The sequence below is a fragment of the Rousettus aegyptiacus genome, unplaced genomic scaffold, assembly GCF_014176215.1.
Source record: "Rousettus aegyptiacus isolate mRouAeg1 unplaced genomic scaffold, mRouAeg1.p scaffold_m13_p_12, whole genome shotgun sequence".
Classification (NCBI taxonomy): Eukaryota; Metazoa; Chordata; class Mammalia; order Chiroptera; family Pteropodidae; genus Rousettus; species Rousettus aegyptiacus.
In genome coordinates this window covers 10777599-10899494 of record NW_023416287.1, presented here as the reverse complement: position 1 = coordinate 10899494, position 121896 = coordinate 10777599, and the positions used below count along the sequence as shown (strand labels likewise).

The window sequence follows — 121896 nt, the reverse complement described above, 5'->3', positions numbered from 1 at the left end:
AGGACAGTTATCTGAAATTTACAAAGAACTCTTGAAACTCAACAGTAAGAAAATGACCAGATTTTAAAAATGGGCCAAAGACCTTAACGGACACCTCACCAGAGAGGATGTACAGATGGTAAATAAGCATGCGAAGAGGTGCTCCACATCCTATGTCATCGGGGAAATGCAAATAAAAACAATAATGAGATACCACTATGCACCTATCAGAGTGGCCAAAATCTAGAACACTGACAACAGCAGATGCTGGTGAGGATGTGGAGGAACAGAAATTCCTGTACATTGCTGGTAGGGATGCAAACTGGTACAGCCACTTGGGAAGACAATACGGCAGTTTCTTACAAAGCTAAACATACACTTCCCATACAATTCAGCAATCACACTCCTTGGTATTTACCGAAAGAAGCTGAAGACTTATATCCACACAAAAAAAAACTTGCATACGGATGTTTATAGCAACGTTATTCATAATTGCGAAAACTTAGAAGCAACCAAAATGACCTTCAGTAGGTGAATGAATGAATAAATGATGGTTCATCCAGACACTAAAATATTCACTACTCTGGTGGAAGATGTCGATAAAGGGGAAGACCATGCGGGGGTGGAGGGGGGCGGGGGGCAATGGGTATACAGGAAATCTCTGCGTTTTCCTCTTAATTTTGCTACAAACCTATAACTGCTCTTAAAAAAATAGTCTTAAAAAATTGGGAAATCGAATGTTATTTCCGGACTCGAAATATTATTCAATTTATTTGTAAGAGCTTAATTTTTTTAAGTGAACATTGTCAAAAAAAAAAAGTAGATTTAAAAAAAGAAAAAGTAGAAATAAAACAGAAAAAAAAAAAAAACCCTACCGTTGTTTCATCCAGCATGTGTAAGCCAGGAGTTTATTGCCTTTCAGGGCTCAGCCTTCTTCCCCTACAAAGTGACATGTATGCACACCCCTGGCAGTGTGTCTCCCCAAGTCTGGGGTCCTCGGTCTGGAAACAACCCTTGCTGGAGGTGACAGAAGGGTGCAGCAGGTTGGTCTAGTGAAGTCTTCGGCATTCCAAGCTTCACAAAATCATCCAGAGTGGGCACTGATTTCTATGATTAGTCCTAAACACTCCATCTGCTGTGAATTGCAGATGATCGTCTTTATTTTTCTGAGTGTCCAGTGAGTATTGGTTGGATCAGATGACAGACAGGCAGACTTATGACACCCAGGCCCTGAAGGATAAACAATTCTCAGACAATGCATAGTCTAAATCCACTCAGAGAAAGAGGAACATTTTCCTAATTGCCCATAATTTGCAAAGCCATCCTCCCCATGAAGGAGCTAGTACTGATGCTATTTCACAAAGCACCCTTTTTGTTCCTTTGAAATTGTGACACTTGCAATCTATGGGGAATGAGCAACAATTTATATAAAAACAAAGCAAGGCTTTAATAGGACTAGAATAGGCAGATCCCTTGCCTCCTCCCTGCTCCCTGTCTGGAGAGAAGGTGTGGCTTATTTTTTCTCATTCAAGTGCAGTTTTCCCTTGATTGTGATTATGCTGTATATATAATTTCATATCCTCTTTTCTGGTTTATGTTATAACACAAGCTCTCTGTTATATACGCTTCATAAATATTTTGATCTTTATGAGAGTAGGGGCCTGATTCATCAGCTCTATCAACCTTCTACACAGCATGCACTTGGTGTGGAGAGGTCACCAGGAATCACTGTTTAACTGAACTTGGCTAATGGCCACAATGCTGTTCACTTCAGGGCTGTGTCATCATTTCTGTATCTCCACTGGACAAACCAGTTGTTCTTAGTTCTTGGTTTCTATTGTAAATTCTGTATCTATGTAAATCTTTATGCATGAATCATTTTTTCTTGTTTTCAGAGTTTTCTACTAGGACAGATGCCTAGAAGTGAAATTCACTGCGTCAAAGGGTTTAGATATTTTTAAGGTTTTCAACACAAATCAACCCTACTCTCTGCTTCCTCCAAGGCCTTTGTGAAAATCAAATGAAGCAGGGGATACAATTGATCGTGTTAAAAACTTACAGGGTGCCTGACTACATAGCCCTTGGGAAATGCTCTCCCCTTTGAATAAGAGACACATCACGCTCATGTACAGAGACACACCCAAGTGTGCCTAAAATCCTCCCTCTCTGGAATGCAGATGCACCCATCTGCTTGGCCCTGACCCTCTCACCTATATAGAGTGTATGCTCTCCTGGCATCTCCAAACAGGTAAGTATGCCAGGCTTGTCAAACTTTAATGTGCACGAGAGCCATAAAATGCAGATTCCAATTCAGGTTTTGGATGGAGCCTGAGATGCTGGATTTCTCAAGCTCCCAGTCCTGCCAATGCTGCCGGTCTGTGGACCAGACCTTGAGCAGTAAGCAGGTATGCCGCAAAGACACAACGGGCACGTAGAAACACATGCAGGCATAAGGAAAAACCCACACGTGCACATGAACTTGCAATTTCTCAGAAACATACTAGGAAATAGCAGTCAGACCTCCACGCACTTGGATCTATGATTTACGGGAAATCTGCGCGCACCTGCCCAGAACCTAAGAAAGGCCACACTCTGTGAGTTTTATTGTAACGCCCACTGGTTCTTGCCAGGAGGGGAGGGAAAAGATAACACAATGGCCAGCATTTGGGCAGTGCTAGGGAGGGTTGGGACAGAGAAGGACAGGACAGGACAATCTGACATTCTCTCCCTGAGAAATGCTAAGTGCTGCTCTTGTGAAATGGGCCTTGGATGCCAGCTAAACTGCCAGCTCCCGATCTCTTTGAAACCTGGCAGCCTTCGTTTTCCCTGTACCATGTTAGAAATGGCAGCGACCTCCGTCCCTCATCTGCTCCGGCTCCTCAGCCGCCCCAGCGTCAGAGAAGCGGGGAGCATCAGGGAGAAGAGCACTTTGGAGGGGCAGCTCTGATGATACTCCCACTCTTGTGTCCTGTGAAAATGTGAGAAAGACCCTTCCCTTTCCTGAGGCTCGTTCTCTCCATCTTTGCCGTAGGGGTAGGACATATCGCCATCTCTGATTTCTTCTTACCCTCCTCCTGCCACCTGCAACTCAAGACATCTGGCGCTTCTCCCAGATACACGTATTCCATTTGTGTTCCAGGGATCATGTAATCCAGTCACTACAACGTACAGACAGGATAACTGGGCGCCTTAAAAGAGAAAGCACTGGTCTGCTTGTTTTGGAACCTCTCTCTCTCCTGTCAGGTAGCCCTTGCAGCCCACAGCCAGGAACGCACCTGACCCGAGTTGTCCAATAAGCCAGCTATGACTCGTGCTTAATTAAGACACTTAGACTATTTCCAAACAAGAAAGCGCTTTCAGCTGCTTGAGGGAATTTTTTCATTGTCTTTTGGGGTACATGCGTGCCCACTTTTGAGATTTCTCAAGATTTTTTTTGGTCAGTTTTTTTTTTTTATTGTCAGATGTGACCTCATATTTCTAATATAAATATTTTTATTTCCAATCTACAGACGGCGATATATAATTTGCCAATATGTTTTTTACATATCTTTCAATTATTCTATTATGAAATATAACAGGGGGAAAGTGCCTAAAACATAAATGTAATTTAATAAATTATTATAAAGCAAATTCCATGTCAGATTGAGATATTTTAAATGTTTTTAGTGACTTAAAAGGCCCTGTGTGCCCTTTCCCAGCCATAATGCCCGTTCTCAGCCAACGGGAACCGGTAAGCTGATTTTTGTGATAATCCCTTCCTTGCTTTTAGTTATAGTCTGATTACATAAGTATCATCCCCAAAGGTTATAGTTGCATTCCGCTGCTTCTGACCTTTATATAAATGTTATCAGTCTGTATGCTTTTACTCACCATTATGGTTTGAAGTTCATCTACATTGTCACGTGTAGCTGGGTATTGTTCACTTACCTTTACATTCCATTATATAAATACACCAGGCTTTTTTTTTTTTTTTTTTTTGTCATTTTAGTACTGATAGACAACTGGGCTGTTTCCAGATTTTGGCCGTTTTGAATAATGCTGCTACAGACATTTCTGTACATTCTCTTGCACACACATGAATACATTTATACCGTATCGGCATTTGCTGTATCATGGGCTATGTGTTTTCTCAACTTTATTATATTGTGACCAATTATTTTCCAAAGAATTGTCCCGACTTACTCCCCAGCAGTGGATGAGAGTCCCGATTGCTCCTTATCTTTGTAAAAAAAACAAGTCCATGGTGTCAAATGTTTGCATGTTTGTCAACTTGGTGGATATGTAGTAGTGTCTCATTTGGGGTTCTAATTTGCATTTCCCTGATTAGTAATGAGGCTGCACACTTCTAAAATGTTTATTAGACATTTGCATTTCCTTTTTTTGCGAAGAAGCTGGTCGTGTATTTGGCAAACTTTTTCACCAGGTTGATTATTCTTTACTTATTTATTTATAGAAGTTATATATATATATATTTTTTTCTGAATGTGAGTCCTTTGTTGGTGATGTGCATCATAATATCTTCTCCCACCCGTGGTTGGTCTTTTTATTTTTTTAACAGTACCTTTTTCTAAACTGAAGTTTTAAATTTATTGTTGTCAAATTGATCAGTTTTTTTCTTTATGGTTACTATTTGTGTGTCTTCTTTAAATGATCTCTCTCTACACAGAGGTTATAAAATATTCCTGTATTATATTATAAAATTGTTATGGTTTTGCCTATTGTATTAAGTTGGTATTGGTTTTGCATGTGATAGTAATCAAGCTTATTTTTTATTTTATTTTATTTTTAGAAATATGGATTTGTCTCAGTGCCATTTATTAAAAAGACTCTCTTTTCCCTGCTGGTTGGCCAAACAACCTGAGACATAAATCAAATTTCGGTATATTAGGGAACTGTTCGGGGTCTCTTCATTCTATTCTATTTCTGTTAATTTTCAATTCGTTGCCTCTCAGCTCCAAATCCATCCTTCATTGCTGGCCTGCAATATGAGAACATCCTCCCTTGCCAGCCAGCACAATGCTCATCTTTTATCAGTAGTGGGTGTGGGACAGACATTGAAGGAGGAAGGGTCTTCTCGTCCTGGATTGGGTGTGCTTTCCTTTTTCTTGCTACTGTGCCGCAACCCTGTTCACTGGAACCCCCCCCCCCCAACAGGCGGCTCCCAGAAGAGTTCCAAGGACAACTGGCAGGCTTCCTAAGTTTAAGTCCGGCACCCGCCCCAGCTGCATCCTGGTGACAATTGGAAATGGCTTCCCAGTTAGTTCAATAGCACCCACGGCAGGCAGCTTCCCAAAGCATTTCTCCAGCACCCCAGTGAGCCTCTGTCCATGCACCGTGGACCAGCTCAGGTCAGGGACAACCCAGCAGACTTCTCTGCCAACCAACAGGCTGCCACCACACCTTCTGCAATGAGTCTGAATTCTAACCTTTCACAGAAAATATGCACTCTTTCCCAAATGTGGCCCTGCAGTGCTCTAAGTCATACAAGCACTGGCTGTCTGTCTCACAGGAATGGGGGTGGTGAGGCATCGGGCATTGCTCATTGGACACTTCCAAGGCCTCTCACTTGGTGAGAGTAGAGCCACCAGTCCAAGGCTTTGTACCTTCCACACCACAGCCCTGCTTTTTGGACCCAGCCCTGCCCCAGCCTGAGCAGGGAGAATCATCTCCTCCCCATCCCCATCACCGCCGCTGCCTCTCTGAGGCCTGTGTATCTCCTGTAGGTGGGATCTCTAACATCTGGGCCTCAGTCAATGCAGGTGACCAGTTGTCCAGGGCTAACTGGATGGGTGGCTGCTAGCTGCCTGGTTATCTGAATGGCTATTACATGAAAACTGACCTGCTGACAGACTGGCTGCTTCATCAGCTAGACCACTCTTTCCTGTTTCAGGCAAGACCGTGAGGCCAACTACAAGGAAAGAAGCAGAAGAGGCTGGCCTGGAAAATGTTACCAGGCTGATAAGGAGGCTGTCTCTGGTGTTGTTCTGAACCCTGAACATCGTGAGGGCCTCATTAGCCTTGTAGGTGGAAAGAGGGCAAAGAGGTCAAGTACAAAGATGCTATTTAAATCTGGAGCTGAAACCTGAGACGTGGACTCTCAGCTGAGACTTTGGGCAATGCACCCCTAATTCTCATATTCCTGGACTCTCAGGGTTGTGAAACTCTCTACTGACTGCTCAATACAATTTTCTTTTCTAAAGTTCAGGTGACATATTGCTCAACCAACAGTATTTCCCCCAAATATTTGCACCATTATATCCCAGTGCCTGTTCCATGCCTGCTACAAGGAAAGTGTTCACTAAAGGGGCAAAGCAGCTCGCCGGTCGCTATAACCGACATTTAGTGATAGTGTAATCTGTGATGTAAGAGGAAGGCTTCGTACCACAATATCCCCTACAGATCTCATGTGATAACACTATATGGCTGCCATATATTAAACCTATTCTATATACTACCCAGTCTGCATAGATTGCTTCTTATCAAGAGAGTGATCTTTATCTCTAATTGCAAAGTCTAAACTCTTGCCTCAATACCATGTGACTTCTCGATGCTTGAAATTACTCCCTTTGTTTCTCAAAGTAAAGGTCTATGGAAATGATCCCCTAACAAGTGTCAACACCCTGCATGAAACAAAACGTGCCCCAATGGCAACACTTTTCCTGATCTGCATTTGCATGTATCACATTTACATATAACGCAAGCTCTAGGCAGCTTCATTACATCATTGCAGACCTTGTCAGAGGGAGCAGAATGGGGCAAGGCACAGGTTAGGACATTCCAGATCTCCCCCAATCTTACCAGAAGTCAAGGGAACACATGTTACGGAGTCTTAATTTGAGGTCGTGCATCATAGCTCCTTGCACAAAAGTGAAGCTAGAAATGCCAGACAGATGCTTGCTTTAAGGGTTCAACAGGCAGATGATCTGGCATCCATGGCCCAGGGCACCAACGGCTGTGGGCTTGCTTGGGTTGCCTGAGGTCAGACTCCTCTGGATCTTTTGCAATGGGAATACGTGCCTTCCCACAGACATCCTGCAGCACTAAAAGCTGCCTTAGCACTGGCTTTTCTTCTCAAAGTTGAGTGGGAGTGCGCACATCTGAATACTTCCAGGCTTTCATCACCCTGGGAAAGAGCAAGGCTGCGGGCCAACCCTATCACTATGCTTCTCAACCACCACCCTGTTGGTCCAAGAGTCTGAGACTCGCCTTCAGAATAAGCAATCCCCTTGCTGGCCAATGTCGGACTTTCCTTGTCAGTACAACCTCTGGTCTGTTTGCTTCTAGTCAGTGCCATGTATTAACCAATGTATAACCATGTAATAACCAAAGCCAAGTATCTTATTGTGCAGATGTTGATTTGTTCATTCTGCTCCTCACTTGACGTATACTTTCGACCTGAACGCTTATGTCATTCTTCGATTCCCATTACTTCTTTGAATATCTCTTTTGATTTTCTTTTCTCTCATTCTAGAACTTGGGCTATGGCACGCCCTCATTTTTTTCAATATCTATCTGTTCTTCATTCATATCTACATATTTTTATTTTATAACCTCTTCTCTTTTTATGAATATTATTCCTTTTATCCTCTCAAAGGGCTTAAAATTCTTATTTCAAAATTATTTGGGGGATTGAGTTGTTAGTTGTATTTTGTCTCTCTTGAACTCATCTCCTAATTATTAAGTTTGGTGGCTACTGTTTCAAGAGTTCCTTAGTCAAGATACTTTTTTAAATCTGGAACTCTTACATTCAATGATTTTTTTTCTCTGTTGGTTTAAAAATAAATTAATAGAGTACAATTAAGCAATTACACCAAGATTCATGGGCATTTCTCAGACACATAAATTTTACATGTTGCAAGAAATAGAACAAGAAGTGATTACAAAATAGCCATGGGAAGTTTCTCTCTGTGCAAACATGTTACCAGCTGGCTGTTTAGTGTTGCAGAGCAGAGAGGGATGTGCTTATGGAACCTGCCTCAAGGATAGTAGTGGGATTCAAACAGGACTCACCACGGCCAGTGATCTGTGTATCAAGAGAGGTTAATAAAAGGAATACCACCCTTCTTAAAAATAGTTATAAGAAAACCCCTCGATGCCATCTCCATTACTACCCTATAAAAGTGGATATCTGTTTGAATTTTTAGAAAATGAAAAATAAAAAGAAGTATCTCAAACAGAGGGGTCGGAGTCAATAAGATGATGACTGAATACTGTTTGGGGAGGAGACTCGAGGGAGAGTTGAAAAACCATTTGATTGGTCTCTAGGTAGCTTGATTTTCTAAAACTTCAGCCTCATGGCTTGTATTAAATTAACCAAAATTAGCCCTAGCTCAAGAAAAGATTTTGCCAACTGACCAAAACAACTTGCTTTCTTGGCAGTACTTTTATGCACACGGATTCCCAATTTAGTTGTGTGGATTTGCCTAGAAGAGAAAGTTTGTTTCTTGTCTCTGTGCCCACCCTTCCTGTTTTTCTGGTGGCCTCCCTCGAGTTCTCCAGGTTCCTCCAGGCCAGAATCAAGTTTCATATTAGCAGCTCAGAGTCATCCTGACCTGGTTATAATTAATTCTAAATCCAAAAACCATAGTATGTTAGCATTGGAAGAGTCTCTAAGATCAAACTGGCCATTTCTCAGAAAAAGAAAACCAAGACTCCGAGAGGAGGGACCTCGCTTGCCTAGGTCACCTGCCAGGTTGCTGCTCCTCCCCCACCCTCCCCCCACAATGAGCACTCGCTGGAGCCTGGTCTGTAGTATTTTGTCCTGATCTGGCTCGTGGAATCCAACTGAAACTTCTCCAACACCGCTTCCCAAGTCTCATTTATTCATTTGATCCTTCAGAAATGCCTGCTAAGTGCACGGCATCATGCTGAACACGGGATACAACCGTGAGTAAGAAGCACATAGAGACAGTGCAGCTCAGAGAAGGACTGTGGACTGGGAATGCCCTGAGTCATGGTCTGACTCCGCAGTTCGTGTCCTGATCTTGGACAAATCAGGAGACCTCTGTTATATTCAGGAAACTGCGTAGAATAGACTCGATCATTCATCTCTCAGTTGGGACTACTGTGAAAAGTAAATGACAGGACAGTCATAAAGCACCCAGCTCAGTGTCTGGCGTGCAGAGTTGAAAATAGCAGTTCTCATTATGAGTACAGTTTCCTTCCTGCCTGCCTGGAGCCCAGAGGGGGTGTCAGGCTCTTCTGTCATCTCACATCCTCATCTCTGGGGAGACCTTGCTCAGGCCAGTTGATCATCAGCCCAATCTGGTCCTGTCCGTCTCTATCTAAGTCTACAGTTCTCTCTCTACTGGCCTAGCGGATGCCATCTTTAACCTTGACTGGTGTCCCTCTGCTCCCTGACTCATCTTCTCTGAGCTGGCAGCTTAGAGACCTGAAGTCTTGGGACCTCGTCCCTGACTCAGTGCATGGTCTTGACCAAAGCACTGCCCGTCTCTGAGCCTCACTTCCTCACTGGCACAAAGAGTGTGATGGGTTAGGTAATGGCGAGGACTCTTCCTAGCACTGACACTGCCAGGTCTCCAGGAAACACCACGCTCTCTGTGTCCTCGCAGGGCCCAGACTCAGGATGGCAATCTCTCGTCGGGGGTGAGCCCTCATGCTCACGGGCCTATGCAAGCTAGTTCTGGGGAGGTTTCTCAGAGGCAAGAGGGCTTCTTCTTAAATGAGGCCATTCTAGCTAACCTCTGACTCCACTTGGCCCTGAGGCTCTGTGCCTCTGCTAGGGCTTCTTTATCTGAGTTCTTTATAGATTCTCAGAGATCTATACCCTCAGGAAATTAGATGCAAATATCATGTGCACTTTTCAGAAGAGTGAGTTCATCCCTCAACACCTTTCATCAGAATCTCAAAATGGTTTGGATTCCAGAAAGGTTCAGCCCCATTTCTAGAAGCCTAGCTTCTGCCTCTGTCTCTTAACCTCTGATGTCCTTGTCTGCATCAGATGCATCTCTGCTGTTGCCCAGCCTTCTCCTTCTTTTTTGCTCCAGGTTATAATTACCTGCTAACTGATACCTCCCTGCACTGGACTGAGAGCCTCTCGAGAGTAGAGACTGCATCAATATTGTTTAGCTCTGTAATCCTAGCATCTTAACACAATACCGAGCACAGAGCAAGCTCTTGATAGTTATGGATTATTCAGCTTCGTGAATGCAAAGATCTTTGCTGTTCAGTTTATATCTTTATTTTAGGTGCAAGACATAGGACCTGGCGCATCGTCAGTGCTCGGTAAACATTAGATGCAGAAAATAATTTGTGGAATGAATGCATGAGAGAATGGATCCACTCAGGAAGAGACTATCCCACTCCCCATCTGTGCCTGTCCCCGGGCCACTAGACCATGTCTAGGGAATGATGGTTGTCTTTGTTCTTCACTAGAAAGAGTCCTTAAAAACTGCTTACTTATACTGTGCTGGGCTAAAAAGATTGCAGGGCCCCTCCCCTAGTCTGAAGTCACAGACTGGGTGAGTGGCCAGATGCTCTCACGGTGGTGGCGGCCATGCTGAAGAAACCTTGGCAAAGACAAATGAGAAAGAAAAATATTGGGCAAGGGTGCAAAGAAAGATCAAATCATTCAAATCCTCCTCAATGATAAATGGGTGACAGATGTGATTGCAAGGTCTCCTCCTACGGAAGAAATAGCTGGGTGGCCCAGCCACTCCCCCAGTGGGGTTTCTCCACCTAAACCATTCCTGACTTGCACTTTTGACTTTTTTTTCCCCCACAGTGATTGCATTTCCCAGGATGCAATTCTGCATAAACTGGTCAGGGGGTGCTTCTTCTCAGGGGTAAAATTTGTACAGGAAGAGGTTTGAGGTCTGGGGAAGATGACGCTCAGAATTGGGGGCAAAAGCAGCAGTGGTCCACCAATGAAGTAGAAAATGAGAGAACAGATTGATGACGATAGACCGTGGATGCTTGCCCATTAATAATCCCCTCCAGAAATGGTTTGTAAAGATGCCAGAGATATTCCAGGGCATTGCTGGCAATCCCTCAAGGGCTTAGAAGAAGGCATCCCATTTACCAAATTGCTCATGGAGGATTTTACCACCTCTCACAATCTTAACCCTACATAGCCACCGATCTGCTCTCTTTCACTATAAATTAATTTTATCTGCTCTAGAATTTCAGATCTATGGAATCTTATTATATGTAATTCTTTGTGTCTGTTTTCTTTGATTCAACATAAGGTTTTTGAGATTCATCCATGTTGTTACTTGTGTCAGTAGTCTATTTATTTTGTTGCTAAGTAATATTTCATTATATAATATACTATAGTCTCTTTATTCTCCTATTGATGGGCTCTTGGACTGTTTCTAGTTTGGAGCTATTATGAACATTCTTTTCAAATCTTTCTATAGATGTATCCTTTATAGTCTCTTGAATATAAATGTTTTATATTCTCTTGAATATAATTGATACCTAGGAGTGAAATTGTTGGTTATAGAGTAGCCGTATATTTAACTTTATCATAAAATGCCAAATGGTTTTCTTTAGTGGTCGTACCATTTTGCATTTTCTCCAGCAATATATGAGAATTCCATTTGCTTCATATCTGCACCAACATTTAATATCTCCACTTTATTTTTTATCTTAGCCATTTTAGAGGGTATAAAGTAATATTTCATTGTGGTTTTAAATTGCATTTCTGGTGACTAATCATATCGAGCATCTTTTTATGTGCTTATTGGCCATTCATCTAGCTTTTTCCGCAAAATATCCATTCAAGTCAATGCCATTTTTTGTGTGTGTTTAGTCTCTCTACGATTGAGTTGTAGACACTCTTTATGTATTCTGATAGTTTACGGGCATCTTGTCAGATAAAAATATCCCTTGTCATGTATTGTGAATATTTTCTCCCATTTTAACCATTGTGTTTTCTTCAAAAATCAAAAATGTCTAATTTAGAAATAATCTTCAAACCTCCATTACAACCTGAAAAATAACAGCTCCCAAGACAATCTGATCGGCTCTCTTTACAAAAAGGGGACAGGCCATGGGATTAGAGCAATCTGGGGTCTAACTCCGTATGCTGTCGCTTACTGAATCCTCGCGGTAATCTTATGAATTAGGTACTTTTATGGTCCTATTATACAGACGAGGAAACTAAGCCAGAGAGGTGTGTGTTCCATCAAGATTTCTGTGGCCACAACTACCATCGAAGAACAGGACCCCTGGAAGAAGCATCACTAGAGCCTTCTTGAAACCGATGGGGAGAGGGAGTGACACTTGACAGCTGCATTGTGTCCCAGAAAGAACGATGATAACAATGGTGACCATCATGGGCTAAAAAAACAAAGGGTATTTCTCTGAGCAAGGGGTTCTGATGAGCTGCACGATGAAGAATCCCCCATTAGAATGGTCAGATACAAGGTAAACAAAACATAAGTAACATCCTCTACATGTAGAAATGCACGTCCTGCCATAGGAGAAACATGTCCCCGATAAAGCAGTATGTAGAAAGAACAGGTTTCAGGTCATGTGTAGAGTGCACTTCCATTTTTTAGAAAGAAAATTGTAAAAATACAGACTGAAATCATTAACACGTACATAATGCTCCCCACACTGTTTGCCTTACTTGAATTAATGTATTTAATCCCCATGACGACTCTATGAGGTTGGTGCTATTGTGAACTTCGTTTTACAGATGAAACTGAGGCAACTTGTCCAACTTATTTGGCAAAGAAGAAGCAAACCTGGAATCTGAACTCAAGCAAGCTGACTTCAGAGTGCTGCCCTGGCTGCCTCCATAAGCACAGGAAAGGTCTAGAAAGAATCACAAGAAAAAACTGTTCTGTGGTTACCCCTGGGGACTGGAATTAGGACCGCCAGGGCATTTTTTTTTCTCTTGATGCCCTCTATACTATTTAAGTTGTATTTTAACAATGAACCTGAGTTACTTTAATAAAATAATAATTTTTAAATACAAAGGTTTTATTTATGAGATTTAAAAATATATATATGTATGTGGAGCTAAAACCTGAGCCAGTCCTGGGGAGAGAAAGGCCAGGGAGAACAGTGAGAATTGACACCTTCCTGCCTGCCATCAAGGGGCTCTGTCTGGGGTGAGGAGGTAGGGCATTTGTGGGGGGCTGTGAGCGAGGATGAAGAAAACAAGATGAATGTCATCAGTCTGCCACAGTTGCGCTCAAACTTGAGTGTGCATCACCACCACCTGGAGTCCTTGTGAAAACACGGATTTCTGGGCCCCACCCCCAGAGCTGTGAGGCAGAGTTAGGACGGGACCTGAGAATATGCATTCATAACAAGTTCCAGCTGACGCTGATGCAGCGGGTCTCGGACCACTCTCAGCACCACTGCTCGGTCCTTCTCTAATGAACAGCGTTCTAAATTTAGGAACATCACCGAGTCTCCCCTGATCTTCCCCGCAGCCCTGAGAGAGAAAGGGGCGGGCAAGCAGAGTAGCCACGCCCACTTTATTGCTAAGGAACCCGAGAGGCCGACAGGTGCAAATTGAGCGGGGCAATGATGAACGCCCTCGGCTCAGCCTGCCATGCGGGTTATCTGGCCTCTGCACCCTCTCTATCCACCGTTAACTCTCACCATGCCGCCCTGCCCGCTAACTTCCAGCCCCACAGGCCATCTCTCCACCCTGGGATCACCAAGCATGTACCCACCCGCAGGCACTGCATTTATTTACACTCCGCGCTGGAAGGCTGGCTCCTTCTCATCGCTCAGACATCAGCTCAAATGTCACCTCCTGAGGGGGTCTCCCCTGACCACTCTATCCGAAGTCCAGGCACTCTCTATACTGACGCTGCCTGATACAGTAGGCAATAACCACATGGAACTATTTCACAATTAATTAATTCATCGATCAATCAATTAGTTAAAATAATACTTAAAAATCAGTTCCTTGATCACATTAGCCACATTTCAAGTGACCAACAGCCACATGCTGGCTACTATTTGGACGGCACAGAAATTCTGCCATCAAAGAAATTCTATAGGATAGCTCTGCTCTATTAAAAGAGCTCTATATTGTATCATCTTCCTAGTATTCATCGCTGTCTGAAATGTATCCATTTACTTATTTGTTGTCCACCATCCCCTCCTAGAATGTTAATTGAAGACAGGGATTATGATTCTTCCGCCAGTGCCTAGTACAGCACCTAACATTATCTCGGAAAGAGATATTCAAGAAATACTCACTGGTTCACCCCAATAAACTTAATTTAAAAATAAAGATTTAAAAAGAAATACTCACTGGGAAGGCATTTTTCGACCACCTGCCAGGATTAGGAATAGGCACTCTCTATTGGGGGAGAGAGGTCACCCCAAGATTATTTTCTTGTTCATCTGGGAGAAGATGGTCCTTATTATTTGCATACAGTAGCGAGAGCCTCCTTACCTTTATCTGCCCACTTCCTCCATTCATCCCCACCCCAGCTCAGCTCAGCTGCTGGAAGGCCCTTCACCCACAATGCACTCGCTCCCTGGGGATGAGACCCTCAGGTGACTCGCGGAAGTTATATTCTCCACTTCAGGAAAAAGAATAACCTGGGAGAGGGCAGAGCAGGTGGTGGAGGTGGGATGAAGGGTAGAAACAGCGGCTCATGGACCGGATTTTAAATATGCTTGAGCTACCCCTGAATGAAGACCCAGCGCTCCGTCCCTCATCTCTCCCATACCTTGGGCTTTTCTTTTGCCTGCCCCTTAAATTTTTGAATAGAAGTTCAAATGTGTCCCTGATGAACTGAAGGGTAGGAGTGTGAATGGACCATACTCTGGGATCAAGGACACCTAGGTTCAAATCCTAGTTTTGAAGCCTTGTGGCCGTGGGCAACTGGTCTCTTTGAATTCAGTTTTCCCTTCTATAGGTTGAGGAGTTTAAACAAGATGATGCAGGTACAAGGCATAGCAGAGTCCCTGGCATGGTGTAGGTATTTCATAAGTGACAGTTTTCTTTTCTCCCATTTCACACTCTTATGAGTCCAAAGAACCAGGAGAGTCGATAACCCTTGGAGACAGCAGCTGTACCAGCTGGAGAAACTGAGAAGGGCTGTCAGCCAGAACAGAAGGATAGAAAGGCCAAGAATCATGGAGAAACAAAAACTCAGAGAACAGAGAGAGAGGTAAAATACAGAAAGGGAGTCAGGGTGACGGGCTGAGGTTGCAGGCCCTTCCTGCCCTTCGTTTAACTATCCGGAGTCTAGCACACCTGACCAAATAGAAGAAACAGCTAGCTCCACGAATGACATCTCTGCCAACCACTGTGGAAAATACTGGCCTTTTAAATATTCAAATCCCTAAGGAACCAGGAGTGCTGAGAGCCCTGCATTTCTTCCAGGAGACCTGGGCTCAAGAGTCCCCCAAAATGTAAGTGCTCTGCACCCTGTCTTTCGTACCTGTAATATCCATGCTTGTCTGGACTCCGGGAGGCCCAGGCCCAGTGTCCGTCAGGCTCTTCGCCTTCTCACGACCTAAGCTTTCTTGGTGATGTCATTCTTCCCTTACTGTTGCTTGGATTCTTTCTATTCTTGGGTTAATGGATGTTTGTTTTTCTGAACTGATGAATCCTTTGTAAGTCTTCTATCCTTTGAAGTAGGAGGAGGTATAAACGAAGAAGCGGGAGCTAGCTACCCTTATGTGGGACATTTCTTCCTATCCAAAAGGGAAAGTGGGGCAAGAGGAAGGGGAAATGAGACAGAGCAGAGGGGGAGATGGGTAAGGGAACCAGCACCTGTCAACATGACACACAGCTGGTAAGCAGCAGGGCTGCTCTGCAAATCCAGGAGTCTATGCTCAATACCTCAGGAACAGAAGTAGCTTCTCGCTTGGGGTGGTGGGATCTGCCAGAGTGGGTGTAAAGGGGAGGAGGGCCTTATGGGGAAGAGCAGGCCTGGCTCATCCTTCCAAGTGCCAAATGCCAAATGCCTGAAAGGGCTGGGACCCAACCCCAAATGAGAGCTTCAGACACCATCTAGTGGCCAGTGGGGAGATTGCAGGAGAAAAGATCAGATGAGAAAAGAAACCCCAGAAAAGGCAGTCCTGCCTAGAGCCAGGGAAGAAAGAGGGAGGTGCCTCACCTTTGCCCTCAGTGCCCCTACATCAGTTGAGGACCCTGATCCAATAAGACCACCCAGGCTTCTGCCTGATCCAGCTGGAGTTCTCTCATTGTGTGATCTTGAGCAAGCAACTCTTCCCTTTAGGCCTGGTTCTCCAGTTGTAAAACAGGAGTTGGGCAGATGAGGCCATAAACCAAGCATTGTGCTTAGCACTTTAGCTCTTCTGATCCTCAAGTCCCGGTAAAATCTCAATCGTCCCGTCCCCCCATACTCCTGACCACACATGTTCATGTTTCATTCTCCTGGGAAATCCTCTATGGCTACCTGCAGCCATAGGTTAAGGCTTGGCTGGAAGGTCGCCTCCTCCAGGACCCTCCCTCCTTACCTGCCCTTAGCTCCATCCCCTCCCCTGAAGGGCTTTCTTTCTGCTTACCCTCATAGTCAAGTGCACTCACTGCCTCCAGCCCTGAGCTCCCCTAGCTCAGGGGCTTTTCTCAATCACGTTTCTCCATTTTCATTATCTTCACCACACCTAGCAAGGTGCCAGGGGTAGAAATGCTTAAGGATACCTGCTCTGTGGTCCATCTGCCTACCTTCAAGCCCTGTGTGGTAGGCAGAATAATGGCCCCCCAAAGATGTCTACTTCCGAATCTCTGCAACCCCTGATTACACTACCTTATGTGGCAAGGGGATTCGGCAGATGTGATAAAGAGTCTGAGATGGGGAGATTATCGTGGATTATCTGGGTCAACCCAATGTAATCACAAGGGTCCTTGTAAGATGGAGACAAGGAGGGTCAGAGTCAGAGAAGATGTGACACCAGAAGCAGAGGTCAAGGTGATGAGAATACACGACCTAAGGAATTTAGGTAGTAGCCTTCAGAAGCCGGAAAAGGCAGAGAACAGAAGCCTCCAGAGAGAATGCAGCCTTGCCAGCCCACTTTAGACTTCTGACTTCCAGGACTATGAAGTAACAAATCTGTGTTTCTTAAGCCACTGAATTTGTAGTAATTTGTTACAACTGCCATAGGAAACAAATACACTGTGTGTGGTTCAGCTCTTCATTAGTATGTGACTGTAAGAAACATACTTAACCTCTCTATGTCTATTTTCTTCTCTGTAAAATGGAGATTTTTTTAAGACAAAAATTTCTATCTCACAAAGTTGTTATGAGGATAAAATGAAAATACTTTGAAATCACTTAGAGCATGCCCAAGAGTAAATATGTTAGCTATTATTTTAAGAATAGTTAATGGTCACCATTCGTTGAGTGCCTAAGATATACCAGGCACAATGTCAGATGCCTTAGAATAATGTCTTCAATTCTCACCATCATTCTTGAGTGTGACTATTTCAATCCCCATTTTACAAACATCGAAACAAACTCAGAGTAAGTTGCCCACAGTCATTCTAGGACTGGAAGCATTTTAACTTTTGTATTTGCTTCTTACATGCATTTGGGACATGGTACCAGTTTGTGCTCTTTGCCATAGCAGTTGGTTTGTTTGTTTTCAGTTTTTGTTTTTGGGAGGCTGGATAGAGAGCGGGACACAGGCTGGACAGGTAGAGGCCTGCTCTGTGGCAGAGGTCCTGGCTGATACCTTTTCTTCATGCCTAGTGCAGGAGGGAGATAAAATCCAGGCCGCACTCACCTATCCACTCCCACCCTGTCCATTTAGGGATTCAATTACTGGCTCAGGCTTCCTCACCAACACCCCTGCCCAGTTCTAGCAGTTTGGGGGGCACTTCGAGATAGGCATGGCCAGAGAGCAAAGCATTCGATCTGCTGGGGGATGGAAGGGCACAGACTTGTGTAGACCCTAGGGTTCCCGTGGAGCCCCCACCCTTCCCGCAGCCTGCAGAAGGAGCCGTCTGTTCTCGCTGAATAAACAAGAAGAGGGAAGCAGTGCCCGGTCCCCTGCCCCCCAGCCCGACCCCCACACAATGAGCCTTTCTCCAAGGAGACGCCTCCCGGGCGCCGCAGCGCGCTCCGTCTGGCCTCCCCTCCCCCTGGCGGCACAGCAAGACCCACAAACCGAGCCCGTGGAAACCAATTTTTTTTTTTTTTAAGAAAAAGAAAACAAAAGAAGAATCCAACAAAGATCCGAGCACAGCACTCAGCGAAGGCGTGCGGACCGAGCACACGCCCCTCCGTCCCCTGCAGTCCGGCTGTGGTCCGTCCAGGCGAGGCCAGCTCGAGTGCAGCGCTGGGAGCCCGCCAGCGCCTGGTCCCCGACAGCCGCTGCCGGAGGGGCCCAAGCTCAGCCCGCCCCCGGCGCCCCGACGGCGCACGAGAGGGCACAGTCCGCGGGGCTGCGTCCCTGCCTGGGTCCCGGCCACCTTGCTCTTCACTTATGGGTGCCCAGCCGATTCTCCAGATCCTCCAGGCGCGCAGTCAGCTGGGCAAGTGACGGGTTAAGAAAGCCACTGGGGGTCGCGGGGGTTCCCTTTCCCCTCCGTCCAGCCTGCGCCCCCAGCCCCAAAGGATATGGTTCTGAGTCAGACTCTCGAGCGCCTCCAGCGTGCGGCCCTGGAACTCCACGAGGCTTTCGCATTCGCAGGGGCTCCGAAGCTCTGTGCCTGCGCTGATGCCCTCCTCTGCCAGCCGGGCACAGAGAATCAAAGAAATGAGAATCTATGGGAGGACCAGCCGGCCCTGGCCGAGGCCCGGTGACATACCTCCACCCTCCCTGCCTGTGGTCGAGTATATGAGCTTTAGGTGCAGACGGACCTGGGATGACTACCAGCTATTTAGCTGTGAGATCCTGGAACCTCACTCGACCTTTCTAAGCCTTAGTTTCCCCATGTGTAAAAACGGATACAATGAGAAAACTTATTATTCATTAAGTGGTGCTGAGGATTCGATGATGCGTGTGTACACATCTTAGCGTTTCTCAAACCTTGATACTTATTGGAATCACCAAGAGATCTTGTTAAAATGTGGATTCTTATTCAGAATGGGGGAAGGACCCAAAACAGTACATCGCTAATAAGCTCCCAAGTGCTGCCCATGCTGCTATTCCATGGACCACACTTTGAGTAGCAACAGCTCACAGCATTTCTCTCCAAATGAGACTTTATGCAGTGATGAAAATGTCGTGTATCTGCTCTGTCTGGCGTGGTAGCCACAAGCCTCATGGGGCTATTTAACATTTGAAATGTGGCTAGCGAGTTTGAAGTAAAAAAAAAAAAAAAAAAAAAAAAAAACATTATCTTTGTTAATTTTAATTAATTTAAATTAGATGAGCACATGTAGCTAGTGGCTACCTTATTGAAGAGCACTGCCTGAGACTGTATTTCAGATAGACCAGTGGTTCCCAAAGTGTGTTCCCTGGACCAGAAGCATCAATCAGCATCATCTGGAAATTTACTAAAATGTTATTTATCAGACCACATGCCACACCCACTGAATCAGAAACTCTGGGACTGGGGCTCAGCAATTTGTGTTTCCACCAACCCTCCAGATGAGTCTGATGCACACTAATGTTTGAGAACCACGGACCCAAGTCTATCTCCCCATGTATTTCTACATCTGTGAAATCAAAATAAGTGCCTTACAATTAAATTTAGCACCCATTTTTTTCTTAGCAGTTTAGAAAATAATGGTGACTCTTACAACAGGTAGTAGCTTAGATTCACTGACATTCTGCAAACAAATGTCATTTTTAACATGACGGCACAATGCCTGGCACCTGGCCTTCAATAAAAAATTGCTGTCACGATTTAAAAGTTATTTCTTTGTCTTGTATGTACCCTTAGCCCTTAGCAAACAGTTGTATGTCATGTCATTCATTAGTGGTATTGATAACAGTCCTGCAAAGACTCCTAACTTTGCAGATGAGGTGACCAAGGTCCACAGAGGGAAGGGGACCTACCCAAGGAGAAGAGCCTCAACAACAGAGCCCAGATTTCTCTCATAATTCTAGAGGCAACCTTGGGAAGCCAGCACCCTCCCTTGTTACAAAAGTGGGACGTTAAGGTAGGGTAGAGGTTGAGCGACTTGTCCAAAAGTCACACTGCAGGGACATAAGAGTCAAAACAGGAAGGGCCCTGAAGAATCAATTAATGCAGCGCCTTCACAATACCCTGGCTAATTATTAGAATTAGCCTGGAGAGAGGTATGTGTATGTATATGTATGTACACACATGTATATGTATGTATATGTATGTACACACATGTATATGTGTGCATGCATGTGCATGTATACGTGTGTATATGTAGACACCATATGTACATATGTGTGTTGCTTGTTTGTTTGTTTAAGTATAGATTCTCCACTTGCTTATCATTAAGTACAGATTCCCCAGGCCCAGGCCAGCCCTACCGAACCTAGCTCTGGAGGCAGATCCTCGTAATCCAAGAGAAGAGTCGTATCTTAGTCCTGGGTTAGAGTCTAAAGAGTCTATAGTTACCCCTAAGAAATTCCTCATGCACAAGGTTCAACAGTTCACTTTTCCACAGATAGCATTGGTTCCCTTTTCTCATCTGAGAAAATATGAAGTAAATGGATTGAATTTATGGGCCACATGATTAAAACAAACAAACAAAAATACCTAGCTTTGTGTACTTGAAACACAATCAGTCCTGCCTCTTTGCCAGGTCTATAGAGTTGAATTCCAACGAGTTAATGGAATATATGATGTGACTCCACTTAGAAAAAGCTGAGTTCGGCATTCTTTTGAAAAAGTTTCCCCAAATTATTCTGAACACCCACTATTCCCGGTGACAGGTTGCCTAGTCTAGTGCCTCTTAAACTTTAACACACATAGGAATCCCCCGAGGGTCTCATTAAAGTGCAAAATCTGAGACGCGGTTCCACAGTGTAGCAGTTAGCACATCTGCTTTATACACAGAAGTTCCTGGGTTCGTGTCCCAGGGAACGTGAATGGTCCATGGTCTACAGCCATGCCACCCTGAAAAAGCCCGATGTCTGATCTCGGAAGCTAAGCAGGGTTCAGCCTGGTTAGTATTTGGATGGGAGTCCACCTGGGAAGACCAAGTGCTGTAGGTATAAATAATAATAATAAATAATAAAATAATAATAAAGTGCAAAATCTGATTCATGAGGTCTGGGAACTGGATATACTACAGCACTAACGAACCACCAGGCGAGAGCCCAACTGCTGGTCCGCGACCATACTTGGAGCAACAAAGCTCTGTCTAGTGAGTCTATCCCCTGCGTATAACCCTATGAAGGGAAAATGCAAAGTCGAGATATCAGAAGATGAGCAGTGAGAGAAAGATAGAGTCCTGAGACAGATGTGCTCACCAGGGCAGATGCTGCCTTTGAGGTTCTCCAGCAGGTGCGTCATGGTGCTGAAGTCGGGGGAGTAGGACACGTGCAGCTCTGAGGGCTCGGAAGCGATCTCTCTCAGCTCCTCCTCCACCGCCTTGCCCACGCCAACAGCGTACATGACGATGCCTACGGGGCCAAGGGACAGACGGGGTGCCCTATATCTCAGGAAAGCCACCTCCCTGCGTCCAACCCAACCGCAGGTCAGTGCTCCTGTGCCAAGCCCACCTTCCTCCTTGGCCCGCGTCGCCCACACTGAGATGTCATCCTGGGAGCGGCCGTCGGTGAAGACCAGACCCACGCGAGGCACGTTGAGGACACGGGGCCGCGCACCCTGCGCCTCGGAGAAGCTGTGCTCCACCATGTGGCGCAGCGCCAGCCCCGTCATTGTACCGCGCTCCATGTACTCCACCTCCAAGACGGCCTGCTTCACCTCCGCCGCAGTGCCATAGCGTCCCAGAGGGAACTCGGTGCGCACGCGGCTAGAGAACTGCACCAGCCCCACGCGCGTGCCCTCAGGGGACACGTCCAGGAAATCCACGATCTGGTTCACAAAGCGCTTCACCAGCTCGAAGTTCTGCGGGCGCACACTCTTAGAGCCATCGACGAGCAGAACCAAGTCCACGTGGCCTTCCCGGCACCCTGCACAGCAAAGAGGAATTGGATAGACCGACCAGAACCTTGGCTGGAACCAGCCATCTACCCACCTGGTCATTCATTCACAAACACTTATTATACAACAGACACTGTGTGTGAAGTCCTTCCTGTGCCAGGCACTGTGCTAATAGAATGATGTATTATGATTATCACTATCAGCAGCATCATTATAAATGTTGCTGTTTACTGAGTCCTTAGCACAAGCCAGGCAATCAGCTGAAAGCATCTTTTTAATGATGATAATAATAATAATAACAACCACAATAACTACCATTTATTGACAAATCTATTATGTACCAGACACAATTCTAAGCACTTTATCAGTAGTAATACAAAATAAAAGCATTATTATTTGATAGCTTATAATGTACCAGGCACTGGGCTAGGTACTATATATATATATATATATATATATATATATATATATATATAACCTTGAAGATTACCCCCATTTTTTATAACACGAGGTTCTGAAGGATAAAGTGATTTGCTCTAGATTCCATAGCAAGTAGTGGCTGAGCCAAGATTTGAAACTAGGTCTGTCTGACCCCCAAACCCATGCTCCTAATCACTCTGCAAGGTTATCTCCCCTGTTCTGAGCCTGAGGCTTCACTAGGCCCTGCAGGGGCTTCAGTAATAAATAAAGCATAATCTTGATTCAAAAGGCAATTGAGGTAGAGCAGAACAGTCAGGTATGCCATATGCGACAGTCAAGGAAAGTGCCAGAATAGGTGGGCATGCAGGGAACCCAAGGTAAGAATAATTCATTCTTCCTGGAGTTGGTGAGGAAGGCTGCATGGAGGCGGTGACATTTGACTTGGTCTTCAAGGATCAGTAATTCTCCAAGGCAGGCGGGGACATTCTAGATGGTGGGAGCAGCAGGTGCAGTGTATGGAAGCTGGGTGCTCTCACCACGTTCGGGAATGGCCAGGCCAGCATGGCTAAGATGTTCAAGTGCGGCAGGAGACAGGCTGGAGCTTGACTGTGATGAGCTAAGGCAGTAGTTTCAAAATTTTGACCACAACCCACAGTGAAAAAAATAATAACAATGACAGTACATCATGATGTACTTTATATACTCACATATATTTAAAATTAAGTTTTATGAAACAATACTTACTCTTTTTACATGCAGTAAACTCTGTTTATTCTCTCACTTCTTTTTGATACTGGATGTAACCTCCTAATTTAATTTCATTATCCACAGATGGGGTTGTACCCACCATTTGCAAAACTCAGGGGTAAGGCATTTGATCTTTATTTTGCAGGCACTGGTGAGCCACAGAAGGCTTTCGAGCAAGTGAGGACTATGATCAAATGTGCATTTTTTAAAAATTAATCTTGACAGCAGGGTAGAGGATGGAGGGGAAAGAGATGGCGGTAAGACATACCACACCCTCCAACCCCACCACCGCCACCCACATTCACACCACACCCTTGGGCCACAGCAAGGGCAAAGTCAAGGAGGCTCAGAATGTGGGCAGAAACCCCTCTCACCCATAACTCACGGTTGCAGCTCTTGCCATCTGCCTGGAGTTGCCGTCCCTCAGGGCACAGGCAGCGGTAGGTGAGACCTTCACTCACACACTGAAACTCACATCCATGGTCTACACCATTGCAGAGGTCCCGGGCTTAAAGGAGAGAAAGGTCAGGATGAGTTAGGGTGGACTCCACCAGCTAAGACCCCTCACCCCTCTGCACAATGCAGGAGACAACTCCTCACCCTGACAGCTCCTCCCATCAGGCAGCAAGTCATGGCCGTCTCTGCAGTGGCACCGTGGCCCACCAAGGGTGCTAACACACTCATGCTGGCAGCTGTGGTTCCCAAAGCTGCAGTGGTCAATGGCTGGTGGGAAGGAAGAGGTAGCAAGATGTCATTTCTGATTGGACCCATCAGAGACCTCGGTCCAGGGTGCTCGTGTGGGTGCTTGCTCACTCCTGAAACTCCTCTGGTCCTGCTGGAGTACAAAGCCAGCTCAACAGTGGCAGAAAAAGGATCCTGGGGAGTTGACACATTGGTGCTCACAGGCATGGGTGTCTTCAGTGCACAGGTCAATAGCTGAGGAAGAGGCGAGGTCAGCATATGCCCTGGCGCTGCACTTCTCAGCCCGGACAGTGCAGCTTTTATTCTTGAACCACAACTCTCAAAGATCCTGACTTAATTAGTCTGGAGTGGTACCCAGGCATCTGTAATTCCTATATACAGAGGTCTTAACCCTGCAGGGCCAGATGGCTCCCTCAACTCAAGCCCAGATGCATCCTAGCATGCTCCTTACTAAACTAGGCATAAGACCAAGAATCCAGTTTGAGAAGATAGGGCTCCTGCCCTGGGGATCTTCACAGACTTACAGGGAGGAACAGACTCTGCCACTTCACCTGTCTGAGTCTCCATTTCCTCATCTGCAGAACAGGGATATGATGGAAGAAAGTAATTGCTATTTACAACTTCCTTCTGAGGAGGGTGAACTGTCACCCTGTTGAGTATCTTGATTTAAATGTGTGAAAATGGCCTAGAGCTGCACTGGGGAATAAAGACTGGAGAGAGGTGAATTGTCCTGCATAAAATAGTAAGAATTTAGGGTTCCTAGAAAGGAGATGGGAGTGGAGAGAGGAAAAACAAAGTACAATAGAGATGGTGTAAAGATGAATAACTGTGTGGGTTGAGCCTGCCAGTGAAGACTTCCCTAACGTAGGATGACTGAGGGCTTTCAGGGTCAAAGGTGTCAATATTCAATGATAATGAATGAATGTTTCCTGTTTTGTGTGTATGTTTGACTTTATGTAGATATAGTTCCCACCTCTGTCCACGCCCATCTTTAGTAAAATGGACACATGCACTGACATATACACGTACATGTCCTGGCATGCACACGTGTAAATAATCAAGGAAGAGGCTGATTTACATGCATGGAACAAGAGCACCATGTGTAGGATTGAGAAATTGAGAGAAGACCTATAAATTCAGGGAATTCGTCAGAAGCGCAGAGTGAAAGGAGACCACAGAATTAAGCAGTTGGGGAATTCCCAGAGATCTTGAGGAGGGATCGGAATGTTCGTGCGTCATCACATGCGGCTTTAAGCCAGCCTTTTCTCAGTTCTACAATCAAAAGACCCCAGCTGACATGGTGTAGGGGATCACATGACCTTATTTTCCAAGTTGTCGTGAAGCTGAGAGATAATGTGTGCAACACTCCCAGCACAATGTCCAGTACAGCAAACGGTAGCTGCTCTCATGATCAAAAAAATGAACGCACATATATACGAAAAAGAAAATCCCAACTGTATAAGCAAGGCATTGTGTGCCATAGCTTTTCAGAAGGCAAAAATGAAGAACCAGGCCATGAAAGATTTGCAGGTGCAGAGAGGAGAGGCAAGAGCCCAGGCGAGCAGCCCAGAATGAGCTGAGAGGCAGAAGCAAGAATGGCAGCATACACAGGGCAGGGGTGGTGCTGTATGGAGACCCTGACTGAAGCCCCCAACAGTGTCTAAGTAACAGAAACGTAAAGACGTGCCTGTGAGATGACACAAATAAGTTTGGGGGCTGTATTGAAGCCAGGTAGGAGATCAGCCTGAAAGAAGAAAGCGAAGGATGCAGAAAGCACACTTAACTGTGGAGTCAAGATTTCCAGCTCTGGTCCCAACAAGAACTGGTGTGACCCCAGGCGTCCCTTCCCTTTCTTAGACCTGAGAAGTGAGGGAGCTGGATTTTTATTTCCTAAGGCCCTTCCAGACCCATTAGGCTGATGCTGGGGCAATGGGGAGACACAGAAGGCTCAGGAGCGGTGGGATTGCAGGGCAGGGGTAGCTCTCACCCAAACAGCTCTTGTTATCTGCTGCTAGCTGGTAGCCGGGATTGCAGGCACAGTGGAATGTGCCTGGGGAGCTGACACATCGGTGCTGGCAGCCGTGTCGCCCCTCAGCACACAGGTCCTTTCCTGAGGACACACAAGAATAGAATCAGCGGGGGACAGAAGAGCAGAACCCTCCGACACGAGAGCTGAACGCGGTCCCCGGCAGGCACCATGCTCAAATATGGCCTTACGTGGGATATGACTCATTTGAGAGAGGCCGTTCCAGGTGGGAAGGTTTAGGAAAAGAACAGGGCTTGAACGACCCCTGTAAATGGGCTCAAAAGAGGGGAACACTAAGCTAGATGTGTCAGTGGGATAAGGCGGAACTACGCAGGGGTAAGATAGAGGTGAAGAGATGCTAAATCAAGGTGGGCGGAGTGACTCGAGGCGCGACTAGAACAGATCCTGCAGCACTGTGGGCGGAGCTAATCAGAGTGGGCGGGGTCATGCCCACGTGGGCGGGGCATGACTCTGGAGTGGGCGGTTGCTCTCAGCGTTGGGGGGAGGTGTTTCTTGCGGTCAGAGGCGGTGTTGGAATTTGACTTTAAGACTGTAAACCACAACAGCTCAGCTCGGTGGGTGGGCACGCCAAATGTTGCTTCAGGTGGGCGAAGCCTAAGCAAAAGTGGGAAAAGCGGGCATCTGACGCAACTCGAGGTAAGCCTGGGCCATTCAGGTACCTGGTGGGCGTGGCTGAAGTCGGAATGGGCGGGGGCACCCGGGATGAGGTGGGATTTACTGAGGTGGGACCTGGGATCTAAGCGATTGGAGACTTCGAGCCTTGCTCCAGCGTTCTAACTCACCACACAGCCGGCCCTGGAACTGCAGGCCGAACTCCTGGATGAGGTCAAAGGACTCAACCAGGAAGACGTGTTCGTCCAGCGGTGGGGACGCCATGGCACGCAGGGAGCCCACGTCTGCGCGCTGCACCCCTACCGCATAGATCTCGATGCCGCGGGCGCGCGCCTGCGCCGCCACCTCTGCTACGCGATCCTGGGGCCGCCCGTCCGTCACGATGACGGCGACCCGCGGCACGCGCGCCTCCGGCGGGCGCGCGCCCTCGGCCACGCTGAAGGCCACGTTCATGGCATACTGAATCGCCAGCCCGGTCATGGTGCCCTGCGCCAGGGGCACCAGAGCGCGGATGGCACGCTCCATATCGTCGCGGCGCAAGAAGGCCCCTAGCCGGAAGACGCTCTGCACTTGACTGGAATACTGGATCACGCCGACCCGCGTGGCGTTAGGCCCCAAGTCCAGGCCGCGAAGGAGGCCCACCAGGAACTGCCGCATTGTCTCGAACTCGAAGGGGCGCACGCTGCGCGAACTGTCAATCACGAACACCAAATCCAGGGGCCCAGTACGGCATCTGGGACCTGCGAAATCAGGGAGGAAATTTCCTAGGTCAGCGAAGCCTCATCTCCAAAGAGACCCCCAAGGAAACCTAAGGCAGAATGGTACTAATCCCGCATAACAACACCCATACAGAATGAGCCTGGCAAATACAAGTTAGATACACTCACTCAGCATTTGCTGAGGGCCTGGGCTAGGAGAATTTAACCAATTCTCTCTCCTACAGCTCTGAGGGCTATTCTGAGCAGGTATTATCCATTCAGGAGTGGGCGAGGAGGATGCCACAAACTCCAACGCCTATTAGGGGCCAGGCTGGTAACATAAACGAGTGAACTGGCGGGTTAGGGCAGTGGACGCCCAGGGAGCCCACACCCCTCCTAAAGCGGGCAGGTCCAGTCAAATGTTGCCATGCAGACATGTGGACCATGTGTTAGCAGATCCTTGGATTTTTAAAGAGGCGTCTCAAATCGGGGGTTTTATGTGAAATTTCCTGATTTTTCACTTAACTTAAAATAATTAACACCAAATAGACATTTTACATGAGCCCAACTTTGTTATCTCTAAGCCAGGGGTCCCTAACACCATAGGCCGTGGACAGGTACCAGTCCGTGGCCTGTTAGCAACAGGGCCACAGAACAGCAGATGATCAACGGGTGAGTGAGCAAAACTTCCTCTGTTTTTGCAGCATGTTCCCCAACGCTAGCACCACCACCTCAACTCTAGCTCAGATCATCAGGCATTAGGTTCTCATGGGAGCACCAGTCGTCGTCCCTGGTGCCAAAAAGGTTGGGGACCGCTGCTCTAAGCCACTCTAAGCCACCGAGGCCCAGAAAAACAAAGTGGTTAACTTGAACCCAGTCCCTGTGGTTCCAAATCTCTTGGTTTTCTCTCCCCAGCAGGCCTGGCTGGTTGCAGATGGTTCCCCTCCCCTTGCTGGTGAGGGCTGGGCCCTGGCTCACCTGCAAACTGGAGCTGGGTTTCCCAGGGCTGGAGAAGGAGCAGCAATATGGGCAGTGATGAGCAGGGAAGGACCCTCATGGTGCTTGGGGAACAGAGGATGGAGTTGTCAGAGCCTGGAGGGAGGCAGGGAAACAACAAAGCAATAATATTTGCAGAAGTCTCATTTGGGGTGAGGGGCACTTGGAGAGGGAGGAGGGTCATGGGTTTATTTTACCAATCTCTCTACTTTTACGTACGTTTGGAATTGTTCGTAATAATTAAATTTCATTGCGGTGGGCTTGTTGGGAAACACAAGGAATTCTGCTTTGTAAAACTGCAGAATAGTAAATAAATAGTGGATAAAAATATACAGATGCCAGGCAGAGTGTTAAACGCTTCTCGTGCATTGTGGCATCTAATCTTTTCGACAATTCTATGAGACTCAGGCTGTTATTGTTCCCATTGTACAGATGAGGAACAGCCTCAGACGCGGGTACCCAACCAAGGTCGCGCGACGAGAAAGTGGATGCGCCAGGGTACAATCCTATGCCTAGGGGATTCCGAGGACCAGCCGACGTGTTCCACGCCCTCTTCTCCCAGGAGGAGAACCGCTGCAGACGGAAGCCACTCTCCAGCTAAGGCAGGGGGCTACACTCGGTGTATGAGGAGCCTCTCTCTGTGTGGTTGTCCTTGTAACACACACACGCGCGCGGGCGCGGGTATTGAGACGCGCACGGCCCAACCGCAGGCGGCTGCGGAGGGCCGCGCGCCCTTTCGGTGAGTCGGGAGGATAGGGGGCGGGCAGTGAGATGGCCAAAACGCACTTGAACTTGCGACTCGACGCCTCAACTTCCCGCGAGCTGTCAGGACAAGCCGCCAGGGGGCACCTTCCCGGGTCTGGGAGCGTTGGCTAGGTGGCCGTGGGAAGCCAACATCTGCCCAGCAGGTGCCCCTACCCAGAGCAAACAGAGGACCTGGAGCCCCGGGGCCTTGAAGATAAGGCTGGGCAGGATATATTTGGCGCGAGGAGGGCCTAGGAGCAGGAGTGCACAGGGTTCTGGCGACAGCAGCACTGGACGCGCCCAGAGGGCAGTGAGTGAGCGACGGGGGCCTCGGAGCGCGACCATGGACCTTGTGGGGGCAGCAGGTGAGCGCTCACCTTCCTGAGGCCCTTGCTGACACCCCTCGAGAATCAAGAAAGACTCCCATTGAACAGATGGGAAAAGTGAGGCTAAAGAAGGCGGCTCGCTGAGCTACAAAGGAACCTGCGAGTCCTGACTCCCCTTCTCCCTCTGAGCTGCCTGGCAACCTGGCGCCTAGGAGCCGCTGAGCCTCTTGTCCTTCCATTCACTCCCTCTGCTCCCTACCTTCCCGCCCCCAGCCCTCCACCTCATGCTAAAGCTGCCTTAGCCATTTCTCTGTTGCTGTCTCATGGCAGAGGCGGCCAGCCGCCCCTAACCCAACCGCAGCCCCGCCCCTCCCCCCAATTCCGTGAATGAGCCTATTCTGAGCAAGGTCGGGTGCCTGCCGCTCACTCTAGGCGGCCTTCCGGTCCCGGTTCCTCTCGGCCTTCGCCTTTCAGGCCTGGTAGAGGAACAAAAATCCCTCTGGCAGAGTCCATCGTGGGAGGGTGACTAAGCCAGATGTGCCAGCTGCCGGAGGTGGGAGGGCGCAGAATGCTTTCTCTGGCTTGGGCCATAGCCGAGGCCAGGACCCCTCGAGAGTATGCGGGTAAAGGCACAAGGGCTCTTTGCCACCTCCCACCCTTTCCCACCTGCAGAAGCCTCCGGCCCCCAAATCTTGATTAAGGCCCCTCTTATCCTGTTCTTTGCCTGAGCCGACATCTCCCCTGGCACCCCAGCTCCAGCCCAGAAACTCTAGAAAATGAAAGTAGCAGCTGCCTCAAAGCCCCATCACCTTTCCGACCCCTTCATTCTACAGGGGAAGAAACCAGGTCCAGAGAGGGTAGTGTCTCACTCCAGGACACACAGCAACGTGGTGGCAAGGCAGACGCTAGAACCCAGAGCTCCTCTGAGGGGTTAACCAACCCCTGCGTTTAAATGAAAGATTTGTAAATGCCCCCAGGGCGGGGGAAACTGTGAATAATTCCTCAAGGCTTGGCTGAAGAGTCAGTACCTTGAGGACGGTCCTGAGGCTTCTTGGAAGGAGGCAGTTAGGGAAAATATTCCCTCCCCATTTGCGTGGCTTTGCTGCTGGGGGCTTGGTTTGGAAAGGACACCTCAGGAGGAGAGGAGGGCACTGCAGGTCAGAGGCCGGCCCCCTAGGCGGTGCAGCGCGGTTAAGCACCGGCGCCTGTTCTGGCTGGCGGTCTGCTCCTCCGCAGACCCCTCAGAGCCCCCAGGCCTTTTGACTCACCTGAGCCTGCTGGACAACTCAGAGGCGCGGCCGCTGAGCGGAGCCGACGGGCGGAGCCTCCCGGGCAGTTGGAGCAGGTAACGGCGCGGGCAGCGTGCCCGAAGTGGGGACTGCCAGGCAGCTGGAGCGAGCCGAGGTGGCGGCCGCATTTAACCCAGCGCGGCGGGTGGGGAGGGGGAGCTCCGGCTGCGACCCCTCCCACTGGCAGGGCGATCCCCCTTCCTCTACGGCTCGGGGCGGGGCCAGAGCGGCGCCCCCTGCTCCCGCCATCCTGGGGAGCCGCAGAGGCGGGCTGCGGGGCTGGAATTTGGTAAAGCGGGTGGCTGGGCGGCTACCCTCTCCGCAGCCGGAATGCGTTGGAGGCCTGCGAGCCACTTTCCCGAGGAGAGCCCCAAGGGGCGGAGCGGGACCTGGCTGGGCCCCGACTGCCGGGCCCCGCTTCCCAGGGCGCAGCCCGCCTCTTGCGCTCCAATGCCCGCTCCACAAGTGAGGAGAGACCCTGGACACTGGTCCTGCCTGGAGGATGGAGGATTCAGGACTGACTCGGTTCATGGCTTCCCCCGTCCCCACCTGGTGGTCCCTTAAATCTCTGTCATTACGGACTCCTTTACATGTTCCCTGCAGTTGCTTAAGTCTTAGGCCCATTTGCCTTCATCCACCAAAACCCCCAGGCTGAGAAGCCATCAGGCCCCTAGGCGCTAACTGGCCCACCCCCCCAGAGCCGATGGAGGCCTTGTGATCAAGAGGGCCAAAGCTGAGGCGGCAACAGGCCCCTTCTCTAGGGAGAAAGTGGAGAGGCAATGTTGCTTTGATCCCAGAAAAACTCAAATGTTTTCCCAAAGATCCTTGGGATACGGTTTGGGGGCCCTTCCATGTTCGCAGGCAACTACAGGCGGGCAAGAGAGCACTCCGGTCTGGGGGTCTAGCAAAGGCTCTTTGCCCTTGGCATCAAGACTTCACTGGGGTGGGGCCCCTTAGGGTTCAGGGAAGCCAGCGGCGTCACATACTCTGCCCCCTTTACAAGGCCAGCACAAGTGCGGCCTTTGTGCCACTGGGGCCTCTCCCCAGTCCTCCAGCCTGCCATGGGCGCGGAGCCAGACCGGCAGAGTGGTGCCTGGGTGGTCCCGAAGGGCTGGCCGCAGGCCTCACTGAGCACCGCGCAGCCCAAATAGTTAGCCCACGACTTGCACGCGTCCTTTCCCTTGCCTGACACTTCCCCGCCTCGACTGGGAGTGGGCCGCACTGGACCTTCCTTTCATTCAACCTGCGCGCGCTGGGACCCAAGCCACCTAGCCCCCTGAAGCTCCCCCGCTCCGCTCCGTGCCTCCCAGGTCATCCCCTGAGCGCGCCACAGTCCTGAGGGAAGGCGTTCGCCGGTGCCTGCAGCAACAACAGTGCGGACAGACCGTGCGGATCCTTCACGCCAAGGTGGCCCAGAAATCATACGGAAACGAGAAGCGGTAGGTGCCTGAGCAGCCCCTCCCAGCCCCCCCCCCCAGGCTTTCAGCCTTATGCCTCCCCCCCACCATTTAGTGTCTTTTAAAGCCTGAAGAGGTCTGGGGGCTCAGCTATTGGCTGATCAGTGGCTTCTTCCTTCGGTCACTTCTAGTCCCCACTTTGATCTTAGCAGAACCTCCCTGGGACTCTACGGTCCCCGTTCATTTACTCACTCACCCGTTCATTCATACTTTCATTCAACCACTACTAACTGAGAGGTTATCGAGTGCCAGGCTCTCTGGGCATCTCCGGGCACTAGGCGTACAACTGAATAACACAGACACGGTCCCTGTTCTCATGTCATCTTCACTCTAGTGTGAAAGAGACAGACAATAAAGTCCTCACATACCAGTGAACAAGATACTTCCAGATCGTGATGAGCGCGAGAAGGGAAATAGAGCAGTGCCATGTGACAGAAACAGAAGGAGAGGGCACTTTAGCTAGGAAGGTCAAAGCAACATCTGAACTGAGACCCGAGTGTGAAAATGGAGCGAGGCAGGAGGAAATCTGGGGAAAGGGTCTCCCAACTAGGAGGAACGGAAAATGCACAGATGTTGAGGCTGTACCAACGTGGCCTGTGCGAGGTACGACAGGAGTTAGAGTGGCTGGAATTAAAGAAGGGAGAGGGGTTATAGGAAATACAGCCAGAGAGGTAGGCAGGGGCCAGATCATGTGAGGACTTTGACTTTAAACCACTGGGGAATTTTAAGAGGATGAGTAACATGATTGACTCATGCTTTTAAAACTAATAATAATAATAATAAAGGAAATCTGGCTGCTGGGTGGGGAAATAAGTTGAAGGTGGAGGCGTGGAAGCAGGAGTTGGAAAGCTGATGCAGTGTCCCTGGCAAAGAGTGAAGGCAGGTGGGCCTAAGGTGGGAGGTGTAAGAAGCCAGTGGCTTCTGGGTATGTCTTGAAGGTGTATGGATAGGGACTTACTGATGGATTGAATGACAGAGTAATAAAATAAGTTTCAGATGTTAATGGAATTCACAGTCGTGGAGAAGCCTGGGGAAGGTGGCGAGAGGTGGGGAAATCAAGGATTCTTTCCGGTTTCTGCTGCCTTCGAGTTGCCTGCAAGACAGCTGGGTGGAGATGATACACGAGTCCAGCACTTATATGTCTCCGCAGGTTCTTCTGCCCCCCGCCCTGTGTCTACCTCACAGGTCCCGGCTGGAGGGTGAAGCCAGTGCAGGGCCAAGGTGAGGGAGGACTCCAGGGCTGTGGTCGCCTCCTTCGGTAGGGATACGATGCAGTGGGACCTGGGAGCGGGGCGGTTCGCAGGCTCAGTCTCGCCGCGCCCTCTGGCGGCAAAAACAAGGCTCGCCTGGCACCTGAGTCCGCCCCAAGTCCTTCCAGCGCGCCCTCGCGTCCCTTTCCACCAGGGGAGACGGGGTCCACGGTCTGCGGTTACATGGGACTGGACGGCGCATCCGGCAGCGCCGCCGAGACGCAGAAGTTAAATTTCGAGGAGCAGCCGGACTCCAGGGTGAGAGTGCGTGGGAGGAGGTCCTATTCCTGCTCCCATCCTTGCCTCTCTCCTCGGGAGGAGGGCTCATTTATTCCCGTGCAGAAGCCAAGAGATCGGTATGGAGGCTGGGAGACCGGGGTTCTGCATGGAGGGTGCGCCCGAGAGCTTGGATCGTGCCGCTCACGTCACGTCCGACGGGGCGAACCTCACATGACTAGGGGAGGTCGGTTCATCACGTGGAGGAGGGCTGAGACGAGCCGGCCTCATCCCCGCGACCTCCGTAGGAATTCGGTTGCGCCAAGACCCTGTACATCTCAGATGCAGACAAAAGGAAGCATTTCCGGCTGGTGCTGCGGCTAGTGCTACGAGGAGGCCGCGAGCTGGGCACCTTCCACAGCCGCCTTATCAAGGTCATCTCGAAGCCCTCTCAGAAGAAGCAGTCGCTGAAAAACACCGACCGTGAGCAGAGAGCAGCGCACGGCCTGATTTCAGAGCAGGGTGGCGGGGGTGCAGTCGTGTTCGGAGCCCCTGGGTTTGGAAGGGAGATGGGCCTGGATTATAGGGGTGGGGTCGGAGTGGGTGAGGTGGAGCCTGAGCCGAAAGGGGCGGGGGCTGGATGAGCAGGTGCGCCTGACGTCTAAGAATGACAAGTTAAAGAGGCAAGGGCGGAGGAAAGGAGACAGAACACAGACTTGGGAGCCCCTCAAACGGCTGGCAGGTGCTGAACTAAAGACAGATTCAAAGTGACCATTAAAAGGCAGAGGAAATTCAGGGCCTGCTCTATGCCTGGCCCTGGGCTGCGTGCCGGATCACTAAGAAACAAGGGCAGGTGTCTGCTCAGGAGGAATGCGCCGTCTGGGGGAGGGCGACGCGCACAGCAGAGCAAAGAGACAGTTTGAGATAAGTGTGTCCCGGGTGCCAAGTGACACATCCCAGGGCTGGGGGCTTTGAGAATATGAGAGAGAGAGAAAATGCCTGCATAGCAATGACACCACCAGGACTTCTCTCGCTGGGAGGTTTGAGGCAGGGTCCGGGGAAGGGAGGGGTGGCTTCCCAGGCGCTCACTTCCATGCGTCATTCTATTTGACGTTCACGGTGGCCCTGTGAGGCAGGAACTATCATTGTTCCTATGTCGTAGATGAGAAAATCGAGGTTGGGAACATCCATCCATTCATTCGAGAAATATTTGGGCCTATCATATTCCAGGTGACTTGCCTAAGATCGCCCAACTAGGAAATGGCCCAGCCAGGATCTGGACTCGCGTCACTGTAACTCTGGAGCCCAGCTCCTACCCCTACACCATACTTAGTTTCTGTCTGTTAAAAATCTGAGAATGTCTCAGAGCCGGACAGTGCCGTGGCTGGCCCTTGGTATTGGGAAGGGACCAGGGAGGAGTAAGCGGTATAGTGTGATGGGTGCCACGCGGATTCTGGAGCCAGGCAGCCTGGCTTTGAACCTGGCTCTGCCCTTTGCTAGTCACGTGATTTTCAGCAAGTTGACCTTTTAAATAGAGATACTATTTACTTCAGAGGGTCGTTGAGAGACTCAAATAAACTAATTCTTATAAAGCATTTAAAACAGTACCTGACACATGAGAAAGGCTAGTTATCATTCAATGAAACTTGGGCTAAGTATAACTTGAATACCTACAGTATGCCTACCACTGTGAGGGGAGAGAGGGAGTTGACCCAGAGCTCTCTCCCCAGGGGATCAAAGTCCAATCAGAAAACAAAACAGTGGCTCTGTGTATGTGATAGGCTGGAAGAAATCCGTGTCATGCCCTAAAGACATTGTACTGCTGTTTCACACCACATGGCTTCTGCTTACGCAGCCTCCTGTGCAACTCCTACCTACTTCATGCTCCCCAGCTGAGTGTATAACCTCCTCCAGGAAGCCCTCCTAAGCCCAGCCCACACCACATCATCCTGAATTTTTATTTTATGTTCCTATCTCTGCTCTAAGACTGTCATTTCCTCCAGAGCAAAATTGGGTCTAATTCACCCTTTGGTGCCCAGTACCCAGCATGGTGCCTGCTACAAAGTAGTCACTTAGTAAATACTTGATAAAATTCCGTTGATTGAACTGTAGGATGCCCAGGAAGTAAAAGGGAACAGGCAAACATGTAGGAGTAGGACTAGGGCAGGTTTTAGATAAATAGCTGTGAAATGCGAATAGCCAGTATATCTGGGCCAGTGGCCAGATGAGCCAGACTGGCACGGGGGACAGAGCTTCAGATATATCTGGCAAGTCCCAGGGACCAAGCCGGGCCAGGGCACTGATTCCACCTCCCCTCACAGTGTGCATATCCTCGGGCTCCAAGGTCTCCCTCTTCAACCGCCTGCGCTCCCAGACGGTCTCCACGCGCTACCTCTCTGTGGAGGATGGAGCCTTCGTGGCCAGCGCACGCCAGTGGGCTGCCTTCACTCTCCACCTGGGTAATTGAGTCAGCGGGCCAAGGCTGGGCGCTTCACACGCATTAGCTTATTTAATCTTCACTGCAACTGCTCAAGGAAGGGACTCTGCCCTTGGAACTGAGGCTTTGAAACACAAAAAGACTTGCCAAAGTTCCCAGTGCGTGGGTGACTGATCCGACCTCTTCTGACTCATGTCCAGCCCATTTCCTCACCTCAGCCCCCACTCCAGGGGGCAGACGTTTTCAAGGATGACCACAAATGACCCCTCCAGGATAAGAACTTTCAGCCTTAGCTGCCTCCCTACGTGCCAACGCTACCCACAAGATTCATGTGTGTTGTAGGCTGGAGCCAGAGGCAAGAAAGGCAGGGTTTGGGGCAGAAACTTGGGGCCTCCTGAACTCTCCTTTCTTCTTTCCTTCCTTCCTTTCATCCCCAGCTGATGACCACTGTTCTCAGGGAGACTTCCCACCTCGAGAGGGCTACGTCCGCTACGGCTCCCTGGTGCAGCTCGTCTGCACTGTCACGGGCATCACACTACCTCCTATGGTATGAGAAGGGAGCCCCCCACCCCCCAAAGATCCATGCAGAAGGTATGACCCACATGGGCAGGGCTGGAGGGTGAGGGCGCAAAGCACCTATTCAATTCTCAGCCAAGACACTCAGTGCTTTGTGGAGTAAAGGGCTTTGTGGGGCTGGATGGAGATAAAGGGCTGGCATGGCTGTTGGAGTAGCAAGAAGCTGACTGAGAAGGTGGCCTCTGAGCAGCCAGGCGCCTCGCTGCCACACTTCCTGCCACCGTTCTGTTGTAGATCATCCGCAAAGTAACCAAACAGTGTGCTCTCCTCGACGTGGATGAGCCCATCTCCCAACTGCACAAGTGTGCGTTTCAGTTTCCAGGTGGTCCTTCGGGAGGCGGCGGCACCTACTTATGTCTCGCCACAGAGAAGGTGGTGCAGTTCCAGGTGAGAAGCAGAGAATATCAACACCGAGCATCCTAGAAAGTCAGAACCCAGAGAACCACAGTCCGGATGACCATCATCATCATAATGGCTGCTCCTTACTGAGCAATACTGCCTCCCATGGAATGGTAGAATCATAGATAATTAGGACAGAATCAGAGAATGGAGGGAAAATAGCAATAATATTACTGAACAATACTCCTTCCCAAAGAATATTAGAGTCATAGAATATTAGGATGTGAAATCGTAGAATGTAAATAAATAATGAGGAATAGTACTGAGTATTATTGAGCAGAGTATTAAAATCATAAAACGTTGAGACAGAACTGTAGAACGTGAGAAATTATTATTATTATTATTATTAAGCAATGCTACTCCCCAAAGAAAATTATCATAGAATGTTGAGAGATAATCTTAAAATATGTAGAAAATAACATTATTGAGCAATATTATCTCCAAAAGAATTCTAAAATTGTAGAATGTTAAGGCATAGAATTGCACAGTGTCAACAAACAGAATTCTAGAATCCGAAGACATAGAAACCAGCTCGTCCAGCGAACTTATTGACAGGGCAGGTAAACCGCAGAGCCCGGACTGGAACCCGGAAGGCGTAATAAACTCAGGCACCGTGCGGGGTCCCCCACGCTGGGAGCCACCCTCGGAAGCTTCTGCCCCTGCCCCTCCGGTCTCCTCTCAGGCCTCCCCCTGCCCTAAGGAGGCAAACAGGGCGCTGCTCAACGACAGCTCTTGCTGGACCATTATCGGGACGGAGTCGGTGGAATTCTCCTTCAGCACCAGCCTGGCGTGTACCCGGGAGCCCGTCACTCCGGTGCCGCTCATCCGCACCCTCGAGGTGAATCCGGACGCTGGGGGGCGCTGGCGGGCTGGGCTGGCGAAGGAGGGCAGCAGGGCCTTGGCCGCTCCTTTCCCCGCACGACCTGGTCCCACCCTCCGCCAGCTGAGTGGCGGCGGCGACGTGGCCACGCTGGAGCTTCACGGAGAGAACTTCCACGCGGGGCTCAAGGTGTGGTTCGGGGACGTGGAGGCCGAAACCATGTACAGGTATGGGGGCGGGGCCTCCCTTAGGCCCCGGCAGTGGACGAGGGGCGCGCCTGTCATTAGCTCTAGGTGGTGTCACTGCGGCCCTAACCCCGTGCCCCACCCCCAGGAGCCCGCGGTCCCTGGTGTGCGTGGTGCCCGACGTGGCCACCTTCGGCAGCGACTGGCGCTGGCTGCGCACACCCATCACGGTGGCGGTGAGCCTGGTGCGCGCCGACGGCCTCTTCTACCCTAGCGCTTTCTCTTTCACCTACACCCCGGAGTACAGCGCGCGTCCAGGCCCGTCGGGGGTCGCGGAGCCCGCCACCGACGCCGACGCCGACACGCTCCTCGAAACCATCCACCACGAGTTCACGCGCACCAACTTCCATCTGTTCATCCAGACTTAGGCGCGCCCAGGCCTGTCCGCATGCCGGCTTTCTGGGGTCCTAGGCCCTGTCCTCTGCGTCCTTTGCTGCGGAAGAGAAGGCCAGCGTTTTAGCAGCGGAAGGCTCTCGCCAGAGAAACTTGTCCCTGCTGTTCTTGCTTAGGTCACTCGCTCCTCCTTTGACATCTAGGAAGACACCTCCTGAGCGGTGCTTTCTTTGCGTCCAGTCACGAGGCTGGCTCTCCCCGCCTCTGTCTCTGTTCACTCTCTCTGTCAATCTCTGTCTCTCTCCCCCAGTAACTTTGTAGCTCTCTAGTTGTGTGTCACTATTCCTCCATCTTCGTCTCTCTTTCTGGGTGTGTCTCACATACAGTTTCACACTCTGAGGAGCCAAGCCAGGAAGCTGTTTTCTCTTCCTTCCTCTTGAAAAGAAAACACATAGTTTCACATACCCAGAGTACTGACTGAGTCTTAACCTCAAGCACAAGTCCCGCCTGGAGCACTGGGTTCTGCTTGGAGCACCACATCTCTCCTAGGGCAGTAGGTCTCGCCTGAAGCATAGAGCTCACTAGAACACCAAGTCCCACCTGGAGCACCAGGTCCTGCGTGGAGCACTGAATTCCATCCTGAAACACAAAGACCTGCCCCTCTCGGTACTCCCTATGGCTGGAGCCAGGCATGGTACCCTGGCCTATGTTTGCTCTCTGGCTCACAGCTTTGGTGGCTGGACAGGTGCCTGGGGCAGTGGGTAAGTCCTGCCATCCTAACTGTCCGCCCAGGCACTTCCCTTGCATATCCAGTAAGATGCAGTCCTGAGGATCAGGGATCCCTCTGCTGTGCTAGCAGCACCCCAATCTAAGGCAGAGTCTGATCTGTATGACCCACCTGCCCACGAGGGAGGGGCCCAGTACTTCCCCACCTTCATGCACAGAGAGAGGAAGGAACAGAGAGCCTACTCTTTTGATCTTTTATAGAGAAGGAATGGGGTTCAGAAGCAGCTGGCATCTCTGACCCCTGTCCCTGACCCCTGCCCCTGCCCTGGGCTCTTGTGATAAGTTACCTTACTAGCTACCCCCCTACCCCAAGCAAAGATGCACCCCGGGCCGAGAAGCAAACACAGGACACGGAACAAAACTTTCCCAAGACAACTCCAGGCAGAACTCTTGGGATCAACTAAGCAATAACCCAGTCGAGAGAGGAGCTTCTCCGCACGGGGCCTGGGGACCAAGTCACAGGCCACCCCTGCTCAGCCTTTCCACCTTCCGCCTGGTCTGTGTTCTACAGGGAAGCAGAAGAACCAGGCAGGATCCTGGCTCAGGCTGCTGGAACCAGGGACATAGATATATCATGGGTGACAGCTACTTATCCCAGCTGCTGGTGATGCCAAATAGGGAGAACTGGTCAGAAGTGTGGGTTCAGGGCTCTCACCCTCCACCCCAGGCCCTTCCTTGAACTCTAACAATATGCTCATTTCATGCAAAACTCCTCCCCCAGAACATGGAAAGCCCCGTGGGAAAAAAAAAATGCTGAAGTTTCCCAAGGGGTTTGCCCTCTAGACTCCCTAAAGCCTCCATCAGCAGTCTGACCCCCACCATGATGGGGGAGAAGCAGCTTGTTCAAAGCCCCTCATGGGCTCTGAGAGTGACTCCTGGTGGAGGAATGCAGGGCACAAGTTGCATGGGATACGTCCTCCATGTGAGCGCTAGACTCAGGAGAGAGCAAGGTCATTGCCTGTGACGACGTTGAAGCAGGAAACCACCCATAAGAAGGTTAAGAGGAGTTTCATAGTGCATTACCCAGGAAGTCGGGTCTCAAGGGCCCTTCCTGCCCTGTCCTCAAGGACTTCCTTTGCCACTCCACAAGGCAGGAGTGCCAGAGGCCAAGAACCTAGGTTGGCCTGAAAGCCCAGGTTCAGCCCTGTAGCTCTGTCTTCTGCACTTTTGTCTGCTTTGGATCAAAGGACTTTATGTACATGTCAAATGTGGCCTCTAGACAGTGAGCTTCAGGTGGAAAAGAGCTCACTGCTGCATGCCCTGGAGGGTGCAGTACACTGCCTCAAACATTGAATTGAGACTCAGTCAATACCAAATTGCCTTGGCAGACATTTGGAGATTGCAAGTGCAAAGCGAAACCACCAGGTGGCACAGTTTCCTTCCTAAGAATCGAGTTTCAGTTTACTTCGAAACTGTTAGGGTCCAGTAAAGACAAGTTTAACTTTCAAGCGCTCGGGATCGGAATCTCCCAGGGTTGAGAATCATTGCCTTTGTCCATATTTCCTCCTCATTTTACAGATAGGGAAACAGACTCCGAGAGAGAAAGACCCATGAAGCTCTGAGGGCAAGTCGATTGCAGAGCCTGATTAGAATCCTATTCTCGGGATACTAAGTCGGGATTCTAAGATTCTTTGAATTCTCTACCTAGTAGTCTTTAATACTCTTTAACTTGCTTTTAGGTGTAGGAAGAGTGTTTTGCAGGGGTGGGGAGTGGGGGATGGGGCACATTGTAAAATCTAGCAAAATCTCTGTTCCAAAGTCTCCCAGTTTGAGTTCTCTTGCTGCCTGATGTTCCACTACGAGCGATCTAATCTTCTGGTTTAAGCATGGACCTTTGGGTTTATCTCCCTCTCTATCTCTGTCTGTCTGTCTGTCTCTCTGTCTCTGTCTCTGTCTCTCTGTCTCCTTCACGCCCGCCGCCCCGTTTCTTTTAAATTGGGTTTTCTTAAAGGGAAACTCATAACCATAGTGTGGGTAAAGTTCTCAGACATCTTCCTCCCTTGGGAGGATGAGGGCTGCTCAAGACCTAGACTGTGAAGATGGTGAGGGGAAGAGGAAGTGGCTTCGAGCGGAGCAGAATCAATAACATTATCTAAGAAGTTTTGCAAGGGTCAGTCCTGACCATACTCACCAATAAAGTCCCCCCAGTCAGGTTTGGCTTCATTCCAGACCTCAAGGGACAAAGGCGGGCGGGGCAGCTGTGGCATGATAATGCTTTCAGTGGTGAAGTGGTAAACACCTGTTGTAGCTGGCTGCTGGCCACTTGGCAGGGAGTGGGAGAGGGAGGCAAAGCCTCATGACCAAGTTCTTTATCAACTCATTTTGGTGTTGAAGCATTGAAGTGTGGCCCACTCTGCCAAGCTCATTCCCAGGTTACTATCTGATTCAGAATATCCTCCTCCCCAACCCTAGCTGGGGTCTGTAAGTGCACCATTAGCACCACATCCTGGGGAGGCGTGTCCTGGGCGTGGCTGGTTTTGTCCTGGCGTATACATACGCTTCTGGTCTGCTCATACTAATTCCTCGTATGTATTTTCAGAGGAGTCACCTTAAAATGAAGAAACGTAGATCTCATGGTGACTCTTCAGACAACAGCTGTCTCAGAGTCAAAGCGATTTGTCCTAATGGGTGAGGCTGGCAAGTTCAAAATCACTTAACCTCTCTGCGCCTCAGTTTCCTCTTCTGTAAATGGGGACAATTGTACTTGTTTCATAAGATGTCATGAGGAATAAAATAATTAATATACGTAAAGCACTTTCAACATGACCTGGCCCAAGGTAACCACTGCATATGGACTAACTGCTGTCATTGCTGCTCCAGAAGCACTTTTAGAGACGATCTAAATACTGCAGTCTCTCTCCACTTAGCAGATGGGGAAATCGATGGTCCAGGGGAGGTAATGACCTTCCTATATTAGTTTCCTCTGTTGTGTAACCAGTCAGACGTCCCAGCACACCTTAGCTGGGTCCTCTGCTAAGGGTCTCCCAAGGCTGTAATCAAGGTGGTAGCCAGGGCTTCAGTCTCTTTGAGGCACAAGGTCCTCTTCCAAGCTCACAGGGTGGTGGGTGAAATTCATTTCTTTGTAGCTGTAAAGCTCAAGGTCCACAAGACGGCATCATTCTTATGTACCAGATCCTCTTTTAAGAGTGTCCAACTGATTCAGTCTGGCCCACCCAGGAAAATCTCCCTCTTTGCTAACTCAAAAATTGATTCGTTTGAGACCTTAAGTACATTTACAAAATACCTGGAACCTAATTGCAGGCACCAGGGGGGCAGAAATCTTGGGGTCCATCTTAGAATTCTGCCTATCTCCCAAACTCCCCAAAACCGCATAGCAAATTATTGGCAAGGGAACATCTATTTGACGGGTAGGTTCTCCCACATCCCGTGAAGGAATCGCCCCGTGCAGTGGACGGTGGTTCTGCTGCCTCAGAAGATTGGCCGGATTATAAACAAAAATGGCCCAGTGTTGTCCAAAACCCACTTTCCATCCCTGCTCAATTCTCAGAAATAATTTTACTCCAAGTTCTAGCCAGGGTTAGCTCTCCAGATAAATTAACCCCTGTTCAGAGTTGACTAGCAGGGGGGTTACGGTAACCAGCCTTCGGCATAGCTTCTAACGTCTTGCCTCCTGCCCTTCTGCAGTCCCCTCCTGCAGGGCTGATCTGTGGGACCAGTAGGATATTGTAGAAATGACAGCGTGTGACTTCCACTGTCTCCATTGGATCACTCTATGGGAAAAACCAGATGTTATCATGAGGACCCTCAAACAGCCCATGGGGTCTACATAGTACAGAACTGAGGTCTCCTGCCAACAGCCGGCACCAGCTTGCCAGACGTGCAAGTGAGCCATCTTGGAAGTGAATCCTCCAGCCCAGTTGAGCTTTCAGATGACCGCAGCCCTGGCCAACGTTTCAAGTACCACGTCATGAGACCCCAGAACCACCTAGCTAAGCTGCTCCCAAATTCCTGACCCACGGAAACTATGTGAGATATTTATGCCGTCACAAGCCCCTGAATTCTAGGGTAATTTACACAGCAATAGATAATGCAGAGGCCTCTGGAGAAGAAAGTACTATTTATTGAGCACTTACTATGCACCTCCCCGTAGACTGTTTGAGCACAAGGTAACAGATGGTGAAAGCCAGAATCCCAGAGGTCTTCCACCACCCAACAAAGCCCTAACAGACGTTTCTATGATAATGGAAGTGTGCTATATCTGCACCGTCCATCAGAGTAGCCGCCAGCTGGGTGTGGCTATTTGACTATGAAATGTGACTACTGCAACCGAGGGACTGAATTTTCATTTTTAAAATTTTTATTAATTTAAGTTGAAATAATCACATGTGACTAGTAGCCACTGTTTTGGATGGCGCAAATTGAACAAGACCCGAGTTACAAGGAGCAGAGACCCGCTGATGCCTCATGGGGCTCAGGAAAACGAAGTGTGGTGGAGGTCTCAGGAGGGGTTTGAGACCAGACTCATGGCTTCATAGATTCGTGGTGCCTGAGCATCCCCCAGTGAAGAGGGCTTTGGGCAACCTAAACCCTCTGATTGGCAGTGTGGTTACAAGCAGACTCTACAGCTCGCCTGCCTGGGTTCAAATCCTGCCTCTGTCCTTGGTAGCTATATCAGTTTGGGCAAGTTACTTAATGTCTTAGCTGTAGTTTCACCATCTGTAAAATGGGGATGCTAACGGCACCCACTCTGCAATTATCGTGACAATTAAATGGGTCCATGTGTAAAACAGAATGGGTTCCTGGCACACGCATGTGACATGGGCATTTGCTTCCACTACCAATTCCTCTTCCCATCTTCTCCCCAAGCCCAAGGAAGCAGTGAGCCAACATGGCACCAAGGAAAGACCGTGAAAGTCCAGGGCCCTTGGATTAAGGTTTTAATTTGCACAGACAAGCTAAGGGCAGAGGGTCCCTTGATCTAAAGGACCTTACCCACTTCACAGGGTTACGAAGATTGACACATTTAGAAAGCCTGCCAACTACAGTGCCTGCTGAGGCCAAGCAGGTGACGTGAGAGAAGCTAGTGGAAGGGGACTGGCGAGGCCGAGGAGCACGTCCAGATGCGGCTCCGGCCGCCAGCCACTGCCAGCTGCCGCCCTGCACGCTGAGAGATGTCAAACCTTTTTTCCCTGCACGCTGAGAGATGTCAAACCTTTTTTCCCCCAGGAGAAGTGGGGAATCTGGATTTTTATGGGAAATGATCTCACTTTTATAGGCGGCAATTAACCCAAGGACTTTTGTGTTTGTTTTGTAAACACATAGGACTGGCCCAGGTAGGTGAGACACCACTCGCAAGCCACACGCCCCACAGGCCACACGTGCACGCTCTCACTTTCTTCCCCTCCAGGCCCTCTCCGGGGTCCTTATATATATGTCCCTGAGTGTCCGGCACCCCAAAGGGCATTCGGTCAGGGCAGTTAGTTACCTCAGGCTCCATCGAGATCAAGGGAGGGACCAGAGCCCAGAAAAGTTGACTTCTTATGAACTTAAAAATCACAGAAGCAGGTGAACTTAAAAATCATAGAAAGTACCAAGTTTTATTACCTTTTTATCAAAAATCAGTAACAGACGACAATGTGAGTGCTCACTCCCAACACAGCCAGAGGAAAGAACACACGGGTGGGGTTTGGTGGAGAAAAGGACCCAGCCAGCTGGGAATCCTGGGGTATGGGGGTGAAGGGTGTGGGAAGCAAGACTGATTCCCCTGAACCCCAGACAGCGGGGTCAGAAGATGCAGCCTGCACAGGGCTAAGCCACCAGGCCTCTCCTCCCTGGAGAGGAAAGGTCAGATAACAGGCTCCAGAGCTTGGGCCTCATCATCTCTCCCCAACCCCACCCCCCCTTCGCCCAGGGTGACAAAGGTCATCCCAGCAAAGCTGGGGCTGTGACTAGCTAAGCCAGTTTAGTTCTCTAGCAGTATTGTCCAACAGGTGGAAATGGTCTCTCCCTGCCTGCTCGTTACAGCAGCCACTACCCACACGTGGCGACTGAGCACTTGAAACGTGGTTAGTGTAACTGAGAAGTGGATTTGTAATTTTATATCATTTTACTTGATTGAAATAGCCACGTGTGGCTAGTGGTTACTGTATGGGCTAGTGCAGCGCTTCAATTTTCTCTTAGATTTGGAGACATGAAGGAATTCCAGCTGGACTCAAAGCAGACGTTAGAAAGAAGGTAGAACTGTCTACTCTGAACTATTCTAGCCCAGTGAAAAGAAGGCACCAGGAATGAAATGGGGCAAGAGAAAGAGGCAAAAACCCCACTCGGCCACATAAAAATTCACGCACTCAACCAACCAGCCAAGTTCAAATTGGAAATATCACACTTATCTCCTGAAAAAATATATTTATCTATTTTTCTAGAACCATGAAAGAATAATAATATATTACAAGAAAGGAGACACAAATATCCCACCATCCCTTACATTGCATTTTGGGATCTGCTAGAAAACTATGTCTCAGCAAAAGCTACTTCTTAGAGGAAGCAGCTTCAGAAAGGGTTGAAGTCACAAAGAAGAGTGTAAAATATATTTTTTAAAAATGGGGAGGGGATTTAAAGAAAAAGGAAAGAGAGACCCTGTCTGAAGCTATAAATAGTAAAAAAAAAAATTAATAAAAATCATATCTCCGGTTCTTTTCTCATTTTTGAGAAACAGAAACAAACAAACAAACAAACAAAAAAAACCCATTAAATACAAACTTAGCAGGTTCTGTGGAAACGTGCAGGGCACCTCAGCGCCCGTGTGCTCTGGCCCGGGCAGAGGCTCTACACAAAGGAATGAGCTGTCAGAAAAGATACCCTGCTCTTCTACAAACCCATTTCGGCATGAACTTTCAGCTTCTCTCCCCTCCCTCCCTGCTTCCCCTCCCTCCCCACATAAAAAAGGTTGATCTCCAAAAAAAGTCACTTGAAAGAGCCTAGAATGGCCCAAGGTATATACCACAGAGGCTGCTGTAGTGTGGACAGGAGTGCCCCTTGGCAGACACGTCTCAAGGTGTGGGTGGTTCTGGTTCCTTCTCCCAGTTCCTGGCAGAGGGACCAGCTATGAAGGGGAGCAGGAGGGAGGGGGCGCTGGGGACGGACCCCCAGCAGGATTCATAGAACAGCTTCAGAGGGGCTCTGGATGAGGCATGGTCAGTATAGGCTCTAAGCTGGGCCTAGATTCTAAACCGGAAAAATGAAAAAATGATCCAATCCTAGACTTGCCGTCAGAAAGGCCAAGTGGAGCCTCATTTTCCTGCTGGAACGATCAAGAAGCGGCAGGCAGGAACAGTAGAAGATGACGTCTCTCCTGACACTTAAGTCGTAGTCAGAGCTGGAGATGCCGACAGTATTAGGTTACCCTCCCCCTACCTCACTGTTCACCCTCCAAAATCCTTCGGCTTCCCACCCCCCCTCACGTCCAAGCCAGTGCCCCTGAGGAAGCTTCAGGCATAGAACTCGTTGGTGGGGGCTTTTTTGTAGATGGGTTTCTTGCCCAGGTCGTAGCTGCCTTCGTCCTTCTTCTTCATGCGGTACATCAGCAGCAGGACCAAAAAAATGGCAAAGAGGATGCCCACGACGCCGCCCACAATCAGAGCTGAAGGGAAGAAAGGGGACAGTGAGGTGAGAGCTGCTCCTCGGGACCTTGGGTGCCCTCCCTCGGCCACCTGGTCGATTCTCTTACGGCCTCACCGCCACCGCTGCCTGTGCCCAGCACTCTGATGGCTTATTTGATTCTCAGGACCTCAGTGTCATCACTAGAAGTCACTGAAGACCACAGAACCAGAGTGGCAAAGTCACCATTCTAACCCACATCTGCCTGAGTCCAAAGCCAGGCTCTTTCCCAGCAGCAGCGTGGCCCCTAACTGAACCGGAAGCCAAAAAAACCCTACGGTCCTCCAGCTGTCCCTGTGTGCACATGTACCCACGCCCGCCTACACGCCTACAGACAGGTATACAGATCTATCTGCACGCAAGTACACCCTACCAGACACAGGTCTAACACACCATCATGTCATACTACCATGTTATAGACAATTACAGGCGGTGGTTTATGATCCTACGTATGTAGCTCCGTGGTTAAGGCCTAGCACCCACTCCCATCTCTCCTGCTTACTGGCTGGGTGACCTTAGGCAAGTTCCTTCATCTAATTCATTGCAAAGTGGAAATAATGAGTACCTTTTTCATACATTTGTCCTAAGGATCAAATACATTAATCCACTTAAAGTGCTTAGAAGTGCATGGCATATGCTCAATACTCATTAATTGTACACATCTGTGGTTTCTATCCGTGCCCCTAGCACCCTGAATCAGGCCTGGCATGGCAGCAAGTACTTAATAAATGACACTCGCGGTTCGACTCAGAAAGCAGCACAGCCCACAGGCACCTGGCCAGCGTCGGGCAGATGTGAGCTTCTAACCCCAGTGAGCGTACGTTCTCTGCACTACTCCAGGCAGCCTGAATGGCTCATTCCTGTTTGTTGTGGGGGCAGGGATGTCTCACAGAATCCTTTCTGTGGCAGATTGAGTCCCCTAATTCAGCCTTACTCAGCCTAAGAAGATTAATTTCCCTGCACAGAATCGGGGCACAGGAGCCAAGCAAGGTTCTTTCTTGGCTAAAACTCTATGAAAAAGCAGTAACAAAGGCCCCCAGGAGATGCCGGGAAAAGCACAGGGGATATCAGGTATCAACCCCATTCTCGTAGCCAATCACCTTTCCCTCCGATGACCCCGGCTCCTCTAGCAGGTCTGTGCTGGGACTGCCCACAAGGTCATGGTTCAAGTACAGTCTCAGAAGTGGCTGTGGTCCTAAGTTCAAATGCCAGGTCTACCATTTCCTGATTTTGTGACTCTGGGTCAGTTATTTGGCTTCTCGGGGCCTCAATTTCCTTATCTGTAAAAGTATCGATAACCATACCTGTCTGATAGGATTTGTGTGAGGACTCAAATGAGGGGAGCAATGTGAATCATGAGCCAAATAGAAAGCACTAGATAAACTGCTTAAAAGGACGGAATGGAGGGTCCCACCTCACCTAGCTCAGCTGACTTCCATGAAGGTGTTAGACCTGCATAATTCTAAACTAGAAGATTCAAATATTAATTTTTAATAATTAACTCCCCAAGTACCAAACCCAGGCGGTGAAAATGCCTGAAAAGAAGAGAGAAAGACTTCAGGCGAGTGAATGACTTAGTTCTGTCTCTTGGTACCTGACCTGAGAAAGCAGTTTGCTTTCTCTGGACCGTCGTGTCCCCATGTATAACAGTTGGTTTTTTAAAACCACTTGTAAGGTTTTAAGGGGTAAATTGTCTTTAAAAATAGAACACTTAGTCAGTTAAGCAAAACCTCAATGTAAATACCACTTCTGCCAGCGGGAAGCAAACCTGTGGTTGAAGATGGGGAGGTGTTACCTCTAAAACACTTCTAGATAGTTTGAAACTTACAGAATTAAATGGTCTCTAAGGGCCCCCCAGTTTCAATAGCACCCAACGCCACCTCATCACACAGGAAGTAGTGCAATGTTGGCTTGTAGGGAGGGGGTATGAGGAGGCCAGGGGAAGGGCTGAGCTGGACCCAAAGTCACCTGGGGTTATACTCCCAGGGAGCCTCACCTGCAAGATGCAGGCAAGATCTTTTATCTGTCCTGATGGAGGCAGGACACAGGGCTCCTTCTCTGTACCTGGAGCCTCCTGGGAGCTACTGGCCCTGCTGGTTACTAGGAGACAGGAGTTACCCAGTTTGGGCCCAGGGCGCCCACTCACTAGGCTGGTTCATCCTTATATTTTTTAGGTTAACACATCATATTAACAAATCAGAACAGCCCTTTACAGTTTGCCAAGTTATTTCAGATTCTATTTTTCAGGGAGTCGTTATACCAACCCAAGGAGGTATTACTGTACCCGTTTGCAGAGAGGGAAACTGAGGTTCATTTCTGCTGAGGTTCAAAAGCTTCTCAGCCAAGGTCATAAGGCTGTCAAGCAGGGGGAAGGGGAAGCCAACCCAATACAAAGGAGCCTCTGGGCTTTCAAGGGAGATTTTCAAAGAATGTTAACTTTTAATAATTAACTCCCCAGGTACCAAACCCATGTAGTAAAAATGCTTTGAAAATAAGAGAGGAGGACTTAAAGTGAGTGAATGACTCAGCTTGTCTATTCTTTAGAAGCCTTTGATGTACAGTTCTTCCTTTCCCTCCACCAGGCTGCACACAGTCAGAGCCCCACCCCCCAGGTGTAGTCCTTCAAGGCTGGGACATGCTGAATGTGGCTGTGAGGAAGGGGCCCCGAGGAGCCGCATGGGCTAAGGTGTCCTTGCCTGCAGCACTACCTCCCATTGAACGCTTCCCCTCTTTGGGGTACCCCGTGAGGAGCAAGGACCTTACCTGCCAGGACCTCTGTTCTCTCAAAGATGTTGCCGGCCTGGGCAGTGCTGGACATGGACACCCTGTTGGACACATCCTCATTCCCTTCGAGGGGTGGTGGAAGCCTCTTGGGGATGACCTCGTTCTCCTCTAGTTCCTTGGGTTCGGTGGGGACCCGGCTCCCAGGCCCCGCCCTCTCAGGGATGTGGTTATGCAGAGGCACCTAAATGAGGGAGGACGAGGAGGGGCAAAGACTCAGCATGGTCTGGGGAGCAGCCCAGGCAGGGGACAGGGACATTCGGCCAGGTGGGGAATCTGGTTCTGCCATCTTCCAGACAACCACGTGGTCCTGGGGCAAAAATCAGCAACTTCGACAATTACACTGTCAAATTACTTCCCTGCAACATTTCTAGCAGATCTGACCCCAAATGAGAATGAGTAATGTGACCAAGGGGGACAGGGGTGCAGGCGACCCCACTCACTGCTGCTTGGTAGGTATTCTTAGAGTAACCACTCTGGAGGGAAGTTTGGTAAAGCTGCAGAAATTGCTTGCCCTTTAAGGCAGCAATTTGCCTCTGAGACTCTGGTGTAAGGAGCTAATCGGAGATTTGTATATGAGATGCTTGCCATGCTCCTATAATTTCAGAATATCAAAAAATTATGAACGGCTTTTCCATGAATCAGGGGAATCAGGTGAACTATAATTATGCAGCTTAAAACATAGGAAGAACACTTAATTATGTGGGGAACTACGACCATTTTAAGTGGAAGATGGCATGCGTATAACTGTGTATATAATAGATATTTCTGTTGGAAAATACCTATAAAAGGACAGAGAAGGGGCTGGAAACATGTCTAAGTGTTGACAGTGATTTATTCTTGCAGGGAGGATAGTGTGCCAATGACCACAGTGGTGCTGCCCCGGAAGAGGCCAGGGCCACAAATAAAAGCCTTCTTGCAGAAGGAGGTGAGACCCTCACTTATTCTGCCCCTCTCAACACATACTGGGGAGAAGCAAAGCATGGAGCTACTTACCAAGGGTTGGATTACTTTAGGGAAGACTTCGGGGTCCTCTGAGTCATCTGTAAATCCAAAAAGAATGTATGAGTGTGAGGTCAGTTTCCCCTTGTAGCCACGGCTGGTGGGAGTCCTAACTTAGAAGCAGCTTCTAAATGCTCAATGTCCAGCAAGTCATCCCTACCCCAGCCTCAGTCGCCTCATCTGTAAAACAGGGCTCCTAACCCCTGCCCCCAAGGCTCTTTCTTGGGAATGGGGAGCTGGCAGCTGGGCAGGTGCTTTGTCAGCTCCAAACCCTTGCTCAGTAAAAGGGTGGATTCAGCTACCAAATGCACTACCGGTGGGCTGCTTAGAACTGCAGAATTTCAGGTCGCATTGAACCAAGATCCGTATTTTAACAAGATCCCCAGAGGACTCATTCAAGAAGGCAGGACCCTAGACTGCAATATTAATATTAGAAATTACAATAGCAAAACGTTTACCGAGTGCTTGGGTGTGCACAGAGCTTCAGCTCGGTCCAGTCACGACACCGATGTACTGTCCTTTCTGTTTCTATTTTACAGACTCAGAAACCAAGGCTCAGAGGCCAGAGGTTAGCGGTGCGAACTCAGGACTATGTGACTCCGAAGCTCGAACTTTGAATTATTACACCAGCCTCCATGTACGAGGGATGTTTCCTAGTAGCTCTGTCTGGCCGAGAAGCCAGGGCCAGAAAGTCTCAGAAAACCATGCAAAGCACCAGCCCCAGGTCCAGGCCCAAGAGGCCTGGGCACCTTCCCCCATGTCCCTCTGGAGCAGGGGCTTGTTCTTGGGTGGGGCGCCCACACCTCTGCCCCTACAGGCCCCCAGGTCTTTCCTTTTCAAAGGTAGAAAAACCCTCTATTGGTTCTCCTCCCCGCCCCACCCTGCACTCACTGTGCCTTTGGCAAGGAATGGTCTCAGGGTGGAAAGGGCTGACCCATTACTTTTGTTTCCTCTTTTTTGAGGGGGGTGGGGCATTCTAGGAAAATCTCCCCAAAAATCCAAGGCGCGGTCACCCTCCTAGGAGAGGCCGCAATTCCCGCCAGCCCCGTGCCCCAGGCCTGTCCATCACATTCCCATCATCACACCTTCCATACCCAGATCTCCAGAGCCAGACAGCTCAAGGTCATCAGGTTCCTGCCCGGGCCCCGCGACATCCTCGTCATCTGGTAGGGCTCCGGAAAAGTATCCCCCTTCTAGGAGGTCTTGGGGGTCGATGACCTCGGTTTCTCGGATCTAGGGTGAAAAAAGCAGCCACATCAAGCAATAGCCTCCATAATGGTCTGCAACAGCCCCTGAGCCCCGAAAGGCAGTGAAATGGGTATTCGAGAAGGTAAACAGGGGTGCTAGATAGGGACCAGGCCAGAGCCTGGAATCCCGGACCCCTCCTGGCCTCTAATTTGCTGTGTGACCTTAGGCAAATCTCTTTCCCACTCTGGGCTAATAAAAATAATAAAGGCAGTAAAAATCAGATCATAAATATAGTACTAGGTACCATTTACTAAGCACTGGCTACGTGCCGGGCCCTGTTCTCAGTAATTCTGAAGGTGCGTCATCACCCTCACTTTGTAAGTGAGGAAAGTGGGCATTAAAGACATGAAATCGTTTTCTTTTGATGACACGAGTAGCAGATGGAGGAGTGAGCACCCCAGGCAGGGCTGCCTGACTTCAGAGCCAGCGTCCCCACTCACACGGGCTGGCCAGAGGGTACGCCGTGCAGGGCCCTGTGATGCCGTTGCTGCTGATTCACCCACGGCAGAGATGGCTGCTGGTTCTGGTCTTGCCCCCAATGGGACACCTTTCCCAGCTGAGTCAGGCAGGGGCTGGGACAGGCAGGGCTGGGCCACCCACACCAAAGGACAGCCTCAGGTCAGGGCGCTGCCCAGCCTTGTGACTCAGAGTGCATGCGAAAGCACACGCTTGCGTTCAGCTTTCTAAACATCTCCCACAGATCTAGCCTGCCCCCGATGACATGCAGGACACAGAGAGGCACAGTTCTTGCTGGCCACAGCAGAATCTTAGGTCCACCCCCACTGAGAAGCTTTCAAAAGGAAAATACCAAAAGTCCAGGGAAGCAAAGAACCTCCCCAAGGTCCTATAGTACCTCAGCTACTCCGCCCCGTGCCCTAGAACTCAGGAAGGTAGGAAGCATTTGGAATGCCTGCCATCCCTTCTCTTAGCTCTTGGGCTGGGGTTCTGTCTGCCCCCTGAATAGCAGTCCTGGGCCAAGCTCATTATTTCACCAATTAATTCAAATTTTTAAGTGTCTACTATCGTCAGAAGAGTCAGGGTTTCAATTCAATTAAGTTCAGTACACATCACTCCCTAACACACTCTCAGAGCCTCTAACTGCAGGAGATCGGGGCTCTGCTCAGGACTACAGAACACCATCACCTGGAGAGGTCCTGTGTCATAGGATTTGAGCCGCTAACAGGACAGCGACTTACCCAAGTTCACACAGTGAATTAGCCACGGAGGTCACAGACGAAAGAGGCCAGTTCTCTGTTTCTGACTGCCCTGGGCAGTCCTTCACCCAGATGAAACTGCCAGCGACACAGGGGGCCAGCCTGAGATGGAACATCCGTTCCTCAGACAAGGTCACCATCGCAGGAGAGGCCCAGACGCCTCTGTACTGCCTCCACCGGCTGCCGGGGAGAGGCGGGTGGAACCTGACTATCCAGCCCTCTTCCACCCTCACGAGGGCATAGGCTGCATTCCCGGAAGGGAGCAGGGTCAGGATGGGAGGAAGGCAGTGGGCAGCCACCTCCCGGCACAGGGACACACGTTCACCGCAGGAGAGGAGACTCTCTGCCGACAGCCTGGCACACGTGGGGGTGGGAGCCAGTAGGGGTTAAGCCCTGGGGAGGGATGACTTCATGACTCCGGAATCGGGAGCTGCTGAGCTGCTGGCACTGGAATTCCAGCCCCCGCACACAGCCTCGTGCCTGTGGCTTTGGTCTGGCAGCTCAGGAATAAGGTTCCTCCGTGGTTGCAAAAGCTGCTTGTACCTAGGGCGGGGTCCCTGGGCTCCTACCTGACAGCAGGACCACCGTGGCTTACCTAGCTACACTAAGCGCTTAGCATCAAGTAGGTCCTCCTAGTAGGCCTTTTTTGCAGAAGTGGAAAGGGGAGGTGGAGGCTCAGAAAGGTAAAATCACTTGCCCAAGTTCACACGGGCATAAACATGGCCGCACTGGGACCAGAATCCAAGCACGGGTAACTTGAATCTATAAGCACATACACATAATATACAAGTGCACAGAGTGCCCTGCCTAGCCGGGTAGAAGCAGCCCTGTTCAGTGGAGGTCAAATCAGCCCAAAAAGGAAAGATAGTACTATGGTCACCTGCCCTGGACACCAGACTGGCTGTGGTGAGTCAGAGTTCAAAGTCCTCAAGACAGGGGCTGGGGTCAGATGCGCAGGGCTGTTTCAGGCTAAGACCCTCCATGCCCCTTCTTGTCCCAGGAGCCACGGAACGTTGCTTCCTCACTTGGCCTTCTTTCAGTATGTGAAAGTGCTAAGGGTGTTTCAAAACAAACCATGGAATTAGCACACTGATTGGTCGACGGGAACTACCTCCGTTTTACACTGGTGAAATAAAGACTAAGAGGAGGCGGGTATAAAGCCAGCAGCGGAGTTGTGGCTGAACTAGATCTGTTCGCAATCAGCGCCCTTTGTGGCCACCTGGTCATCCCTAACCCTTCATATTGACACCAGGTTCCTGGAGAGGACAGGCGACGAAGGTCACACCAGGGATTAGTGGCATGGCCAAGATTAGACCTCGTGAGATACGTATTTGGGCCCTAAAAGGATAGGGGTCCCTAAAGGCTGCATTAGATGAGACTAGGTGCCCTCTTACAGCAAGCCAAGAAAACTGGGAGAAGCTTTGGGAGGTGTGCTAATTAGAAGATATAAGAAATTAAATTCTTCGGCTCCAGAAGCTCCCTCTCTGCCTCACTCTGGCCTGACCCCTGAAGACAGGTGAATTCCCAAATGAGCAGGAGCCCTTTAAGACAGGACCACAGTGCAGGAGGTCGTGAGTCTTCACTCCTGAATGTGCATCTGTGTGTGGGGGGCGGGGAGGGGTGCCAACAGCCCCCTCTTCCCCCACACTCTTCAGCAAGACTTATTCAGTCTGAGGTGGCTTTGAAGAACCAGGCCACCCAGCAGCCAGGCCCATCCCTGACCAGAGAGGGACCCCACCCTGCTCCTGGCTAAGCATGTGGTCTGTTCTCCTCAGCTCACCCCACCCCCGCCCCGGGAACGTGTGCGCACATGCATGTGCATGCACAGGCACCCTCTCTGCGCCCTCGGGTCTCCCTGTGTCTTTGTCCTTCTCACATATGCACAACAGAAATCACCAGGTGAATAAGCCAGAGGTTCCGGGTCCCACAGATGCCTCTGGCGCCATGAGGGTGGGCGCCTGGGGTTGGTGCCTGGAGACCTAGAGATGCTGGATGCTTCCCACACTATCTGTGGAATAGGGGTAGGTGCTATTTTGCTCTAAAGGGACTAACACATGCCAACAGAAGGTATCTGAAGCCAGAGTCCAACAGTGTCATTTTATAACCCAGCAAACAGATTAAAAGATGAGGAGCTTTGCCAAGGTCATCTAAGCAGCTGGCAGCAGAGCTGGACTTAGAACCTAGGTCTTGTGGCTCTCAGGCTGGAGTTGTCCTCCCTCCCCTTCAAGGGTTTTGGCTGCCCTGAAGGGTCTCAGCAAATCCACAGGCAGCAGCTGTCACTCTACCCAGTCCTTAGGCTATAGGCGTGAAGCTGGGATAAGGTCACCAACCCTATCCCAAAGGCCTACAGCTTTAGTCACCCAGGACAAGCATGGGAGCCGGGGCGGCTAGCACAATTACCTACTATGTGCCGGGCACTGAGCTGGGTTCTCTACCTGAGTTCATTCTACTGGTACAACAGCTTCGTAAGGTGCTCTACCCATTTTGCAGAAAACGGAAGTTCAGTTGAGTCACTCATCCAGTCACACAGCTAGAAAACGACAGAGCTGTGACTCAATTCGAGTTCTTTCTCGGGACCATGCCTTAGCCACGACCATATTTCTCACTGCCACCCGCCCCAACCCCACAGCCCGCACTGCCAGGCCAGGGCTCCAGGGCACCCCTTCCCCTGGCCAGAGAGTCAACAAAGGTGAAAGTGATATGGCTTAAACAAAAGAATAGAAACTTGGCTGGGGCACCAGGGAGAAGTTGTTCAGAGTCAGGGTCTGGTTAACTCTGAAGTGGCTCAAGGAAAAGAGGAAAGAGAGCCTGCCCCCACCCGGCTCTCCTTCCCCAGGGGAGGTAGAGTCAGGGACATGCTTGACTCTGTTCTCAGGAGGGCAACTCGGCAAGCCAGATTTTGGGAGGAGTTGGGATGGGAAGCGCACTGGGTTTCGTGACTAAACCCACCAGAGTGATCCAACCCGGCAGATCTCCAGAGCGGGCCATTGAAACAGTCACTGTTCCCCCCTCACCCCGCTCTGAAGGGTCAGCTATCCCCCAGAATGAGCAAACCTGCAGCCCATGGTCAGAACTGCACACCTTGGCAGCAAGGAAGGCTCCACTAGAGCCGTTACCTGAAAAGACAGGTCCACAAGCAAACCACCTCCTGACTCTATGAGCCTGGGGGCTTAGTTCCCATCTTGAATCTGTTTCTTCTTTCTGTAACCAGGGCTAGTAGCACCTTGCAGGATGAGGAGGATTAAGTGAAAAATGCATCGGTGTGTGCAAGGGACTCAGCATGCAGCCTGGTACACAGCAGGTGCTCAATGAGTAGCAGCTATTATTAAGCCCCACCTGCCTTCCTTCTGGCTGAGGGGATTAATGCTCCAAGGGTCAGAGGGATCTTGGAAAAGACATAGAAGCAGTTCCACTGCTAGAAAGAAGGTGGTCGCTGGTGGGGGAGGTGCCCGGCAAACCTCGCAGGGACGTACCCTACAATGGGTTATCATTTTGCTTCTGAGACCAGATGCTTTTCAACAACCAACCAGGTCCCTTCAGACTCTGCAAGAGAAAAAGACCCAGAGATGGGCAGAGGCTCCCCCTAAAACCACACAGCTTGGAGCACCTGTGCCGAGCACAGAGCAGCCGAGGAAAGACCAGCGGTTGTACTTTTCCAAAAGGATCAAACAGCAATGACCAGAGATGCCTGGAATTCTACTTGGGACCTGTATTCCCAGAGTATTTCCTGCCCTGCTTTGGGGATGAAAAAAAAAAAAGGTGGAAGGTAAAAAGAAAGCACACACCAATCCAGGACCCGGTGATCTGGTGCCCAAAGGGTTAAGCCAGGTCTGGGGTTGAGGAGGGGGGTTGAGTGTGGCTCTGCCCACTCTGAGGTCGGGTTACTCTGAACACAATCACTGAGCAGAGAAGCCAGGCCTGGCACTGCCAGCAGCCAGCTTTTTGCCAACCCTCCCCCGCCCCCAGAGCAGCCCATTCCCACAGCAAGGCCTCCAGGATCCTGGGGTGCCAGCTAGGAATGGGGGCAGAGGGTGGGAGCATCTGGAGCCTCTGTAAAAGCCCCTCGCCAAAAGCCGATGTCGCACCCCATCACTAACTCCCCGGGTGATCTTGAGAGATTCCCTCTCTGGGCCTTGGTTTCCCCTCCTGTGAAAGACAGTTCTCAAAAAGACAAGCCTCCCTCTGTCTCGAGGCTTGGTAACCAAGCTGGGCACTGCTCCGATTACCGGTGGAGACAGTGGGGAGGGGCCGGCTCCCTCAGGGCCCGAGACAGAGGTGCATTGAAGCTGGGGTTTGTAATCTAGGCAGCGGATTCGTGGTCCCGGCTGGATCCAAGGGCGGGACGTAAACAAGCCTCCCCATTCTGCCGATAGCCTTGTCTCCACTGATTAGATCAGCTCTGGGTGCTGGCTTCCTGCCCCTTCAAAGCCTCCCCTGCCCTGTGTGGGGACTCCACCGCTCCGGAAGTCCGTCTGTCCCACACACATCTCTCAGCCCGGCTTCCCCCAGGACAAGGAGCATCCTTGCTCCTTGGGACCTGCCCTGCCAGGGGTCACCCCTGGCCCCATGCCCTGAGGTTCCAGTGGTACAGCCAGTCCCTGCAGGCCTGGCTATGACTGGGAGGCTCCACCAAGTCACTGTTTCCACACATACCGGCCTCTCCCCGCCTCCCCTTTCCATTACCCCAGGTGTCACCTGACTAGCAGCCTCTCCTACTGTGCCAGGGAAAACTAGGGCAGCTGAGCTCCCAGGCCTGAAGGACAGGGAAGGGGGACATGAAGAGTAAAGGGGGATGGGGGGCTGAGTAAGGAGGGCCTGGCCAGAGCGTGGGGGCGGGGAGTAACAGGAGCGCAGAGGTGGGTAGAAAGTAGGGGGTACTTCAGAAGGCCAAAGCTGGAAAGAACTGTTCAGATCACAGAGTGATCTTTTGGGGACTCCTGCAGCCCTCTAAAAAGGAAAAAAAATTTTGAACCCCGAGAACTGTAACCATTGGTTTACATTTTCAATGTGTGTATAGATGCCACCTCCCCAAAGCCAACCTCTGGCCAGGGCAAGAACCCTTGTCTAGCCGCTAATAATAAATTAAACTTAAGCCAGCACTTTACAAGTTTGCCAAACACCGATTATGACCCTCGAGTGACACAGGTGTTTTATAGAGGACACTGGGGCTCCCATCCGCAAAGTGACTTATTAACTGCATGTCGCTGGGTGAGTGGCAGAGCAGGGACAGCGACTTGGGTTTTCCTGGCTGTGAAATGTATCACTTTACCGTCACCCAGCCTCCTGCAGACAGGGCCAGAGGACTTAGAGACGTAGGACCGCACTCAAAGTTACCAGTGAGTTAACAAACTAACCCCAGAAGTCAGGTTTCTTGTACATCTAAGAGTTAAATCAGGCCCCAACTGTTGACAAATGCCTTCTCCTCCTCCCTTGCTAGGCACTAGGCAAGGAAAACATAGGAAAACTGGCTTCCCAGAACACTGTACCCTTTCTGTCCCTTGCCAACCCCCCTCGAAGCCCAGAGGGCTGTTCATAGTTCACTCAGCTTCCCTAGGGCCATAAACACCGCCCCTCGGCCTGGGTGGGATGTGTGTGACCCCGAGTCCTGGGCACTGTCCCGGTGGTCTGTGCCCTTTGCAGGCCTCCTGCCCCCTCTCCCAACAAGGCTGCAAACTGCTCTCGGCAAGGGGTTCCTACAGGTCCTGGCAGGAGGGGTGCGGCTGCCTGGAACTGGTTCTTGATTAAATATAAACCCATCTGATAATTAGCAAACAGCTCTCTTCTAAGACAAACAAATAGCAGATTTGGGCTCTATCAGCCTCACCCTAGACTCCTCCCTCCCCACCTCGCAGCTGTGGGTTAGAACTGGGGGCAGGGAGGAGAAACCATTCCAGGGGATGGCCTTGGGGATGGGTTCCTCAAAGGCACCAGGTAGCATCCAAGTGGCCCGGGCAAAGAAGGGCACTTTTGCTAAGACCGAATCCTCCCTACTAGGCACAAAACTGGGAGCTTTACTTGAAGTCTTAACTACAACCCCAGACCTTACAGCCCAGGAAGCTGAGAGACTGACTGTGTGGCTCATCAGAGGCCAAGTAGCTGGTAAGAGGTAAATTTCACACCTCTGGAGCTATCTAACTCCACACCAGTGTTTCAAAGCCTCTAGCCAGTCCCAGGAAGCAAGTAGGGGTTGTCTGAAAGACCAGAGACCACGGAGGTCACATCCAATGTGGACTATACCAGCTGTGCCCTATGAACTCAGACCAGTTGTATTGCAGCCTTGGTTTTGCTCTAGAAAAAAAAAAAAAAAAAAAAGCAAAAAGCATTACCTGCTCAGCAGAGGCCAAAAGGCCAATTTTGAGGACTGACTGAACTCTACCCTTTCAAAGTCCACTCCCGGGCAAGGCACTGTGAAGGTCTGGACCTGGCGCTAGTATTTCTTGTATGTCCCCTCAAGGCCCTGGACATTGTGATGCTAACCATCTTTAACGGTCTCTCAAGGAACAAGGTAGAAAACTCAGGAGCCCATTCCAACACTCCCACTCAGAGCCATTCCACAGCCAAGAGGTAAAAAGGAAATGGGTGACTCAGGCAGGCCAGCTAGCACTCTCTTCCAGTGACTCACAGAGCCCTGTCCAGCCCTTTCCCCCGATTTTAAATGGTCATTTGTATATCACATTCAGCAGTCCAGGAGGCTGAGGACAGCTAGGAGTCAATTCCTCCCAGAAGGGTGCTGGGGCCGGGGCGGGGAGCCCTGCCCAGCTCTCCCTGCTCCTCATTCAGGCTGCTCAGAATTTCATCCAAGTCCTTGGAAAAGCGCTGTGTTTCCAGGAGCCAGGATGGCAGGAGCTGAATGACCCCCTACTCCCAGCTTCTCTTGTTCGGGTTTTTTACCAAGAAGGCCAAGAAGCTCTCCGGTTCCTATCAGTGGGCTACTGGAACAGGAAGGACCCTGGGAGGACTCATTCCAGAGTTGGGGACACTGAGATCCAGAGATAGGCATATTGCTCAAGGTCACCCAGTGATTCAGAAGTAAACCCCAAGGTATTTACCTCCAACCCAGCCAATTTCCTGATCTGGAATGTTCTCTGAGGGTACTCAAAACAGACACCTTGTGTTATCAGACAGACCTTCTTCTGACCTTGGCAAGCCACTACATTCCTCTGAGCATCAGTTTCCCGTAATAGTAAAAATGGAGATAATATCTACCTCACAGCATCACCAGGAGGCATTCATATCAGTAATAAATTACCTCCATGCACCTTTTAAAATGAAGTTACATGCCTGAATGTTATTTATTCATTCATACAAACGTTTCCTGACTATTAACGACCAGACAGGAATTTTGCTAAAAACTAACAGAGCAGAGTTCCTGCCTTGGGTGTTTGTGGGTGTAACAACTCAGAATTTGGTGGGATCTATTCATTCCCTCATCAACCATAACTTTCTTCAAGGGAGAGAATGCCTTAGATGTCTTTACGATTCCCACAGCCTTTTTCAAAGCATAGGTACTTAATTATTAATAGAATACCTGAGCTGGAAAGGGCTCTTGAGGCCACTCAGTTCAAATCCCATTTTACAGACGGGGGATATCAACCCAGAGAGAGAAAGAAACCCAACTTCATGCAGTCCCCAAACCGTGACCCAAATGTTCTTCTGGGTGCTTGATAGCTCTCAGGGCTTCTAAGAATTTCAAAGAGCTCTCACTGATCACTCAAGGGTCCTGGGTTTCCACTCCAACCCTGCTTCTATGCAATCAAAGAGAGAATTCTCAGAGAGACCAGAACGTCTCTGAGCTAAAGTACAGTGGTGGGCGGGGGATGCTTCCCCAGAACTGGCTGGGCCTGGTGCCACATAGGTGGGCTGTGTCCTGGGCAGCAACACCTCTGGGGAGGGTGAGGGTAGGGAGAGGGGGTTCTCAGCTCCCAAAACAAGGCTGCCTTTAATTGGCCAGGGAGGGAGTGGCAGGGAAGCAGTTCAGGGAATACTCCCAGCTGGACAGGAAGAACTGGTTTAGGATGGCAAGCCCCACCAAAGGAAGAAGAGGCTGGGTGCTCAGCCTAGATTCTCTTCCCGAAACTTGTGGCACCTAGGGAGTGAGGGGCATCCCCCAAGAGGAGGGCAGGTCTTCAGCTTAAACCTAAAATTTGGGGAGGGGCCCCAATAGCATTATTGGAGGGAGACTGGGCAGGGATTTGACGGCCTGGATGCTCTCAGCTACCCCAGGTGGTACCTATTTTACCTCTCAGTTCCTTCATCTCGAAAACAAGCGCAACACAATCCCCACAGGCTTTTCGTAGAGCGTTTTCCAAACATCCGACCTGGCATATGGAAGCACGTAATAAATCCTAACTGCTATTAGCAAAAACCTTCTCCCTGGGCCTCATTTTCTCCATCACTTCCATGGTCTAATCCAACTACGATAAGGTCTGATTTTTTCTGGCCACAACCCTGGGAGGAAAAGGGGGTGGTAGGCCCAAAAGGGGAAGCCCTGTGACCCAATTAGAGGTGGAAGGTCTGTGACATTAGCCAAGAATGGGAGTGCTGAGGTCAGGATGAGAAAGAAGGACACCCCTCTCAGGAAGCAGCTGCTCAGGCCTGACTTCTTCCCCAGCTGATCGGTCACCATTCGTAGGACTGACTGCCCGTCCCCAAACCACATCCTTCTGATTGCTCCTGGGACACTGCTGGCTGTCTGTTCCTCACTCTGAAGCACTGAGCTGAGATTGGCACGTGATTGCCCACGCAGTGACCTCAAAACCTGTGGGGGTCTTTCCCCTTCTTCCCACACTGCTGAGGCAAACAGGAACCAATATGACATGCCTTTGGATGACCCCCACAACTGCTGGACTGCAACCCACCCTTCAGGGCCTAGTTTAGAGCACTGCCCCAGGGAGCAGCAGCAGGCTTGAGTTGAGTCCTTGGCTCAGCCACCAACCTCTTGTCAAGGTTGCCCTTAGTTTGGGGGAAGTCATCACCTCACTCTGAGTCTCTGTTTCTTGCCATCTTAGCATTCCTTGGGGCCGGCCAACCCAAAATCTTTAGATTCTAAACTGATCTAGAGTTACTCGGAAGATGAGACACAAATGCAGCCACCCACAGTCGCATCAGACTCCAAGATGAGAGCCAGGGACTCAGAAGCCAGCTGCCTAAATTTGATTCTGACTCAGCCCCTCATTAGCCGTGTAACCTTGGGCAAGTTATTTAGCCTCTCTAGCCTCAAGACCAGTTTAAGAACAGTAAAAAGGGCTTAAGTTAGTGGGTAGAGCCCTTAGAACAGCAGTGAGAAACCTATCAGCACATTGCCAGGCACACCAGAAGCCCGCAGTGTTCCTTCCCACCGCCGCGTGCCTGCATCGCGCTGGAGGCGTTGGGGCTGGGGGGGGGGGGTCGACTTTCCCTTAAGTAAGCCTAGAGAAATAGGAGCCCCATACAGGAACTGACAACAGGGACTCAATCCCCCCAAAATAGTCCTCACAAAATAAGGGGCTTAAGAGCAGGAAGGCAGCACAAAGCCAAAGATCTGGGGTGGGGGGGGCGGGGGGGGGGAGCCGGGTGGGACAGATCTCCTCTACGGGCAATTCCCGCACCCCCAACTTCCCAGAGGAGACTGCCTCCCTTTTTCCCAGCCGGCGGCTGTGATGAATGGTGCGTCTGGTGGCCCAGGGCTTTGTAAACTACGACAGGGAGACAGGGACCAGTGGCCGTGAGTAGGAAAGCCTTCTCGCGGCGGCGCACAGAGGCCTTTCCTCCGCGGACTCCTTCACCTCGTTCCAGGTGGGTGCTTCGATTTCCCGTTCTGCATTGAGCAGAAATAAGTACCCTTTTTGCATAGAGCAGGGGTTCAACTCCCGGTGAAATGCCGAATCCGAGCCACCCCTCCCGTTCCCCCTGGAAATAGTAGTCTCAACTTCGTAGGAACCCTAAAGAAGCACTGGTCACCTCGCGTCCCACTCGTCCATACCCTTTGTGCAGATGGAGAGATTGAGACTCAGCAGGGGCAAGGCCTTGCCCTAAGTCACGAGCCGGGGGCAGCGCCGTGGCCAGAAGTGAGGTCAGGGCTCGGTTCTCCAGCCCGCGGGTGTGCGAAACAAGGCCCCGCACACCCCTAGACTCCTCCCCCGTTCTCGCAGCCCCTCTCACACCTAGGCATCTCGGATGCTAAAGCTGCCCGCTCCGGGCGCCCAGGGGGCGAGAAGGGGAGTTCGAGGCTCCGAGCCTGTCCCAGGAGCACCAGGGAAGGGGCGAGGGCGTGCGTGCTGGGGGGAAAGGTGACACCGGCTTAGTCACGTCCGAGCCTGGAGCTCGCGGCGGGGCTGAGGCCAGGGGAAGGCGGGAAGAGCAACAAGCTGCGGGCGCACAGCGCGCGGCGGAGCCACCCCCGGGGCCTCCCCGTGACCTCGGAGCCAAGTTTCCAACAAAGTTTGCCCGGCCTCGACGTCTCCTTGTGGGGCAGCGCAGCCCCCTGATGCCCCCCCCCCGCCACCTCTTCCAGGCTCCCAGGAACAAAGGAGGCGGCGGTCCGCCTCCCCACCACCCCCGCGGAAATCTCCAAGCACCTACCGACTCCGCGGCGGCAGCGGGGGCGCCCACGAGGAGCAGCAGCAGCGCGAGCAGGCGGGCAGGGGCCATAGCAGCGCAGTCCAGGCAAGGCGCGCAAGCCAGTGGCCGCCGCGGGCGCGCGGCCCTCCTTATAGGCGGCGGCCAGCCCCGCTCCGCCCCGCCCCTGCCTCCCGCCTCCCCCCGCGGAATTCCCCGGGAAAGCTGGGCCCCCGGGGCGCTGCGCCTGCCGGCGGAGCTGGAAACCCCAAGGGACCCGCCTCCGCTCCGCACCTACCTAGGTCACCGCCCTCCAGGAGCCCCGACCCGCTTTATTTGACTCCCCAAAGATCACTGCGCCTAACCCCATTTTATAGTTAGGGAAACCGAGGCCCACGGGCTGAAAGGACTTGAATGGGGTGGTCTGTTTAGACCAGCGCCCTCAAACCGGGTACGCTCACCTCCGAGGGTACCGAAGGCTTTCCAAACGGGACAGGAATACGGTAGTTTGAAGAGGCCAGCGAACTTTTTCTGTAAAGAGCTAAATAGTTTAGTCTTTGCGGGCCATACGGTCGCTTGTCACAATTAACCTCTAGGGTTGTAGTTCAAAGAAAATAAAACGTACTTAAAATAATGAGTGCGGTTGTATTCTAATAAAGTACTATTTATGGACATTGAAATTTGAATTTTATAAAAACTTCACACGTCGCTAAATATCATTCTTCTTTTTATTTTTAAAAACTATTTAGAATTATAAAAACCATTTTAGCAGTGTTCCGAACAGAGCCAAGCTGTGGGCACACTCTTTGGTCTTAGGGTGGCTGACCTCTATTTTAAGGGATTCTTTTCCCAGATTTTGAGCATTCTAAAAAGTTTGATCTCTCAAAGAACTGGTCTGCAAGTTTATCTCCATTCTCAGATCTGCTTCCACATTTGTAAAAGAAAATCTCGTGTCCACCTTATCCCTGTGTGCATGGAAAGTGGGGGATGGTAAATTTTCTAGGGCCCCAAGTACAGGTACTGTTGAAATTATTGGGTAGGGGACCTCCTATGATAAAGTACCAATGATGCCTAGCCTTATCTCTTCTTCATTTTATATGGGATAAAGACATAAAAATATGATATAGGATATAAAGACATATATTCATATACTAGTGTGGTGTGTGTGTGTGTGTGTGTGTGTGTGTGTGTGTGTATCTTTCTAAGGTTGAAGCATGGCTTCAGAGCCAGAATATTTTGGCTTCTGTGGGTATATTATAAATTTATATACTTTATAAGTTGGGAATGACTTCCTCTCTTCCATCGCATCCCTTAATTACTATTAAAGAATGAAAATCTTTTGGGATTTTCAAGAGAGCCTTGACAGTAAAGCAATTTTTTTTCAGCTGTTCTCAAAAGCCTTCCCCAGAATTTGGAAATGAGAAAAACGAATGAATTTCAGTCAGAATAAGAAATCCTTTTGCAAGTCAGATGAGTTTTGCAATCTTTGCTGCCCACAGAATTGAAGGAGGGCCTAATCTCCTTGTCAGCTGATAGATCATTAAAAATAATTTTTGGTGATAGATCACTACGCGATTTTAGTTAATCTGTCGTCACATTGCTATAACAAAACTCCTTTCGGTTCCTACCAGCTTCTTTAAGAAAGGAGGTTTTCTCAGCACTTACAGCCAGTGGTGTGCTGATAAATGTTTAACAAGGAGGGGAGAAAGGCGGGAAGTGCTAATGTATACCATTTGCAGATTTCTGTGATGTAAGTACTCCCACGTAGCTGAATTCAAGCTCCCAACATGATGTCACTGAACGTGGAGTTGGTTAGAGCAGGATTTCTACCATAGAGACACAATATGTGCAAATAATACCAAGAGTATAGACAACAGTAAAATGTGGGAAAATAATTAGAAAATTCTGAGTTTTGAGTACTTATGTCTTTTGGTTTTTATATAGTTTATTTAATTGTAAGTTTGTAGAATTTAATTTTTAGTAATAGTTATTTTTAAAATTCCTAAAACTTGAACCAGTACAACCTGGCTTTGGCACATCACTGCTCTACAGCTATAAAAAATAAAAAATAGCAATAAAATTATGGCTAAAACCTATCTCATTCTTGCACAAACAATATTCATCCAGGAGTATGTGAGGAGGGAAATTACCCAGTATCATTTTTTCTGTTTAGTAATAATTTATCAGGATTTGTAGGACTGATTTCACAAGTGTATGTATATGTCAAATTGTAAACTTTAAATATGTATAGTTCATTTTATGTCAGTTGTATCTCAAAGTGTTAAAAAATTTTTGTAGGACTTTAAAAAATGTAATGTATTTACATAGTTTTAATTGATTGCATTTTTATGATAATTGTAATAATAGAAAAATTTAATACCTAGTCTTGTGGTCATAGAACATAAAATAATGATCTAATCTGCACATATATAGGCAGAGAGATAGGATAGAGTTATTGATAAGCCATTGAAGCATACAAAATACATTATGATAAAAGTTTGTTGTGGGACACGGAGTGGAAATTTGAGTTTGAGTAGAAAAAGGAATGACGTAAAAATTCTGACTGTTACAGAAGGGCCTCTGCTCATGTATTTTTTAAATGGATGGTTGTAAGTATCAAATTACTAGGGTATTTAATTAACTGGATACATTTAAAAGAATGATGTAACTATTTATTTTTAAGTGTATTACAATGTGTCAGAAATCACAACCTTTGTAGCTATATAAACTTTGGATGAAAAAGGTTAGCTGTCAACTAAAAAGTGTGCCAGGAAGTACGCAGTTTTCAGTAATCACTTAAAGAATAAACTAGCAAAAAAAGACTGAACACTGGTACTTGAAATAGTGCGAGCTCTTCTATAAAACTATCCCAACCCCCTGAAATTAAGAAATTTAACTTCTGAGAATCTCTCTGAAGAGTTGCAATATGTTTGAGTACAGTTATTTGTGGATTTGTGGGGTTTTAACCTGTGCTCCTTGGATCAGGGACAAAGGGTACATGGCTGGTCACTACTTTAGTAGGGTGTGTGTCTCTATGTAAATATTTCTGAAGCAAGAAATTTCAGATTCTCTCTTTAGAACCACAAAGAAGTCCTTACCTCCCTCCAAAGGGTTTTAAAAACAATTTGACCAGATCCTGAGGCCCTTTAAAAAGTTCTAATAGTTTTCTTCTTTGGTTCCCAAAAAACAAAATGCAGTAGGCAAAGGTTTGTAGAATTGAACAGAAACCCTCGATTCCCTGCCTGAGACCAAAGTAAACAAACAAGCAAGCAAACAAACAAAAAGCCAAACAAACAAACAAAACCCACACAGGTTTAGTCAAGAAGTTCTTAACTAACATCCTGGTTCTAGCACTTGCCAGTTGGAGGAAAGTTTGAGAGTCACTTTGCTCCTTGGTAAAATAGGGAGGGATAAAAGACCTACCTCTTGGGGTGATTAGGAGGATGGAATAAGGTGAAGTTCTAGGTGCATAGTTTATGCTTCCCCGCCCATGTTGGTTCCCCTACTCTTCCTTATCTTCTACCCCTGAGATGGAGTGAGTCTGGGGGATAGCCTCCCTCCAACTTCCTTTCAAGCAGAGAAGTGATTCAGAGTCAACAGGCACCCGCCTCGCACACAGCTCAGAGAGGAGCCAAGACTAGGCCTAGACAGGAGCTGCCCTGTCCTTTCTCCCCAGGCCTCCTAAGCCAGAGTTAACCGAGGTTGGGTACACAGCTGGAGCATCCAGAGACACCCAGCTCAAGAAGCTACAACTGATCCTGTCCAATGCCTCCTCCCTGCTAGAAGCCTTCTCAAACCCCTCACCTCTCCAGCTAGTTCTCATCTGTCCCTCCCCTGAGACCTCTAGTACGCCATCTGTCCCTCCCCTTGGGCAGACATCTTGTTCTCACTGATGTTAGAGTTAGAGGTTAGGAGCACAGGCTTCAGGGTCAGAAAGATCTGGGCTGTCACCTGGCTGTGCAACCTGGGGCAGGACCTCTTACCACTCTGTGCCTCGGTTTCCTCATTTGTAACTTGGGAGTCACTGTAGTTATATCATGAGCGTGGACAGTATGGCGCTTAGCACAGTACCTAGCACGGAAATGTTATCTGTTTTTTTATCATTACAGAGGTCTCTCTCTGAGTCTTAAGTTATCCCCCCTCCCCAACGGCTCCTCACAGAAAGCAAATAACAGGTAATCATGTCGCTATTTTCGGAACAGCTGAGAGGAGGGGCGTGGGACTCTCTCTCCCAGAAGGGCACCAACCCTCTCCAGTTTTCTTTGCCATGCAAATCTCTCTCCAGTTCCTGATAATGACAGCCTGGATCTTTCAGAGGCCATGGAAAGTCCAGCCACTGCCTTGCATAACCGCAGAAACTGGGAACATTGGGTTCAGAAGGACCCTCCCAAACCTCTCAATCTAGCAGATAGGAAAACTCATTGTAAGATAGGCAAACCAAGGCCCACGCGGTGAGTCAGCCACCACTGGAGGTATTTTAAAGAATTCTAAAAACAACACTCACCCCCTCCGATCACTCTTTCTCCTTGCTTTTCTTTACTTTTGCCACAACGCTTTTCTCACCTGATAACACATGTTTATTGTTTTACTTGTGTATCGTCCATTCCCCTGCCAGACGTAAGCTCCATGAAAGCAGAGACCTTGTCTTGTTCACGGAGGTGTCCTTAGTGCTTTGCTCAAGACCTGTATAGATAACTGGATGAATGCCATTTGGATGTTTGTCCTAAGGCAAACAGAAGTGCATTCATTTGGTCATTTATCCAATAAGCTTTCGATGAACATCGATGTAAGAGGCCTTTTGAAAAATCCTGGTGAGTGAGATGCCATCTTTTCTCTTAAGCAGCTTCCTGACTAGTGAACACTAAAGGACCTACTATACGCCAAGCTCTGGGCCGTCAACTTTATGTGTATCTTCTCTGTGTTACTGCGGTTCTTGTAATGGCAAGAAACCATGTCTCCTTCAGGACTCCTTAAGAAAAAAGGGCTTGGGGTTTTTAGAAGGCTAAGGTAGGGCTAAAGACTAAACCGGAAAGGAAGACGCCAAGCACCGAGATGACTCCAGGGGCTGGCAGACTTCTCTCCAGCTTTTGAAACCTGCGTGGTCTTTATTTGAGGGCATCTCTTCTTCCTGGATGTGCCTCACACTCTTTGACTGACTTACTGGCTCTCTCTTCCATTCTGAATTTGGGGGACAGCCAGCGGCCAGTGGCCTTCACTGTCTCCTAGAGAGCTTTCAGGTCAGATCATTTCTTGGATTAGTAGTTGGCCTAAAGGTGAATATCATCTAGCTTCTAACATACCCTGAGCAGAGGGTATGTTTAGTCAGATGGGAGCGTTGAACATCATCTTCACTCTGACCCTGTGAAGTCAATAGTATTATTTCTATTTTACAGATGAGAAAATAGACTCAGAGAGGAGAAGGGACAACAAAGCTATAACAATGCCGTTCCAGCTAACCCGCAAACCCGTGATTGAGAAATCTGCTGTTTTTGCCATTGAGATTTGGGGGTCATCTGTTATGCAGTAATAGCTGACTACTACAAGATCCAAATCTGGTTTCTTTGATTCACCATGTTGTACCACTGAGTTTATGGCTCTGATTCCTGTTCTCCCCACACACACAATTTTTTTTTTTTTTTTTGAAATGTCCTGCTCCCAAAGGAGCAGAGAGGGAGATACCGGGAAAGAGGTCAAGGTGGAGACAGTGCAACTACCTTCCAGATGCCACAGAACTCAGAATCTGCTCTCTGCAGAGAGCAAACACTGTTGGGGAAACAGAAAGGTAACAGGATAGGGGAGAAAACAACCTTGGTTGAAGCCTGGCTGCTCATCTGATTTATGACACAGGCAATTTATGTCCCGTGTCTTGGGGCTCTGTTTTCTCCTCCGATAAAAGAGGATCATCATGTTATGGCACGAGGCCTGTTACAAACGCTCTGTCTCCTTTGCCTGGCACATCCTCGCCCTGGCTAACTTCACTCATCTTTCAGATTTACTACTTTCATACTACTTCCTCAGAGAGACCTTCCCCCGACGTCAAATTCTGTTCCTGCCCAAATTCTTTGACGTTACTCCCCTCGTAGCCCTCACTACCATTTCTATCTATACAATTATTTGTTTTCTCGCTCTATCGTGTAGATTGGACGCCGCTTGAGGGGAGGAGCCATGTCCATTATGTATACCCAGAAGCCAGCACAGCGCCCTCTACCGAGTAAGAACTCAAAAAAATATTTGTTGGACGAGTGAATGAATGAAGCTGCTCTCCTCTTTGCTTCCCACCCGCCCACTCTGCGTGCCTCCTGGAGGTGTTGTAAGACAACGACGAAGCGTGAGTGGGAAACTCTTGGGCGAGGGCTGATGGCTGGTCTGCACTCCTCCCTCTGTTCACTCAGTTTCTGCCACACTGGCCTCCTCGCTCTCCCTCGGATATGCCCATCTCGTTCTGCCTCAAGACTTTGCACTTGAGTTCCCTCTATCTGGAATGTTCTTCCCAGATATTCAGTTGGCTCCGTCCTTCATTCCAATCAGATCTCTGCTTAAAAATGCCATTTCTTCAGGGAGGTCTTTGCTGACTGCCGTTGTTGAAGTAATTTCTCTCACCGTCCTTGCTCTCTATCCCCTTACCCCATTTTCCTTCATAGCATTCTCACTACTTGATGCTAAATTTTACATTCTTGGTTGACTTGTTTATTGTCTGTCTCCTCCATGTAAACTCTACAAAGTCAGAGTTTTCCTCTTTATTCACTTTATTTGTGTATATCCATATAATCCAGACTGGTTCTTGGTACATAGTAAATGCTCAATGAATTTTATCAAACGACTGAATGAATGATTATGAAAAAGGTGAAGAAAACAGGTTTTTTTCCCTTAAAATAAAGCCCTGAATCCTCTGAGGTCAGAGCAAGGAATAACTTCTAGGGAAGGGCATGACCAGCCATACCCCAGCTATGTCCTGAGTGAGTCACTTCCTTCTCTGAGCCTCAGTTTCCTCATTTGTTAAGTGGGAATATTGTATCTACAATTCACAGGTTTGTTTTAGAAATTAAATGAGAATTTAAGCGAGATAATAAAAGTGTTTGGCACGCAGTAGGTGCTCAGCAAACATTCCTCTCCTAACATGGAGGCACACACGGCCCTTAAAACAGTCTGGGTAACAAGGGGTTCTCAGCCTGGAGGAGAAAACAGGCAGGCGATGAGCTCTCTTCTGTCTCCAGTTTCCCTTCTAATAGAGGAACTTGCTGGCCAGGGCCCAGGATGGTCACCAATGCAGAGGACAGGCAGCCAAATGCTAGCCTCCCACATGCATTGTCCAAAAAGCATGAGTACAGGGTTTCAGTACCTCTCCCTGAGACACGTGTCTCCCTTGAAGAGTTTTCACTGAACATTCCCCAAAAGGGATCATGTGAGCAGGGAGATAAAGCTGCCTAGGGAAGAAAGAAGAGAGGATGGGAAGGAGTTGGAGAATCTTGGGGGTGGGGTTAGGAAGAGAGGGTACCACATTTACTGAGTTCCTCCTACGTGCCAGGCAGTGGGCCTCCTCTTTATGATATCAACCTATTTTTGCTATAAATCTGAGAGATCGGGTATTGCCACTCCCACATTCCAAGAGAAAAAAATAACAATAACTAATATTTTTAACGTTTATATAATGCTGGCGGTGTATCAGGCAGTGGAGTAAACTCACATTTGATCTTCAGGACAGCCCATGACTAGGTATTATTCTGATCCCCATTTTACAGAGGAGAAAACTGAGACTCAGAGTGATAAAGTGACTCTCCCAAGGTCACCCAGAAAGACAGTAGAGACAAGATCTGAATTCAAGCAGGGACCCAAAGCCCATAGGCCCATATGAGGACATTTCCCAAGGGATTTACGGGGGTAGATCTGGAAAGTGATGCCAGTGGCAGTTGTCCTTACTTGCCCATAGTGGGGGCCCAGCGTGGGAGTGATGTAAGTGACCAAGCAATCAGAAGCACTCCTTTCTTCTGCACCCGGGGACAGTTTGTCCCAGCTTGTGGCTGTTTGTCATTCTGTCTCTGACCTAAAGTTTAAAATTACATTCATAAGTTGGAACCACACACTTGGCAGTGAGGGAGAGGTCCTTAGAGATCAGCTCTTCTAGTCCAACCCCCTCACATTACAGATGGAAAAAAAAATCCCTGGGGCCCAAAGAGAGGCATGCACATGGTAAGGTCACAGAGAAATTTTGTCAGAGGAGGAGTTGGTTTGAAGTAAATTACAGATCATCTTGTTCTGTAATTGTCAAATATGGCTGTACCTTTGAATCACGTAGGGAGCTCTTTAAATATACGGATTTATGCTTCTAGAGATGCAGCCTACGGTTTGCAACAAGACCTGGGAACCCGACTGTATGATATGTTCCTTTAGTGATTCGGATGGCACAGGGCCATGGACTGCATTTGGAGGTTGAGTCCTTAACCCCTCTTTCATTTAATAGTTTGGGAGACTAAGAACCAGCATGGAACTTGCCCAAGATCACATGACAAGTCAGTGCAGCCCTAGCTCACGCTTTGTGGTTTGAACCAGAAGCTCATTCTTCATCTCCAGGCTGCCTGTGGTCAAATTCTCAAGATGGAGCGAGGAGGCTGGCTAAGGGAGTTACTGTGGTTTTTATCAGCCCTTGGTTTCCTTGTTGTACCCTAATTAAGACATGGGATGGTGCCCATTTCTGGGGCTTGGAAAGGTGAGAATTTAATAGCTGAAATCCCACAGGAAAAAGGAAACTGCAATAGGCTGTCCTGCTGGCCCCTTGGGGGTTTCCCAGAGGCAAATTCCAAGTTCTAGGAAGACGTCAGACATCAGCACCAGCTATGCAGCCTCAGGCTACCCACTCTTTCCATTTCAGGGGAATGGTTAGGGAATGCCTTCCATCTGTGGGAGGAGGTGGGGTGGAGAAGGTCCAGCTGTGACGTCAGGGGCCTGCTTCCGGAAGAGCCACACATTCCACCACCTGGAAGGAAGACACAGCTGCTTTCCGGAACTAAGTCAAACCTCTCAAGCACTTTTCCTGAGCCTCTCCTCCCATCACTCTTTGATCCCTCACCCCATAGCTACTTGAGCGGTGGGATTTACTCACTGCTTCTTTTCCACTTCCCAGCACTCCACCACTCACTGTCTCCTCCCTTTCTGTCCTTCCTTCTCTCTCTCTCTCTCTCTCTCTCTCTCTCTCTCTCTCTCTCTCTCTCAATTCTGGAATGGTATTTTGGGGTTTGGAGGCAAAGGTCCTGGGTTTGACTCCTCGCTCAGTTTCCTGCGAGCGCTCTAACTTAGGTAGTAGAGTTCCCCTATCCCAAGACTCAGTTTCCACTTTTCAAAAGGAGGATAATATCTTCTTGGATTGTGAGAATGAAATGAGATCACCTAGGTACTTAATAAACAGATGTTTTCTCAGAAACACAAGATCATATGAGTAATATGAAGCTAGAGGGTTTTGAATATATATTTATTGAACCAAATTGAGGTACCTCAAAGAATGGTTGAGCTGGAAAACACATCAGAAATCTTTGGGCCTTAATGACTTTCAAACTGGAATCCAAATGAATGTTTACAGTATTTCCAAATGATAAGAGAAATCATATACTCTTGATAAAGTCTTGTTTCTTTACTTTTGTCTGGAATTATATCAACCAAAGGTGATAATATGGTTATCATAGGCTGTTCAGAAGTTCTGATTGGCAGTTACACGGATCTTGGATAATTTCTTTTTTAAATGGGAAAATAATTAGTGGAGGATAGATTAAATGTTGAAAACATTAATCTGGTTTGATTCCTCATTTCATAAACAGGGAAGCTGAGGTTTAAAGAAGGAAGTGGCTTGCTAGTCACGCAGCTGGTAGACCTGGCTTTGAAACCCAGTTTCTTTTCCTGGAACCAGTTACTTCCTCTCTTTCCATTCTGGAAAGGGGGAACCTAGAATCAATGAAATTGAGGGGTTTTGGTCTGATGAGGCAGGAAGAAAGTGACTCATCGGTTTGCTGTTGCCCTTTCTCTGTTCTTGACTCATTCAGCAAATATTTACTGACTGTTCACACTATTTGAAAACAGTGTGATCATGGAGGCAGGCAGAGTCAGGATCAGCTGCCCCCCCCCATATAAATATATATGGATACATGATAAAACATTCATTGCTCAGTCTTCTAAGTAAGTTGTCTAGGGGCACGGACTGTCTCATTAGCATCCGGTAGGTACAAAATCAATACTGTAGTGTTGGCAACACCTTAAGTCTCATCCTGACTGCCATTAACTCTAAGTCTTTGAGACGGAAAGTATGTTGCTTTCCTTCTCTGACCCTTAATCATCTGAAAAACGCCGACAGTGGCAAGACCTGACAGTTTCGAGCTACCCCAGACTTTACGAGAAAGAAAACACTGGAAATCTAGGCTGCAGATAGTCAACATTTATCGCCTCGTTTATTCCCAAACATCTTTGCCTCGCCCTTGACTTTGCCCCTCTCTTCTCCCCTAGATGCCTTCTTTTTCCTCAAAACTCCCCTCTAGAGGGCACGCAAACTCTACAGTTCTCGTGCCTCACTTCCGATCGTCATCATTCTTCATTTTGCGCATGTGCACACTTCGCTACCCGGCGGCCGGTCCCCTTGATGAGGTGGTTTAGCCGAAGCTTGCACCCACTGCGCCTGCGCAACCTCGGCCCCGCCCCTCCACCGCCGACTCCGGAAACGCTTCTTTCCTGCGCCGCCGCTGCTGCAGCCGCCGTCTCTGGAGCTTTGCCTCTCTAGGCCGGTAGGGCCTCTTCTCCATGGTCCTGTCGGTCAGGACTGTTTCGGGGGCCCGTCGATGAGGCTGGGCCGCGTTCGGATCTTTGAACCGCAAGTCGGTCACGGGTGAGTGGACCCCAAAGGAGTGGGGCAGGGCCCAAGCTACCGGAATGGGCAGGATTTCCCCTCGGCGAATGTGTCTGCCCGTCCCGCCCTCTCCCCAACTCCTGTAATGGGCTCTCCCTCTCGGTCCCAGTCCCTCCTCCCGGACTGGGCGGCGTTGCCATGGTGCCGGTCCGGTGTGTGAGGCCCGGCGTGTGTCCTCGCAGGTGCCGGGGCGGGCTGCAGCCCATGGCGCGGCGGCGCTGATCCAGGCCCCGGCAGTGGCCGGGCCCCGCGGGCCGGCATGGCGGGCCAGTTCCGCAGCTACGTGTGGGACCCGTTGCTGATCCTGTCGCAGATCGTCCTCATGCAGACCGTCTATTACGGCTCCCTGGGCCTATGGCTGGCGCTGGTGGATGGGCTGGTGCGCAGCAGCCCCTCGCTGGACCAGATGTTCGAGGCGGAGGTAAGGCCCGCGGCCCGGCGCGGGTGAGATCTCGGCCTCATCGGGTGGGCTTTGTGGTCCGACACTACTGGGCTCTATACCTGCCTGACTGGGTTATTGCCTTCCTGAGCTTCTGCCCCATCTGTAAAATGTACTGACTGGTAGTAGAGGCAGATTTAGTACAAAGGAAAGGGACTGGATGTTATAACAAACAAGCCTGTGTTCCAGGCAAGCTGATACCTCTTCCTGACGCTCTGAGAAAGTGACATCACTTCTCTGAGCCTCAAGAGTCTCAGGTACTAAATCAGGGAGGAGGATGGATAAAAGAGTACTCAAGGAGGAATAATGGAGACTTCTTGGACTTGAGAATCAGACCTCTCTTTAAGTTCCACTTGCTAGCTGTGTGACTTGGGGCAAACATCACCTTTCTGAACCTCTATTTGTCTTCATGCAAAATCATGAGACCAGAAGCAGATATATTATGGACTGTAGTACAAGGAGCCTGTGCTTTTGATTCAGAAGGGCTAGGTATCCAATCTAGGTTCAAACATACTAGCTGTGGAACTTAGGGTAAGTTTCGTCATCTTTCTGAGCCTGTTTCCTCTTCTAGAAATGGAACAGAATAATCCTCAGCAAAATGTTATGAGCCCCAGAGGGACCTGGGAATATGAAAGTACTTTATAAAGTGTTGTGGAGGCTGAGAGGTGTTTGCATCTGAAAGACAAATGTGGTAATGAGCACTGTTCTGGGATGCATACTTTGTTCCAGCTGCTTATTCTCTGTGCAGCCCTTGGGCAAGTTATTACCTAAAAATAGGTAACAGCAGTAACAACAACAATAACAGTAGCTTTGTGAGATTATTGTGAGATAATGAGATTAGGAACATCAAAGGCCTTTGCAAACTAATGTTCAGTATCTAGTAGTATTGAGTCAAAAGTGGTAGAGATTGCACACCAGTGGGTGCCCAGTAGCCCCATCTTAGGAGCCTCTGTCCTCCTGGGAAGGTCATATGGGAGTTCTGGGCTTTGTTGAAGAACCATCTCATGCATTCAACCTGAATTCTAGACCAGGGGCAGGCAAACCTTATCTTAAAGGGTGAGATAGTAAAGATTTCCTATCAAAAATAGATGCCTGGCTCGTGGTGTCATAGTTTGCTGAACCCTGTTCTAGACCTTGCTCTTGCTGTTTATTTACTGTCTCACTTTGGGTAAGTTACTTAACTTCTGTGAGCTTTTATCCTTTCTTTGTAAGACGAGGGTAACAACCCTTTCCCAGCTGCTGTGAGGGGATCAGACAAGATACCGAAATGGATGATTATAAAAGCACCTTGTTGGAAATGGGCTACTGTACTGACGAAGGGGCACATTGTCTTCTGTGCTCTGGGAAGAATGCTTGTTCCTTAGGAGGCCTGCTGGAGTCCTGGGTTCTGGACTCTGCCAAGTCACTCCTCTAGCATGTTTCCATTTGTGATTCCTCCTCAGATCCTGGGCTTTTCCACCCCTCCAGGCCGGCTCTCCATGATGTCCTTCATCCTCAACGCCCTCACCTGGTGAGTATCACCAATTTTGTTATCCAGCTTCCGGGATCTAAGCACTGGAACTAACTTCCTAAATTTGGACATACGACAGGCTGATACTTGTTCCTGGGGAATGGTGAATCGAAGTGGGTAGCAGAGGCTGATTCTGGGACTGGCTCTATCACAGGGCTTCTTCCATTGCTGTTTGGACTTAACGGGAAAGCTCTTATGTCACTCTGTGCATGCTGCCTGTGGGACAGCTTCTGTCTCAGATCATTTCCCTGATGTGGAATGAGATGAGGAAAGGATTAGACTGGGTATCAGGAGAACTGGGTTCTATCTTTGGTCCCTGTGCCGTTGGCGAAGTTACCGCCCTCCTCTTTGGGCCTCAGGGCTCACAATCTGTACACTATGGGATTTGACTGGGTAAGGTCTGAAGTCACTTATGACCATTGTCTGTCTTTTGAGAGGCAGATGAGCATAGTGATTAGGATCTCAGGCTCTGGAGGCAGTCTCACTTGGCTTTGAATCTCAGCTTTACCACCAGTCCAGGGACTATGGACAAATTAATCTGTCTAAGCCTCAATTTTCTCATCAGTAAAATGAGGCTAATAATATTACTCATCTCTTGGTTGTAAGGATTAAATTGGTTAATTCATGAGGGTACTTAGAGCACTGCCTTGCACAATACTGCTTTTGACCTTACACTGGAGGTTCAAAACTGGTCAGCTGACTTTGACCTAAATTTGGCTCCTGGATATGTTCTGTTTGGCTTACCAGTTGTCAGCTCATGCATGGTGTTTGACACATTTGTTCACTGAGTTGAAAGTCAGAATATTTTATATAAAAAAATCCAGATTTCCAGCTTCTCTTGAAAACTGGGAAAACTGATTCTAGGCCAAACTTCTAGCATGATGATATATATGCTCAGCCGCAAGTGGCTCTTGTCCCCACTTTAGATGGAACATGTGCTTCAGGGTGCCACAATCCTCTTCAATCCCCAGGATTCCCCTGACAATTGCCATTTATCATCAAGCTCGTACTTTTGTTTGTCTACCCCGCCTGACTCAGCCGGGTTACCATAGGCATCTAATTATGTAACCCTTTCTTCATTCTTATCTCGCTCGCTTCTGACCCCTGTGCTGTCATCCTAATTGTCCCCATTCCCCAAAGAACCTAAGGCCAGGACAACCCAGTGACAACTCACTGCTGTCCTCTCCCCACAGTGCCCTGGGCCTGCTGTACTTCATCCGACGAGGGAAGCAGTGTCTGGATTTCACTGTCACTGTCCATTTCTTTCACCTCCTGGGCTGCTGGTTCTACAGCTCCCGTTTCCCTTCGGCGCTGACCTGGTGGCTGGTCCAAGCTGTGTGCATTGCACTCATGGCTGTCATCGGGGAGTACCTGTGCATGCGGACGGAGCTCAAGGAGATCCCCCTCAACTCAGCCCCTAAATCCAGTGTCTAGAATTGGGTCCTTCGGACATTGCTGGGCAATTGCCCTCCCCCCCAACACCTTGGGCTGCTCAGACCTTCCAGATGAGGTCCAGCCCAGGTATGAGAGGAACCCTGGAAATGTGAAGTCTCTGTTGGTGTGGGTGAGATAGTGAGGCCCTGTCAAGAAGGCAAGTAGCAGTCAGGATTACAGCTGCAAGAATGGCCTCTGTCTGCCGAAGCCTTGGTATCTAGGAGGTCAGCAAGGGGACTTCTGTCAGGGTAATAACGGAATTGGAACCATGTTACTCTTGAGCCACCATACCTGTCACCAGCCTGTTATTTTAAAAAAGAAAAAAAAATCAAGGATATCTGATTGGAGCAAACCACTCTTCTGGTCATCTGTCTTACCTCCCTGGGACAGCTGTTACCTTTGCCATGTTGCTGAACCACAGCCATTCTGTTTGGAGAAACACTTGGTGTCTGGATCCATAGCCAAAGAAAACGATGTAGGCGCAAAATTAGGCCGCTGTGAGGGAGAGGATGGCAGATGGAGGCATCAAGCACAAAGAAAATGCACAACTTGTGTCCTGTTACATTCATGTGTGCGTGCGCCCATGAACCCATGATTAATCAACTTCCGGTTTTCTGTGCTGGGTCCCTACCCAGAGAAGAATCCTGGCATCGCTCCCAGTCTAACTCTGGTAATAGAGTCACCGCCTGTTCTCTAGGAATGACCAAGCACCCCAGTTCCCACTGGACCTCAGATCGAGCGATAGTTCTTTTTCCTGACTTACCGGGAAGTGGGAAAGGTATGATGGGTGCCCAGAGATAGGAAGCCCAGCCTTCCAGCTTGACCTGCATTGATAGTGCTAAAGGAGATAAGAATTTGCTGCTAAGATTTTTCTTGTATGGTAGAGTGTCCTCTGTGAGGGGCTTGTAGCTGTCCTACTTATGTACATAAATACAGTATTTTCCACGGTTCTGCCTGTACTTGCTTTGTAATGCCATGGTGAGACTCTTAGAAGCCAGCACAGCCAAGCAAGGGAGCTGTATGGGAAGAATTATTAGGTCACCTTCTCCTTTTCTAGACCCCAGATTATTCTTCCATTTGGTTAAAATACTAAGTGCAGGGAACTCCTATCGCACCCCCTTCACCTGTGCAGCCTTCTGCACTCTGCCTCGGTGAGCCAGCATGATGTCAAGATTCCTCTCCCACTTGCTGGTGATTTCTGAACGTGTCCAGTGCAGTGCACTGGTCTAGACCCACTTCTGCATCGAAACCACCGGTGTTCCTCTTTGGGTCTTCTGGCGTCTGCCCAAGAGAGCTGTCAGTTGTCACCTTTTAGCGTTAGGGCTACACAGATGAGTTTTTTGTCTCCCTGGGAAGCCTTTCTGGATTCCAGGCTTTCAGCTTTCCAGGGTAGGGAGTCAAGGCTGACAGGAGGAAGGTTTAAGAGTGAATGTGCCTGGGCGGAGGCTGGGGAAAGTGCTGGGGTGAGGCACCTCAGGAACTCAGGGTGCTCTGACTAAGATGGAAGGAAGCAGCTTGGTAATGGGACTCTAATCCTGGCTGCAGGGTCCAGGAGACAGACCAGCTGAGATGACTTCCCCTAGGTCAGTGGATTTCCCCCCAGACACCACACTCCAAAGGCATCACAGCGCTCATCATGTGGCTGCCGTCTCCCTCGGTCACTGTAGCTGTGTTGGCACACCACTTTGGGAGTTTCCTTTAAAACTTGTGCTGTTCTGCATATTTCCTGTAGAGACAGATCTTTGCCCCTTGAGTATTCATTTGATTTTTGGAAACTACCAAACGTCAGGGGAGCCAATTAAAAAATAATAACAAGCATAGTGACTGAGTTGGACAATAGTCGAGGGTCAAAAATGTGACCTTAATGAGATTTTTTTGATGTGTAAAGTAACCAATATCTAATAACAAATAAAACCAATAGCTAGAGGCTAGTTTCAGAGAGAACTGGGCAATGGCAGTGACATGTCAGTTTAGTAATAAATAACATCTAGTGAGTTCTTAATAGATGTTCAGCCATTTGCTAAGTGGTTTACATCTTGCACACTTAGTCTTCACAACAACCTTCTGAAGTAGAAAATAGCTGTATCTTCCAGGTGAGGGACTATAAGGAATTTGCTCAAGGTTACATGTTAGGAGCTGGCAGAGCCAGGATTTGGGCTCCAGTAATGACATTAATAAACTCATTCTGAAGACATTAATAGTTAAGGATGTATTAGTTTTTATTGGTTAAATAGTCTATCACCTTATACTTTCACATCCTACTATACTTTTAAAAATATTAAGGATGTATAGTGCTTTATAAACATTACAAGCTTTCTGAGAAGAACTGACAGTACATTAAATATGGTGACAGATTTCCAAGTGAATGGAGGAATGTAGGAAATGTTTTTATTTCCAGAGGATAAAGGAAAGTTCCCTCCCCCCCACTACCGAGTTGGTGTATCTTTTGACTGACTAATCAGTGGGTCTGAAGTCTGGACCTCCCTTCATCCCGTCTGTTAACTGAACTCCAGCAGTCTGGAGAGTCCGTAGGTGGTGCTCGGATAGTTTATAACCCAGAAGGAGAATGGGAAAGGAGAAAAAGATATGTAGTTTCGAGGTTTCCTTTAACCCCTAGTTCTAGGCAGCCCTGTCAGATCAGAGCCTAATGGAGCCAGAATGGCAGCCAGTAGACACTGGGGGATGGGAAGCTCCAGGTCCCCATGAGTGATAGGGGTGCACAGCACAAATAGGCACCCCTGGAAGTGGAGTTTCTTAGACCTTAGACTCTTCAGTGACTCCTAGATCAGGGTAGCTTCCCTCTGGCAGTCCCAGAGGGCAGTGTGCAGGCCAGGAACCCCTGGCAGTATTTGTAGCCCAAGGACCACAGAGCCTCAGGGGCTGGGGGAGGAGGAGTGGATTCAAGGCACAAGAGAGGCCTTCGGAGAGGGAATTAAAAAGCACCGTCATGCTTGAGGATTTTTAAGGAAAGTAGCAAAGGGAGGTGTAACTGCATTGAGATGAGGGGGTAGAGGGAGCTGAGATTTTCAGTCCCTCACCTGACACTACCTGGGCATGTCAGAATTCTGGAAGTCTAATGATAGAAGGCTTTAGAGAGCTGCAGTGGAGTGCAAAGTTAAGTCCTGGAGCCCTGTTACTAGCTGTAAGACCTTGGATAAGCTACTCAACCTCCTCCTTCGGTTTCCTCATTCATCAGCTGAGGAGAATAATAGTACCTGGTGAGGATTCAATGAGATGTCACGTGTAAAGCACTTAGTGCTGGGCCTGGCACATAGGAAGTGAACCATAAATCGAAGCAGTTCCAGTTATTGGGCCACCACCACCCTCATTTTACAGAGGAATCCTGTTAGATTGAGAGACAGGCTTGCCTGTGACCTAGGTACAGCTAGCAAGTTTTGAGCTCCTATGTGCCTTGCACTGCAAAGTGATTCATATACTCAATACAATGAGATAGCCACCATTATTTTCCTCATTTTGAAGACAAATTGGGGCTAAGGAATAAATAACTTTCCCTGATATCACACAGCTGATAAGCTAGGCAATGTCTGCCTCCACAGCCTCACCTCATCTTTTCGGGTTCCAATCACGTTTGAGTGGTACATGATCCAGACAGGGAGAGAAAAAGTGTCTCAGGAATCCAGACACCATTTTAGTAAAAGGTGGTGAATGTGAACAAAGGATTGTTTGATTAACAAACATCTAGTTCCCCTTAGTGGGCAATTAGGCAGCTAGCTGCTCATAAGCGAGATACAGAGCCAGTACCTGCCTTGGGGCTTTATTATGATGCATGGCCAGGGTGGAGGCATGGAGAAAAGGCCAAACATTTCAATATCCTACAAACTGGCTTCACCTACATCAAGCCTGATTTGCTCAAAGCCCCCTAGAATGGATAATAGTATCCCTATTTAATAAACAGATGAAATTGACTCAGAGGTCATGTGCCTTATTACAATCACTCAGATACTTTAAAGGCCTCCCGCTTCTCACCAACTGTTAGGGAGCCATTTCTGGGGTGGTCTCTGATCTCTGATATCTGTTACAGCCTCCTTCTGCCCAAATCAGGATCTGAGCCTGGAAGAGGAGCCTCAGATTGAGAGTATAGTGGAGAGACCCTAGTGTGGGATTGTAGGAGGCAGGTTGCCTGAGGACCAAGTGCCAGTGCAGGTGGGGATGAGCCTGGAAGAAGTGCATGCCAGGAGTCAGTCACGTGGGGCCTGGATCTTTGCTCCCCACGCTGTGCCGTGGCCACGTTGGATCCCAGACTGGGCACGCAGGCTCCCTCCTGTCTACTCCACTCTATGGGATTCCGGGTGGGCTGCCGGGGCCCAGCCCAGACTCCCTAGAGGGCAAAGCAGAAACTGCCAATCTTTCTGACCCTCTTTTGGGGTCCCTTGGACAGGCTCCCGTGAAGAATAGTGTGGGGGTGGGGGTCTCCCAACAGCATTATTTTGGTTGGGAGCGCGCTACTCTGCCCGCCTGCTGATAGCCTGCTGATAGCGCGCTCTCAGGACAGAAGTTCATGCGACAGTGGAATGATGGAATGGAAAGTGCCTGGGAGGAAAGATCAATAGCGGTTACTTTCGAAGCTCGATGGGATTGGTGACGTTCAGCGAGGAAACAGAAATAGAGACTCAGGCACTGGGCTGGGGTGGAAACTGAGCGGAAGACAGCTTGAAGTGGAGGTTACTGGGGTTGCACGGAAGAGGACGGGGTGAGGGATTCACGCGAGGTAGGGCAGCAGCGCGACAGGAAGGCGGTGCGGCGGCGAGGTGCGGCGCGGCGCAGGGCTGCCCCACCCAGACTGAGCAGTCCCGCTCCAGGGACCCCGCCCAGGCTGTCCGCACCGCCCCAAGGGAAATGCGTTCCATTTTCTGCAGGCGAGGGCCCGCCGGATGCTCAGTCACGGTGCCGAGCACCAGTGGGGAGGAGGGGTGCGAGCGGGCGGGTTCATGGGGGATCCCCTCCAATACTCCCTCTCCCCCAGTCTGGGGAATTCTCCATCGCTGGCTCCTGTGGGTGGGGCGGGTTGGGGGCTCTGCACCCCTGGATGGCTGCTTTCCCCAGGACACCCGCTCTGCTCAGTCTGCCTCTGGAGGAATTCAGAGAGGATTTTAGTCTTCGTCCGGAGAAAGCCCGGGCTTTCCTCCCACGACTGCATATTCAGGGCCCTATGGTTTCTACAGAGGATGACCCCGACGGGGAGGGTGAACCAAGGCTTGGAGTTGGATGATGGACGCGCCATGTCACATGGGAGCAGTAGGGGCACAGTACCAGCTTCCCCCCTGACTCGGTGCTTTCCGTGACTAAGGTGGGGCCCAGCAACACCCATTTATTGACACCCGGGGCTGTGATAACCAGGGTGCAATGCACGTGCCTGACGTGCTGGAAGCTCCGTTGGAACTTTCTGCTTTCTTGGGAAAAGGAAATGGGAGCAGCCAGGAGACCTAGATTAGCGTTCTTGCTTCACCGCTCCCAGGGGTGTGAGCCTGGGCAAGTACTTCCCATCTCACACCGCGGTTTCCTCCTCTCCTTGGCTTGCAAGGCCATTATGAGGCACCTGGCACCCAGGACACACCCGAAAAATGTTCTCTTTCTATGACTTCATAGAGTACACTACTCAGGAGGCTAGTTTGTGGAGGTGGGGAGGGGAGCAGCTTGCTGGCTTCTTTGTTCTGGATTCTAGACTGACCCAAGGAGCTGAGGTATGGGGTGGCAGAAACCTAAGGTCGTAATGCACCCTCTCTCCCAGTCTCTGCTGAGGGCCTCCTTCCTCCAGCCTTTCCAGCCCCAGACAGACAGGCAGAGGTAGCGATAGCATTCTTCAGTGCCATAGGGGAGATTTTATTTCTTTTCTTCCAAATTTTCCCATCCAACCTTCCCTTTTAGATGATAGCACGATCTCTGCCCTCTGCTGACACTCCGGCTCCCATCAGCCCACCTGCGAGCAGAGACCTTGGTGTTAGGAGCTAAGGCTGCCTCCAGGGGGCGCTGCCGTCCAGGGCTTGGGGATCGCACTGCGTTGTCTGGCAGGTTGAAGATGAGAGTTTTGTGCAGTGTGAAGAGGAAGCCTCTCTTTTGGCTGGACCCCCAAGCTCATCACTCCCTTCCTTTCTTGGGACCTGAATTCTCTCATGGAGTGGCTGGATATATATATATATATATATATATATATATATATATATATATATATATATATATATATATATAGTTATGCAGCCAAGGAACTTTTGCCAAGGAACTTTTTCAGAGTAAATCTTATTTGAAGCACAAATAAATAAAACAAACGGAGAGTTCATTTGGTCTAATGGGATGGGATGTGCCAGAGCCCTACTTGACCACTCCCCCACTTTTAGAAATTCCTAAACTTGCTTACTCAGATTTCTCTGAGATTCTGAACCATAGTAGTTATGGCCCTTCCTGAGGCCTCCAGGCAAGGAGATGACCCACCTCTGAACCCACAGCCCCCGAATGTACCCCTTCTTCCCCAGAGCCTCCAGTTGGATCCTAAGGGACTCTAGTCTTGCCACTACTCTGCCGTGTGGCCTGGGTCAATGGTTTCCCCCTCTCTGAGCTTCCCTTTCTAGGCATGAAGATGGGGCCTCCCAGCACTGCCAGCCACAGCCCCCAAGACTCTGGATCCGGAGCCACTGACTCTGAGGCCCAGCTCTGGGTCTGGCTTGGGGCCCGTGACTTACCCTGGCCTGGCAGTGGTGGTGTCACACCTTGTACAGATGGCACATAGGCAGCTCAAGTGATGCAGAGCAGAAGCGGGTGCAGCAGCGCTTGATCCAGCGCAGGGTGGATGATCGGCACATCACTCGGGGCCCTGGGAGGTGGATTCGTGTGGGCAGCCCCTCGTACCAGACCCACCGGTCAGCTGCTTCCAGCTGCTCCATGTCCCCCATGGGAGTTCTCTGCTGGTGGTTCTTCAGGAAGACAACTTGAGAGTCCCCAGTGGGTATTTGCCTCCCCCGGGCTCCAGGGCAAGTGGTCAGGCCATGACCCCCTGATGTCTGTGGGACTTCAGACTCCATCTGTTCTTCTCTTTCTGGCACTGCTACAAGTGACTGCTGAGCCTTGTTCCTCACCCCCAACCACACCTTGGACTTCAATTCCTTAGGCTTCCCTACAGACTTTAACTTCTTAGAATCCAGTTTCTTCTTAGAGCACCTAGCCTTCTGGGGCTCTTTAGTATTCTGGTCCGCTTTATCACTGACAGCCTTGTTCCTGGCAAGGAGAATGGCAATCAGCAGAGCGGGACTGAGGCCTGGTCCTTTAGCTGGCCCTGAGACAGTTGCTGTGGAGCCAGCTCAGGGGAGCCTGTTAAGAAAGCTAGAGAGGGCCTTACAAGCAACTTCTCTACCACCCAGAGGCCTTGCGCCTGGGGGCAGAGGATGTGAGACAAATGGGCTGCAGGAATGTGAGAGGTTGGAAAGGCGAAAGACAATGACTAGTAGGTAGGACACCTAGGAAGATAGGTGGCCTGCGTGGGCCACTAGGTTAGGGTTCCGCCTCTCTGGATTCCAGTTGACTAGATTAACTAGTCTAGTATTTTTTTTTTTTTTTCAAATCGTGTTCCAAGGAACCTGAGAGTTCAGAGGGCCCCCCCCCCCACGCCCCGCAAGGAGCAGGCCACAATACCACAGTTGGAGGCTGGGGACAAATATTGGAAGAGAGATTTTGCTGCTTTAAGAAAGTTGGAAAACTATGAGACTAGATGATCCTGACCCTCTTGCCTGCATTTAGGACACCAACTCAGAGAGAACAGCCCAGGGAGTTGGAGTTATCCAGAGGTATTAAATGCCAGAAGGGACTTTCCCAAAAGACATCTGCAATAGATGGGGTCCCCTGCAAAGTGATAGCACCATCCTTGCTGAGTGTGTGAAGAGGGGCAAGGCCTTGGGCTCTAGGTCATGACAATACTGATGATAATAATGGCCACTGTTGATTGAATCCTACTATGTGTCAGGCCCAGGACCTTCACAACAGTCCTGCCCCGTGGGAGGCAGGCTTCTGAGACAGACAAACTAGGGTTCAAATTTGATTCTGCCTCTTACCATCTGTATGATTTGGGGCAGGAAATTTAACCTCTTGGTTAAAGGAACTAGGCCATACAGCCGGAGGTGAGTGGTGGGTGAGTGAGTGAAGCTTCATCTGTATTTATAGCCGCTCCCCAGCGCCAGCATCACTGCCTCAGCTCCACCTCAGATCATCAGGCGTTAGACTCTCATAGGAGCACTGGTCCCTGGTGCCAAAAAGGTTGGGGGCTGCTGTCTTAGAGCCTTAGTTTCCTCATCTATAACACTGGAATAATTCTGTCTACCTAATAGGAGTGTTATGAAGAATAAGCTAAATGGGAAAATGCTTATAAAATTCTTAGATAGTACCTGGCACTTAGCAGATGCCTAATAGATGTGACTGATAAGGAAGCTGAGCCTCACCAAGATGTCTAGTCTGCGGGTGAATCTTGGGGTTGTGTTGATTTGGGAGGGGGAGGAGGTGGGCATCCCTTCTGCTCAGGGCCCTCGGTGGTGATCAGCCCCATAATTGGACTGTTATGCCCATGGTTATGATCATGGCTCTGATATCAGGCAGGAATGGCTTTAAATGTTAGTTCTGCCACTTACCAGGTCAGATAACTGGGACAAGTTACCTCATCTCCTGCGCCTCAGTTCAGAAAAATAGGACTCATAAATACCTTTCTCACAGAGCCTTTGTGAAAATTTGGATTTCTAAATTTCCTTGGCACAGTGCCTGTTCCTAATAAAGATAGTTGAGTCCATGGTGGGGGCTGTGGGTGGGCTGAGCTCACCCAGAGGAGATGAGGAGGACCTTCGGAACTCTGAGCCATGAATTCCAACACCTCTTGGCCAAGTTATACAATTCTTGGTTCCGGGGGTTTGAGTTCTTGAGTAGCCTCAAGAGAGACAAGTTTTTTAATACCTGCCAGAGTGAAGAAACCAGAAAAAAAAGGAGCTTCAGCTTTTCTGGGATAGCCTCTCACTCCCCACCCTGACTTTAGCTCAGCTCAGCCTGGTGACTCCTTCTAGGTCACTCAGCCTGACGACCAGGAGCATTACTGTGTGGGTGCTCAGGCTCCCCTCAGCTGGGACCAAAATGGGGCACCTCACCATTTTAAGGCGGTTCTGATGAATTGCTTTGCTGACAGGCTGCCGTATCTTGTCCTGTGTTTCCTCATCTTGTACCTGAGAGACAGAGAGAGAGGGAGCGCTAACAGGAGGAATCCCCCTGAATGCCTCCATATGACTCAGCATCGCTTGACCAACCCTAGACTGGGAACTTTGTCACCTTGGTTTGGGGGCAGAAATGGGGAGACCATGACCTCCCTTTTGTCTTCATTTCTCCCTCGCCCTCCACCTGCCCTGGGAGTAGTTAGACTCTTTGTAAGACCCCCTCTAGGTCCAGCCCTCAGTCCAACCTTGAAGACCACTCTATGCTTGGGCCTCTTCTTTACTGATGGACTCATGCTGGGCCTGTGAGGCCTCAAAGACGGACAGAGTAAGACCGGTACCAGGTGCTGCCTACGTCCTGTGTCCTGCCCCTCTCAGTTCAGCCAGCACTCAGGCTGGGATCAGGGTGCTTGTGCTGTAGCTCCCAGGGAGGGAAGCTGTGACATCACTGAAATGTATGACAGCAGCAGGGTTGGGTCTCCAAGGAGTATGTGTGTGGCAGGGCAGAGGGCGGAGGGTGAGGAAGAAACTCCCATCTGTAGAGAAACCCAGTAGGTGCCAGGCAGAAGCATATATTGTCGCTACCTCCCTGCGAGGTAGGAGGATCGTCCCATCTTTTTAAATGAAGAGGCCAAGATTCAAAGACGTTAAATAATTTACTCAAAGCCACACAGCTGGATAATGGTCAAGCTGGAAACCTAAGGTCTCAGTCTCATAGCCAACTCATGAAATCAGGGGTTCCCAACTGTGCCCATCTATTTATTCGTGTCACATATGTTAACCGTGCACCTGCTACATGTCAGATGTTGTTGTAAGTGCTGGAATCAAAGGAAATTCTCGCCCTCAAGCAACTTACATTCTAGTGGACTGTAAACAAAACAGTGTGTGTACTTGTAAATGTTTAACAGTTGGCTCTCTGAAACAAAGTATGTGTATGTGTATATATGTGTGTGTTTATCACGTCTTTCTGATAGAAATTGGAAATAATGAAATTCTGCAATACTCTTTACTGTAAATCCCGTAAGGCCAATTGATTTTTACGATATACTTTTCTTGAATTGTGCCTAACTTTGTATCCATAGCCAACCTATGGTTGCAATGCGAATGTTGATATTCTACACTGAAGAGTAAGAAGAAAGTGAAAATGTGCAAGAACAAAGTTATTGGCATTCTACGTGTTCATCAATGACATGATCAACTTATTTGCTGTATTAGATCAGTTTTTCAAATACTGGAAATATGTTTTATAAAAAAATATTTTAGGGGGATGAGAGTTGCTATTTACATGTAACAGCTATAGACAGGACACACGTTTACATTTAATGTGCGTTATTAACATCTCCATTACTCTCTTAAGGCTGGACCAGGGGTTGGAGAATTTCTTCTGTAGAGGGCGAGGTATAAATATGTCAGGCTTTGTAGGCCATAGGGTTGCAGCCACTCACCTCTGCTGCTGTAGTGTGAAAGCAGTCGTAGATAGTATGTAAATGAGTGGGCATGGCTGTATTATAATAAAACTTAATTTACAAAAGTAGTCGATGGGCCGGATTTGGCCCTTAGCCATTCCTTGGTCACGATAACAATAAATCAAACCCGATTTATCACGTTTACCTATTTCTGTGGTGTAAACACTCCTACTACAGCTGACTTCAAGTTACCAATGTGATGTCACTGAATGTAGAGTTGAACAGAAATGCGGAGTAGCATACCATTATATATTATATATTTCTATTATATTTCTACAGATCTAAAGGCTCTCAAGAGCGTAGGTAATCGTAAAAGGTAGAAAAATAGAAGGTGATGAGTTTGAGCATTTTAACCTTTGTTTTTAATATCGTTAATTTAATTAAGCTTATGTGATTTAATTTTTAATGGCAGCTATGCTTAACAACCAGCCAGCAGAGTTCTTGAAAATGCAGTAGGCTTCAGTGAACCATTAGAGGTCAGTTCCAGCATACCATGGTTATGTCAGATGGAACTAAGTGTATGGAGAAAATTAAACAGGGCAGAGGGGATAGGAGAGCAAAGGTAGAAGATTCATTGTATTAACAAAAGTGGAGTGGGAAAGACTCACCAACAAGATGAGATTTGAGCAGGGGCCTGAAGGAGATGAGGGCAGAGGAAGGGCTGGGACAGGCCACGGGAGATGTTGACAACTGCTCTGAATCCTCTGCCTAGCTGGCTGCATCGGAATAACTTGAAGAGTTTGTGAAAAATGGCTTCTCTGACACCACCCCGTACGGTCAGCCAATCTGGTACCCAGCCACGTGTGGGGACCACTCCACACCATACCGTGTCTACTGTGCACGGGGAGTGCTTAGCTCTTCCTTTCAGGGATGGTGGACCAAGCCTACACTAGTAGAACAGCTTCTTACATGTAAATGTCCATTATTATTATTAGGGTGAAGAAGGGGGGTGTGTGGCTAAAATGTTGTGGCCCAGGGAAGAAACTGAGGAGGTGACTTGGGAGGGAAGACATGGAGGGCACCCTCCCCTCTCTCCCTCCTGTCTACCCCAGTATTCCTTGGTCCCTCTGCCTGCTCAGGCATCCCTCTCTTTGCCAGCACAATTTCAACTCTCACAACTGGGCTCTACTAGACTATGGTGAGTTGCATCAGAATCATCTACACCTGCCACTCAGCCCCTGGGCACCAGGGGCTGGGGACCCACCATGTGCAAGGCACCAAGGACAGCAACATAAGAGGCAGAGCTTGCCTCAGGAAGCTCAAAGGTCTGGGGGACAGTAACTCTAGAATATGGGCTCCTTAAGGGTGGAGAGTTCTGTCTGTTCTGTTCATTGATAAACCCCAAGAGCCTAGAATAGTGCCTGGCAGATAATGGGTGCCTAATAAGTACTTATTTAATTTAATTTTATTTTTTTGCGAAAGTGGAATAACTAGTATCTATGATAAAGGTAGTTTCTTGGGTTGTTGGAACATGAGAGGACCAGCCTGAGGAGGTCAGGGAAGTCCTCTTAGAGATGGCGCTATGGAAAGACAAAGGGGTGTGAGGTGGGCAGGGCATTCTCGAAAGAGGGAATTCTAAAAAATAGAGGTGTGAAAGGGAATTATGAACAGTTATAAGTTGCCAGAGTAGTAAGTAGGGGCCTAGGAATACCAGATTCTGTAGGCATTAAAGCAAAAAAGAAAGAAAGAAAGAAAGAAAGTAGGAGCCAAGAGTGACAAAGGCTGAAACTGGAGGAGTGAGCAAGATACAGACCACTCAGGGCTGACCACCAGGCTGCGTGTCCTGAAGGTCCAGAGGGCCCCAGAAGGGCCCCTGCAGCTGAAGTGAGGCAGCTGGATTCAACTCTGGGAGCCCGGCCCGGGTGCCTCGCCATTCTGTTCTAGTCTATCCTCATCACCCCTCACTCTCTTCTCTCTAGAAACTGTGCCTACGTAGGTGGTTCATCCCCTAGGAGACAGAGTTCCCTACGAACAGACCTGGTACCCCAGCAATGGCTCCCAGAGCAGTTTTCCATATTCCATCATGTTCGATCCTTCTATTTACATGGGGAAAACCACTAGTAGGGAGAGGGATGTATCCAGTGACACACAGTGAGCCTCGTGGACCAACTCCAAGGCTCTTAAGTGGAAAACTGCCACTCTTTTTTTTTTTCTTAGTTGTGGTAACATACACATAACATAAGCTTTACCATCTTAACCGTTTTTAAGTGCGCAGTTCAGAAGTGTTAAGCACATTCACGATGTCGTGCAGCCGTCACCACCATCTGTCCTCAGAATTCTTTTCATCCTACGAAACTGAAACTCAATATCCATTAAATAACAACTCCTGGGTTTTCCCTCCCCCATCCCCTGGCAAGCATCCTTCTGCTTTCTGTCTCTATAAATTTGACTGCTCTAGGTACCTTATATAAATGAAATCATACAATATTTGTCTTTTTGTGACTTGCTTTTTTCACTTAGCTTAATGTCCTCAAGTTTCATCCATGTTATAGTATGTGCCAGAATTCTCTTTCTTTTCTTTTTCTTTTTTTAAGAATTCCCTCACTTTTTAAGGCTGAATAATATTCTCTCTATATATATACCATATTTTGTTTATCCATTCATCTATTGATGGACACTTGGGTTGCTTCTATGATTTGGCTGTTGTGAATAATGCTGCAATGAACATGGGTACACAAATCTCTTCAAGACCCTGCTTTAAATTCTTTTGGGTATATAATCACAAGTAGAATTGTTAGATCATACTATAATTCTATTTTTAATTTTTGGGGGAACCACAAAAATGTTTGCTATAGTGGCTGCACCGTTTTGCATTCTTCCTAACAGTGCACGAGGGTTCCAATTTCTCTACTTCCTCACCAATACTTATTATTTTTTGATAGCAGCCGTCCTAATGGGTACGAGGTTCCACTCTTTTGATTTCCTCTCATATTTGTGCTTTCGAATCTCTAAATTCAGGTTTACTGGGGTATATTTTACATATATACAAACTCACCTTTTCTTAGTGTATGTTCCATGAGTTTTTATTTTATTTTATTTTAAATTTTAAAAAGTTAGACCTTTATACAATCCATGAAGTGATCCCCTGATTATTCTAATGCCCATCTGGCGTTCTGTGGGTTTCGACAAAGGCATACTGTTGTATAACCCCCCGCAATCGATACATAGAATGGTTTCATAATCGTCCTACATTCCCTTGTGCAAAATCTCTTTCTAGTTAACCCTCCTCCCATCCCTGGCCCTGGCAATAACTGGTGTGTTTTCAGTCCCCAAAGCTTTTTCTTTTCTAGAACCTCATGTAAATGGGATCCTACAGCATGTAGCCTTTTGAATTCTTTCCCTTAACACAATGCATTTGAGATTTGCACATGTTGGGTGTATCGGTAGTTCGCTTCTTTTCATTGCCGAGTAGTATTTCATTAGATAAATACACATCGTTTGTTATCTAATACAACATTATCTCCATTCTTCTATTGAGCCTATCTAATGAGTTTTTTTTTTTTTTTAATTTTGTGTCTAGGGCCGCTGTAACAAATTACAAGCTCGATGGCTTTAAACTACATAAATTTATTTTTGCCCAGTACTGGAGGCTGAAAGTCCGAAAAGCAAGGTGTTGGTTCCTTCTGTAGACTCTGAGAGAAAATCTGTTTCATGCCTGTGTCCCAGCTTCTGGTGACCGCTGGCAATCCTTGGCTCGTAGACCTGTCATTCTGATATATGTCTCCATCTTCTCTTGCTATCCTCCTCTCTGTCTTTCTGTATTTTCACATAGTCTTCTTATAAGAATGCCAGTTATTGGATTTAGTGCCCACCATAATCCAGGATGACCTCATCTTAACTAATTACATCTGCAAAGACACCATTTCCAAAATCACGATCTGTGGTTTTGGTAGACACAAATTTTTGGAGGACCCTACTCAACCTAGTTTAGTTACTTTTTTTTTTTCAGTTCTATGATTTCTATTTGGTTCTTCTTTATATCTTCTATTTTTCCCTGACATTTTTAATTTTTCATTTATTTCAAGAATGTAATTGCTTGTTGAAGCATTTTTTTAATGACTGTTTTGAAATCCTTACCAATAATTCCAACATCATGTGATCTGTTGGCATCTGTCAATTGTCTTGTCCAAGTTGAGATTTTCCTTATTCTTGGTATGGTGAGTTATTTTCATTTATAACCTGAACATTTCAGAAATTATGGGACTCTGTTTTCGTAGGCCTCTGCTGACCTTGGCCCGTGATATGAGGACACCAACTTTACCATTAGAAGGGAGCGAAAGTCCAGGCCTTCCTCATGGCCCCCACTGACACTACCCCACAGGTGAAGGGGAGGGTTGCCTCATTACTGCTAGGCAGAGGTGGGCTTCATCCTTTACACTGGGGGAAGAGAGTGGCACCTCATTATTGTTGGATGGGGATGGCAGCTTAGGCTCCCCACAAAGCCTCCACTGACACCATGGAAATTATGGGGAGGGGTACCAGTTCCTGCTGGGCAGTGAGGAAGCCCTTGTTTCCCACTCTGCCTCCTAACACCACCTGGAGGTGACGGAGAAAGGTGCCTTGTTACCATAAGACAAAGATTAAAGTCTAGGCTTTCTGGAACCCAGCCCGTTGGCAAGAGGGAACAGGCTTTTTATGGGGTGATTTTTGTCTGCCTGTTTGGCATTTCTAGGTTGCAGGCTTCTCCAGACCCTAGCAATATGAAAACCTAGGGACTCACTGCTATATCATTTAAGTACTGGGGTTCCTGGTTGGGTTGCCTTCTTATGTTTGTTTTATATATACTGTCCAGCATTTTAAGCTGTACTTAGTGGGAGGGTAAGAGAAGAATGCATCTACTCCGTCTTGTTCAAAACTGGAAATTCTCTTTTTATTCTATACTCTCTTTATCCCTGTAAGTCCAAGCCGGAGATGCATCTGGATATATAATCCTTTTAAGAACTTGTGGGTCACTCTGAATCTTATTCAGAGACACTCTATTAGACCAAACCATGCCTACAATTTCTTTGAGATAAGCCCTTCTCTCCATTAGGCTTCTGCTGAAATGGCCAAGGGACAATATCCTTAAGCTTTCTAGAATCTGTACTGTTCGATTCACAGATATGTGAGGCACATCTATGATTTCTTTAGAGGTCTTTTACCTGAACGAATAGCACACCGAGGGGTTGCCTGAAATCTTTCTGAGATGTAAATTAAAGGTTTTATAGTCACATTCTCAGTTTCATTTTTGGACCATGTTTTTTTGGCAATGCCCTGAATTTGAGCTTTGTTAGGAAACCATTTCTTAATTTTAGCATCGTTTGCCATTTGGAGAGGGTGAGAATTTTCTACCATGACGTCCTGGCATTTTCTTACTTTACAGTCCTTCCTTTTAGCTTCTCAACCTCAGCACTGTTGACATTTTAGGCAGGATAATTTTTTGATGTGGGGGGAGGTGGTGGAGTGAGGGGTTGGTTTTGTGCACTGTGGGATATTTAAGCATCCTCAGCCTCAGCGAAGAAACCAATAGCAACTTCTCTAGTCTTGACAATCAAAAATGTCTCCTGACATTGCCAAACATCCCCCAGCAGGCAACATTGCTACCATTTGAGAACTGCTGCTTAAGTTTCTCTCTCTCCTCTTGCATTTCCTTATAAGCAGCAAGGAGAGACCAATTTAACACCTTACTCAGAAACAGCCTTGGCTAGATCACCCAGCTCATTAGGCACATTCTCTGCTTTCCACTTTACTGCAAGCAACAGGGTTCCTAAACTTTGTGCCACAACATAACATGAATTCCTCTTCCCCATGTTTCCAGTAGTATTTTGGTCACTTTCCTGTATGCCCTGACTGCAACTGTATCAAAGGCCTGAGGCTTCTAATAACAGCTTTTTTCAAGGCTTTCACTACACTCTTCTCAAAGTCTATTGCCCCTTGCTAATGCCACTCCATATTTTAGAGTGCTGTGACAGCAGCACTCTACCCCAGTACCACAATCTCTATATGTTATCTATTGCTGCATAGCAAATTATACCAAAATATCGCAGTTTAAAATAAGAGGTATTCATCATCGCAAAAGGTTTTGAGCATCAGGAACCCAGGAATGCCCTAGCTGAGTGGTTCTGTCTCAGTCTCTCAGGGGGTTATGGTCAAGCTGCTGGCCAGGGCTGCATCACCTCAAGGCTCTTCTAGGGCTGGTGAACCTGTTTCCGTGCTCACCCATGAGGTTACTGGCAGGCCTCTGTTCTTCCCTGGATGCTGGCTGGAATCTTCAGTTCCTTGCCACATGGGCCTCTCGGTGCGGCTGTTGACAACGTAGTAGACTGCTCCCCGTAGAGTGACTGATCCAAGCAATAGAACACACACCCAAGACGGAAGCCGTGGTCCTTTCTTCTTAAAATTTCAATTTTGGAAGCGATATACCATCGTTTCTGCCATGTATATGGGTCACATAGAGTAACTGTAATATAGTGTAGGGGAGGACCACATAAAGGTCTGAATAAACAGAAGGAAGGAATATCGGGAGCTCTTTTGGTGGCTGGCTGCTGCGTTTCAACTATATTCAAGATATTTTTCTAATTTCCTTTCGGACTTCATTTTTGACTCATAGTTATTTTGAAGTGTTGTGCTTTATTTCCAATTTTAGGCTGTTTTCCAGGTATCGTTCTGCTATTATTTATATTTTAGCTCTTTTATAGTCATAAGACATATTTTGTATGATCTAAATTCTTTTAAATTTGTTGAGGTTTGTTTTAAGGCCCAGACTGTGATGTATCTCAGTGAATGTTTCCTGTGGAGTTGAAAAGAATGTTTATTTTGCTGTTGTTAGGTAAAGTGTTATGAAAATGTCAATCGAAACAAGTTAGTTGATAGTATTCATGTTTCCTATATCCTTAGTTTTTTTTTTCTGTTTAGTACTTGTTTTATTGATTACTGAGAGAGAAGCATTGAATTCTCTAACTGTATTATAGATTTTTCTCTTTCTTATTTTAGGGCTATTGGTTTTTACTTCATGTATTTTCGTAGCTCTATTATTAGATATATACACATTTATGATTGTTATGTCTTCTTAGTGAATTAAACCTTATCATTATGTAATATCCCTCTTCGTCCTTGGTTATAGTCTTCCTTTGAAGTCTACTTTTTCTGATATTAATACAGCCATTCCAATTTGTTTTGATTAGTGTTTGTATGGTATATCTTATTCAATTCATTTAATTTTAACTCATATATTTCTTTATAGATAGTTTCTTCTAGACAGCATATTATTTATTGGCTCTTGCTTTCTCCTTCACCATCTACTAATCTGTATTTTAATTGATTGTTAATACAGTTGGATTAAAATCTTCCATCTTACTATTTGTATTCTATCTTTTTCCTCTTTTTCTTCCTTACTTTGGATTAAATGATTATATTTTGTCAGGTAAAAGCCATAACTTCGTGGTACCAAAGTAGACAATGAGACTTACTGTATGTATCCAATCAAGATTATTACTCATAGCACATCAGACAACATAAACATCAACATAGTTTTGTGTTGATTCCCAAGGCCCTAAATCCAACAAGTGATACATTGGTCCCAGATGTACAGTGGGTTTGCATTGTGGCTGAAAAACCCAGGCCCAGCAATTTTATAGCAAGCAGTAAGCAAGTCTGCTTTTGTTTGAGAAAAACCTGATCTCATCTCTCAAAATTACCAACTGTATTCACAGTCCTGAGCAAGGACCCAGGTGAAAGAGAAGTCTCGGAACCTTGTAATCTTGACATACTCAACAAATCATGCTGGACACAAAGAGGCCCAGGGGAATGCCTCCCGATATTTTTATGATTCCATTTTATCTCCACTATTGGCTTGTTATTTATGCTTCTTTAAAAAATTTAGTAGTTACCCTTGCATCTACAATATATATCTTTAATCAATCACAGTATATCTTTGAATAACATTATATTACTTCTTATATAGCATAAGGACCCTTTAACAGTATATTTCCAATTCCTTATCCATTATTTTTACTATTATTGTCATACATTAAAAACAGGAAAATGTCTTATATTTACCTTTATTCAATCCACTTCCAGAGATCTTTCTTTCTGAAGAGCCAGGTTCCTTTTTGGTATCATATTCTTTATGCCTCTAGAACTTCCTTTACCATTTCTTTTTTATATTTTGAATTTTTCAATTACATTTGACATTCAGTGTTATTTTACATTAGTTTTAGGTGTACAGCACAGTAGTTAGACATTTATAATTTATGAAGTGATCACGCCGATTAGTACTTACCTTTACCATTTCTTGTAGTGCTGATCTGCTATTAGTTTTGTGTTTTTGTTCATCTGAATGAAGTCTTTGTATCTATTCTTGTTTGAAAGATATTTTCCTGTGTATAGAACTCTGGCTTGACAGGTTTTTTCTTTCAGTATTTTAAAGATATCATTCTATCATCTTCCGATCATATAACTTCTGATCATATACTATCTCTGATAAGAAGTCTACCGTAAGTCTGATCTTTGTTCCTCTGTATGTAGTATATCTTTTTCCTCTAGATGCCTTCATGATTTTCTCTTTGTCTTTAGTTTTCAACAGTTTGAGTATGATAGATCATTGTGTGCGTGTGTGCATGCATGTGTGTGTGTGTGTGTTTGTGTATTGATAGTCAATCTTTTGAAATCTGTTTTTTGGTTATGTGGTTCTTTCAGTATTTTTGGAGAATTATTGGCCATTATTTCTACAAATTGCATGTGTGTGTGTGTGTGTGTGTGTGTGTGTGTCTGCGTGTGCACACGCTCGTATTTCTATCTGTATCTCTTCTTCCAAGATTCAAATTACACACATGCTAGCTCTTGAATGTTCTGGGTTTTTTTTGTTTGTTTTATTTCACTCTTTTTTCTCTTTCTGTTTCAGTTTGGGTAGTGTCTGTTGAGCTATTTTCAAGGTCCCTGATGCTTTCCTCAGCTGTGTTCAGTTTACTGATGGGCCTGTGAAAGGCATTCTTCACCTTCATTACACATTTTTAAAAATTTTTTAAATTTCTGGCATCATCCATATGCCTCCATCTCCCTGCTAAAATTCCCCTTCTGTTTATGTATGTCGTCCATATTTTCCAACAGAGTCTCTCACATATTGTTATAGTGGTTTTAAATTCTGTGTCAGATAACTCCAGAGAGTTATCTGAGTCTTGAGTCTGGTTCTGTTGATTACTTTTTCTTTTGACAATAGAGCTTTTGATTTTTGTTTTTGTAAAATTGCTTTTTGTGTACGTGTTATAATTATTGATTGATTTCTGAACATGTGTAGAGGACAGTATTACTCAAGCCTGGAAATCGTCATATCTCTTCCTAAGCCATTAGCTTGGAGGACTGAAGCCATCTTGTCAGGAGTTGAATGAAGTTTGGGTTTTGTTGTTTCTAAGATTACTTTTCGTGTCGGTGACTCCCACAGGTTCTATACTCTCGCTCTAAACACACTGGGCTTTTAGCAATTCAATAAAAACCGTAGCTGAACACTTCTCGCTTGCTTGCATGGAGACTCTGTCATCTTCCTGCTTCGCAAGTGTGCCAGTGCCTCCATCCCATTTATTCTGGGATGCTCCTGTCTTTCTTTGGAATTCAGGTTTATTAGTTGCTCTGCAACCCCAGGTTTCCTGTGGGTTCAACAAGTAATAATTTTATAGCTTATTTAACATTGTAAACATTATTAGTGTGGTAATGATGCTTTTCCCAGCTTTCTGTGTCTTTGAGGGAAGCCAGAAGTCTAAGCCATCTACTTCTTCACTACTCTTTTCGACTTCTTTTGCCATCCATTCCTGGGTCTGCTGCCTAGGTCTTTCTCCTGGCTGACACCCTTCCAGTGTAGCCCCTTGAATTATTTCTAGCTTGGATGCTTTTCCTCTTTCCACCCTTTCATCTGGCAAATATTTGGCAAAGAGAAGGGACCTAGAGGTTCCTGATCTGTCACCATCTTGGAGACAACTCAGAATAAACCATGGGTTCCCCCCACCCCCGCCCAGGGATAAGCCTGAAAACGGGAGGAGGTAACTTTCAGAGCTAAGTTCTCATCTACTGTACTCCTGGCTTGGCCTCATTCCTCTGTGCTAGGAAATGGGACCAAGTATCTACTCTATCTGTTAATGAAGAATAGGAATCAAACGGACCAAACAGTAGTCGGAAGATAAAAACTGAAACAGGATAAAAGGGGAATAGGCTGGGAGTAGTGATTACAGTCTCTGGAGGCAGCCTACCTAGGTTTGAACTCCAGTTGCATCACTCACCGTGTGGCCTTGGACAAGTCCCTCTACCTCTCCGTATCTTAGTTTCTGTATCTGTAAGATGGAAATAATAGTACTTACCTTACAAGATTGTTAAGAAGATTAAAAGAGTTAATATATGCAAAGCGCTTATAAGAGTGGCAGGTACATGATAAGCTCTGTAGAGATATTAACTATTAGGGAGTAGTTCCTATAATTGCAGAAATTCATGGAAGAAAGCAGTTTCTCCATTTCTCAGAACCCATTTTGATCAAAACAACTAATGTTTATTGAGCTTCCCCAAAGTGTCCAGGCCTGTGCTAAGCATTTTATATGAATTATATCATAAGAGGTAAGGATTAATTATTTCTAATAGGGAAGGAAATCCAGGATCAGAGGAATCGTTTACGCAGCTGGCTAGACGCGGAGCTAGGTTTACAACCCAAGAGGGTCTGACTGCTTTGCCTGTGCTCTCAGCCACTGCACTTGTTGCTTCCCACGAGCGAGTTTCCTTGCTTGTAAAATAATGGGAAAGCTGCTTGCCGTGTTTCTCTTACAGACTTGTTCTGAGGTCCCAACAACCAATGGCAGAGGCAGTGCTTTAAGTGTTTGTACAGAGCGCTGGTCCCCTGACAGGGAAACCTGGATGTGTCATGACTTTTCTCACCACCGCCCCTATGCACATGCCCCTCTCCCCTTTCTCTGCTTGTGAACTCATTTCCTCAAGACTCAGCTCAGGTGTCAGGCCTAGATTTTATTCTAACAATGGAGGGATTTAAGCAGGGGGTGGCACATCAGACTTGCATTCCGAAATGATGGCGGACTGCTGGGTGGGCATTGGAGCGAAGCAGGCCCAGACTGAGTACAGGGAACCCAGATAGGAGGCTGCTGAAGGAGACAAGGGAGAGGTGGTGGTGCGGACGGAGAATGGTGGATGGGAAGGATGTTTAGGAAAGAGAATCGACGGGAAATGGAGATGTATTTTAATGGGGGCAGCGAAGGACAGGGAGGTGCCAAGGATGAGCCCTAGCTCTTGGCTTGCTCAAGGATGTTCGTTGAATGAATGAATGAATGAATGAATGAATGAATGATCGAGCGCCTCCGCGGCCTAAGCATCTCCAACAGACACCTCCTCCCCACCCCCGTTCCTCCTACTCCTCTCCGGCAGCTTCTAGAGCTACGAACACAGGAGGATGGGTGGAAGGGAGGAGGAAGAGAATGCGTACAGTCTCTCGGACCCGGAGATACTAGATCGGACACTTCTGGCACTGGTCTGAGCCAGGAGGCTCCGCGAGGGGACAAGCGTCTCCCCTCCACCCACGCCAGCCCGGGCTTGCAGCGCCCCTCTTAGCACCCTGCAGGAGTTGGCTTCTTGCCGGCGTCTGGGGGTGCGGCGCCGCGGCCCACCCCTCCAGCCCTGACCCGCCCTGTCCTGGCGCCCACCCCGCCCAGTGCGCTGGAAATGCTGGGTGGCGGCTCAGTCCAGTCCGGGAGCCAGGAACCAGGGGCTGCCGGGTGAGTCCCGGGGTTAAGGGATCCTGCACCTGCAGTGCACCTGCCCTGACGGGTGGCACGGAGTCGCGCGCTACTCCTCCCGCGGGTCCCCGGCCTCTCTTCCCTGAGTGCGCCCCCTCGAGATGTGCACGTATCAGCGTGAGAATGTGGCCGAGGCTGTCGGGGTGCGGGTGCGTGCTCGCTGCGTCGGGACTGTCCCAGAGTCCCCGAGCAGCAAGTGTGCGTGGGCGGGGAGTCCGCGCGTGTCCCCGCGGCGGGTCTGCGCAGGCTAGCGGGGCGCGGCTAGTGGAGCCGAGCGTGCGGAGCCGAGCGCGCGGAGCCAGGCGCGCCGGCAGCGGCGGGCGGAGCGTGGAGGAGGCCGGCTGGGCTCTGCGCGGAAGGATGCAGGCCCGCAAGTTTGTGGCCGCCCTGGAAGTACGCGTGGTCGCGGTCGCGCCCGAAGGGGCTCCCCGCGGCCGCCGGGCTGGAGGCGAGCGCGTGTGCCCGCCGCCGCCCCTCCCCCACTTCCGCCTCCCGCCTCTTCCTCGTTCCCGGCTCCGAGGGCCCGTGCGTCCCGGGGGAGACCGGGCGGCGCAGCCCCACCCCGGCCGGCGCGGCTCGCTCCCACGCCCCCGCCGCCGTCTCGCCGGAGCGGACAGACTGAGTCAGCCGGGGAGCCGGCGGGGCAGGTAGGGGCTTCGCGGCCGCGGCGGGCGCAGGTGCGGCGGGAGGGCTCCCACGGGGGGCACTCGAGTGCGGGCGGAACGGCCCCCGGGGGGCGGTCCTCTGTCGCCTCCGCTTTCTTCCCCCTGGACGCGGCATGGCCCTTTTTAGGGAATTCTTTCGCTCTCGCTGACTCCAGTGCGGGTGGGGCAGAGATAGGGCGCTCTCCATTTCACTGGTCCGCGGCCCGGTCCCTGGCAGCCTCCTGTCCCCAGATCTCTTCACCCCCCTCCCCAGCACCTTTAGTCGCCGCGTAAACAACTCCCTCTCGCCCAGCACTCCGCGTCGCGGCCCCGGGGAGCAGCTCCTTCAATCTCATGAGATCGATGGGGTTGGGGGAGGGGAAAAGAGAGGGGGTGTCCCGAAGTCCCTAATCCCTGTCACTCCCCCACCCTCTCTGTCGCCCTCCCCCACCCGCTGCTGGAGCAGACGGCCCCCGGGGCCCGGGTATTTTTAGCGTTGTGACCTGGGCCGCTGCTCTAAGAGCCTTTCCCAGGAATCCGCGTCAGCGCCTCCCCCCTCCGCCGCCAGCCCTTGGCCACAAGGTCTCCCCACACTTCCTTGGCCCTTCCTGGCCGATTTGGGTTTGAGTCCCTCGCGGCCGGCTCCAGCGCCTGTGAAGATGGCCAGCGTCTCGAATACGCTGAGTCCAGATGAGGAGGGGGAGGCTTTCTGAGGATGATCTGGTCCTCGGGTTAGATCTTGCCTCTGGCAATGGACTCAGCCGAATGTCTGGAAGGAGACTGAGCGAATGCGAGTGAATGCACAGGGCCTGGGCTGGCCCGGAGCTCTGCTGTTCTGGAAAGCTCTCAGCACTGAGGGTGGTCTGAATTGGACCGTGGACCTGCCCTTCCTATGACTATTCACTGACTAGTAGGGAGATAAGACAGTGAGGTATGCCAGAGGAGAGGAGCTGAAATAAAAACCTTGGCAGTGTAGAGAAGAGACGATGGTCCTCTGAAGAGCGCGGGTATCAGAGCTTTACAGTTTACAGAGCACCACCACAAGCCGCGTCTTGTGTTTGAGGCAGGTAGGACGACATCCCGATGGGGCAGCTGAGGCTAGAAAGATGATTTCCTTAAGGACAGAGCTAAGCCTGGAAATCAGGCCTGGGACTTCAGAACAGGGTTTGGAGGGGGGTGGGGGTAATGGTGATGGAGGAGTGTGTAGAGGGAGGAGGGGAGGGGCTGCTTTAGCTTTTGTTTGCATTGTGAAGAATGGGCGGGAACCAGAGTTGCAGCACTAGGGGAAGAGACCTCCTGCCCTGAGGTCTGTGTCCTTTCCTCTTCCCTTCTGAGCATTGGCTCATCCATGAAGTGGAAAAAGTGCCTCCCCCATCTAAGTTGGACCAGTCCCTCCAACCCCTCTCAGAGGGCATGACTCCAGACTTGAGACTTGGCATTGGCTGTGTCTGTCCCCTGAATACAGAGGAGCCTCTCTAGCCGTGCCTGGAACTGGCATCCCCTTTGTAGAGCTGGGGTCAGCTCCACCTCTGTGTGACACTTGAAGTTTGTGGTAATGGACTTTGTTTCAGGGCAGGGGAAGGAAGAAGCCAAGGCCAGAAGTGTCGGGGCTGGAGCCAGAGGCCCCAGGGCTGGGATGCCGGCTGCCCGAGCCCAGGCCCCCACTGCATTCCCTCTCAGCCTCATAGCGTGCTCTTCCCCACTCCAGGAGCTGATATGGACCCAAATCCTCGGGCAGCCCTGGAGCGCCAGCAGCTCCGGCTGCGGGAGCGGCAGAAATTCTTCGAGGACATTTTACAGCCAGAGACAGAGTTTGTCTTCCCCCTGTCCCACCTGCATCTCGAGTCGCAGAGACGTAAGTTCTAAGAACCAGGAATTAGGACTGGGATAGAGAAGAAGTCTTGTAGGTCCTGAGTCGTGGGGGCCTCCTCCTCTCCTGTTTTCCTGGCCCTCTGAGCTTCTGTCTCTGAACCTGACACATATCTCTGAGCATCCTAGCCGCTCCAGTGTGGGTCCTCCTGACTTGCCCCCTTCTTGATCTGCAGCCCCCATAGGTAGTATCTCATCCATGGAAGTGAATGTGGACACACTGGAGCAAGTGGAACTCATTGACCTTGGGGATCAGGATGGAGCAGACGTGTTCTTGCCTTGTGAAGATCCTCCACCGACCCCCCAGACGTCTGGTATGCCCTTCTGCTAGGACTTGGGCACCAGTTAGCCAGGGCCGGATACCGGGGCTCTGAAGGGAGGCTGCAAGGCTGGGCTAGGGAAGTGGACATGTTGGGGCTTGAAGGGGGCGGTTCCACCAATGAAACAGCTGTCTGTTCTGATTTTAGAGAAGTTGACCCTGAGGGGAACTGGGTTACAAATCCCCAATCCAAAAATCTAGGAATGCCCAACCCCCTTAGACTTTGTTAATTTTACATTTGTGAAATGAATGTAATTAAAATAATATAAAAATGTAATTTTTACATTAGATAGCTTAAATCATTTCAGTCATCTTAGTAATAGTATTTATTGAACACTTTCTTATGTTTCTAATACTGTGTTAGAATTCAAATATTATCTCAATCCTTGCAATGTCCTATTAAGGCAGGTGATATTATCTCCATTTTCTAAAGAAGGAAATTAGACTCTGGGAAATTGTCACAAAGCCAGAAACTAGAAAAGCTGGGTTCAAACCATGGCTCTCTGACTCCAAAGCCCTTATGCTTAACTCTAAGAGAGATTCTCTTATTTGAGACTGCTGCTATTAATCGATAGCCTACTATTTGCCAGAGATTTTATAAGAACACTTAGATTTCATCCTCAAAACCCTTCTGGAATGTGGGTATCCCCCTCCCTTTTTTTTTTTTTTTTTTTTTTTACAAAGTTGAAGCAGAGTCCTTGAGAGGGAAAGTGACTTGCCCAAAGCTACTCAGTAGCAAGTAAGTGACTGAGGTAGACCTTGGAACTCTTGAATTGATTGGCATGACTCTAAGCCAAACATGATCCCAAAAGTAGAAAAAGCTGGGAGCCAGGAGACCTGGCTCTTTGCTGAACTGGCTAAGTGACTTTGGACAGGTTCCTGCCCCTATCCGGGCTTCAGTCTCTCCTGGCCAGATCACGTCTGAGTCCTCTGAAGCCCTGTTTGTGAGCTTGATCGGCTTGTCTCTCTGGGCAGGGCTGGATGACCATCCAGAGGAACTGGGCCTGCCCATGCACGCGCCAGGCAGGACCACATCCCGTGCTTCCTCTTCATCTTCTGACTCTTCCACAAACCTGCACAGCCCAAATCCCAGCGATGATGGAGCAGACACGCCCTTGGCACAGTCTGACGATGAGGAGGATGGGGGTGATGGAGGAGCAGAGTCTGGAGCTTGCAGCTAGCAATGGGCCTCCACCTACGGACTGAACGCGCTGGCTATTCTCCACACAGGACCCTAGGCCCCACCAGAGCCCTTTGGAGAAGACCCAACTCTACTTGGAGTAGGCACCAGAGGGAGGAAAGGATGGTGGGGTGGGTACCTCCCTGGAAATTAACCCTCTCCTGCTTTCCTGCTAACCTCTTCCTGCTGCAACCCTGCCGCCAGTTTTTGGCTTACTACTGAGGTAGAGCTTACAAGCAAGGAGATGGAGATGAGGTAGGACAAGATGCCACAGCTTTTCTTAGCACTCCTCCCTCCCCCAAACTATCCTTCAGTCTCCTAACAGAGTCTCCTCCACCAGTGTCTCTGAATGGACGTGAACTCCTTAGTGCTCAAGTGAGGTGGTACGCCAGCCATCTTGCTTTCTTACACCTTTTGGAACAGGGCACGGTATAAATAATAAACGAATAATAATATACCAACCATTCCACTTCTTTTTTTCACATTGCAAAGATATCCAAACCAGTATATTTCTTTAGCTCTCTAACCAGTACCACATTCCCCTCAGTCATTGATTCCATTTATTCATGAAATATTTATTGAACACCTGTGCTGGACATTTGGGATACAGTTTTGAATAAGACAGGCTTTATCCCTACTCTATGGAGTTTACTGTTTCTGGAGGAGAAGATGAATAGCACAATTCGCAGTGGAATAAGTAGCATGACAAGGAATCAATGTGGTATCAGAACAAATGGGCATCTTAACCTAGCTTGTATGATCATTGAGGAGTTAATTTTTAAGCTGAGATCCAAGAGATAAGTAGGAGTTAGCTAGGTGGGGCTATAATCCGGTAGAAAGAGCAGCTTGGACTTTAAATGGGGAACGGTGGCCTTGAGGAACTGAAAAACATTCAGCTTGGCTGAATTGTTGAATTTAAGGTGGAGATGAAGAGAGAGGTAAGAATAACAAAGGTCACGCTGTGAAATGCTTAGAAGACTATCGTGTTTCAATCTGACCGTTAGTAAAATATCAGTGACAAGATATACATTTATGCCCTCATATAAAAGAGGTCCCAAGTACAGGGTTCTGTGACCACTGCAGAGTTGGTAGGTACCAGGGTCCTGGTGGCCTCTTTTTGCTCAGCCGTCGCAGGCACATGACTTGCATCCTCATTTCTATTTCATATCTAAAACAGCTGACGAAGTCCCCACCGTCATGTCCTTGAAACTGGCAGAAAGTAGGAGGAGGAATTGAGGATGAGCAAAGCACACCTCGCTTTCTGTTCCCATGTCAAGAAGCATATTTGGAAGTTCTAACCAGCACCATCCGCTTTTATCTCATTGGCTAGAACTTGCTAACATGACAAATGTTGCATTTACGGACGTTTTGTAGACGGGGTCAGCCTTATCCAGGAGAAAGGAAATTCTGGTTTGGAAAGACAATAATCCTTCCAAGTCACTGAATTACCAATACAACTGATTTCTGTACTACGTTTCAAACCTCTCAGAAACACACTGGCCACTGGGAAGGCTGGGATAGCCCACACTGCCGTCTTTATAAGGTCAGGGTTGTGTTACTAAAGAACAAGAGGACAATAGTCTTTGGAGAGGTAACTAGCAGCTTACATGTTAGAGGCTTTGTTAATGAATTTGAACTTTATTGAAGAGTAATGAAAGATTATGGGGCGTCGAATTTGCTTGTTAAAAAGATAATTCTGGCTGCAGTGTAGAGAATGTACTGGAGGAGGACAGGGTCAAGACAGACATATATAACACAGTCTATGCAAGAGGTAACAGTGGCCCAGAAGCTTGTGGTGATGATAGTTTCACTGGGTTGAGGCAGTGTATAAACAAATGACATCCATTCAGTAAAGAATAGATGTCAGTTTTTAACATGTGTGAGACACTGAGCATGGCTTTGTGAATGTAGTAATAGCAAAAAAAAAAGACAGTCTTGCTCTTACGGGGTTTAGAGTCTAGCGGGAACTCAAATGGAAATTGCAACTATGATTAGTGCTAGGAAAGAGTTAATAGCCTACAGAGAGAGGTCACGAGGTATTTCCTTTGAGGAGGTGGCATTTGAGCTGAGATCTGAAGGATGAGTAGGAGTAAGCTAATGGCTCCTAGGCCTCCTACACGGAGTGCTGATCGAGATGGGACCAATGTGGATGTCTGGAGACCAGGAGATTACAGCCATCTAGATAAGCGGTAATGGACTAGGGTGGAGGTAGTGGGGCTGTAGAGGAGAGGAAGGATGAAGAGATATTTAGGAAGCAAATTCCAAAAGATTTGATAGGTGGGTGTGAGAAAGGAAGGGGTCAAGGATGCCACCATTGTTTCTGCCGGTGCAACAGGATGATTTGGAGGGTGCTTTACCTAGATGGGCAGTTTAGGAGAGAACCAGGTTTGGGAAGGTCATAAATTTGGTTTTGGACATGATGAATTTGAGACATCCAAAGGACATGTTGAGTAGGTACTAGGACCCATGAATGTGGGATTTAGGTGAGAGGATTGGGTTAGAAAATAAATCTGTGAGTTATCAATGAATGGGTGCCCAGTGAAGCCATGGATGTGAATGAACTTGCTCAGGGAGAAAGTGGAATGAAAGGGCTCAGCCTTAAAGAACACGAAGCCATTTCTCACATTAGAAAAAAACACCTCCCTTCAAACATCAAAAACCACCCATGGGATCAACAACTTTCAGCCTAAATCCCAAAGCTTTTTGTGCCACCCAGGTTGAGTGACAAGGCGGCAGACTTCCCATAGTCTCATTCTGCTTTCACCCCTGCAGGAGGCCTTCGTAAGTGACAGTCTTTAAGTGCTTTTCCTAGCGCCAGGGAGAGTTTTGTGGGAGTATTTGCTCCTTTTGTCTAAAAGCCTCCATGTGCAAGTTGAGATCATCTACTGAGCTGGGCCAAGGCCCAGTATCATGTGAAATTTTGCAGTTTTTCTGGATTGCTTATGGCTTTGCTGCACACATAGTCTGTTTTGTTACTTCTCCCTTCTTTTCAAGCAAGGTTCAACTTCATACTGACTGTGGCTAAGCCTCTTCCTGGGCTACAGCCCATGAACCCTGCAGCTCTGCTTTGCAAGGGGTTCTCAGCTCCCAGGATCACCCCACTTCCCCCACAAGATGAGTGATGAGAAGCTAGACTAGCTTGATTGCTATGAATATGTCAACAAACCTCTTAGTAACCCAGGCACGTGATACTAGAATCTGTAGGGTTTGGGGCAGGGAGCCTGCATGGGAGGAGGGATCTATAGCCCTCTGGAGAGGCAGAATTGTTTGTGAGCCTATGGGGAGCCTTTAGTTCAGCTATTATGAGTCCCAGCCCTGCCTGGAAAAGTCTAGGGTCAGCTTAGATCCCAGGACCACTTCCTGGTTGGACAATGACTTCTTCTTCTGCCAAACCACAGGGGCTTGGCTGGTCTTCAGTGCCAGCATCCCCAGCTGTCTGTCTTTTGAGGCAACACTGTGCCCTTGGAGATGGGACAATGATTTAGAGCCAACTCCAAGGCAAGCAGCCCAGTTTTCAATCTCTAAGCCACAGTGTGGCTACTTCTGTCTGTTGCACAGACTTGTCATAGACTCTGGAGAAGAGTAAAAAAGACAAACTCATCCTGTAGAATCCTGTATTGTGGAAGAAACAGGAGGGACCACAACTTGGGGGAAGATTCTCTAGAAGGTTCACACTGTAGCAGTCCCCAGGAGTGCACAGAACTTGATACTGTGAATAGCATGGCAGTGTGGGGGACACATGGAACTGTGCTATGATGTTGTCTTGTGTGTTTGTTCATTCGAACATTACTGAGCACCTGCTATATGCTAGCTTCGTTGCTTAGGCAACAAAATACTAAGGTGACCAGGAGCTCTTCCAGGAGCAGACATGGTCAAGGATAATGGAAATATAATGTAGGCTACAGCAGAAATGCACAGAGGACTGTAGCACACTGGAGAGGGAGAAGGTAAGTCTCTGGAGGTAGCTGGGTCTTCAATGATGAGGACAGACAATTCTAAAAAGCAAGCATAGAAATACAAAATGATCATAATCATGATGGTGGCAGTCCCCCCTCCCCCCGCCCTTTTTTTTTTTTTAATTTTGAGATTGATAGTGTGTCCTCTAGTCCTGGCTTCATCACTCACTGTGATCTTAGGCAATTATCTCAGTTTCTTTACCTCAGTTTTCTCATCTGTAAAAGGGAGATATTAGTATCTACCAAAAAGAATTATTTGAGTAAATGTTGTTAAGCACTTATTACATTCCAGATCCCATATGTACATTACTTGTAATCCTTACAACAACCCTAAAAGTAGGTTTATCCATTTTAGAGAGAAGGAAAATTTATCTGTATTAGAAGAGGAAAAGTGACACTCAGATTGCTCATGCTCATATGGATTAAAGGCTGGTATGAGGCTTTTGAACCCATATCTCTCTGACTTCTAAACTCATGGCCTTCCTTCCATTCCATGTCTACTGGGACGGGAATACTGGGTGTAGGTAGAGAGAAGTCATAATGAGATAAAGCCACCTTTTTTGACACTTCTTCTCTGGTTGATTGGGGTATATCTTGTCAGACCTGTGTGACACCAAATTTGGCTCTTCATAGAAGCATAGTTGTGAGTTTTACCAAGAAATTGTGTGTAAAATTCATCATAAATGTGCTCTCCATAGAGCAGCTGGAAAAACTAAGGCAGGAATTAAACATTTGAACTCTTATACCTCAATAATAAAAAGACAAACCAGCCGGTAAAAAAGAGGGGAGGGTGCAAAAACCTCACAAAGTATATGACTGGCCAATAAGCACATGAGTAGATGCTCAACATCATTAGGTACCAGAGAAATGCAAATTAAAGTCATAATGAGCTACCACTACTTACATACCCACATGGCTAAAATGAAAAAGTCAAAAAAATTAAAAACAAATGTTGACCAAGAACTCTCATACATTGTTAGTACGTTTAAAATGACACATTTTGGGGAAAGGTCTGGCAGTTTCTTATAAAATTAAACATACACCTAACTTACTCTGACTACTCCTAAATATTTACCCAAGGTAAATATGATAAAAATAATAAACACACATCTGCAAACGTTTATCATTTATATGATAAACGTTTGCCAACGTTTATCATTTATATGATAAACGTTTGCCAATTAGATTGTAGAGTGGCCTCGGTCATAATACCTAAAAACTTGAAAGAGCTCAGGTGTCCATCAAAGGGATGGATAAACTATGGTATATTCATAAAATGAAATACCATACAGCAATAAAAAGAAACTGCTGATACATGCAAGACCATCATCCCTATGATTTTCAATAACATTCTTCCCATGAAAGAAGCCTTACACAAAAGAGTATACATATTATATAATGATTTCATTCATATGAAGCTCTAGAACAGATTATTTTGAGGAGAGAAATCAGAAGTGGTTGCCTCTGGAAGGTTGGGGGACAGGGATTGACTGGCAAGGGACATTAGCCAACTTTCTGGGGGTTTAGGAATGTTCTAGATTTTGATTGTAGTTTCCTTTACCCAGGTGTCTGCATTTGTCAGACTCAGTGAATGCACTTCAGAGTTGTGCATTTCATTATATGTAAATTTTACACCAAAAGAAAAATGTAAACAAATATTGAACTCTAATGATAACACATGTTGAAATATTTAGCGGGAGGTGTACCTATGTCTGCAATTTACTTTGAAATGCATTAAAACATAAGATGAATTGAGGGAATTATACAGTGAAATGTGATCAAGCAAGTATAGTAAAATGTTAATGGTGAAATCTAGATGATAGGGAAACAGATGTTCATTCTTTCACCTTTGCTGTATGTTTGAAATTTTTCATAAGAAAAGAGCCAGTTATTTGAGGGTTTGCAGCAAAGCTCTGCCGCCAGAGGAGCTGGTTAAGCTTAGGATCGAGCAAATGGAGATACTAAAAGCCAGGGAGGCAGGAGCCAAGCAGTGTCGCCTCGCCAAAGTAATTAGTCTCTTTTTCAGTCTGTTTCTTCATCTATCACAAAGGCACAACAGCAGTGGCGGCACTCGGTATAATCAAGCACTTTCTCGTGGGTGAAAATACCTGAAAGTTGGGTGAATCCTCAATCCATCCCCCAGCTACGCCGCACGCCCACCGCCCTGGACGCCCTCCCAGAGCCTACTTACACCCGCTATCCTGGAAGGGGCTGGCCAGACCGTTGCTCTGGTAACCGCATCCCGGTTTCCGGGACGGCACCGGAAGTCACTTCTCATACGCTCTCTCTATTGGAGGCCGGCCTCGCGTTAGGCGGGCACCGCAGTGGGGCGGAAGCGGCCGCAGGCATGGCGGCCGCGCTGCCGCTCGCTGCGCTCGTGCTGCTGCTCCTAGGTCCCGGGGGCTGGGTCCATGCACAGACCCCACGCGACAGCCTGCGAGAGGAGCTCGTCATCACCCCGCTGCCTTCTGGAGACGTAGCCGCCACATTCCAGTTCCGTACACTCTGGGATTCGGAGCTGCAGCAGGGAGAAGGTGAGAGGACTATACTGATGGGACAAAGATATCTGTGGCACCTGCTGGGAGTGGGTTGGAGGCACGCCTTGTGGTTCTGGGCCATGGGCGTGGAACCGGACAAAGTAGGACCTTGGGGGGGGAGGATAGGATAGTTGCTGAAGAACCCCATTGTACCGTTGACGGAACTAAAGCCCGGAGATGGGCAGTGGCTTCTAACTGCTGGTCCAGTGCACTTTCCGCATCTCCAGGCTGCCTTTTAGTTAGAGCTCCCTCCCCACCGTGTTGATGATGATGCTGTTGGCGGTTATCATTTATACCGGGTGCTACCCCCAATGCTAAGTTCTGTGAAAGATTACTAGGAAGAAATTAGAGGTGTAGAGATACAGGCACTTGTTCATGATCACATCGTTGGTAAATGGCAGTCTGGTCTGGAATTCAGATCTCTCTGACGCCAGAGACTTAGTCTACTGCTTCTTTGTAGTGGCTGAGAACCTTTCCTCCAGGATCATCACTCACCTGCTTCCCCTTCTCCAGTGTCTCATTATAGGCTCTTCCCAAAGGCCCTAGGGCAATTGATCTCCAAGTATTCTCTCCGGGAGCTGCACCTGTCACTCACGCAAGGCTTTTGGAGGACTAGATACTGGGGACCACCCTTCCTGCAGGCTCCATCAGGTGCAGAGCTCTGGGTCTGGTTCCAAGACACCGTCACTGAGTGAGTGCCCACCCTGAGGCCTGTTGCAGGCCATGGAGGGAATGTGGCAGGGGAAGGTGTTGTCATCCTGCCACTGCCTTTGGGGGCAGCAGTTCCAGCAGGCAGCAATTCCATGGGGGTAAAGCCACATTGGAAGTAAGAAATAATATTATCTCTGAGTGACATTCTTTATTTTGCTGAATATACTTCCTTCTCTTGCTATTTCCAGACCTGAGGTGAAATCAAATAAGGAGCAAGCAGTGACCCACAAATTGCCAAGCCTTTCTCTCTTGCCCGAAAGCTGGCTCCCTTGCCTTTTTTCCCATCTGCTGTGCAGTCACTGCCCTTCCTCAGCTTGTAAGAGCCTATAATATGGAGCTGTTCTACTTTTATGCTTTCTATGATTAATAGAGCAGATCTGTTTTGATATTTCTGTAAGAAGAAAACAACTAATTTAATTCGATGGGTTTTTTTTGGGGGGGTGGGATGTCCTAGAATGGTTGTTTTCCTCGTTCAACAAGCCTTTGTAGACATCAGACTCCCCAGCCTGATGATAGAACCAAGACTTACCTTCCTGCCCAGGGTAATCATAGGGAAGTATGTCATTTTGCGCTGAGCACACCTCAGCGTAGACCAGTAAGCTGAGGTCAGCCCCTGAGGTGTAGGGCACTTTACATGGTTTTGTGAAACATACACAGGTGATCCAAATTTGCTCCCTGCCCTCAGGTTGCTCACAGCCAAGTTGAAGAGAAATGATCTACCAGCTAGCCATTTCTCAGGAGAGACCTAGTGAGAGACTCGGATGGTTAGATCCACAGCAACACAGGTGGAGGCTGTGGTTGAGAAGGGCAGGAAAGACTTCCTAGAGGAGGAAGCCTCTGTGAAGGTGGGCAGATGGGAGTAAGTAGGGCATTCCCAGGCCGGAGGAATCACCTGGGGGCCTGCAGGGATGTCCAGAGGAGAGCGAGGAGGAAGAGGCTGAGCAGCGGCAGCAGTGCTGTTCCAGCTCCATCAACTAGCCAGTCTAATGGTATGGCGGCCTACTGCAGGCTTTGAGAAGGGAGCAGAGGCAGCCCCGGGACAGTGAGGGGGTTTGTGTCTCCATCCAGTGTGGACAAATCTTGGAAGGAGCTCAGCAATGTCCTCTCAGGGATCTTCTGCGCCTCTCTCAACTTCATCGACTCCACCAACACGGTTACTCCCACTGCCTCCTTCAAACCTTTGGGGCTGGCCAATGGTGAGAAGCCCCTGTGGCCCTCTCCTTCTTCCCGTTACCTCTTGCCCAAACCTTTGCCTCCTTTCCCCTCGGCTTCCTCCATCTTCAGCTGGGCCAGATCATAAATCTTGGTGTGTAGGCTAAAGAAACAGGCTTCCGGAGACTGTGCTGTCTCTGCATTGCCTTCTTTCGAGGGAAGGAGAGGGTCCTTCCCCCAGCTGGGACTGATGGCAGTGCTAGAGAGATGTACGGGGAGCAGAAGCAGTCACCCCCATCTCTAGAGTGTGGATCCTGAAGATTGGGGCGCCAGGGCCTACCCAGACAGACTTCTGTCCCTCAGGCACTGATCACCATTTCCTGCGCTATGCTGTGCTGCCGCGGGAGGTGGTTTGTACCGAGAACCTCACTCCCTGGAAGAAACTCTTGCCCTGTAGTTCCAAGGTGAGGCCAGAGTGGTCCGAATGTGGATGGGGGCCCCAGAGAATGGGTGGAGTTGGCAGTGTGCAGGGCACTGACCTTTCATCTCTTCCTGCCTCCTCCAGGCAGGCCTCTCTGTGCTGCTGAAGGCTGATCGCTTGTTCCACACTAGCTACCACTCCCAGGCAGTGCATATCCGTCCTGTGTGCAGAGTAAGTCATGGGGAATGGGGGCAGATGCCATCCAGAGGCTCTGAGAGAAAGTGCAAGTAAAGCAGGTAGCCCAGTGTCTGTCAAGGTCTGAGCCAGTAGTAAGTGGTAGATGTCGTGATGATTTCTCGGATTGTTGGCCACATACCAGGGAAACTGAGTGGGTGGGTGCCTGGCAGGCATTCAGTAAATCTGTCATGGCGCACAGTGGCCCAGAATAGCTGTGCTGATGCGACTGCTTGCTCAGTCACTTGCTAGCTGGCATGACCTTGAACAAATCATTTTATTTCCCTGAGCCTGGATTTCCTATCTGTCAAATGAGAATAATAGTAGTAGTCGTTCCTGTAGTTGTTGGCGATGGTTCATCTAACTGCTGCATATCAAGTTGCTGGCACAGTAGTGCTCAGTAGTGCGTGGTAGCAAATCGATGGATGTGAAGATGCATAGTAGACAAGGGACTGACTCCAGGTAGGAGTTCCTGAGGCTCTGTGGTTGGGAGACCGGCACATCCTCATTGCTGCTGTCTGGCCCTTGTGGTAGAATGCACGCTGTACCAGCGTCTCCTGGGAACTAAGGCAGACCCTTTCCGTTGTATTTGATGCCTTCGTCACTGGGCAGGGGAAGAAAGGTAAGCTACCATGGCAACTCATCCCTACCCACTTACTGCCAGCCTCACCCTGTTTATGCGAACCAGGCCTGGTCCCAGCTCCTGCCCAAACCCTCTCTCTGCTCCTCAGATTGGTCCCTCTTCCGGATGTTCTCTCGAACGCTCACAGAGCCCTGCCCCCTGGCTTCAGAGAGCCGAGTCTATGTCGACATCACCAGCTACACCCAGGTACCAAGGTCTCCAGCCGCATACATCGCCCCCCTCCCCAAGGCCAGCCTGCCTCTCTGCTATCTTCTCAGCTCTGCTCTTGTGTCTCCAGGACAACGAGACTTTGGAGGTGAACCCGCCCCCACTCAGCACATACCAGGACGTCATCCTGGGCACCCAGAAGACCTATGCTGTCTATGACTTGTTCAACACGGCTGTGATCAACAACTCCCGCAACCTCAACATCCAGCTCAAGTGGAAGAGACCCTTGGAGCATGGTGGGTGAGGGTGGGCCACAGCAGGCTATGGAGATGTCATCTCTTGGGGGCAACTCACAGCCCTGTCTTGTCACCGTGAGTTAACAGGCTTGTGTTTAGACCCAGATCTCTGGAGTCAAGCCATCCTGCTTCTGACTCCACTTTGTCAAAGCTCCATGACGTCGGACAGGTTCCTAATCTTACTGCCTCATCTGGAAAACAAGGACAGTAATACCTAGCAGATTGGACGAGATAATTAACGTAAAACATGGAGTTCGTCCAAGCATCCATTTAATCAACAAATGTTTTTTGAAGATGGAAGGTGCCCTGCATTTAGGAAACATAATGACTGTCAAACCGGTCATTGTGATTGTGTTCAGTGTTAGCGAGGAAGACTGCAGCAGATCATGAGAACACAGAGCTGGACGGGGCACAGAGCTCATCACATAAAAGCACTTGGGAAATAATAGTGATTCTGTTATTGCCGTGGGCTGGGGAGGGCCGGGCTGACTCCAGAATGCAGGTATCCCCCTTCCGCTGGCAAAGCCTCCCATGTTCCCTCCCTGGCCTCGAGACTGTGGACGGGGCCTGGGGAGTGGTGGCAGGGGGAGTGGCCCTTTCCTCTAGGAGGTGTTAACTGCTGACCTTGCTCTACACAGAGGCCCTGCCGGTGCCCTTCCTGCACGCCCAGCGATACGTGAGTGGCTACGGGCTGCAGAGCGGGGAGCTGAGCACTCTGCTGTACAACACCCACCCGTACCGGGCCTTCCCTGTGCTGCTGCTGGACACCGTGCCCTGGTACCTGCGGCTGTACGTGCATACCCTCACCATCACCTCCAAGGGCAAGGAGAACAAACCAAGTGAGAGCCGAGTCCCGAGCCAGGCCCCTGCCCTTACCCACCCCAGCTCAGCCTCCCTCCAGGTGCCCCAGGCCTCACTGCTCGGGGGAATTCCCGGAGTCCATACCTCGGAAAAACCACCCAGGCGGGAAGAGTTAGAAATCGTTTGAAGAATGGAAAGGGTAGCCTCACCAATGCCAGATCTGGAAGTAATTTGTAAGCCAAAATAATTAAAATACATAGTACTGGTGATTCTTAACTGGACCTTAGGAGGGCAGTAGTTTTCTTATCTTTTTCACTTACTTTCTCCTTCCTGGTGCCTCAGGCACAGTCTTTTGTGATGATTCATGTAGAAAGGGCTAGCAAGAAGAACAGAATATTGGGAGCAAAGAAGATAACAGACCTTGCTTCCTTGGGAGGGGCAAAGTGGTGTTGTTTTTAAGTTTTATTTTTGTTATTTTTCTAAAGAGGAGTTCCTGTTCCCTGAGTGCTTTCTGTTACGTGCCAGGCATAGCTGTAAAGCACGTGCTTTCTCTCTGGAGCGGAGGGAGACTGATTCCACAGAAAGACTTCTTGGGAGGCGGTTACATGTAGCACATCCCAGACAGCCAGGTTTAAGTCTTTAAGCCCCTCTATTCCCCCATATTTTCAAGCCTGTGGTTAATAGTTTTATTTATTTTCATCACCACTGTTTGTACTACCTTCAGAATCTCTATTTTGAACATCCAACCTAAGTATTTTGTCGGGTTTTGTTTTATTTATTTATTTTTTTACCTTTCGCTCTGGCAAATCTCAAACACACACCCAAATGGAAGTGTAGTCAATTCTCACGTACCCATCTCCGGCTTTAGCGGTCTCCAGCTTCCCGTCTTTGCTGTTTCGTCTCTCCCCTTATTTTATTTTTTTGGTTTGGTTATTCTTTTTTTTCCTGGATTATTTTAAAAACAAGTCCTAGACATCATAGCAATTCACCTTTAAATACTTCAGTGTGTATCTCTAACAGATAAAGGACTTTAAAAAAAACAATACGGCCTGTCGCCACTCCTGTTTGCTCCAACGGTCTTCCAAAAAGGTTTTTATAACTGCTCTGTTTGAATTGGGACCTAAACAGATTCCTCACGTCGCATTTATTTGATATGCGTTCACATTTCTCTCTTTCTTTTTAATTAATAGACTTAATTTTTTAGAGCAGTTTTAGGTTTATGGAAAAATGGAGCAGAAAGTACAGTAGTTCTCATATACCCTCTCGCCCCACCTACAGCTTCCCGTTATTAATACCTTGTATCTGTGTGGTGCACTTAGGTCTCTTAATCTTCAACCGTTCCCATTCTTTTTTGTGAAAATATATTTGTCGGACAGACTGGACGTTTGTTGTACAGAATGTTCTGCGTCCGAATTTGTCCTTGTTGCAGCGTTTAGCATGTTCCTCCATCCCCCGTTTTTCTCGGGTCTTGGTAGTTAGTATTACAGACGTGCTTAGGTTCAGGTCCCACATCTTTTGTCAGGAAAACGTCCCAGGTGGTTCTGTGAACTTCTTGTTGCATCACATGAGGCACCTGCCGCCTGCCACCCAGTTTTCATGATGTGAAGGTTGATTAGTTGTGTCCCAGGCTCTGGATAGTCTCCCTCGAACACATCCTGGGATGGTTGCCCTGGAAACATCTCCCTTTTTTGGAGACCCTGCTCCCTTCCTAGAGCCTCCCTGGCTTCTGTGACTCAGAGTACACCTTCTGGGCACATGGATCTAGGCCCCAAGGTTTCGATAGGTGCGGCAGGACATGCAGGTAGTCTGACATCAGGAAAAAGGTATGGGTGACCCTTGACCCTTGTGTGTCCCCAGGTTACATCCACTACCAGCCTGCCCAGGACCGGCTGCAGCCCCACCTCCTAGAGATGCTGATTCAGCTGCCGGCCAACTCGGTCACCAAGGTCTCCATCCAGTTTGAGCGAGCGCTGCTCAAGTGGACCGAGTACACCCCAGACCCTAACCATGGCTTCTATGTCAGGTGGGCTCTGCCCGACATGCTGCCCAGCCCTCTGGTCCACCTGCTCTGCCTCTAACCCTGGGTGGGGAGCATGTGAGGAATATGACTCACGAATACCCACCTGCTTCTCTGCAGCCCGTCCGTCCTCAGCGCCCTCGTGCCCAGCGTGGTGGCAGCTAAGCCCATGGACTGGGAAGAGATCCCCCTCTTCAACAGCCTGTAAGTGTGGCCTCACCTGCCTGCTTCGAGGTGGACGTTGGCACAGGTGGTCTGGTCCCTGCAGGGTAGGTCGAGGCCAGGTGTTGCCTCTCCCAAGGCAATGTGGAGATTCGACTCAGTCCTAATGAAAGTCCTAGTGATTCTGAAGTGCTTCTAGAAGAATAAATAGGTGAGAAGAGCAGTATTTATAGCCCACAAATACTCTTCGATTCTCTCAACAAATATTTGGTTGAGCACTTACCGAATGCCGGTTGCTTCAGAGAGCGCGACAGTGAACAAAACAGCCTCGCCCCACCCCACTAGTGCTGATAGTCTGGAGGGGGCTTTGTGCTCCAGAGAGTGGTGGGGGCCGAGGCGCTGCCGGGAGTCATCGGGCATGTTATCTGGGCGGGCTTCTCTGAGGGGTTGGCCTTTAGGCTGGGACCAGGAAGGCTGAGGAGGAGGCAGCCAAGCAAGGCAGGGCCCCTCTTGTCTCCCGGAATCAGGCAGCTCTCCGTCAGGTCCACATAGTGAGCTTTTGTCTGAGATCTCTTCTGTCAAAAAGGTTTGGAGGCTAAGAAAAGTTTGCAAAGCCTTACCGCTGAGCGCTGGCCCGGCGCAGCCCAGAGGGGACGTGGTAAGATAGGCAGGGGCAGCGGCCGTGCATGACCATCCTTCCTGACCCCCAGGTTCCCAGTCTCGGACAGTTCTAGCTACTTCGTGCGGCTCTACACGGAGCCTCTGCTGGTGAACCTGCCGACGCCAGACTTCAGCATGCCCTACAACGTCATCTGCCTCACGTGCACGGTGGTGGCCGTGTGCTATGGCTCCTTCTACAATCTCCTCACCCGGACCTTCCACATTGAGGAGCCCAAAACGGGCGGCCTGGCCAGGAGGCTGGCTAACCTCATCCGGCGTGCCCGTGGTGTCCCCCCGCTCTGAGACTTGACCTCGTCACAGCTGGGGCTGCCGTTTCTCTCTGGGAAGGGGTGGTGGTGACCCCGAGGGCTATTTCTGCCACTTGCTGTCCCCAGACTTGGCTCTTGAACCAAACTGCCCCTGGACTAGGCCAGGGCTTGGAGCTGGACTGTGCCATACAGTAGCCACAAGCCAAATACGGCATTTGAATTTAAATTAATTTAAATTAATTCATTTCCTCAGCCGTGCTAGCCGCATTGCCGGTGCTCAGTAACCGAAGGTGGTTAGTGGCTACAGTTTTGGACATGCGGACAAACATTTCCATCATTGCAGAAAATTCCGTCGGATGGCACTGCCCTAGATAGTGGGCGTGCTGCAGATTTGTTTCACTGTGTGGTAGATGGAGTTTCCTGGTTGTGGAATAAAAAGTGGCTACTTCCTTGCTGCTTTGTCTTTTGTCTCCTTGAGGCCTGGGAAGAGCTGGGTGGGGACCAGGCTTGTTTGCTGGGTGCCTGAACAGGAACTCCTACCCCCCAAAACACTAACTAAGGTCCCCTATCTTTGCCCACTCCTCTTCCTCCCCTTCTGGCCTCATCTGACTGTAATTCCCAGAACTCCCTGGGCTTGGCAGGGTGTGTTTATGTCTGCACATCCATGACCACGAAAATGAATCATCCTCTGCCTTTTCTTAGGAGCACGGAGAACCGATTCCCCATCACTGAGGTAGAGATGGAGAGGTAGGAGAGCTGCGCATGGCGTTTTTCTGACTGGATTGTGCACCACGGTCACATGGGGCTCTTGTGAAAATAGTGCAGATCCGTTGGGTCCAGACCCTATGGATTCCATTGGTCTGGGTGTGGCCCAGCCTTCAAATATGGATCAGGCTCCTCACCAGCTTGTGTTGTAGGTGGTCCATAGACCACCCTCAGGCTTGGAAGCCAGGCCCATTAGATCGAAGCCTGCTGCTGCCCACCTCCCTTCTGGTTATAGAACCCTGGATTCCTGTAAAATAAGTCCTTAGATGGATGCCTGTCCCTACCCCCACCCTCTGTGTCTTCCTCTGACACAACTGGCATCAACCGTATAAGTTACTTTCGGTCTGTCCCTCTCCCCTCATTCTCTCATCATAGTGGTTTGGCTTAGAACGCCCTGTTCCACCAACCACACCCCCACACCCCTCCAGCTGCCTGGTGCACTCTTACTTACAAAACCATTATGAGATGTTCTTCCTCCAGGAGGTCTTCCCTGATACACCAAGCTGCTGTAGGCTCCCCTTTCCTCTGCTCCTACAACTCCCTGGACTTACCTTTACCTGTCGCTATCACACTGGTTGTCATTGCCCTTTAACCTCTTTTAGACTAAGGGCTTCCTGAAGGCACAGGACAGGGCCTGTCTTCCAGTCTGGACCTGACCCAGCTCAGGACATGTAGGTGCCCAGTCAGCAAATGGTAAATGTGTGAATGGGTGTGGACTCTTCTGGGTTGGGATCTGGGGTCCAGACACAAAGATGGGTGGAGCGAGGGGCACCTATAAATCCCACAAGTGTGAGTGCGGCGGTACTGGCGATACTTGTAGGGCTAATGGATGGGGCTGTCAGGTTGCCTCTGAGGGGTTTCCAAGAGCCCTGAGAACATACAAGCGAGGTGTGTACGTCCATGTGCATGTAAGAAGGGAGGTGGTGACCTGGTGAAGGCCGTGGGCAAAAGCAACTAATCAAGTGCTTCGACTTGAGTTTCTTTCCAAAGAAGTAAATAAGCAGTGTATAAATGAGATAAAGATGCAGGGGGGTGGACGTCTGAAGCTGAGTGATCTTGGCACCCTGCATGGAGCAGCATGTCTGCCAAGTCAGAGCACGGAGCTGTGGCCCGGCTGGCTTTCATACGCCCCGCCAAATCAGTACCTGGGAATGACCTCCACTGCCATGTCATAAGTAATCTGGGCGGTGACAACGCCCCATACCTTTAGTCTAGACCCCTCTGAATTCCAGATTCATTTACCCAACTGCTGCCTGCTTGCCACCTACACTTGGATGTCAAAAAGCATTTCAAATCTAGTATCCCCAAAACTGAGCTGGCGATTTCTCCACCCTCACCCAAACGCGTTCACCCGTAGTCGGCTCATCTCTGTTAACGACAACTCTCATCTTTCCAGTTGCCCAGACTGAAAACCTCGAAGTCCTCTTTGATTCTTCGCTCTGATACCCTGTGTGTACCCCATCAACAAATCTGTTTGCTTTACCTTCAGAATCCATCCATCCATCCAGAATCCGACTCCTTTTCACCATCTCCACTATCAAGTTATCTGTGAAGTCTTCCCGGCCACTGATTTTAAATCTAAGCTGCTACCCCAGCTACAAGCTCATTCCTTTCAATTTCCTTCCCAGCTCTCGCTTCCATCTAACATACTGTGTCTTATCTTGTTTATCAATTAAGCAATATAAGGGCCAAGATTTTTGTCTTTTGTAGCTGCAGCATCAGGAATCACGTTTCGATAATTGCTGAATGAGTGTGTGGATATCATGCAGTAATTTTGCTGCTAAGCAAGCCAGGTCACCCGAACGCCTGGGTTCTGAGCCTTGCAAGACTTACTCAGGGCTGGGAGTTTATATTTGTGCTCATTTGGGGGTTCTCCAAGTGTACTGGCCATGGCCTTCTCCAAGAGCAGTGGCACAGGATAGCGGCATGAGGGGAAAAGGGCCAGAGGCGCCAAAGGCCAGGTCAGGAAGGCCCGCAGGGCATCATGGCCCCTTCCCACCCCCAGTGACCAGGCTCTGGGCAGGGGGCCTGGCCTCAGCCTTCTCAGAGTCCCGCAGTGGGACAGGGGCGTGGTTGATGCACTGAGAACTGGGTTGGTTGGCGGGACCCTGCCCTGAGCAAGGAGTGCTGGGAATATGGAGGGACGCCAAGTCCATCAGCCTTGCATTTCCCAGCTTCCCTGCCTCTGCGCTTCCCTTTACTGCCTCCCTGGTTTCGTCCCTGAGCTACACCTTCCAGGAAGCCTTTTCTGACCATTCCCAATCCTACAGTGATCATCGCTTCATCTGAGCTCACATGGTCATTCCTTTATTGGTTCATTTATTTATTCATTCACCTACCCTCTGACCCATCTTGGCATCACTCCTTTATGTTACCTATCCCTCTATCCACTCATTCAACGAATACTTATCTAGCATCTCTCCTACCTAGTGCTGAGCACTGTTCTAAGCACTAGGGACACAGCAGTGAACAAGAAAGGAAATCTCGACCCTCCTGGTACTTAGAGTGTAGCAGCGGAGACAGATAATAAAAGCTTAGATACATTAATAAGCGTGTAGTGTCATTTCAGGAAGTGTTATATTCCTTGAAGCAAAGTAAAGCAGGGTGAACATGAGAAGGATGATCAAGACCTCTGAGGAGGTGATGAATGAGCAGGGACCCAAATAAAGTGAAGGAGAAAATTAACATGAAACCCAAGGGAAGAGCATACTGGTCAGAGGAAACAGCAAATACAGCGATTGCAGCAGGAGCATGCTGCTGTGTTTGCAAAACGGGAAAATCCGTGTAGCTGGAGCTAAGCGGCGTTTGGGGTGAGACTGGAAACGGTGGCAGGGGCCAGGTGGAAGAGGGTCCTGTAATTGAGGACTCTGGGTTTTATTCTACCTGTGATGGGAAACTCAGGAGTAACAAGCTCTGATTTACACTTATTTGTTTATTTACTTCTTTTGCCTTCTGTTGCACAGAATTGGGTTAACAATTCTTGCTTCACGATGCTTTCATCAT

The 121896-nt window shown here is 48.7% G+C and overlaps 7 protein-coding genes and 1 long non-coding RNA gene across 13 annotated transcripts; 5 read left to right on the top strand and 3 right to left on the bottom strand.

Moving 5' to 3' along the window:
* Positions 1–18123: 18123 nt before the first annotated feature.
* Positions 18124–30624, bottom strand: MATN4 (matrilin 4). 2 transcript variants are annotated; one of them, XM_036229355.1, is made up of 10 exons: positions 30492–30624; positions 28136–28249; positions 26630–27199; positions 25788–25910; positions 23699–23821; positions 23484–23606; positions 21547–21960; positions 21295–21447; positions 18515–18622; positions 18124–18431 (listed from the first exon to the last, which is right to left on the bottom strand). In XM_036229355.1, the coding sequence occupies exons 2-10, from the start codon at positions 28212–28214 to the stop codon at positions 18373–18375; spliced, it is 1752 nt and encodes a 583-aa protein (XP_036085248.1). In that variant the 5' UTR covers positions 28215–28249; positions 30492–30624; the 3' UTR covers positions 18124–18372. The 2 variants fall into 2 exon arrangements, with proteins under 2 accessions (XP_036085248.1, XP_036085249.1); XM_036229356.1 differs by lacking the exon at positions 30492–30624 and adding an exon at positions 30252–30284.
* On the top strand, positions 30459–40765 carry RBPJL (recombination signal binding protein for immunoglobulin kappa J region like). The gene is made up of 11 exons (XM_036229357.1): positions 30459–30568; positions 31823–31951; positions 33120–33190; positions 33374–33477; positions 33744–33918; positions 35757–35894; positions 36310–36419; positions 36683–36835; positions 37530–37685; positions 37791–37894; positions 38001–40765. The coding sequence occupies exons 4-11, from the start codon at positions 33403–33405 to the stop codon at positions 38278–38280; spliced, it is 1191 nt and encodes a 396-aa protein (XP_036085250.1). The 5' UTR covers positions 30459–30568; positions 31823–31951; positions 33120–33190; positions 33374–33402; the 3' UTR covers positions 38281–40765.
* Positions 40766–44568: 3803 nt separating this feature from the next.
* SDC4 (syndecan 4) lies at positions 44569–63576 on the bottom strand. The gene is made up of 5 exons (XM_016152396.2): positions 63454–63576; positions 51526–51664; positions 50426–50472; positions 49412–49613; positions 44569–46631 (listed from the first exon to the last, which is right to left on the bottom strand). The coding sequence occupies exons 1-5, from the start codon at positions 63520–63522 to the stop codon at positions 46480–46482; spliced, it is 609 nt and encodes a 202-aa protein (XP_016007882.2). The 5' UTR covers positions 63523–63576; the 3' UTR covers positions 44569–46479.
* Positions 62500–64109, top strand: LOC118609985. The gene is made up of 2 exons (XR_004953592.1): positions 62500–62667; positions 63386–64109. It is a non-coding gene; the product is annotated as an uncharacterized LOC118609985 (long non-coding RNA).
* A 5550-nt stretch (positions 64110–69659) lies between these two features.
* SYS1 (SYS1 golgi trafficking protein) lies at positions 69660–102584 on the top strand. 2 transcript variants are annotated; one of them, XM_016152394.2, is made up of 5 exons: positions 69660–69757; positions 73915–74290; positions 74494–74732; positions 76193–76260; positions 102463–102584. In XM_016152394.2, the coding sequence occupies exons 3-5, from the start codon at positions 74571–74573 to the stop codon at positions 102467–102469; spliced, it is 237 nt and encodes a 78-aa protein (XP_016007880.1). In that variant the 5' UTR covers positions 69660–69757; positions 73915–74290; positions 74494–74570; the 3' UTR covers positions 102470–102584. The 2 variants fall into 2 exon arrangements, with proteins under 2 accessions (XP_016007880.1, XP_016007879.2); XM_016152393.2 differs by lacking the exons at positions 69660–69757; positions 102463–102584 and adding an exon at positions 77454–78653 and having other exon boundaries at positions 74100–74290.
* TP53TG5 (TP53 target 5) lies at positions 84411–90376 on the bottom strand. Its single transcript, XM_016152395.2, has 4 exons — positions 90329–90376; positions 86826–86900; positions 86507–86637; positions 84411–84921 (listed from the first exon to the last, which is right to left on the bottom strand). Exons 1-4 carry the CDS (start codon positions 90374–90376, stop codon positions 84411–84413), a joined length of 765 nt encoding a protein of 254 aa, XP_016007881.2.
* Positions 100069–104584, top strand: DBNDD2 (dysbindin domain containing 2). 4 transcript variants are annotated; one of them, XM_016152391.2, is made up of 4 exons: positions 100069–100089; positions 102463–102609; positions 102800–102937; positions 103918–104584. In XM_016152391.2, the coding sequence occupies exons 2-4, from the start codon at positions 102471–102473 to the stop codon at positions 104121–104123; spliced, it is 483 nt and encodes a 160-aa protein (XP_016007877.1). In that variant the 5' UTR covers positions 100069–100089; positions 102463–102470; the 3' UTR covers positions 104124–104584. The 4 variants fall into 4 exon arrangements, with proteins under 4 accessions (XP_016007877.1, XP_036085251.1, XP_016007876.1 ...); XM_036229358.1 differs by lacking the exon at positions 100069–100089 and adding an exon at positions 100513–100757 and having other exon boundaries at positions 104024–104584; XM_016152390.2 differs by lacking the exon at positions 100069–100089 and adding an exon at positions 100608–100757.
* A 5802-nt stretch (positions 104585–110386) lies between these two features.
* PIGT (phosphatidylinositol glycan anchor biosynthesis class T) lies at positions 110387–118582 on the top strand. The gene is made up of 12 exons (XM_016152387.2): positions 110387–110612; positions 111129–111306; positions 112395–112522; positions 112842–112942; positions 113044–113130; positions 113668–113755; positions 113865–113962; positions 114054–114219; positions 114858–115058; positions 116878–117043; positions 117158–117241; positions 117910–118582. The coding sequence occupies exons 1-12, from the start codon at positions 110426–110428 to the stop codon at positions 118160–118162; spliced, it is 1737 nt and encodes a 578-aa protein (XP_016007873.2). The 5' UTR covers positions 110387–110425; the 3' UTR covers positions 118163–118582.
* Positions 118583–121896: the final 3314 nt, after the last annotated feature.

Excerpts from the sequence above, each read along its gene's own strand:
- MATN4 (XM_036229355.1), bottom strand. The coding sequence starts at position 28,214 with ATGAGGGTCCTTCCCTGCTCATCACTGCCCATATTGCTGCTCCTTCTC. Across the intron at positions 25,911-26,629 it reads GTTCCAGGGCCGGCTGTGTG|GAAAGGACCTGTGTGCTGAG; the intron begins GTGAGTTAGAAC and ends GTGTGTCCTCAG. Across the intron at positions 21,961-23,483 it reads AGATGGCAAGAGCTGCAACC|GGTGCCGGGAAGGCCACGTG; the intron begins GTGAGTTATGGG and ends TTTGCTGTGCAG.
- RBPJL (XM_036229357.1), top strand. The coding sequence starts at position 33,403 with ATGGGACTGGACGGCGCATCCGGCAGCGCCGCCGAGACGCAGAAGTTA. Across the intron at positions 33,478-33,743 it reads AGGAGCAGCCGGACTCCAGG|GAATTCGGTTGCGCCAAGAC; the intron begins GTGAGAGTGCGT and ends CGACCTCCGTAG. Across the intron at positions 33,919-35,756 it reads GTCGCTGAAAAACACCGACC|TGTGCATATCCTCGGGCTCC; the intron begins GTGAGCAGAGAG and ends CTCCCCTCACAG.
- PIGT (XM_016152387.2), top strand. The coding sequence starts at position 110,426 with ATGGCGGCCGCGCTGCCGCTCGCTGCGCTCGTGCTGCTGCTCCTAGGT. Across the intron at positions 117,044-117,157 it reads AACCATGGCTTCTATGTCAG|CCCGTCCGTCCTCAGCGCCC; the intron begins GTGGGCTCTGCC and ends GCTTCTCTGCAG. Across the intron at positions 117,242-117,909 it reads ATCCCCCTCTTCAACAGCCT|GTTCCCAGTCTCGGACAGTT; the intron begins GTAAGTGTGGCC and ends CCTGACCCCCAG.
- SYS1 (XM_016152393.2), top strand. The coding sequence starts at position 74,571 with ATGGCGGGCCAGTTCCGCAGCTACGTGTGGGACCCGTTGCTGATCCTG. Across the intron at positions 74,733-76,192 it reads ACCAGATGTTCGAGGCGGAG|ATCCTGGGCTTTTCCACCCC; the intron begins GTAAGGCCCGCG and ends ATTCCTCCTCAG. Across the intron at positions 76,261-77,453 it reads ATCCTCAACGCCCTCACCTG|TGCCCTGGGCCTGCTGTACT; the intron begins GTGAGTATCACC and ends CTCTCCCCACAG.
- SDC4 (XM_016152396.2), bottom strand. The coding sequence starts at position 63,522 with ATGGCCCCTGCCCGCCTGCTCGCGCTGCTGCTGCTCCTCGTGGGCGCC. Across the intron at positions 51,665-63,453 it reads CCGCTGCCGCCGCGGAGTCG|ATCCGAGAAACCGAGGTCAT; the intron begins GTAGGTGCTTGG and ends TTTTCACCCTAG. Across the intron at positions 50,473-51,525 it reads GTCTGGCTCTGGAGATCTGG|ATGACTCAGAGGACCCCGAA; the intron begins GTATGGAAGGTG and ends TTGGATTTACAG.
- TP53TG5 (XM_016152395.2), bottom strand. The coding sequence starts at position 90,376 with ATGATGGAATATGGAAAACTGCTCTGGGAGCCATTGCTGGGGTACCAG. Across the intron at positions 86,901-90,328 it reads AGCCATTGCTGGGGTACCAG|GTACAAGATGAGGAAACACA; the intron begins GTCTGTTCGTAG and ends TCTGTCTCTCAG. Across the intron at positions 84,922-86,506 it reads GTCCTCCTCATCTCCTCTGG|GAACAAGGCTGTCAGTGATA; the intron begins GTGAGCTCAGCC and ends TCTCCTTGCCAG.
- DBNDD2 (XM_016152391.2), top strand. The coding sequence starts at position 102,471 with ATGGACCCAAATCCTCGGGCAGCCCTGGAGCGCCAGCAGCTCCGGCTG. Across the intron at positions 102,610-102,799 it reads GCATCTCGAGTCGCAGAGAC|CCCCCATAGGTAGTATCTCA; the intron begins GTAAGTTCTAAG and ends CTTGATCTGCAG. Across the intron at positions 102,938-103,917 it reads ACCGACCCCCCAGACGTCTG|GGCTGGATGACCATCCAGAG; the intron begins GTATGCCCTTCT and ends CTCTCTGGGCAG.